At 41.8% G+C, this 144,179-nt stretch overlaps 2 protein-coding genes across 2 annotated transcripts; one reads left to right on the forward strand and one right to left on the reverse strand.

The window, feature by feature from the left end:
- Nucleotides 1-27,967: 27,967 nt before the first annotated feature.
- Nucleotides 27,968-51,246, reverse strand: cep44 (centrosomal protein 44). The gene is made up of 10 exons (XM_070979260.1): nucleotides 51,090-51,246; nucleotides 50,795-50,892; nucleotides 41,218-41,365; nucleotides 40,914-41,051; nucleotides 31,082-31,234; nucleotides 30,191-30,316; nucleotides 29,622-29,720; nucleotides 29,399-29,470; nucleotides 28,814-28,851; nucleotides 27,968-28,595 (listed from the first exon to the last, which is right to left on the reverse strand). The coding sequence occupies exons 2-10, from the start codon at nucleotides 50,884-50,886 to the stop codon at nucleotides 28,535-28,537; spliced, it is 927 nt and encodes a 308-aa protein (XP_070835361.1). The 5' UTR covers nucleotides 50,887-50,892; nucleotides 51,090-51,246; the 3' UTR covers nucleotides 27,968-28,534.
- Nucleotides 51,247-65,965: 14,719 nt separating this feature from the next.
- Nucleotides 65,966-84,326, forward strand: fbxo8 (F-box protein 8). Its single transcript, XM_070979248.1, has 8 exons — nucleotides 65,966-66,336; nucleotides 68,175-68,277; nucleotides 73,686-73,769; nucleotides 75,178-75,322; nucleotides 75,631-75,757; nucleotides 76,898-77,016; nucleotides 77,146-77,342; nucleotides 81,441-84,326. The coding sequence occupies exons 2-8, from the start codon at nucleotides 68,175-68,177 to the stop codon at nucleotides 81,626-81,628; spliced, it is 963 nt and encodes a 320-aa protein (XP_070835349.1). The 5' UTR covers nucleotides 65,966-66,336; the 3' UTR covers nucleotides 81,629-84,326.
- The last annotated feature ends 59,853 nt before the right edge of the window (nucleotides 84,327-144,179 follow it).

Here is a 144,179-nt window from a genome sequence, read left to right on the forward strand (position 1 = left end):
ATGAAGGCTTTCCTCATCCAAGTTTTGTACTTTAAAGGTCGAGTTGAGAACCTTTCGAATAGATCTTATCAGCCGCTCCCAAGCTCCTCCATGATGTGAACCCGCAGGTGGATTAAAGCTCCATTGGATTCCCTTCTGAAGCAGGACGTCATGGATCTGCACCTGATTCCACTGCTCGATGGCCCTCCTCAGCTCCCGCTCTGTTCCCACAAAGTTCGTTCCATTGTCAGAGCGCAGCTCTCGCACTTGACCTCTCCTGTCGGTGTCCAGCGATGATGCAACCTCAATGTGCACCGCTCTGATGGCAAGGCAAGTAAAAATAACACCGTACCTCTTTACCATGCTCCTTCTGCTCTTAACCTCAAAAGGTCCAAAGCAGTCTACACCCACACGAGTGAATGGTGGTTCATCTGGGACAATCCTTTCGTGGGGCAAGTCTGCCATCTGCTGGTGAACTGGCAGAGCATTCAGGTGGCGACAGGTGATGCACCTGGACAAAACTCTCCTGATGGCTGAACTCACACCAGCGATCCAATACCTTTCTCTCAACTTAGAAAGCATATGGTTACGGCCTCCATGTCCAACTTGTTGGTGTACATGTCTAAGTAGAAGCTCTGAGATGTGTAGGTCTTTTGCCAGGATTATTGGATGTTTCTCCTCCATAGGCATGGACAATCTACTGAGCCGACCACCAACTCTCAGGACTCCATCTTGCAGCTGTGGACAGAGCTTAAGGAGGTGACTGGACATCCTAACAGGCTGCCCTTTCTGCAGGCTGTTTACCTCCTCAAGAAATCTTTTCCCTTGGCAGAACTTGATGATGGCAAGCTCAGCCCGGTCCAAGTCTTCCACTGTACGACTCCTCTGTGCCACTGTCCTCTTAAAATTGTTCATCTGCTCTTCCACAGAGGATGTCTGTTTTTCTTTGGTGACGTCAGACTGTGCATAGGTCAGGTGTAACTCTCTTCTCTTCTTTACACAGGACATGAGAAAGGTTTTAACCTTCAAGAGCCATGCTACCGCTTTCCTCAGACTTGTCCGAGAGGAAAAGTATTCAATAAGGTGAGTTACAGGTTCTTCCCTGGCCTGGACAACACTCACTGCAGCAACACTTTTGACCTCAGGGTCACCAGGTGAAAGATGATTGAGGTCTTCATGCTCAACAGGCCATTCACTCTCGGGATGCAAAAGAAAGTGAGGCCCCGACACCCATGTAGCATCAGCAACAAACACATCAACTCTCACACCTCTGAAGCCATATCCGCTGGATTGCTGCTGGTGTCCACATACCTCCATTGGGCTGGACAGGAAACCTTGAGGATTTGTGAGACCCAGTTTGCAACAAAAACTTTGAACCGAGAAGTCTCATTTCTGATGTATTTCAGAACAGATGTGCTGTCCGTCCAGAACACAGAGTCCAGCAGATCCATCTGTAACTCCTTCCTCCAGAGTGTATCAATAAGGCTGGCCATAGTTGCAGCGACAAGCTCCATCCTGGGGATTGTGACACATTTTAAAGGTGCTACTCGAGCCTTTCCCATCACAAAAGCACTGTGTATTTCCGAGTTCTTTGTTTCCAACAGCAGGTAAGTGACTGTTCCATACCCGTGTTCGCTGGCATCACAGAAATGATGTAACCGTGCTGAAGCCACTTCTCCAAAGCCTGGTGGCTTCATGCATCTACTGACCTCAAATCTGTCCAACAGATGCAGCTGCTGCAGCCACTCCAGCCACTCCTTTGAGACAGACTCAGGCACAGTATCATCCCAGCCTATCCCTCTCCTGCACAGGTCTCTCAGGATCTTTTTTGCTATTAAAACCACAGGGCTCAGCATTCCAAGGGGGTCGTAAATGGAACTGACGGTTGAGAGGATTCCTCTTCTGGTAAGTGGTCTATCCTTAAGTACAATCTTGAACTTAAAAGAGTCTGATTTAATGCTCCATTCCACACCCAGCACTCTTTTCACAGGTAATGAGTACAGCTCCATGTCCAACCCTTCAACACCTTTTGCTCTGTGATTCTCTGGGATGGTTTCCAGCACTCCAGACCTGTTACTCAACCACTTTGTGATAGTAAATCCACCCTTTGAACACAAAGAGACCAGATTCCTGTAAAGCAACACTGCTTCCTTCTCCGTGGCCACTGACACGAGGCAATCATCAACATAAAAGCAGTGCAATATTTTATCCACCGTTTCCTCACTGTAGTGATGTCCATAGTCCTCTGCACACTTTCTAAGAGCGAAGTTGGCACACCTGGGGGATGATGTTGCTCCAAACAAATGCACCTTCATCCTATGCTCAGCAGGTGGTTGCTCCATATCCCCGTTTGGCCACCAGAGGAACCTGAGGAGATCTCTGTCATCAGGAGGCACCTGTACCTGATGGAACATGGATTCAATGTCGGCCATGATCACAACTGGTTCTCTCCTAAATCGGGTCACCACTCCAATCAGAGAGCTGGTAAGATCAGGGCCCTGTAGAAGTTGAGCATTCAATGATGTACCTTGGTATCTTGCTCCACAGTCAAATACAATTCTGATCTTTCCTTTGGTGGGATGGTAAACGCCATGGTGTGGTATGTACCGTACTTTCCCAACACCACGGTCCAGCTCCTCTATGGGCACCTTTTTCAGCATAGCCTTTAGTCATTTATTAAGGTGTTATACTCAGAGTGAAATGTTGAGTCCTTCTGAAACCTTCTTTTCAAATAGCACAAACGCTGCTCAACAATTCTCTTGTTTCTCTTGGCATACTGACATCAATGTTCCTTAAAGGTAAAGAAATCTGGTAATGCCCCTCAACCTGTTTTGCTGAGTTGGTGACAAACTCCAAGAATCTTTGATCCTCTCTTGACATTGCAGGTTGTTCTTCAATGCTGCTTTCAGGGAAGTCAATCTTAAACTGTTGCTGCCAGAGGTCCTCCAGGTTCATGACTGAAACTCTGTTGACAGCTACTTGTGGATACTCCCAGCTTACAGTATCTCCACTGTTTCCAGTCAGTGGACCATTGACAGTCCAGCCCAGCATGGTACGGATAGCATATGGTCCATCATTCACGCTACACACCACTTCCAGCGGTTCCAGTGCTTTAGGAACATTGGTTCCTATAAGAAGCTCTATTCCTGCATCAATCTGAGGTAAGTGAATGTCTTTCAGATATGACCATTGTTTAATATCCCTTTCAGTTGGAATATTTCCTCTGTTCACAGGCATGGACTCTTGCGTGTAAGGTCTTGGCAGCTCGAGAAAATTGTCCCCCTCCAGTGCAGCAACCTCCAGTCCTGACACAATGTTGCTGCTTACAACTTTCTCCTGGCCCATGGTTCGGAGGAGAATGTGGCCCTTCCTTATCAACACGCATCTCTGGGCTCCTCTCCTCCATCTGCTCAGAATCTTTAACGGGTTCCTTGTGAAGTACAGTGGGATGTTTAGGGCTACATCTTGAACAGGAAATCCTTTTACGGCAATCCTTACTGATGTGTCCTGTACACAAGCAGCCAAAACAGATGCCATTTTCCTTTAAGAAGCCTATTTTCCTCTCGTGAGGCATTTTTCCCATTTGTACACATACATCTAATGTGTGTCCTCCTCCACAGCAGATGCATACTTTCCTTCCCGTTTGTTTAATTTCCTTTTCTTTCCTTGCAGACTGATGTTTGTTCTCCAGAGGGCCTACAGTGGTAGCGAAACTGCTCCCCTTGTTTCCAGGACGAAACTGTGACTTTTTTGGGTTAGGTTTGTTTGTTCCTCTAATCATTATTGGTTGAGAGTCTTGTATGTTGCCGAACACAGGATCTGTCATAATTTTCACTTGCCTTTCAATGAAGTCAGCAATATCTGTGAATCTAGCTCTTCGGTCGTGTTGTTCTTGCTCACATGCTCGGTTTCTCCATTTGTCTCTGAATTCATAGGGCAGTTTTTTAATAATGCTCAACATGTTCGAAGGCATATCCATATCCAAAAGATGCTGCACGTCCTCCATGGCGTTACAACAGCCTCTGAGGAAAAGACTGTAGCCCTGCAGGGCCTTTGTGTCCTCTGATTTAATTGGAGGCCATGAAAGGGCTTTGTCCATGTAAGCAAAGGCGATCTTTTGTTCATTTCCGAACTGCTCCTTTAATAAAGCTTTTGCTTTTGTGTATCCTCGTTCTGGATTCATGTGTTGACAGCTTTTCACAAGTTCTTTGGCATGACCCTTTGTGTGTTGTTCCAAAAAATGTAAGCGATCACAGCTGTTAGTTGTATTCCTCTCAACTCCATTCTCAAAAGCTTTAATGAACGAATGGTATTTTAAAGGATCACCGTCATAAATTGGGATTTCTCTCTTAGGTAGGGCTGAGAGGCATTGCTGTTGCATTAACAATGTTGTTATATCATTTTGTTTCCTCATGATGCCAAGAACATCATTGCTGGTTTCCAGATCCACTCCTTGTTGTCCATGTAAGTCTTGTGTGTTGAATGGGCTCATATGAAGTTGCATTTGATTTTGTTCATATGAAGTTGTATTCATGGTTTTATTTGTTTCAGTTTGTTTTGGAATAAATTCATCTGCATTGACATTGAGTGACTGTTTAGCTTGTGCCTTTTCAAAATATGATTTCATTCCATCCGAAACTTTTGATGTTCTTTTTCCACTTGTTGTGCTTTTTGTCTTGAGAATTTGAAGTGTTGCCATTTTTTCTGCAATTTCAGTGTTCAGTTTGAGCTCTTCTCTCCTTTTGCGCAGGCGTTGTTCCTCTTCTTCGAAAGCGTGCTTTTCCTTTAATAATTTATGCCTCATGGTTAAGGCTGCCAGCTCGGCTTCTGCCATTAAACGTGCAGAAGAGGTTGAAGAGCATTGTGACTGAGATGTTTTGTGGCTTCCAACATTTGAAACACTGTCGCTTGGTTTAATGTCATCCTCATTTTCATTTGCTTCATTCATTTCCACAGAAAGTAATGGTATTTCTGGTAAATCCTGTTGTTTCTGAGAAATTCTTTGTTCAGTTTCAACAATCCATTTTTTAGTGTCCTTTTGAAATGTATTGCTATAGTTCATAATGCTTGAAAACCATTTCTTTTGTTTATTGAGTTCATCCTCAGGAAGTAGAGGCAACAGTTCATTGTGTGAGGTTGTAGCATTTTCACAAAGTGTATTTATATTCCCCAAACATTGTTTCACTTGAGACACATTTTCCCTTTGTTTCATGAACTCTTTCATTTGTAGTAGCAACCCTTTAATTTTATCCACAACACATTTACGTTCATTTTGCAGGCTTTCAATTTTATTCAACAGAGCTTTTTCAGTGAGTTTTCTCTCCCTTTTCCCAGACTCCATCTCAGAGCACGAGGCACCGTCATTTGTTTGACTTTTTTTTTTTTTTTTTTTTTTTCAGTTTCAGCGAACTGTGACATTTGAATCCATCCACAATGCGCAATCAATCAGAGCAATTCATTTCAACGAGGCATCATCAGCGTTCCTCCTTGTAACAGCCTTGTAAAGCAACAAAGCACAGGCGTCATTCAGCGCACGGAGCAAACATATGCACAGACATCTCATATCCGACCAGCATCCCATTATTCAACTGTTCCAAACGGAGAGACTTCGACATTGATGCAATCCGGATTCCTTCTCCACCCACATACATGCACAGGTGAGCTTACCTGTCCCTCATGACAGATGTGATGTGGCGCTTTGTCTTTGTTTGACACCGCTGTACTTACTGAGCGTCCCGTTGATGCCTTTGCGCTGTAAGCGGTCGCTTTCTTTTTTAAAATTTTTTTAAAACTTTATTTTTATTTAGTTTTTTAACAAAAACAACACAAAAAACAGACAGGGTCATCACAGGTGTAAAGGAATGCGTAGCATGTGAAAAAAAAGATTGAATGAATCTGGGTTGCATTCATTATCAAAATATATGAGTCTTTAGTGTCCGTGTGTGCCAGCTGGAGTCCTAGAGGATTTTAGATCCTTCGCTCTGTTTAAAGTAGGTTCTGAGTGTTCCATACCAGGGCAGGTATCTCCCAGTCTTTCACAACTTAAAAGTCCATTCTTCTTGTGCAAAGGAGAAATACAAAGAAAGATGTCATATTTCTTCAAACAAACATATACATATACAAAAATCATTTCAAGTTCAAATAGGACTTCCATTTTTTCCAATATTTTTCACCTTTCTTAGTAGCATGTCTCAAGGAAAAAGTCAAACGTTCCATAGTATAGATTTCGTTAACTATTTCAATCCATTCAAGGATTGTAGGAGATTCTTTATTCAGCCATTTTCTGGTTATTGTTTTTTTACTAGCTGCTAGTAGTATTTGTAACAGGTATCTGTCCTGTTTTTTCAGCCCAGTTGGTACATTTCCCAAATGTATAACACTGAAGTTAAAAAGAAATTCTGAGCTGATTACAGATCTAATCTCTTTCACTATGTCTGTCCAATAGGAAGAAATAATTGGACATTCCCAAAAAATGTGAAAATGACCAGCTGACATGTTACCACACATTCTCCAGCACTGACTGACTGACTAAAGATGAATAAATCTTTGAGATCAATTTCCTTTTAGAGTTGCCTTTGTATGCATCAGTAAATATCTTAATCAAACCTGTTCCTTTCTCTCCATTAGTTTTAATATTTGTTTCGAAGTAATGTCTCATTTGAAGATACCTGAAGAAATCATATTTCTCTAAATTATATGTTTTTGAAAGTTGCTGAAAACTATTTAAGCCCCTACTGGAGGATATCATGCAGTATGAAGTCATGCCTGCATTTGTCCAAAGTTTAAATCTGTTGTCAAGTTTAGCTGGTGTGAATTCTGTGTCATATGCCACCCAACGTAATTTTCGTGCATTTTTTTCAAAATTTGGGTCTTTAAATTCTTTATACCAAATGTTTAAGGGGACTGCAGTCCATTCGGTTAATTTGTCAAGGTATTTCTTCAGGAGAGATTTGTCCCCCAGTATAGATTGGAGAGGTATATTTGTTTGACTTTGTTCTATGTCTTTCCATTTGGCATCATATGTAGGATCACACCAGCAAACCAAAAAGCGTACATGCGCTGCTTTATAATAGTCTTCTAAGCAAGGTAAAGCCCTTCCTCCTCTGTCCTTGGGCAACTGTAATGTCTGGAATCAAATCCTGGGCCTTTGCTTTCCCCAAATAAAGACTGAAATCATTCTATTCCATTCACTGAATTGCTTGGGGGGGACATGAACAGGCAGTGACTGGAAAAGGTAAAGCAGTCTGGGTAATACATTCATCTTTACAACATCTATTCGATTATACATATTCATTGGTAACAGAGACCAACGATTTAAATCAGCTTTAATACCGGCTGTTATGGGAGTATAGTTATAATCATAGGTGGCAGATAGCTCTCTAGGTATTTGTATTCCTAAGTATTTGATTTTGTCACCTTTCCATTTAAAGTTGCACAATCTGTAAATATTCTCCTGTGGTTCATAATTAAAGGTAAGAGTTTGGGTTTTCTGTAAGTTCAATTTATAACCGGAGTATGAACCAAATATTCTGAGCAGAGACAATAATTTAGGCAGGCTTACATTAGGGTTGGTAAGTGTCACAAGAATGTCATCTGCGTACAGACAGGTCTTGTGTTGTGTATCTCCAATCAGTATACCTGTTATGTCACTGTCTTCTCTGATTGCCTGTGCTAATGGCTCGATAAAGAGAGCAAAAAGTGTGGGACTGAGGGGGCATCCCTGTCGACACCCTCTCTCAAGAGACACAGTTTTAGTTAAATTCCCGTTAATTTTAATTCTGGCTGTAGGAGAGCAATATAGGGATTTCAGACATCCAACTACCTGATTGTCAAAACCAAACTGTCTAAGAACCAAATACAAATATTCCCATCGAACGGAATCAAAAGCTTTCTCAGCATCAAGGCTAATAGCTATAGATTCTATGTTACTGTTTGTCATATGATCAATGAGGTGAAGGGCTCGTCTCACATTGTCGTGGGTCTGCCTGTTTTGTACAAAACCAGTTTGGTCTGTATCTATCAGGTCTGGGATTATATTTTCCATACGTTTTGCAAGTATTGACGCAAATAATCTATAGTCCATGTTTAAAACGGATATGGGTCTATAAGAACTGCACTCTGTCTTATCTTTACCTGTTTTGGGAATTACTGAAATTACAGCTTGTCTCCAGGACAATGGAGTCTCCCCACCCCGAAGAACATAATTAAAACATTCCTTGTGAACTGGTATTATAATCTCTCTAAAGGTTTTATACCATTCCGATGGATAGCCATCAGCACCTGGCATTTTATTTGTTTTTAATCTTGATATAGCCTTGTTTATTTCTTCTTCTGTTATCTCCTGGGTTATTATTTTATTCTGCGCTGTTCCTACAGATGGTAAGTCTAAAGACATTAGAAAATTTGATATGGTTGCTGACTCAGCTGCCTGAGGTTGAGCGTATAATTTTGTGTAATATTTTTCGAAACAGGTTTGTATGTCTTCCAGTTCATGATATAGCTTATCGGTCTGGGGATCTTTTAATTTATATACAAATCTCTCGGCCTGTTGTTTGCGAATTCTCCAAGCAAGTAATTTTTTTGATTTAGCACCATTTTCATAAAAATTTTGTTTAATTAGTTTGGCTCTCTTCTCTATCTGATTTTCATATAAGTTGTTTAAAGTCTGTTTTATATCCTGGATCTGATTTAAAACTATGTGTCTATATGTTCCACATGTTTACTCTCCAGAAACTTTAACCTTTCAGCAAAATCCTTAATTTGTTTCTCTTTCTCCTTTTTCTTCTGAGCTGACCACATTATAAGTTTACCTCTAATTACAGCTTTTGCAGCATCCCATAGCACGCTGGGAGACACTGCGCCATCATCATTATGGGTCATATATTCTTGAAACTCTCCCTTTACATATTTCTGACATTGAGGGTCATTCAAAAGATTAGTGTTAAGTCTCCACAATGTATCCTTGCGCCTACTGTCAAGATGCAGTGTTAAATATACCCCTGCGTGATCAGATTATCCCCGATATTACATTTAGTAATCCTGTGACGATCAGAATTAAACATAAAAAAATAATCAATTCTTGAATATACAGAATGAGGATGGGAAAAAAAATTAAAGCGTCTGTCAAGTGGGTGTTACTCCCTCCATATGTCTATCATACCCAATTCTTTAAGCAATTTTTTAATATGTATTGCTTCAGATCTTATTCTATTTGTTTTATTTGAGGAGTCAATGGAGGGATCAAGTTGAGTATTCCAGTCTCCCCCACACACCAAGACACCTGATGTTTCCGTAGTTATTAAGTTAAAGACTTTTTTGATCAGCTGTTTATCATTTCCTGGTGGTCTGTAGACATTCAATAATGTAACTTCTTTATTATCAATTAGACCTTTGACCAGTAAGTAACATCCTCCTCTGTCATTGATCTGTGAGGAAAACCGGAAGTTTACCTTGTTTGAAATTAGTATCGCTACACCTGTCATGGTCTCGGGGTTTTTTCGTTATGTCTGATTATTTACATCTGTTCTTTTTCCGTTTTACCACAGCTGATCTCGGTGCGGAGAGGCGGAGCCGCTGGCACGAGGGCGAGGCACACAAGTCGCACCAGCAGCGCATCGGCAATCAGCCGGCTTTCATATGCTCCAAGCACGCTCGTTTCTGTGCCAGACTATTCTCATGTCCAGCCGTGATTCCCTCGTGTCTCTTGCTCTCATGCCAGTAGCTAGTTATCTACGTGCTTTGTCTACAGTGTGTTTTCCTCCGCCAGTTTTTTAGAGCGTGAGTTTTTTGTTACAAGCATTAGTAAGACTTGTTTCTCCCTTTTGGAGTTTTTCGGTTTGTTTGTCCACTTTTAGTGTTTGAGAGGGTTTTTTTTCCACCAGTTTTTGTGTTGGGCGAGTTTTCAGTTCTAGCTATAGTAAGTCTAGTCTCTCCCTTTTGGAGCTCTTTTGGTTTTGTGTTGTACTTTGATTTTGTAATAAAGACTCTGTTTTTTGACTCTGCCATTTGGGGTTCTGGCCTTGTTTTCTCGTACCCAACAACACCCCTTGCATTTCCTTTTTCAAATGAAGAGTAATATGAATTTTTAAATCCTAACTTTCGTAACTTCTCATGTTCACCACTGGAGAGGTGTGTCTCTTGCCAGAAAATTATGTCTTGTTTTTCTCTTTTCATTTTGGCAATCGCTTTACTTCTCTTTATAGGATTATGCAACCCATTCACATTAAGTGTGATTATGTTATAGTGTTGATGAAGCATTTCTGACAGTACAAAGGGGAAAAAGATTCACCTGAACCTTTAAACAACCCTGGATGACCTGAACACTGTAACTTCTGTCTGCAAATCAAAATGAAACTTAACATATAAACGTCCAATGATAATGACTTCCATCTCTGAAGTGTGAACTCAACTTCTGGCTTGGGAGGGGAAGCAAGGGGCCTCTCTCAGTGCAAACAGACATTTCTGACTTAAAGAAATCAGAGCAGTGCACATAAAATAAAAACAACATAAGTTCCCAGCTGTGGTCAATATCAATGTACAGTTTAAGCTTAGAAAGGAAAGTTCGCCTAATTTGTATTTATATTTCACAGCGCAGTCCGAGCTGGCGTTAAGGTATAATCTTACCGGTCTTTTTTAACAGTTGCACTGTCATTTATAGTAATTGGTTGTTTTCATTTGGCGTCGTCCTCTTGCCTGAACCCCTTGAGCTTCTCCCGGATGCGCTGCAGGCGTACGTCTCGGCTCCGGCGTGTTGTTGCCCCTGCTGTTACCCAAGGGAGTTGTCTCCTTCTCGACGTGGGTGTACTTTCCGCGTGGGTCTCGGTTCCGCAGGTATCCGGGATTAAGCCTTTTTTCTTCAGGTCATCCGCTGCCTCCTGAGAGCCGTTGTAGATTACTGGACCGGTGTCGTAAAACACTTTGAGTTTAGCCGGGTAGAGTGTCTGAAAATGGATCCCTTTTTCTTTAAGTGCTTTTTTGGAGGTGGAATAAGCCTTTCTTTTCATAACTATTTCGGTCGGGTAGTCTTGTTCAAAAAACACTCGTCTACTACCTTCATAGTGGATCTCCTTTTTTTTCCAAGCGGAGCGGAGGACGAGCTCTTTGGTTTTATATTCCAAGAAGTAAATGATGATGGACCTCGGGTTGGAGCCCTGCGGTGGCTTAGCTCCGAGTGACCGGTGACAGCGTTGTATGTCGAGGGAGGTGTCGGGAAGGGCCAGGTGTGTTTTAATGAACTTTTCAAGAAATTCCTGCATGTCGCCCCCCTCGGCCTCCTCAGGGATACCGTGGATGCGTATATTATTTCGGCGCGACTGTGCCTCCAGGTCCGTTAAGTGGGCTTGGATGCTCTCCTGAAGCTCCAGGGTGTAGGAGAGTACTTCTCTGGATTCCACGCTCCATTCCTCCATGTCCGCCACTCTCTGCTCCAGTTCTTCAACTCTGCCTGTTATTGCCTTTAAATCCGCAAAGATAGCGCTTCTGGTTAATTTCTCCTCTGAAATCTGCTAATTCCCCCTTCAACAGCGCCATTGTGTCGGTAAATTCTTTTTTCATGTCTGAGCGAACCGCTTGTATCTCGGCGATGATATTAGCTTGAACAGCCTCCATAGCTTCGTGCTCAGCGTGGTAGCTAGCGCTGTCGCTAGTGTCCTCACTTTCACTTGGTGATTTATCGTTTGTCGTCGAATTTTTCTGCGGCTTTCCTCTCGTCTTTCTTGTCTTTCCCCCTTTCATACTATAAAAACAACTTTTTAAGCCAGGTAGCTGGTTTTTGTTAAGGGGGGAAGTGCGACCATCTGGGAACATTTGACTTATGCTGCTGCTTCTTGTTGCGCCATACCGGAAACAAGCGGTCGCTTTCTTGTTGCCTTTTTTGTTGACAAATGTAACGACTTGCCTATCATTAAAGTCGTTTGAGAGGATGAGGTCCTGTATATTTGTGTGACGCGCTGCTGCTGGTTCATAAGCACGCTGAGTCCAGGAAAGTTTTGATCATTTGCTGAAAAAAACAGCTTAAACCAGCTAAAGCTGGTAGCAGGTCCAGGCTGGTCTTAGCTGGTTTTAGGCAAGTTTAGCTGGTTTACCAGGCTGGACAAGCTGGTCAGGCTGGTGTTGCTGGTCCATCAGTACAGGTGGCCAGCTTGGTTAGCTGGTCACCAAAGCTGGTGTTGGTTGGTCAAGCTGGTTGTCAAGCTGGACCAGCTGGATGGCCAGCAAGCTGGCTGGACTGACCATCAAAGCTTGTATGGTAAGCTGGTCAAGCTGGTTAAGACGGACGGTTTTTAAGGGCTTCATCTGTCACTCAAACACTATTCAAAACAAGCATCTTTAAGGTTTCCCAGTGCCCTTAACAACCCCACCCTAAGATGCAATCTTTCTTCACATCAGGTCACATCTGCTGGCTTGATTAGCATTAAAGAAATGACCCCCAGTCTTTAAACACTATTCGAATAGAGAGTGAAATAGAATCTAAATAACAAGAGGAATAGTTAATTCTGGTCAATGGTGAGTAATTTTGGGGCTGCACGGTGGCGCAGCAGGTAGTGCGCGTGCCTCACAGCAAGAAGGTTGCCGGTTCGATCCCCAGGTCAGGCAGGGCCTTTCTGTGTGAAGTTTGCATGTTCTTCCCGTGCATGCGTGGGTTCTCTCTGGGTACTCCGGCTTCCTCCCACAGACCAAAAACATGCTCATTAGGTTAATTGATGACTCTAAATTGTCCGTAGGTGTGAGTGTGAATGTTTGTTTGTCATTACATGTGGCCCTGCAATCAGCTGGCGACCGGTTCAGGGTGTACCCCGCCTCTCGCCCATTGTAACTGGGATAGGCTCCAGCCCCCCGCAACCCCGAAAGGGATAGGCGGTATAGATAATGGATGGATGGATGGATGGTGAGTAATTTGTAGAAAAACATTTTGCATAGTTCCAGTGCATAATACCGACAATTTTTGGTGACAATGCATCCTAACAACACAATTTGGCTGGAAGACAAACCCCTCAAAACTTTCAAAAATATTTTAATGTAATAATTCTGTTGTGTGTAAAAATGATTGGAATTTAGGTACTGAGAGTAAAAAAAAAAAAAGAAAAAAGAAAAAAAAAGATTTGTGTACATAACAAACAGGCAATTTAAATGCAATCATTTAATTCAGCAAGTCTTTGACATCACAGACAAAATGTTAACACAAAGTTTATAGTATATAGGCTGGCCCATAGGGGGCGCTAAATGTTGATATGTTATTGTTTGCAGTAAATATGAAATTGACACTCAACTTTCTCATTATTTAATAGATTTTGTTAATACATACCTTTTTTAGATATCTCGTGCTGTTTGAAACTGGCTGAAATTCACCATCATATATTTTATTCACACAAAAAAGTCACCCAGGGCATGTGTTTGATTAGCAAACTAGAAATATGTTCTCATTAAATTAATTAATTGTGTTTATGTTCATTAAATGATTCATTCTTGTTGGTTTAACATGAATTAAAGAAAATTCAGATGAATTAGATTCATTCATTTCAATGCAATGAGAATGAGGTGCTTCAAAACAATGACTTTGACAGGGATAGCTATTACGCATGCACCACATCAACCGACGTCAGAGAAAGTTCGGGAAGTCGATGTGGAAAGTATGATGGACGTTTATCAACACCGCCAGCACATGCAGGAGTCGTTTGCTATCCGTGATATTAAAGGTAAGTTATTCAGATATATACACAAATGTATTTATTTAAACAGCGTGAGTGATAAATTGCACACATTAGACATTTGTAAGACATGTATTAGTCACTCGTGTTTCTCACCGTTAATGCTAGCTTAACTTCGCCATGGCTAACATCAGTTTTTTATTTTGACACTTGGTCAGGGCTCATTCCTTGGCCGAAAAACGAGTTGAGAAGATAAAAAAAACTTCGTAACGTTTTGTAGTGAACTGAGGTTGTGTTGCCTGGGGAGATAGGGATTACAATTAGAGACTGATGAGTCTCACCTGCTCCAAAAACTGTGGCGGCCGTGGCTGGGCTGATGACTCTCAGCTGCAGGTGATGAGGGAGGTGAACTGATAAGAGGGAGCGGAGAAAGCAAGAGGGTGTCGCTGGGGAGCGGAGCTGGACGACATCGGGGCAGTTTTCCCGATCGAGCCGTTGCTGCACTCAAGGGAGGAGGGTGGGTGCCGTTCGTAGCTGTTTAGGGCAGCCGGCGGCGAAGACAGCTAGTGTAGGCTAGAGCTGTCCTTGTGATAGGGCTGTGGTTAGTCAGGGAACGGGGAGTTAGGAGTGCCATACCGCTGCCCAGCCTCAATTGAGAGCGTCTGCCACGCCGTCAGCCGCTTCATTGTCTCCACGCTGGACCGGCGATTCCGTTTGGGAGCGTCTGCCACGCCGTCAGCCGCTCCATTGTTTCTGCGCTGGACCGGCAATTCCACCACGGGCTCCTGCCGTATGAGCCGGGTCGGACCAGCGCCATAAAGCCTAGACCCCGGGGGAGGGTCTTGGCTACCCGGCCAGCTAAGTGGACTTGACGTTTTAAACTGTAAAAGTTGGTGTTATGTATCTGTGCCGTGTGTTATTGTCCGCGTCCAGTTTCCGTTGTCTAAATGTAATTTTTATACCTTTTAATCGAATTTCCACAGCAGCGTATTTGTGAGGAGCGGAGAGGAGGTGAGCGCATCGGCAGGTGGCAATACAGGTCCCGCCCAGTTAATCACTCGCCCCTTATTGGGTGAAATTAGGTGTGCCGTAATCTAGAGTGAAACTGGTTGGTGAGCCTTGTTTTACCCAGAGTGTATTTATCTTCTTTCGTGTGACGTGACCTGTGTGCTTGCATGCCATTGTGTGCTTACCTGTAACTGGTGATTGGGCGTGCTGTGGTACTCCGGGCAGGTGGTTGGCTGGTGGGGGGGACCAGGAGAGGGGGATGTGTTAGGAGGAGGTCTGTTCTCTGCTTTTCTCACAAAGAAACTGTGTGGCTTATGAATTATTTGTTAAATAAAGTGGTTTATTGTCCATACGTGGGGTTTCAGGAGTATTTGTTCTCAGTTCTCTGACACAGGACCAACCCGCTCAAAGGTGGTGGCAGCCTATCGGTCAACCTGCTCATTTGGTTCTACATTAAGTGGAAACAAAGGGCAACGTTCATTACATTTTTTTTTTTTATTAGAATTTTCTGAGTCCGTTTACTGTGTGTGTGTGTGTGGGGGGGGGGTCGGGTACGCGCTTTGGTTCGGCGAGCGTTTACTGTGTGCGCGCGCGTGTGTGCGTGCGTGTGGGGAATGGGGGGTGTACGCACGTGGTCGGTTGTGTGCTTTGGTACGGCGTGTGAGCGTGCGTTTGCAGTGGCTAGTTATTGTGTCTATACAAGCTGAAGTTGTAGTGTAACACTCGTCGGCAGAGAGAGCTTCGTTTCACCGGCGTTTTCGATGGCTCGTTATTTTTCAGCTAAGAGCCAGGCTAACGTAAATAACTGATAGATGACCATGGGTTGGAGCTGAAGTTTTGGTAAGGTAACGTTAGCAAACGGCTGTGTAAATCCGTGTAGACTATGATGCAATGAAAGCGGTGGTGCAGTATGTCATCTCCATGAATACACATGTCCTTGCCACCAGAAATTGTTTCATAGACTTCACATTTCAGTGTATGCAATTACAGATATTGTAATACGTGCCCTATTCACTATAGAAACATTATGTTGTATTAACCTTGTAAATCATTTTCTCTATTTACCAGAAATACATCCCAAAACAGAATACTGTCCCCATGCCCTGAGATTTGTATGCACCTCAGAAATACATGGTAAGTTGATATTGTCATTTTCTATTTGAGGAAATGTATATTTATATATCATATACTAATGTTTTTGATTTCCTTTCTTTCAGTGACGTGTATGTGGCAGTGCAGGCATTGTGGATGGAGATGACACGTGTGGATGATGACAGATGAACACACACTGAGACTGGTATTACTTGATGGACAGTTGTGGCTGGAGCAGTTGTACTGGTTTTCAAGAACTTAATCTGTGAGTGGAGCAGTCACACTTGCACGTTGGGCTCCTAAAGTTGAGATTTTCTGCGGGGGGCTGGAGCCTATCCCAGCTACAATGGGCGAGAGGCGGGGTACACCCTGAACCGGTCGCCAGCCGATTGCAGGGCCACATGCAAGGACAAACAAACATTCACACTCACACTCACACCTACGGACAATTTAGAGTCATCAGTTAACCTAATGAGCATGTTTTTGGTCTGTGGGAGGAAGCCGGAGTGCCCGGAGAGAACCCACGCATGCACAGGAAGAACATGCAAACTTCACACAGAAAGGCCCCGCCTTTCTGTGTGAAGTTTGCAACCTTCTTGAACCGGCAACCTTCTTGCTGTGAGGCACGCGCACTACCTGCTGCGCCACCGTGCAGCCCGTGTTTAAAACAATAACATGCATATTTCTATAGTTGTGCACACATCATATTGCATTGTTCACATTGTTTGAAGGTTGTTTTTTTACTGAGTCGCAATAATTTTGTTTGTAAAATATTCTACAAGCATTTTTGACATGGTTGAAAAAAAAAAAGTTACATGTTGAATGTTAAACTTAAATGTCAGAAGTGCACATATTTTTGCAAGACTGTAAATGGTGAACTCTTAATACAGCATTCCCAAATGCATCACTTGGTTAAAGTCCTGGAGAAAATTGCTTTTTGATTTATTTTTGTGCTGTGGAAGGTCTTCAGACACTGTTTTGGTCAGCGTTGTACTGTGGCATACTGTGGAGATGCATCAAAGACAATAAAGATCGGATGTCAGTTCTATGTTGCACCCAAATGTCAAATAAAAATTGTAAATGTTTTTGCATGTACTTTATGTATGTTAACGGATCTTCGGTAATTTAATTAATCACAATGCTTACGCTAAGTGTAAAGTGAAAACAACACTAAAACAAGATGTTAGTATAACAGACAAAACCTGTATTAGTTTATCCAACAAGATTTACATTAGTTTAATGGACAAAACCTCTATTAGGTCATCCAACATGATTTACTTTAGTGTAACACATAAAACCTATATTAGTTCATCTAACATGTTGAATTGTGTTGTACAAACTTAAATTACTTAAAATGAACCCAAACACAAACAAGATAGACTGACTTAAAATGATTTCTTTAGATGGAATATAGGTGGCAAGGTAAAATTACGTTCATCCAATGAATTATTTTTTTGAGTGCAGGAAACAAGGTAGTATACCACCTTAAACCAGTTTAAGCAGCTAAAACATCAGCATAAGCTGGTCCCTCCAGCTTGACCAGCTAAAACCACAACCATAAGCTGGTCCTTCCAGCTTGACCAACTATAGCTGGTCAAGCTATTTTTTTTAGCAGATACCTGAAAACATCGCAGCTACTTCAGCAGCTTTCAGGTTACACACGCCTAAAGGATGTTAAACGTGCACTGGCAGCGAATATGTAACAAAGCAATAAACTGAACAAAGGCGGTCAACAAAAATTGCGGCTACCTACACTCCTCTCTCTCCTCACTCGTGCAGGTAAACCAGCTCCCTATATCACCTACGGCAATCATCCCCAGTGCCCACGTGACCCAAGCCCTGTGCATCACCGTGGCAACCAGACCAAGCAAATCAAGAGACAAATAATCCACCAGTGACACAATACGGCTCCTACACCACGTCTGCACACTGAAATAAATACAGGACAAATCCGTACACAACAAATGAACAGACAACTGAATGGATGCAGGAGCCTGCAAGCTTGTGTACAGAACAAACATAAGAGACCAAATCAATCTAACTTGATAAGATATGGTCAACTTTATTCATCCCAAAGGGAAATTATGTAAGGGATACTGCCCGACGAGGTGTCCATTATCAGAAATGAATGGACGACGCAGAGGCGTGAACCGTCCAACGCGAAGCTCCGCTTATACCATGGTCACTTGCGAAAGAAATAAATATTAAATCAATTATTAATGTTAATGTTGTTTTTTTTACTGTTTAAATCGTAAGTTTTTCCACAAGAAGTGGACTGTTTAATATCTGCCGTTGTGACGCGTTGCCATGGTAACCGGCTCTGGCCACAGAACCTGCAGCTCGGTCACAGCTGGTATATTAGGCCTAATCAGTGGAGGGAAGTGAGATGATTGCTTAACGTTATGTTAACGTGATACAAAGTATCATTTCAGAGGGCAAGTGCACCTTTTACCGCTAGTGTGTGTCCAAGTAAGTAAGTAAGTAAGTAAGGTAAGCAAGACAGTTTCTGTTGCCATGGTTACCAACTAGCGTTTGAGGCAGCGCAATAATTTAGAACAATCAGGCGGTTTGACCGGAACTTTTGTATCCTACAACACTTTTTAACGACATGCAGCCAATCAGAATCGAGTATTCACCCAGACCATGGTATAACAAGCAGTTATACAGTCTGATGCAGTTACATTTACACAATTTCATAATCAGAGTACAACTACGTTTTCGGAGATGTTAATCAACTATTTGGATTGTAATTGTGATGGTTTCAGCAGTGAGTGGGTATTTGTGCGCTACTTGCGCATTCAGGCAGTCTGCAATACTTTGCCACGCTTTCTCTCGTTGTTTTATAACTGTGGCGGTGTTGCCTTTCTTTTTAATTTGGTCCTTCACCTCCTCGTAAGAAGGACGGGGAAAAGTACGCCGCTCTAGTTGCCATGGTGAATCGGTGAATCTGTGAACGATGGCGGGGTCTATTTGAGGAGGCCGCGTGCACATACTTATCCAGGATAGGTTTCACATGGCTTGTTGAATCCGTGTCTGCTCATCCTGGCTTGGTCTTTGTGCAACTGATTAAGCCTGGACGCTCATGTTTTGGATTGGTTGAACTCAGCTCAGTCACTTATCCTGGATGTCTTAATCCTAGTTTTGTGCAACGGGCCGAAGAAAGGTGAAACTCAGAGTGACGGCAACAGAGATAACAGGAGAGCAGGCTGGTATGAAACACAAAAAGGTCTTAATAACAAAAAGTGTCCACAAAAACGGGAGTAACAAAAGGCGAGAGCAAAAAACACTGAATAATAATAATTAAAGGTGTCCTCCAAAACGGGAATCAACTGAAAGCGAGAGCAGAAAACACTCTGAACAGGATGAGCTCCAACTCCTCTCACAGGCAGGCTGGGCTGGACAGAGGGCTTATAGACAGGTAAGACTCCTGGAAAAAGGAAACAACACACAGGTGAGTGGGAGGTAAGGCAAGGCAAAATGACAGATCAGGCAGAGGAACGGACGGAATACCACTGTGGGAAGCAGACGATCCGACGAATACTGGGAGACTCAGCGGGGTTTAAATACGACTGCTGATTGTCAGAGAATGAGATGGTTTGCAGGTGTGAGAGGAGGCGGGCTGGAGGAGCTGAGTGACAGGTGTAGTCACAGCACGGACCTGGACAAACAAAGGGAGACAGACAAGACACAAGAGGGCAGGGAAACACAGGGAAAACACAAGGAACTGGTGCAGCCTGACACTTGTACCTGTTGTAATTGTCATCCGGATGCTACCCAGTAGATTTATAAAAGATGACCGAATGAGCTGAAGTTTACACGCCTCTTGCTTTTAATGTTATAGCACATCCACAACGTTTTCTCTGTTTATTTTCTCTCTTTTTTTGGTGGAGAAGACTAACAATGGCTCTGTCAGTTTGATTGACAGCTGCTTCAACCCCCCTCCCCAATGGCATCTGAGGTTGTGCATGATTGTGAAACGAGACATGCCATGATCAATCTGGGTCATACATGTAGTCTGGCCAGTCACCCGATCAAGGCGCGACACAAGTTTATGGCACAGCGATCATTAAATCTGACACAGTGACAAGTTTGAACCGGGCCTTTGTCTTTGTTAAGATTGGGTTGACGTCATTAACCACACAGTAATGGTCAATAAGAAATAGGTAATTCTGATAATGAAAAATTGTCAATGTGTAAACCTGTTGTTACTACAAAGTCCAAAATCCTTCCTTCTTTCACATGTTGTGTAAATTGAGAGCTGTCCAGTAAATTTACAAGCTCCATAACTTTGGGGTCATTCTTTTAGTTGCCATGAATGTTCAGGTTTTCCAAATCACAACAGAAGTTGTCTCAGGACACTTTCCATACAGAGCTGGTCCAGGCCGAGCTCTTTTATCTACAGAGACCCAACAATTCCCTCACGAGCAAGCACTTGTCGACAGTGGCGAGGGAAAAATTCCTTTTAACAGGCAGAAACCTCAGGCAGAACCAGGCTCTGGGTAGGCGGCCATCTGCCTCGACCTGTTGGGTGAGAGAGAGAGAGTGAGAGACAGACAGACAGAAATACAATCACAGTAACAGTGACAGTGACAGTGGATGTAATAATGGTAGTAGCAGTTGCAGTGGATGTCAGGCAGGGCCATGGTAGGAGACCTAACTGTAATCCACAATCCAGATTCAGCCACGGTCCATGGGAACCTGCGAGACGACAGGACAGGAGCTAAGTTAGTAGCACACTATGGTAGGACATGAAAGCGTGCAGATGGAGAGGGACAGAAGGACAGAGGAGCTCGGTGTATCTTTGGAGGTCCCCCGACAGTCTAATGCTATAGCAGCATAACTAGGGGCTGGTCCAGGACAAGCCTGAGCCAGCCCTAACTATAAGCTTTATCAAAAAGGAAAGTTTTAAGCCTACTCTTAAATGTAGAGACAGTGTCTGCCTCCTGGACAAAGACTGGAAGATGGTTTCAGAGGAGAGGAGCTTGATAGCTAAATGCTCTGACTCCTGTTCTGCTTTTTGAGACTTTAGGAACCATAAGTAGACCTGCATTCTGGGAACGCAGTGTTCGAGTGGGGCAATAAGGTACTATGAGCTCTTTAAGATAAGAAGGTGCCTGACCATTTATGGCTTTGTAAGTTAGGAGGAGGATTTTAAATTCTATTCTAAACTTTACAGGGAGCCAGTGCAGAGTGGCTTATATTGGAGAAATATGATCTCTCTTCCTTGTTTTTGTCAGAACACGTGCTGCAGCGTTCTGGAGCAACATATCTAATGATACAAAGTGCAATCGGCTCTGAGAATTCCTGCATAATATCTGATGGCCGATACAATGTAATGGTGAGCACTGATAATTCTGCTTTAATCTCGAGTAAAATATTCAAATTATGTTAATTCACCCAGGTCAATGTCATTACACACAAACTGTGCAGAAAAAATAGCTACAATCCCTCCTCCTTTCCCATATTGTCTCACTGACAGATAAACATTAACTGTTTGGAGGACGGGGCTGCACGGTGGCGCAGCAGGTAGTGCGCGTGCCTCACAGCAAGAAGGTTGCCGGTTCGATCCCCGGGTCAGGCGGGGCCTTTCTGTGTGAAGTTTGCATGTTCTTCCCGTGCATGCGTGGGTTCTCTCCGGGTACTCCGGCTTCCTCCCACAGACCAAAAACATGCTCATTAGGTTAATTGATGACTCTAAAAAATTGTCCGTAGGTGTGAGTGTGAGTGTGAATGTTTGTCTGTCTTTGCATGTGGCCCTGCAATCGGCTGGCGACCGGTTCAGGGTGTACCCCGCCTCTCGCCCATTGTAGCTGGGATAGGCTCCAGCCCCCCGCAACCCCGAAAGGGATAGGCGGTATAGATAATGGATGGATGGATGTTTGGAGGACAAGCCTTGACCTGTGTTGCTACAACAGCATTGTTGTTCAGCCAGATCTCAATTAAAAATAGAAAATGCTAATTATTTTCACTAATAACATCTTGAGCCAAAAAGGATTTCTTAGCCAACGATCTGACACTGAAAAGAGCTCATTTCAGCTATGGGGATTCTGCGACAGGAGAGGAGACTGACTGTGGCTCAATACAGAGAAATTTAAGATTACTGAGAAAGGTTGCAGATGGTCTGTGATTGCTACAATGTGTTAGACCCTGCTATCCACTGTTTGAGATCACCAATATGTTAAAGGAAGCAACATGGTGTCTGTCTCATTTCTGATAGACACCTGAGTGCTGATATCTGTGGTTGTTGTTGTTTAATAGTTCACCAATTTGACTGAGCTTCAGTGTGGGCTTTAACTAACCCCTTGATTGATGATTGCTGTGAAGGCCAGGTCCCTGGAGAATGCTATGAAAAGGGGAACGAAGGCCATTGGATCCCTGACTGGGACAGAGACATCCTCTGGATGCCTTGGGTGATGTGGAAGACTTTTCCCTGCCACTGGAGAAACTGATCAACTGTGAGTCACATGCTGTGACTCACAGTTGATCAGTTTCTCCAGTGGCAGGGAAAAGTCTTTTTTCCAGGGCCTCAGAGGCAGTTTCCTTTCACAGAATGTCAAAAGATCCAACATAAATTTGAAAGTTACGGTCACTTGGATGTGTCTAGAGGATGACTGACAACAGCTCTGTTTGTTCTCTGACAGATGTGTCACATAGAGATTTTCTGTCTTTGCCATTCTTACATGCCTGGTTATAGAGCTCCAATCAGAATGATGTCTGGTTTATGAGGTGTGGTTTATTATTTCTAGCCCTCAGCTTATCAGATGGGGAGTTAGCAATATATCTCCTGGCCTAGGGCCTCACAGTGGTCTTGGGGCTATTTCTCAACCTTAATGCTCATGGTGTGATTAGTTTCCCTGGCCTCAACGTAGTTAGTATCACACCTTTCATCATTCAGAGTCAGTGGGTCATACCTGTTTTGCAGTGAGAGTTCAAGTGGTGGAGTAAGTGTTGGTGCCGTCTTATTTAATTTCTTGCTGGATTTGCCTTTGTGGCGGATGACGTCGGACCAAGTCTTGGTTTGAGTGGATGCTCTCGGTCTGGCACTGGTTCTGTGCCAGTTAGAAACATCATTACAGAAGTCTTGTTTGGGAGCTTCAACAGCTGATCACTGGCGTTAGGACATGTACAGGGCAGAGTGTCAGCCAAATCTGTGCCATTCTCACTTGACCTGGAGCAGATTCCTGCTCTGCCTGGAGCTTTGTGGCAGGCCTGAGCACTGACACCTGAGGGAGGCATCCAGGACGAGTTTCAGTATTCCAGCACGCAGCGACGTTCGTTACCAGCCTCTTCTGTCTCCTGGTAGAGTGAAGACCCACCGAAAATCCCCAGAAAGCTGTGCGGCCAGAAACAGTCTACACTTTGATTCTGTCGTCACTATCATATCTGTTTAGTTTCTTTAATATCTTTTTCATTTTGTATTAAGGGAAGTGCATGTCGTCGTCGATGTGTTGCCGTTAGTGGCAACTGGAGGGGGGTGCCAAAATAGAGACCTGGGTCTGTCTCTTCTGGCTGGCGAGTGGGACATCCTCTAGTTGTGGTGGCAAGGGTGTTTGGGATGCCTCGCTCCACTGTTCACCGCATCGTCCATCGAGTTACTGAGGAGGTGGTGGCCATTCGCCACAGGGTCATCTACCTCCCCAGGACCACAGAAGACCTGGCGGCAGTAACTCAGGGGTTTGCAGGGCAAGACACAGAGCTTTTCGAAAAGCTGCTGGAGCAATCGACGGCTGCCATGTGAGGATCAAGCCTCCAAGCAGCCCTGATGGTCACTGGTATCGGAACAGGAAACTGTTTGCTTCAATAATCTTGCAGCACCACCAGGGACTCCTGCTCAGCCTCAACTGTATATATGTTCTCTGTAAATCTGCAAATCTCTGTAAATAGTCATTTCTGTTGATCTTTTGTAAATAGTTGTACATTTTAAGAATGCCCACTTGTAAAAAGAAATATTCATATTGTATCTTTGTAAATATCTGTAAATATCACAGAAAAAATAAACTAATTGTGTTGTCACTGAAGAGTAGTTCAAAAGTCTACATATTGTAAATAAGAAATGGAATAGATAATGTAACAAGGTTATAAGATTTTAATTTAGAACACAATATTTTTAATTAACAATTTAAATCTAACAACACAGAATGTAATCAAACAGGAAAAAAAACAGAAAAAAAACCATCAGCACCTGTCAATCATTTTTTGTCAATCCCATTTTCTGCAGGATTGTTCTAAACATGAGTGAAGCATAACAAAAGGTAAACACACAAGATCATGTTATCACAGATATGTACAGATTCACAAAAAGTGACATCAGGACAGACATAAAATTCCCACCCCCACCCAAAAACAACATTCATTTGATGTGATCCAAAGATTATATTTGTTCCTTTATGTAACTTTCACATACAAATACAGGATGTATAGAGAACAAATAGGCTATTCATTTATGCCTCAACAGTTACCTCCAGGTGGTCGTTTTGACCACGGAGTTTACTAAACTCCTCCGTCTGCTCCTTGCTCACAAAATGACATGTAAACCATATTTTCTGTTATGTCAACAGACAAAATTATTGTTTGATATAATAACGACAATAACAATAATAATGGTGCTGCTGATGCTGTTGGTCGCTATTGCTAAAAAAAAAAACAAGCGGTGCGCAAAGCATTTTGGGATATGTGAGGCCGCGAAGGATAGTAGCGATGCATCCTCCGAAAACAGGGAAAAGGAGGACGCATTTGTCGGCTGCATTTGGAGGACCCTTCGAATTTGGACGAATTGGGACAGCCTTCGCGCAGCACTATGACGTAATCGGCCTTCAAATGCATCCTCCAAAGGATGCAGCCCCTTAATTGGGACACAGCCTCCGAAATGAAAAATCCTCGCTCCACAGCGTCCGTCCGAAGCGACATCAATTACTGATGACATTTACCTGCTTCCGCCATGATTCAAATGTGTGCCACATACGACACACCCCTTAAATAATAAAAGACTTCCGCGTAGGCTACACCGGTGTATCCTCACTCTGATCTCCTTCAGAAGCCTCCTCTCTCCTCGTCTCCTTCAGGTGCATTTAAGGAGGAGGAGGAGGAGGAGGAGGAGGCCGAGGATTTACCATAAGGACCTGATATTTAGACATTAGTAACGTCAGTCTCCTCCTGGGAGAAGTTTGGGCGCCGGACACTTTCCTGCGCGGGCTCAGTCATCCTCGAAACTTGCCATGCGCCTCGCCAGCAGTGTTTTCAAAGGTGAGGCGAGGAGCTGGTGTGATTGGTGATGTAAAAATGGAGTCAAACCCACTCTACGCCTTCTCCCCTCCCTCTTTCCGAGTTGCGCCACTGGGTGGGACTCAGATGAGAAGGGGGAGTAAATGCGCCAGCGGCACAGTGCACAAAAATACCAAAGTCTGTGCCGCCACGCACACGTCACTTTCAGCACATGCACAGATTACAGCATCAGCAAAAAAAAAAAAAAAAGAAGGAAAAAACCACAATATATAAAGGTTATAAATTAATCTGCATTTGATCAAGTGAAATAAGTATTTGATCCTCAAGCAAAATGTGACTTAGTACTTGGTGGAGAAACCCTTGTTGGCAAGCACAGAGGTCAGATGTTTCTTGTAGTTGGTCACCAGGTTTGCACACGTCTCAGGAGGGATTTTGGTCCACTCCTCTTTACAGATCCTCCAAATTTTTAAGGTTCCGAGGCTGTTGCTTGGCAACTCGAAGTTTCAGCTCCCTCCACAGATTTTCTGTGGGATTAAGGTCTGGAGACTGGCTAGGCCACTCCATGACCTCAATGTTCTTCTTTATCCACTCCTTTGTTGCCTTGGCTGTATGTTTTGGGTCACTGTCAATGCTGGAAGACCCATCCACAACCCATCTTCATTCTTCTTGCTGAGGGAAGGAGGTTGCCCTCCAAGATTTAACGGTACATGGCCCCGTTCAGATGGGCCTGTACATGTGCCTTCTTGAGCAGTAGGACCTGGCACTGCAGGATCTCAATCCATTACGGCAAAGTGTGTTACCAATGGTTTTCTTGGTGACTGTGGTCCCAGCTGCCTTGAGATCATTTACAAGCTCCTCCTGTGTAGTTCAGAATCAGAATCAGAATACATTTATCTGGGCTGATCCCTCACCCTCATGATCATCCTTACCCCACAAGGCGAGATCTTGCGTGGAGCTCCAGAGTGAGGGTGATTGATGGTTATATTGTATTTCTTCCATTTTCGAATGATCGCACCAACACTGGTCTCTTTCTCACCAAGCTTCTCACTGATGGTCTTGTAGCCCATTCCAGCCTTGCGCAGGTCTACAATCTTGTCCCTGATATCCTTTGACAGCTTTTTGGTCATGCCCATGGTGGTGGAGAGGTTTGAATGGAAGTTATTGATTCTGTGACAGGTGTCTTTTATACTTATAACGAGTTGAGATCTGGAGAACTTTCTTAAAGTGAGAGCACTAATTTGTGTGCCCCATGGGCACTTAACTAGTCTGTGGGGGTCAGAATTCTTGCTGGTTGGTAGGGGATCAAGTAATTATTTCAATTGATCAAATGCAAATCAATTTCTAATCTTCACATAATGTGTTTTTTTCAGGATTTTTTGTTGACATTCTGTCTCTTCTTAAAATACACCAGTCATAAAAATTATACACTGTTCATTTCTTTGTAAGGGGGCAAACTTACAAAATCAGCCAGGGATCAAATAATTATTTCCCTCACTGTGCATATATATACTTTAAACTGAACATACAACAGTGATTCCCAAAAAGATGCAACGTTGCATAAAACAAAACAGGATGGGCTCTATTTTCGATTCCGCCACCGTGGTATTTTTGTGCAGCGCAGGCAGGTGCATGGTACACTTGGTATTTTGGTAAACCGAGGCGAACAGAGGTGCGCCAGGATGGGCATTGCAGCGCAGTAGGGGGAGGTGTCGGCATAATCAGCCGGCAGATTTGGATTTTTGTTCCATTTCAGTCCACGCCGGCGGCGCAGAAGTGCGCTGAAAGCTCACCACCTCAGGCCTGGTCAACTCTGTACACAGGTGAAACAGGGATGCAAACTAATCGGTTAATGTTGCTGTGCCAACCAGAAACAGCCATGGCATCCTACAGAGCATATATACTGCATCTATCTCAGAGCACTCGAGAGACAGAGAGAGACAGACACATAGAAAAAAAGGTAAGTGATGATCGTTGTCTGCTATTACCCACGTCATTTCATTCCAAATGCAAATGTTATCATTGTAATGCTTAATGTTATCTGCAAAGATGGAGTACATCATTGCTTTGAGGAGGAGGAGAAGGCAGAGGATTTATCATCTAAGGACCTCATATCTAGACATGAGTGACGTCAGTCTCCTCCTGGGAGAAGTTTGGGTGTCGGACACTTTCCTGCGCGGGCTCAGTCATCCTCGAAACTTGCCATGCGCCTAGCCAGCGGCGTTTTTACAGGTGAGGCGAGGAGCTGGTGTGATTGGTGAAGATTTCTTTCGGCTGTGTCAAACCCACTCCACGCCTTCTCCCCTCCCTCTTTCCGAGTTGCACGAAAATACCAAAGTCTGTGCCGCCACGCCCCATTGGCGAAGCGGACCTGACTTTGCACCGCGTCTGCGCTGTGCCAGCGGCAGAATCAAAAATAAAGCCCAATGTGTTAAATCAGCGAAGTCAGAAAGAAGTTTTATTTTGAAAATCAGGTGCATCCGCCTGTCCCTCTGTACACATTTCCAACCCCTCGTCTCAGTCATGTAATACAGTAGTAAAAAAGTAAGCCCACAAGCTAGCAAAAATGATGTCTTTGGAGAGCTTCTTCGGAAAGGGGATAAGGCCAAATGATGAGAGAATAAGAAGAACCTACAACTTCCAAGAGAAAGAAAGCTGCATTTAAGAGACAATATCAGCAGTCTAACTTAAAATACGGGTTTAACGCTTCAGGGGATCCTTACGCACCAAGCCCGCTCTGCGTATTATGTGGGGAATGGCTTGAAAATGAGGAAATAAAGCCTTCTCGTTGAAAAGAAACAAGCGCAGGGCTTCCACTAATTACAACAACTACATTCAGCGTAATGGTGAGTTGTATTTTTAATCATTTGTTTTTATTTGTTTATATGCTGGTCCGTCAAAATATTGCAAAATATTGTGCATAGCACAAAAAAGGTTGGGGACCGCTGCATTAAATTACTAATCCTTTTTTTTTTTTTTTTTTACACACACTCAATTGAAAACAGTACAAAGACAATATATTTAATGTTTTACCTCATCAGCTTTATTGATTTTTGCAAATATATGCTCATTCAGAATTTGACGTCAGCAACACATTTCAAATAAGTTGGGAGGGCAACAAAAGACTGGGAAAGTTTTGGAGTGTCCCAACTGTTAATTTTAAAATTAACTTTTAAATGTGCTTGGTAGAAGAAAACTGGAAAAAAGAAGAAATATCATCACAATTATTACCATGTTAATAGATGAAAATAGAAACACATCCATACAAGTATCTGCAGTTTTAAGGATAAAGAATTGGAGAGCTAACACGGTGGAACTCATCCACTGTACTCTCATCCATTGAGGGTCAATTTCACAGTGACAATATTACCTCCTCAGTCATTTCACTTGTGGGTTAAAAGCACCTACAGGAGTTTCTTGGTTTGTCTAAAAGTATAAGTAGCTTGTTAGGTAACTACAAATCAAGCTGATTACATAACAATGATAATTAGCTTTAATAAGGAACATTAACAATGCCAAGAAGACATAAAAGTGCACAAATTGTGGTGTGAAATGACATTAAACCTAAGATAATTATCGTACGTCATAATTTATTTGCAGGGTGTTGTGGAAGATTCAGTGTTCTTCAGCAGACTGGAGGTACTCTTCAGCCTACAAATTTCAGACACACACACGCACACACATACACATACACACAAATACACATACACATTCACACAAATACACACAGTAAAATGAACTGTCCCAATTATGTTCTCTCTGACAAATATCATACATATAATATTAAATATGGCAGCTACCACCACCCTTGCAACATTAAGAGACTCAGGTCAGTGCTTAATATTGAACAACTATAATTAAGAACTTACATGTTGGTGATTCTCTCTAGGCGGTCTTTGAGGTCCTCCTGGACAAAGAAACAGGAGAGACAAGAAAATATGCTTCTAATTGCCAAACTAATATTGGGTAATGTGGACTCAAGAAAGACTTTATGCTGCACCATCATGAAATGAAATGCTGAAAGCATTAGACATGCATGTGGTGGTGGCTAGCTAGTTTCTTGCGTATTGTTCGCAAAATTTAGTCAAATTATTGTGTATGTGCTACAGTAAAGCACTGTTGTATAGTCCAGTCATAACATTTGAGAGTACCACTGCTTTCTGTTAGTTAGTTTGTTCATTAGTTTGCAAATGCCACTAGCTACCCATTCTGAGCACTTATTTCATCTTCTCCAGTTACACACACAAGGCTTAGTCGTTTTGTTTTTTTTGTTTTTTTTTAAATGGGGGAAACTGGGAAGTGAAATGTTTACAACACAACGGAACATGAAAGTGAGAATACAACCAATACTGTAATGTATTCCATCTGCAAAATCTCTCAGCATTTAAAAGTTGCAAAAACTTAGATTTGTTTATCTATTGTGACAGAGAGGGGAGCCCTTTGCTGTGTGTCACCTTTGAGTCATCGCACATGGAGCTGGAAGAATATGAGGAGGCTGCTGACGGACATGGTGGTGGGGCTTTTAACTGAAAGAGATGAGATGCAACACCAATGTTCATTTTTTGTGAAAAGATGCTTAGTGATTATTTTGAAAACTGGCTTAGTGCTTTCAAGGTAAGTAACAGCACTCTGAATGGAAATAAAATGAAAATGTTACAGTATGTACACTTGTCCTACCTGTGTATTGCTCAGCTCCACTTTAGTTTCCAGTAATAGGAGTCTGCTTAATAGATTCTCCCAGCTCTCTTTGGGTATACTGATGAACTGTCCTTCAATCTGGAATATCATATGATAAACAGAAAAGGTGGCTGCAATGTCATGTTTTACTAAATTTTCTTTGTTATCTGTCTGTCCAATAAAGGAAAAATACTAAAAAGGGTATAAAACATTAAATGTGCCATATTGCAGAAAGTGAGGTTTTCATATATAAATTTGGATTATGAAGCATGTCATGGGGCGCCCCATAACTCAGTTGTATTGAGGCTGTCAGTCCTCTGGTTCGACTCCCACCTGGCCCATTTGCTGTGTGTTGTCCCCTCTCTCTGCCACCTTTCCTTTCTTTCCTTTCGTACCTTCCACTGTCTCTGTCATAAAGGCTAAAGAGCCCCCCCCCCCCCCCATAAGTAAGTATGAGAAAAATAACTTTTTTTTACATTAAAGCATGCAAACATTTTCAATTAGACACCCAAAGTAACCCATAATGTGGAACCTTCGAAGACGTAAAGAATTTGTTAAGTTTGGTCTACCTTGTCTGCGTTTCTCTGTCTCTCAAGTTCCTCCAAGCGTTTCTCCAGAATACTGAGCCTGTGCAGCCCAGAAAGACTCTCGAGTTGAGCTTCTAGTGCTGAGAGCCTTCCTTCCACCTCTGATGACTGCAAGACAAAAAAGACAAGTGACTGGAATTATAATACAGTTTACATTGGCATGTGTTCATCCTCCTTTGAAAAGATTTGGGGGTGGATACATTGGTCCTCAGAACTTTAGGTCTTTAGCCTATGATTTTGTAATGGAAAAGACAGAGACTTTGATACTTTGTTTTAAAACCACATATTAAGAGTTACTCGTTTAGATTTTAATAAATCTGTTTCGTGAAAGCTGCAAAGCAGTAAAATATTGTTTCAAACAAAGGTATTTTAAGTAAATATTCATAGATTTTCAATCTCCACTGTCACTGTCTATCTGTATCATATTGTATCAGAAATGGAAAATGACCACAACTTGTTCAAACCATATTAGCTGCATCCCTTGGCAAACTGGTCTAAACTTTGAATCTAATAAAGCTGGAGTGAGTTACATTCAATCCCTTGCCAAATGAGTCCACAAAATGCTGATAAGCCTAGAGAGAATACTGCATTTTGCAGTATACTGAAGTTTTTAAATCTGGTGCCTATGGTGACATTCCCATGCTGGTGCAATGTATTTAACATCAACCAGCACTGATTGGTTTGCCAGAGCTAAAGGAGGGACCAACCCTTGTGAAGGAGTAGGCTTCAACAACTAGGAGTATGGTATCTTAAGTGTTTGTGTAATTACTCTCACTGGCAGAAGGGGGAGACACAAAGCTCCACACTAAAGGTTTAACTGAAGTCTATCACAAGCTTCTGCTAGGTCTGTATACTGATTTGGTAAATGCTTACATGAGGAATGTTATCCTTGTCCTCGTCCACTCCTGCCAGCTCTGTGATCCCATTTCCATGTGAATTGGAGGAGAATGCTTCCACATGGGGGGTGTTTATGGGAAAAGTGGAAGGATTCTCTGTGTGATTCACAACAAATGGCCTATCAGACACCTGAAACAGGTAAAACACAATGACAGTCAACTAAAGATAGATTACATTCATTCAACAACTCACATTTCAAATCATTCACCGGTCTGACTCATCACACTTTTCTGTCAACAGGAGGCTCCCTCCTACCCGCGAACATTTACCTCTTTTTATCCTTGTTAATGCTCCTGTATCACTGCATGAAAAGTAGCATTTCCATCAATTATCGTCACTGTAAATTGCCATGGAAGTTCTCTCTCAACCCCTGTGACCATGAGGTGTTAAAATGCAAATGAAAATGCTGCAAGCTATACAAATGCAAATTAGAATTGTGTGTGTGTGTGTGTGTGTGTGTGTGTGTTCTGTGCCTACAGAATACATCCATCCATCCATATTTCTATTCCCTTTCGGGGTTGCGGGGGGGCTGGAGCCTATCCCAGCTGTCAACGGGCGAGAGGCGGGGTACACTCTGGACCGGTCGCCAGTCGATCGCAGGGCAACACACAAGACAAACAGCCATTCACACTCACAGTCACACCTAGGGGCAATTTTAGAGTCACCAATTAACCTAATGAGCATGTTTTTGGTCTGTGGGAGGAAGCCGGAGTACCCGGAGAGAACCCACGCATGCATGGGAAGAACAAACTTCACACAGAGAGGCCCCGCCTGGGGATCAAACCGGCAACCTTCTTGCTGTGAGGCACGCACACTACCTGCTGCCCCTCCGTGCAGCCCCTACAGAATACAGAAAAAGATTTTTTTTTTCATGAGGATTCAAAAGTGTGTTTAAATAACTTTATAGGTTACATACAGCATAAGTGTCCTGACTCTCAAAAGCCTTTCATTTTCCACTTAAATCCACTAAATCAAATTGTGAAAATTAAAGCATCTACAGTTCTTGGACACGTCACAATTTTTCGCATTTTGCCACCACAACACCAGATGAACATGATTAGCTTGCAAATTCCAGCAGGGTGAGTCCACTGCTGATTCTTTAAGTAGGAATAAAAATGGAACACACCAAAGTATCTTTTCTTTTTTTCATTTTCAATGATGTCAGTTTAAAGAAGTTTACATGTTTTATAAAATATGCAGGTACAAAAATAGAAAATCAAAATACCTAGCTAAATCACAGCATGTTTTTCTTTCTAAGCAACAAAAATTGTTTGGCGAGAAATTCTGAGAGCGCGACCTCGCATATGATTGGACACCTCCTCTGACGCAATGACGTAGGCAGAAAACAACCTCCGCGCGTCTGTGAACGCGAATGGAATTTGGATCAGAAAAGTTATGTTTCGGGTCCTGCTAAACTTTAACTCTGTTCATACAATGGCTGAACGTCATCTTCAGTTCACCCCAGAAGGCACTCCTCTGCGACGAGTGGACAGCTTGGTTGCAGAGCGACCATATCGAGAAGTCCAAACAATTTAGAGAAGAAACTGCTGAGCGCCTTCAGTGGATTGTCTCGGCTGGTAACGCAGCCGATCGCGCAACTGGCAAGGAGAATGGCTGAGATAAAAGCCAGACCGCTCGCTCTGGAGGAGCAGCCCCGACCGAACTGCAGCTGCGGAGACGAAGAGACGGGTGCACAAGTTGCAGTAAATAACGTTAGCATTTAATACTACATTGTGCAGTTTTTAGGCCGCCAAACCTTTATTATTCTTATTGCACTACGTTCCGAATGTATTTTGTATTTTAAAGAAAAAGGTGCGGAGTCTGCACAATAGTGACAGAAACGACAGGCAATATGAACCTGAGCAGGGGTAAGTTAATAAAATACATAGAAATACACAGGAAATATTCTACAGAATGTAAGTAAATGTAAACGTTGCATGACCTGTTTGTACTTTTTGTGTTTTACAGACTGAACTAATCCCACAACGAAGCGGTGACGTCACACTTGATGGCTGGGAGTCCTTTTATGTAAGTTTCTTTTTAACCCCTTTCTATTGTGTCTTCTTGTTGTTGTTGTTGTTTTTACTGAAGTCTGTCTTAATTATTTCAAACGAATATGTATTTTCTTCCAGCGGCCTGTAAGACATATTATGAGACGGTGCGGAGGAGCTTCAGGTATGCCCAGCCAGCTCTTTCAGTTCAGGCAGCAGCTGTGAAGATTTCAGTTCGCAGCAGACAGAGAAGGAAGCGGGTAAGAGTTACATGAATGCCGCTTTATTTTCACAACAATGTAAAAATGGGCTGAATTTTATTTATTAGCTGCATTGTTTTTGACAAACATGGTCACATATGTTATCAGGTGTTATTGTTTCTTAGCAGGACTAATATTATATTAATACTTATATTTACAGCTGCTGGAAGCAAGAAGGAGTGTCCTAGCTCTCCCAACTCTGCCAAGATACCGCAAGAGCGGCTGGAGAGCGACCCAAAGTATGTGGCGACACACCGCAAGAGGCTTCGCATCAAGTCCCCTTCAAAGCGACAGGCGACAACTCAGTATGACCCAGAGGCAGCAAAGAAGCATTTCCAGAGGCCTTAGACTCTTTTTTTTTTCATGCACCATGGACCAGCGGCATGGCCCAACCCAGAAACTCTTATCAGTGAACCCCTCTGCACATTTCCTTCCTTTTTTTCGCCAGTAGTCACTGATTTTATTTGGTTGATCCTTGTTGATCTGTGTTTGCCACGATTTCATTAAAGACTTTTTCAAAATGTTTCTGTCGACTTCCAGTGGCCTCAAGACAGAAGATGATACTCCAGCTCTCGACTTAACTACCACAAATCCCCCCACAAACTAGGAGATTGAACTTAAATAGTGCTTACAGCACTAGATAATGCAAGGGGGGAAAGAAAGAGTCCTTCGTATGTCATTAAGAAGCGGTAAAAAAGGACAAAATGTCAAAAGACGGTGCTGGCAGAGACACAGAAGATGCTAACGCTAGCTGCGGCGATGAGGCTATGCTAGGAGAAACAGTCTCCTTGGACTTGATCCATAACGCAACTCCATGGCTGAGGCAATGTCCAAGCTGGAAAATAACATCTCCAAACAGCTATCGGACTTCCAGCACAACTTTAAAGAGGACATCATACATCACGTATCGGAGAAGTGGAAACGTTCAGCGTAGAGGTGAAGGATGTTTTGACCAACGTGCAGAGAACTTAATTGACTTGACAAGCCAAGATTACTGAACTCGAAGGACACTCGCGCCGCAACAATATCCGGATTTACGGCATCAGAGAAGGGGCTGAGGGAACCTCAATGACTAACTTCATAGAAAATCTGATTAAAACCAACATCGAGGTGAACAACATCATCGGTGTGTCTGATCTGGGCATTGAGCATGCCCACAGGGCGCTCGGTGCCAAACCTCCAGAGTCTGCTCCCCCGAAGTCGAGATTCGCGAGATACACAACTAAGGAGAAGGTTCTCAGCGCGGCCTGGAAGAAACCCATCACCGTGGAAGGGAAAAGGATTTACTTTGATCACGACTACACGACAGGAGTGATGGAGAAAAGGAAGTAATATTTGCCGATTAAGAAACTATTGAAAGAAAAGGGGATTCGTTTCCACACTCCGCTGACTAAAATGCGAGTCTTCCTGGATTCAGGGACAGTCACGTATGACAGCGCAGGCCAAGTGACGGTGGATTTACGGTCAAGGGGAATCCCGGTGCCATCGAGGGGTGATGACGCACCGACAGATTCGACGCGGATGAGCTCCTCTTGGGAAACTGCAAAGAGCGCCTGACACGGAGGGAAATACCAGCTAAGTATCCGTGACAAGCTTCGTGGATTTCAACGTGTAACTGGAACGGAAATTGAGTGATCAGCTTTGATCATTTGCCCCATATCACCGTACATGAGCCTTGGTTGTTCTTACATTCTTATCTAAATCAGAGAAACGGCGACAGCATTTTTCATTTTGAATTCCTATCAGAAACTAAAGACAGGGACGGCAGATTTATAATGGTAAAAGGTAAATTAGACCAAAGAGAGGTCACCCTACTTAATGTGTGAGCACCCCCATGTAGCAGTAGGGAATTCTATAAGAAAATATTTGATTTACTTGCATTTGAATCTGCTGGAGTTACCATTTGTGTGGGTGACTTCGATATGATCCTTAATCCAGGTCTTGACATAGCAAATCAAAAGAGAAGAATCACAACCACTGAAAAATGGATCAAAAAGAGAACCCAGGATCTTGGTTTGATAGATGTCTGGAGGCACTTTCACAAGCGGGACAGACAGTATACATTGGAGAGAGGCAACTATTTCAATTATCCCAAAAGAGGGCAAGGATCCAAAAGAATGTGGGTCCTATAGACCCATTAGTGTTTTGAATCAGGACTATAAAATATATGCAGCTATCTTAACCAAAAGAATGGAGGAAGTGTTGCCTTCACTGATAGATGAAGACCAGTGTGGGTTTATTCAGGGCAGGCAGACCCAAGACTACATAAAGAGGACCCTTCACATAATTGAATACATTAAAAAAGAAAAACTCAGCGCCATCCTACTAAGTATGGATGCACAAAAAGCATTTGATTCGGTCGGGTGGGAGTTTCTTTATAAGGTTATCGGAAGATTTAGCTTCTATGAGTTGTTCATAAAAAGTATTAAAACATTGTACACATCCCCTATGGCCAGAATTAAAGTTAATGGAGGTCTGTCTAAAACCGTACACTTATATAGAGGTTGTCGCCAGGGCTGTCCGGCCGGCCCAGGACTCTTCAACCTATTTATTGAGCCACTTGCTCAAGCAATAAGACAAGACCCAGAACTAGAAGGTATCACAATAAGAAGTAGAGAGAACAAAATATGCCTTTTTGCAGATGATATTTTAGTCAATTTAAGAAATCCTGAGTCTGGAGTTCCCAGACTAATGAATCTGTTACAGATGTATGGTGCCATGTCAGGCTACACCCTTAATATTGATAAAACGCAGTCTTTAGTGTTCAATTTTACCCCAACACCAGAACTCAAAAACGGATACAGATTCAACTGGGACTCTCCATCAATTAAATACTTGGGTGTGACATTAACTAAGGACCTATCCCAGCTTTATAGTAGTAATTACAACCATATTACTGTAAAGATAAAAGAAGATCTAGATAGATGGGCCTCCCCGCCCCTTGACTTTGGCAATAGAATATTGACAACAAAAACTAATATTTTACCCAGGTTACTGTACTTATTCCAGTCTTTACCTATTCCAATCCCTAATAGTCAATTTAGCGAATGGGATAAATTAATATCCCGTTTTATTTGGAGTGGCAAGGCCCCTAGGAAAAGATATATAACCCTGCAGCTGCCAAAGAGCTGTGGAGGTATGAGTCTACCGAGCCTCAAGGATTACAATCTTGCATCACAAATAAGACTGCTAATGCTCTGGTGCAATCAAGAATATTTTGCAAAATGGAAAGTTATTGAGCTTGCACTTTCAGATAAGCCCCCTCAGTGTTTACTAGGATATATTCCAGCTACAAAACATAATATCCAGAATCGGTGGGTTAAGTTTCAATAGAAATCTGGTCTGGTCTGGTGAAGACACTTAAAATTCAGGGAGAAACTCGATTGTTATTGTGGCCAGCTTGTGACCCGAGCTTTGGGTCGGCTATTAATGATAATAGCTTTGCCCAATGGGTGAGCAAGGGAGTTACAGCGCTCTGTCTGCTGGTTGACAATCAGGAATTCATAGATTTTAAAACTATGTCGGAGAGATATGGTCTAGGCCGACACGATTTCTATAGGTATTTACAACTCTGGCACTATTTTTGACAAGAATGTTAAAGGATCCTTGCCAAATAATGTATCAGGTACTACCCAGACGTTTACCAGAGCTTATAACTCAAAACTATTCAAGAAAATTATTGGTGAACTATACAGGCACATAGTCGAACTACGAGGCCATACGACAAAGAGAAAATGGGAAACAGAGCTGGGAATTGTTATCTCCTCAGAGAAATGGACTAATATTATCAACACACAAATTACTACTACAGCCTCACAACAATGGAGGGACTTTTCTTGGAAAAATTGTGTCAGATTTTTTATAACACCAAAACGAAAGTCCAAACAGACTGGACTCCCACCCAAGTGCTGGAGAGAATGTGGCCACTCCATAGCAGACCACGCACACATATTCTGGGGCTGCCCCGCCCTCGGACCTTTTTGGGATGGGGTTCACAAAGTAACCAGAGAAGTCCTGGGCTATGACATTGAATTCTCCTGTCTGTCTTTTTATCTGGGGAACATAGACCTGGAAACATCTAGGGCGGACAGATATCTTTTGAAAGTCTTCATGGCGGCAAGTAAAAAGGCCATAACACGATGTGGGCTTCAAAAGGACCCGCCCACCCTTAAAGAATGGCTAAACATAATTGACACTATCCAAAATATGGAATGGCTAACTTTTAGTCTGAGACTTAAAAAGGACAAGGGAGAAGCACTTTGGAGAAAGTGGGACAGCTATATTCAAAAGAGAAACAACCTATCTTGTACTTGAAATGCTTTGTCAAGTGATTGTGACACCATTGATACCAATGCCCTCACTAGTTTGTATGTGCCCCCTGTTCCAGTGTTCTTATATGTTTGAGTGTTTGTTTTCTTGTTATACTTGTAAAGTGTGAATGGTGTATGCATAAGCAAAAATCTGGAAAAAAAATAAAGTAACAAAAAAAATGTTTCTGTCAACTGTGTTCTTTGTGTTCTAATGTGTGGTAGTGTAGTTTTCAAAAGGTGGATAAAATAAATTATTACATAAATTAAATAAAATAAAAATTATATATATATATATATATATATATATTTTTTTTTTTTTAAGTGGTGCACAGATAACCAATAACAGCAGAGTTGCTGTCCAATCGCATGATCACTCATGTGATTGGAGTTGCTATCTAATCACATGAGGGTTTCCTTTTAAAATGCCTGTGGAATCATCCAATGATTGTTTGTGAAGCCAGCAGGCCAGCCTGAGTAGATCAACGTTGGTAGCATTCATGTGCTAATTAGAGCTGTTCGCACCTTCGTGGAGGCGTGAATAACCACACCCCCTGCCGACAGAAGGTCCGTTTCCGACGATATTCGGAGCGGGTGAACTTCCCCGTAAACTGGCCGTAAATTGCTGATTATCTTTAGGTGATAGGTTTGCCAATTGTCTATATTTTTTTAATTCTTGAAATTGCGTTACTAAATTGTGAACTAGTACTTTACATATTGGTCAACACCTGTTCTGTTCCTTACATGAAACAAGCCAAAAAGGATATTTTTTGGTTGTATTGAGAGAATTTGTATTATTTACATCAGGGCTATTCAATGAAAATTCAAAGAGGTCCAGTTAGAGAAAAGTTCCTGAAGCAAAGGTCAGAACATCATAATGTCTAACTGGCATTTTCAGTGCCATATATATTTAACCAGTCTAGTAATTGTATCAATGCTTATTATGTAGTCAACAAATAAGTACAATTCAATAATATTTCAACTACTGTCAGTTTTTACTTTGAAATGGAGGAATATGATAAAACTTCTTTTCTCATGTCAAAGAAAATAAAGGCTGCATTTAAAAATAAAATACATTAGCTTTAAGAAAAGTGCATCTTAAAATGACATGCTTTATTTGATGTAAATCAAATAAAAGGTGTAGCTTGAGTTTCCCTTTTTCTTTTTGTTTACATATTAAAAATCTCAACCAAAGCTTTATCTTCTCGTTTTCTCTTTCTATCCCCCAACTTTCTCCACAACTTATCAACCACTGCTGGAAACTTATAACTCACTGCACGCCCCACCACCACCCAGCCCCACCATTACCACCAACAAGATACAAAGAGTGCTCTCCAGGCTCCAAATGAAAGCCAGTGGTCCTGATGACATAAATCCCACAACACTTAAAATTTGTGCTGGACATCTTGTAGCAACCTTCCAGCACCTCTTCAATCTTTCTTTGAGGTTGAAGAAAGTGCCTTAACAATGGAAGACCTCCTGCATCATTCGAGTGCCACAGAAAGGATATTTCCAGAGCTCTTGATGACTACAGAGCAGTGGCACTTAGGTCACATGTCACAAAAACCCTTGTGAGGCTGGGTATGCAACACCTGAGGACCATTCTAACTGCTTTTTAAGTTAATTTACTTCTGACCATAGTCAAAAGTAGGGGAATTAGCTTTACTTTGAGAATTACTAATGCCTGTTGGGCCAACAACAGGCAAACACACTTATGAATAATAGTTTACTGGGCCATATTGTTTAATGCCTCTCTTGAAATTCTTTAAAGAGGTCATGATCACTTGCCTTAAATGCAAAGTCAGCCAAAACTGTCCTGCAGACTGTCCTGCCATCTTCACTGAGCCGCACTGTAACCTAACTGGAGCAAATGAGATGAGTAATGAGGACACAGCACTACGAGTGATTAAGAGGAGGTAGGGCTATGTGGGCACTGCAGTGGTGTGTATCTGTGTGTGTATATATGTGTGCCCATGTATTACTCTTGTTGTGGGGACTCACCTTACTTGTGGGGACAAAATGTAGGTGTGTGTGTGTGTTTGTGTGTGTGTCAACTTGCTCTCAGTAGAAGAAAGAACAGCTGGTATATCAATTGCGTGGAAAATAAGTGTGAAAACATTTAAAATATTAAGAATCGATACCGTATTGAAAACATCAACATTTCACTATACCATGAAGTCTATTTTTTTTTTTAATTTAATGGCAGCTATTAGGGCATAATAACAATGATCTGTTGAATTCAAGATTTAATAGGCTGACAATGGCATAGCCGTCAGTTGTGAAAGAAAAGTTTCAACTGAAAATCAAATTGAATAGTCAATTTGGAGAACTGTAACATGTCTAGTTATCATAGATTATAATATACTTAGAATATACTATTTATCATATACACATATACTGTGTTCCAATTATATTATTTAATATCATACTATACCTATTACAATGCCAACTGCAAAAAAGTTGGGACACTGTAAAACACAAATAAAACAGAATGTGATAATGAGCTAATCTTGTCTGACGAATACTTAATTGAAACCAGTGTAAAGACAAAATATCAATATTTTAACTCATCAGTATATGCTTAATCTGAATTTGATGCCAGCAACAAGTTTCAAGCAAGTTGGGACAGGAGCCACAGAAGACTGGCATAGTGTGGAATGCTCCAAAAACACCTGTACATTACAAAGGTAAACAGGTTCATTGGTAACAGGTGGTAGTATCATGATTGGGTATGAAAGGGGCATCCTGGAGAGGCTCAGTCATTCACAAGCAAGGATGGACCTTTTCAAGATTCTGTTTCATTTTTTTTCCCCAAAGTCTGTGGTTTCCATTGTAATTTCTCTGAATTCTGTGCTTTACGATTTAAGCACATTTTGTCTTCACAAATTGTGTGTAATGTATTGTGTAATATAGTGGATGAATAAAACTTTATCAGTTAATTTGATGTAACACAGTATTTTTCAGGAAGCGGATCTCCTGCAGGAGGAGTCTCCATATGGAGCTTGAACGCACATGGTAAGTGGGTCTGATTGAGGCTACCCTCACGTTCGAGTGACATATCTCCTTCCGTAACACAAGAATACAACTGCGTGTTTTTGTTTTTTTTCTGTTCATATGGTTTAGGTGCCATGAAAAAGAAACTGCTTATACAAGTCAGGAAGCCCCTAATTTTTATAAATTGTCTGTTTTCTGTATTGCTGCCCCTAAGATTATACATCCTGCACTTAAGACACACACACACGCTCTATACCTTCTTCAGTTGATTGTGTTTCTTCAGGACCAAGTTAATAATGTCACAGATGATGGAGATTTTCCTTTGAGAGAAACCCCACTGGAGGAACTGCTGCTTGTTCAATATGGGCTTATAGTGGAAAATATCTCGCAGTACCTAAACACACAGAGCATAGACACTCACAATGGAATGGACTACTGGATTTTAGTAGAATTGTCACTGCACACTAGCAGATTAGTTGTAATTGTGCTTGATAGATTAGGAAACGTTTTACTTGTTATTCACCCATGAAAACACAGAGCTCCAAATGTGTATGTGTTACCTTATACAGAGTGTCAGTGAATCTGAGGTCACTTTTGCCAGTCAGTTCAAGTCCAGTCGCCATTAGTTGCTCAGCAAAAGGTGGAGAGAAGGAGGTGAGGGTGAAACTCACTATAGGTAGAAAAGCTGAGGGATCTCCTTTGGAAAGGCTGATGGAGGAAAAAAGACAGCATGCAAGACTGTGAGGAAAAACTGGAAAAAAGAAAACTGAGAAAATAAAGAATCACTGCTCAGTGGAGTGCTAAAATTTCACACACAGCTGTCCCTGGGCAGAGAGTGAAGGTATCAAATCCAACCATGATTTGTTTTCTTTAGTGTGCTGGACTGCATTAGACAATAGCTGGCAAAGTCAACAGAGATACCTTTGCTGAAGTACTTTGTGGAACTTGTTAATGACACCAATCAAATCACCTTTCATCACTTTTGCATCACTTTGCTCTTCAATTTCAAATCTGTGACAAATTCTAATGTTCATGCATCTTTTAATGTGATTAGACATATACATAAAAAACAAACAAACAAAAAAAACAAAACAGTTTTGCGACACTGTGTAAAGTGTAGATAGAAATAGAATCTCTCTGGAATGCACTTCCTGTGGAGTTCTTCAATATCCATATGCACTTTTAAAGAAACATTTCAAAACTAATTTATTAGGATGGGATTTTTATGATGTGTCTTTATGTGCACATACGTGGTGAAGCATGTGTACAGAGTATGTGAATATTTATATGGTTGTATGCCTGTGCGTACAATGCATATACCTATTTGCTTTTGTCCTCTTTTATAATTTTACTACCATGTCATTGATCATTTTTGTGCTGCTCAGTTGAACTATTTTCTTTTTATTACATTAGTCTTGCTTTTACTGTCTTGTGAAGCACTTTGTAACATCTGCTTACATACATAAAATGTATTTTTTAATGTATCAATAATAGGGATGCACCGATCTGCTTTTTTCACCTCCGATACCAATACCGTTATCTGATGATTAGTTGATGGTATGTCTCATTGTGTGTCTGTCTCAAGACTGGGATCATTCTTTTGTTCATCAGTCTTGACTTAAACATTTATTTCCTTTTTTTTTTAAACAAACAGATATAAATGCACTGAGTTATTTATTTAATAACTGTGCACATGTACAACAATCTTAAACTAACAGCTTCTCTAGCTTGGTCAAACAACATGTAAAAAAGACAAAAAAAACAAGTGTAACTGGATCTGTCTCCCACTTACAACGGCATCACTCACAGCACGCTGTGATAGAAGTCCCTTGGTGACAACCAGCTGCACTGTGTGTGCAACACAGCCTAAACTATGCACTCTCATGCTGTCCATCGCCTTTCGCATGTTGCTGGCATTGTTCCTCAGAATCAAGTGGATTTTACTCAACGTACATCTTACATTTACTTCAGGGTACCTGCGATCGTGTCGCTGGTGTGTGACCCACGGAAGTTTGTAGCATTGAGCTAGCATTGCTTGCTCTATTTTAAAAACAATGTGGTCCACATCATGTGTGCTTCAGCACTGCGTGTTGCTTGAGCATGACGCCACTCACAGCGCCTATAGCATTGCGTTAGACTGAATAGATAGGGTCCATTGTCACCGATACCCGGTATAGAATTTTCTTCAATATCGGGACTGACACTGATCCCAGTATCAAATCGGTGCATCCCTAATGAATAATATTCGTCTGTTTGAACTGTAACGCATATCTTTCATATATTCTCTCTGATAACACAGTGCAACAGCATTACCGACTGTGCCATTCTTAATATATACATTTTTTAATTTCACCCACCGTGATTAATGAACTTCTTCTGCTCTAGTCCTACGCGCTGCTGACTGTGATGTCACAAGTCATTCTATTAGCAAATGTCACAAGTAATGCTTTCCAGGACGGCTGTAGTCTGTAGAGTGTCCAACCAAATTAAGTACTGGCTCTGAATCTAACAACGTTTTTAACATTATGTTCCATAAATCTACAAACCAGCAAAAGTGGTTATTGGTTTTCAAGATTTTTTTTTTCAATATTCTTTATTGTCATGTACTTGTAACAATGTAACATCGTCACCAGTGAAATTTCACCAGTGAAATTTTTTTTGTGCTTGGTGCTCAACTTCACAGTGCAATAATCGCTTCACAGTGCAATATTCAAGAATAAAATCAATACATATAAAAATAAATCTGATTAAAATAGAGGTAGCATAAAAATAAAATAGAATTAAAATAGAATTGTCCTTGAACCTGCTGGTTTTAGTCCGGATGCTCCTGAACCGCCTGCCGGACAGCAGGAGCATGAACAGTCTGTGGCTGGGGTCAGAGAGGATCCTCTTGGCCTTCCTGCTGCAGCGCTGGCTGTAGATGTCCTGGAGGGCTGGCAGCTCTGCTCTGGTGATGCGCTGGGCTGATTTTACTACCCTCCGCAGTGCTTTGTGCTCTAGGGCAGTGCAGCTGCCATACCAGGCCGTGATGTTTCCAGCCAGGATACTCTCGATGGTGCATCTGTAGAAGTTTGACAGTATCCTAGTGTTCATGCCAAACCTCTTCAGACGCCGCAAGAAGAAGAGGCACCGTCTTGCTGACCTTACAATCAGGTCCGTGTGGTGAGTCCAGCTGAGGTCCTCGCTGATGTTGATCCCCAGGAACCTGAAGCTGCTGACTCTCTCCAATGCTGCTCCCTCGATGTGGATTGGGGCGTGTCCTCCTCCCTGAGGCCTCTTGTAGTCCACAATCATCTCCTTGTTTTGCTGACGCTGAGCAGGATGTTGTTGTCACTGCACCATGACATCAGTGCTCTCACCTCCTCTCTGTAGGCCAACTCATCACCACCTGTGATGCAGCCAATGATGGTGGTATCGTCAGCAAATTTAATGATGGTGTTGGAGCTGTTCTTGGACATACAGTCATGGGTATAGAGGGAGAAAAGCAGAGGGCTTAGGACACAGCCCTGGGGGGCCCAGTGTTCAGAGTCAGTGTGGAGGAGGAGATGTTGCCAATTTGCACCATCTGTGGTCTGTTCGTCAGGAAGTCCAGGATCCAGCTGCACAGGGAGGAGCTGATGTTCAGGGCCCTGAGCTTCATGACGAGTTTTGATGGGACAATGCAGTTAAAAGCAGAGCTGGAGTCAATGAACAGCATTCGCACATATGCGTTCCTCTGGTCTAGGTGAGAGGGCAGTGTGGAGTGCAAATGCTATTGCATCATCTGTGGACCTGTTAGGCCTGTAGGCAAACTGCAAAGGGTTGTGTGTGGAGGGCAGGGAGGCTGAGATGTGAGCCTTAACTGACCTTTCAAAGCACTTCATGATGGTGGAGGTGAGTGCTATAGCCCAAGAGTCATTTAAGCAGCTCACATTAGGCGTTTTAAGTACCAGGATAATTGTGGTTTTCTTGAAGCATGTGGGAACTACAGACTGGAGCAGGGAAAGGTTGAAAATGTTGGTGAAGACATTTGCCAGTTCGTGTGCACACACTTTGAGGACACGGCCTGGGATGTTGTCCGGTCCAGGAGATTTATGTACATTCACCCTTTTAAGGCTTTTACACACATCAACCCGGGATAGCTGGAAAGGACAGTTGACTTGTTCCAGCAACACCTCCTGCTTGCTGTTATCCTCAAAACGGGCATAGAAGGAGTTCAGCTCCTCAGGGAAAGAAGCAGACACCTCCCCCATGCTGCAGCTCTTTCCCCTGTAGTCTGTGATGGTCCTGAGCCCTCTCCACATGTTCCTGCTGTTAGAGCAGGCCCTCATGGTCAGCCCCTGTGACCTCTGTGTTAAAATGCAAATGTAAATGCTGCAAGCTATACAACTGCAAATTGGGATTGTGTGTGTGTGTGTGTGTGTGTGTGTGTTCTATGCCTACAGAATACAGACAAAGATTTTTTTTTCATGAGGACTTAAGTGTGTTTAAATAATTTTATAGGTTACATACAGGATAAGTGTCCTGATTCTCAAAAGCCTTTCATTTTCCACTTAAATCCACTAAATCAAATTCAAACACGTCACAATTTTTCGCATTTTGCCACCACAACACCAGATGAACATGATTAGCTTGCAAAATTCCAGCAGGGTGAGTCCACTGCTGATTCTTTAAGTAGGAATAAAAATGGAACAGACCAAAGTAACTTTTCTTTTTTTCATTTTCGATGATGTCAGTTTAAAGAAGTTTACATATTTTATTAAATATGCAGGTACGAAAATAGAAAATCAAAATACGTAGCAAAAATGTTTTTCTTTCTACGCAACAAAAATAGTCTCGAGAAATTCCAAGAGCGCAACCTCGCATATGATTGGACGCCTCCCCTGACGCAATGACGTAGGCAGAAAACACCCTTGGCGCGTCTGTGAACGCGAATGGAGCTTGGATTAGAACAGTTATGTTTCGGGTCCTGCTAAACTTTAACTCTGTTCATACAATGGCTGAACGTCGTCTTCATCCAGAAAGTCCAAACAATTTAGAGAGGAAACTGCTGAGCGCCTTCAGTGGATTGTCTTGGCTGGTAACGCAGCCGATCGCGCAACTGGCGAGGAGAATGGCTGAGATAAAAGCCAGACCGCTCGCTCTGGAGGAGCAGCCCTGACCGAACTGCAGCTGCGGAGACGAAGAGACGGGTGCACAAGTTGCAGTAAGTAACGTTAGCATTTAATACTACATTGTGCAGTTTTTAGGGCGCCAAACCTTTATTATTCTTATTGCACTACATTCCGAACGTTTGTTAACCGTTCACGTTACATTTAACATTACAATGTATTTTGTATTTTAAAGAAAAAGGTGCAGCGACTGCACAATAGTGACGGAAACGACAGGTGATATGAACCTGAGCAGGGGTTAGTTAATAAAATACACAGAAATAAACAGGAAATATTCTGCAGAATATAAGTAAATATAAATGTTGCATGACCTGTTTGTACTTTTTGTGTTTTACAGACTGAACTCATCCCACAACGAAGCGGTGACATCACACTTGATAGCCACTTTAGCTGGGAGTCCAGACATGGATGGTGTGGACAGAGGAGTCCTTTTATGCAAGTTTTTTTTTTAACCCCTTTCTGTTATTTCTTGTTGTTGTTTTTACTTTCCTGAAGCCTGTCTTAATTATTTCAAACCAATATATATATATTTTCTTCCAGCGGCCTGTAAGACATATTATGAGACGGTGCGGAGGAGCTTCAGGTATGCCCAGCCAGCTCTTTCAGTTCAGGCAGCAGCTGTAAAGATTTCAGCTCGCAGCAGACAGAGAAGGAAGCGCGTAAGAGTTACATGAATGCCACTTTATTTTCACAACAATGTAAAATGGGCTGAATTTTATTTATTAGCTGCATTGTTTTTGACAAACATGGTCACATATGTTATCATGTGTTATTGTTTTTTAGCGGTACTAATATTATATTAATACCTGTATTTACAGCTGCTGGAAGCAAGAAGGAGCGTCCTAGCCACCCAGCAGGACTGCTGACATGATGTCTGATGAGGAGGATGACACCGTGGAAGGGGAAGCTGGGTGGATCACAAAGCCTCCATCTTTCCGCAGTAAGAGGCTCTCCCAACTCTGCCAGACACTTCAAGAGCGGCTGGAGAGCGACCCAAAGTATGTGGCAATGAGGCTTCACATCGAGTCCCCTTCAGGGGACTTCCCCTTCAGCACTGAACCACTATTGTTCTTCTGCGTGTTTCTTCTTCTTCTTATTATTCTTCTTCCGTACAAATTTCAGTTCGCTATTAGTCCTACAGTTTTGAGAGCACCAAGGTGAATTATATATCAAAACGTGCAGCTCGATTGGGAATGGTGTGCTATTATTTTTCTCTACAGAATACGCATTTTTTGCGTCGTAAGACACGAAAAACGCACGAAAATTCCCATAAGAAATGAAAGGGATGAGCCGAAAAATGCGAAAAAATCTCCCCCTTTTTCAAAGGGCTACTGCTCCAGCATATATATATATATATATATATCTCTCTATCGTCACTGTCCGATAAAAAGCACGTATCTCCAAAACTCGTTTTTTTCAGGAGCATGAAAAAAGTGTTTTACTCGTCAATTAACTTACAAATTAAACCCAAAACACAGTAATTAGACACACTTAGGACTCGAAATGAAAACCTATAGTTACACGGTGATTAGCAACCCGTTTAGTATTTTAATCGGATTTACGTGCGTTGTTGTGAGTGACATTGGACATACGTGTTTTTTAAATAATGCATTCCAATGATGTCCGGTCATTTACGAGCCTCGAGTCTCCCGTTCATGTCCCACTAAATCTGTAAACTATTGATAGCAGGCTTACAAGAAACGGTGCAGTGTTTCCTCCTGAACAGATACATTTGGCATGCATGCATCATGCAAGGACAACATTAGCCTAGCGTTAGATGCTATAATAAGTCTGCCAAGTACTGACGGTATACAGTCTGTGTTACGGACATGACAAATCATCTGATATACAGGCTAAGGTTAGCCCTCAGGATTGAGTTGTACAGAACGAAAATATGTGAAATACTACGTGCAAATGACAATCATGAATGTCTGTTAACTAGTCGAAAACTTGAACACAGTTGTCATACAATAGATTGACATACGCGCATACGGGAGATACGCGCATTGATGGACACTTCTGACACCCAATGGAGATACGTGTTAAATATATGATGTAATAAAACGTCTTTCCATTGGTCACTTGGATCCCCAATGCTACCTGTTGCTGGAGGAGAATGTGAATATTCCTTAGCCAATGGAAAGTCAAAATCGTTAAAAGTGGAGATACGTGTTTTTTATCGGACAGCGACGATATATATATATATATATATATATATATATATATATATATATATAATACCGTTTTTCTTACTCTCATATCACACACACACACACACACACACACACACACACACACACACACACACACACACACACACACACACACACACACACAAAAAAACCCCACAAATGTTGTTGTTGTTGTTTGTTGTTCACAACTGGTTTGTCTGTCCTGTATTGTCACTGTAATGTCATATTGCACAAAAAAAAAGAAAAAAGAAAAAAATTGCACCTGTAAAAATTTTCTGTCATTTTGGATTTTCTGCTTAACACATTTTCTGTCTCTATTGCCACATATTTCATCCAATATTCATCAAATTTGGTACATGTCATATTTAGATGACCCTGAACAAGGCTTTTCAGTTAGATCTGGCGTGGCATGGTAATGCACAATAGAATTTCAACCACATAAATGTTGTACATACAGCCACGATGCACAAGTGTGTCATATTTGAGCCATTTCTGCCATGGGGGGGGCGCTGTAGCCAAAATGTAACATGAATTTTAGACGTGTATTATTGCTGTTCTTATGACAAAATTCGTTGCAGAGTTTCTTCATAAGCAAAGCCAGGCAGTGCAAGCAGTGGCAGCAGCACCGGACAGGCAGTCACCCTCAAAATTCCATAGAAATTTTCTAGTTAATTTTTATTATGAACTATGCATTAAATGTACCATTTACTGGTCAATACCATGTACATTAATCCCATTTTAATATAAAGACAAACTTTATCTGTATGAATTTTTTCAGATTTTCTATCCTACATTTTTCTTCTCTTTTAAATTATTACAAAATATTGAATATGCCTTAATTTTATGTCTCACTTATTTTGAAATAAGTCACTGGTATTTCAACTTATCAACACCAAACTACTTCTCATCTTTTTGTAAGGTTATTATGAAGATTTCACAAACATCTGTTTACCAGAAAAAAAAAATGCAAATGTCCTTAACAGATTAAGTGTTCAGTGAGCTTTATTTATTAATATACATCTATTTTATTTTGAAATAGCTCACTGGAATTTCAACCTACAAACAGCAATTTACTTCTCATGTGTTTGTAAGGTCGTTATTCATCTTTCACAACCATTTTCTCCCAGAAAATCATGTGAAAATATCCCACAAACAATTACCATTCATTGAGAATTATTCATTAATATGTCTCTGTTTTATTTTGAAATAGCTCTCAGGAATTTCAACCTACCCACACAGATCTACTTATCATCTGTTTGTAAGGTTAGTATTGATCTTTCACAACCATTTTCTCACAGAAAATCATGTAAAAGATATCCCAGAAAATTTTATCATTCATTGAACATTATTTATGAACATTTCTCAGTTTTTTTTTTTTTTTAATGGCTCTCTGAAATTTCAACCCACCAACACCATTCTACTTCTTATCTGTTTGGAAGGTTGGTCTTCATCTTTCACAACCATTTTCTCCCAGAAAAACAATTAACTATATCCCAGAAACTATTAGTATTCATTGAGCATATTTTATGAATATTTCTCAGTTTCATTTTGAAATAGCATAGCATGTACATTAATCTCAATAAAATGGGATTAATGTACATGGTATTGACCAGTAAATAGTAAAGTAAATGGTACATTTAATGCATAGTTCATAATAATAATTAACTAGAAAATTTATAACATAAACGAAATTTTGAGGGTGACTGCCTGCCCAGCGCTGCTGCCACTGCCTACACTGCCTGGCCTTGCTTATGAAGAAACTCTGCAACAAATTTTGTCATAACAACAACAACAATACACATCTAAAATTCATGTTACATTTTGGCTACAGCACCCCCCATGACAGAAATGGCTCGAATATGACACACTTGTGCATCGTGGCTGTATGTACAACATTTATAAATGTGGTTGAACTTCTATTGTGCATTACCATGCAACAGCCTTAAGAAATTGATGGCAAATTACAGACAAACCATATTTGATATCAAAGATGTAACTGAAAAGTCTTGTTCGGGGTCATCTAAATATGACATGTACCAAATTTGATGAATATTGGATGAAATATGTGGCAATAGAGACAGAAAATGTGTTAAGCAGAAAATCCAAAATGACAGAAAATTTTTACAGGCGCAAATGGGCGTGGCCTATACTATTTGAATCGGCTTCATCTACAGAACCTACTGTCCAAATACTGTTTTGATATGCCTCACGGTTCATTTGCCAAAAGGTAAAATGCTTAATAACCAACCCTATGGTGGCACTATTGAGCATGAGTGAATAACATGCTGTGAGACTCAGCCTTCTGGTAATGACAGTATTTGTGTGTTGTTGTCATTATTTTTTTGGTTGTCTGAACAGAAAAATCAGAGATTGCAATTTTACGACGGTCCCTAAGCGTTCCGGTTTCTGCATGGTACTCGGAAGGATATTCAGCATTCCTTTGAGTTTTCGCCACAACCACTGAGGTTGGTGGGTTGATGAGACCTGTGAAATGTCTGGCTTACTTATCTCTCCAAAATAATACCGACCTGGATGAAATTGGTGCGGTTTTCATGATGCTATTAAAGTTAGAAACACAAAAAAACAAACGAATGTCGAATATAAAACCAAATTTCACCTCTGTCAGCAATTTAGGAATGCTGAGCGTTTATAAAGCTACACTTAAGGCGTAAGTCATACGGCAACATTATGTGTTGCTTTATTATTAAATTGTTGTGCCGTATAACGTTAATAGTGTCATTTTTATGCTACTTTGTGTGCCTTAAGTTTGCGTTACTGGCGTTTTAATGGCCTACCCATTGTAGTCGGCATGTCCTGGATACTTTATCACCCGCAGGAGAGTTTCTAGTTTACGCAGACCGCCGTGGACATCTCCCGTAGACAGCATCCTTACCTGTCAGCAAGACAGAAGCGACAACTTAAACGGCTGTAACGTTCACAAAATACTAGCCAACTATATTTACTGTCTGAAGTTACAGCCAGCTACAATGACGTTACAAACATGTTGTCAAAACAAAGGTAGTTTATACACTACAACCCAAGCTAAACATTCAATTCAAAACCCAAACTCATTGTTCTACAGTCACTCACCTCCTGTTCCAAAATGTGCAGAAAGTCGAATAACACGTCTTTGCAACTAATGCTAGCTGTTTTAGGGTTTTTTTTTTCTTTGTTTGTTTGTTCCTGTCGGTTGATCGACTGCCAGATGATTGGCTGTCCCTCGTTCTTCTTCTTCTTCTTCTTCTTTTGGTTTAATGGCGGGTTGCGACCATAGCTTATTAGGTGCATCCCGCCACCTACTGTACTGGAGTATATAGCATGAGTTACTACAAGGATTCTTGTATATCAATTAATTGATATTTAATAAATTGAAGTTTTAAACAAACAAAACAAAACATAATAAAAAAAAAACAACCCTCAGCTAACCTTAAATTCTACAATATAATCTTGTCTCCTTCAAATACTCTACTAAAGCTTTCTGTGTGTCCTGTACCCCTTTTCCTGTTGTTCCCAGAATATCCTCGAGACTCCATACTCTACCTGCCTCTGCTATCTTTTGCGTTAATTCTGTCCTCTCTCCTGTATATTTCCAACAGTGCATCAATACATCTTCCACATCTTCTGTTATTTTGCACCCCGAACATTCATTTGAATTACTTTTCCCTATCAAGAACATTGTTTTATTAAGACCTGTATGATCAAATCTTAATCTGGTTAATACAGTCTCCTCTCTTCTATTACCTCTATATACACCCTGTGTTGTAATGGATTTCTGCACATTATAGTATTTCTTTCTGCTGCTATCCCTGTCCCATTTGTCCTGCCATTTTGTCATTATTTCTTTTTTGAGTATTGCCTTACCTTCTCCTTTACCAAAGGGTATATCTATAATATTTGGCATTCTGGTTGCTTTTTTGGCTATTTTATTTGCTTTTATTCCAACATGGGCAGGTGCCCAACAAAATTGTACTTCCACCCCAATCCTTTGAAGTCTGAATAAAGTTTGCTGAATTTCCAGCATTAAATCTTCCCTGTGTCCCAATGTAGATTGGAAACTTAAAAGGACAGCCATTGAATCTACACAACACACTACTCTGTCAGGTCTTACTTCCTCTACCCACTGTAGTCCCATGATGATTGCCATCATTTCTGCTGTATAGACCGACATCTTATCAGGTATCCTATTTACAATATTAATATTCATTAAGGGTATATATATTCCTGTGCCTACTCTATCATTTTCATCCTTGGATCCATCTGTATATATATCTAAATAATTATAATATTTGTGTTTAATATAATGACTTGCTAGATATCCTATCCCACTCTCTTCCCATTCTTTCTTATATTCTATTATACTTAAATCTATTCTAGGTCTCAGGAGTAGCGGGGGGGGGGGGGGGGGGGGGGGCATTACTAATAGAAACGAACGTTCTCCAATCTATATTCCTGTGATTTAGCCTTTGTTATCCACCCAAATCCATTACCTTGAAATGTATTATATTCCCAACATTCCTGAATTACACACTTGGTAGCGTTTTCATTACCACACCCACGTAGGCAGCTCCAATATGTAAGTGTAAGTTTATCTCTTCTTAGATCTAATGGAACTTCTCCTACTTCTACCTGTAGTGCCTTGATTGGTGTTGACCTCATTGCCCCAGTGCATATCCTAAGTGCTTTATTTACTACTCTATCAATCTTATCTAAGTATGTTTTTGCAGCTGCACCATAAACAAAACAACCATAATCTATTATTGATCTCATCAAAGCCCTATAAATGTACATCAATGCCTGTTTGTCTGCTCCCCACTCTTGCCCCACTATTGCTCTCATTAAATTAACAACTTGTTTACATTTCATTTCCACCCTCTCCACCTGTGTCTTCCATAGGCCCTTCTGTTCTAACCAAATGCCCAGATATTTAAATGTATCTACTTTCTTCATGTCTTGTCCACATAGCTTCAGACCCTGTTTATTTATCCCTTTCTTCCTTGTGAGGGAGGAGCATGTAACAGGATTTGCTTGTAGAAAGTTTGAATCCCCAATCATATGACCACTGTTCCGTTTTATTTATTGCTTCCTTAATTTTACCCATAACTCTCGAGATATCTCGTCCCCTTGCCCAGACAGCCCCATCGTCCGCATAAAGAGCTGACCCGATCCTTCTGTCCAGATTCATAAAAATATCATTAATCATAACATTAAATAATACTGGACTAATTACACTGCCTTGTGGTATTCCATTAATAATTTCAAATTCATCAGACAACTCTGAACCTACCTTAACTCTGAATCTTTGATCAGATAAGAAATCTAATACCCAGTTATAGAATCTTCCTCTAATTCCCATCCTGTTCAGTTGAATTAACAGCCCTTCTCTCCACATAGAATCATAAGCTTTTTCAATATCAAAAAATACAATAGTCATTAGTTCTTTCATTTTAAATGTTTTCTCTATCTCATTACTTACTTTTACCACAGCATCCATTGTTGAACGTCCTTTCCGAAATCCACTTTGGTATGATGCAAATCTAAAAAGTAATTAAGTCCTCTGACTAATATCTTTTCCATCCATTTACATACATGAGAGGTTAATGCTGTGGGTCTGTAGCTACCAACATTGTTTGGGTCTTTACCAGGTTTGTTAAAAGGCAGTATTACGGCACTCTTCCAGCTTTTTGGCATTTTCCCTTCTTCCCATATCTTATTAAATAACTGCAAAACTATCTTTAATACTTCTTCAGGTACTTTTCTGAACATAGCATAACTCAGCTGACCCTCTCCTGTTGCAGTATAACCAGTTCCATTTAATGCTGTTACTAATTCATTCATGGTTATTTCTGAATCCATAGCACTTTCCTCATTATCTTTCTTTCTATATACATCCCTATTTTCATTTAGAATCTCCTCTTTCCTTTTTCTATGAAGGTCATCCAGATGGTTACCACTGTGGACACTAGCAAAATTCTTACCTAATATGTTTGCCTTTTCCTTGTCTGTTATTGCCAGTACTCCATCTCCCTCTAATACAGGTATTTTAACAAATACTTTTTTCCCATTCATTCTTTTTAACATTGACCAAACAGCTCCGATTTGAACTTTCGTTTATAATTTTTAATTACTCTACGAGCTAAAGCCTTTTTCCTCTGATAATTGAGTATATTTTCTTGATTCAAGTTATTTCTCAACATTCTCAGTGCACTATTTCGTTCTTTTATAGCTTGAGTACATTCAGCATTCCACCACGGAACTGTTTTCTTCTCTCCCCCAAAGTCTTCATTGGTATACTATTTAATGCAGCATTTTGTATTAAATTTGAAATTTCAGATGCACATTCCTCAATATTACCCTCACCTGAAATCAATTTTACTGACTCTCTACATAGTTCTGTAAACTTTCCCCAATCTGCTTTTTCAAAACTCCACTTCTTATGACTAGGCCTTTCTTGCATATTTATCTTGACATTTATAGAGCATGTAATTGGAAAATGGTCGCTTCCAATACTTGAACTGTGTTTAACACTCCACTCACAAGAACTTGCCAAATTATTAGAAATTAGAGTAAGATCAATACTTGACAATGTATTAGAGCATATGTCAATCCTTGTGCCATTTCCATTATTTAGACAAACTAACTGCGTCATGTCTATCAATTCTTCCACCACCTCACCATTATTGTCATTATGTTTACTACCCCAAAGGCTACTGTGTGCATTAAAGTCCCCACACCATATTTCTCTTCTATTTCCTTGTCTATTTACTATCTTCTCTAAGGATTCTAGTCTTAATGGTTTACAAGGATTGTATAAGTTAACTATTATTATGTTCCCATCTGTTTTACATATTTCTGTAACTACACATTCCATTTCTGATGTGGTTTTTATCCTTCTAAATGCTATCCCATGCCTAATAAAAGTTGCACACCCTCCACCCTGATTTTCACTTCTATCATACCTCACGGATTGATAACCAGGTAAAATAAAATCAAGGTGAGGCCTAAGCCAAGTTTCTTGAACACAAACAATATCAGGTTTACTTTTGGATTCTGCTATAAACTTTTTGAATTCCTGACCATTTGCAATTAGGCTTCTAGCATTCCATTGTAAGAGATGGAATACCATTATAAGGTTAAACAACACTCTGTGACCCACCGTCATTATTTATACTCAACATCCTATGTATATCTTCAGCCCACAAGTCTTTAATTCCTAGAAACTCCTCAGCAGCTTCCACTACTGTCTTAATTCTGTCGCTTTTCCTTTCTTGTCTTGTAGCTACATTAACAACTTTACACACAAAAGCTACAAAGCTCTTCTTTTCTACAATTAAGGTGTTCTCCTCAACATTGCATTTTTGGTTACATGTTCGCTATGGAGGTACTGGCCTTTCTGGTTGGAATCTCCTTATGTTTGTTCTCTGGGGCAGGCCTTCAGACGCCTATTGCGTCTCGCTGTCATACATGTTTTCATTAGTCCTACTCTGCTTCTTTTCAATGGTTGCAACACTCTTTACTGCCTCTGCATATGACACCTTATTCCCAATCTTATATCTCTGTACTTCTTTGACTTGTTTCTGTACCACACAGCCAGCATATGCAGCACTATGCTAACCTCCACAGTTGCAACATTTCAGCTTAGCATCCTAACTACATTTGCCATAATCATGCTCCCCTCCACATTTTGCCTTTGCCTCCATTTACATTGCTGTACTGTGTGTCCCATTCTTTGGCATTTAAAACATCTTAAAGGCTGTGGGATGTACTCTCTCACCTTATAGTTAATCCAGCCCATTCTCACCTCAGTTGGTAGTATTTTCTCAAACAACAATAATACTGACAAAGTATCAGATTTGACACCACCTTTATTAGTTTGAAGTCTTTTGGCCTCTATAACCTTTCCACCTTGTATCTCTCTCTTCACTTCTTCCATGGACATTTCCAATGGCACATTTGTAATAACTCCTCTCAACTTTGCTGTTATTCCTGGTATATGTACCTTAATCTTTTCGCCATCCAGGCTGCTCATCTTAAGTATCTTTTCATGTTGTGTTTTGTTTATTGCAGAAATAAGGATTCTTCTATTACTCAGCAATTTTGCATATTTTATTTTTCCAATTGCCTTTTCAATTGCTTTCGTTACCTGAACTGGGTGAAAGTGGCCTTTATCATTACTGAGTGTAATAATAACTTACCATTCCCTTGTTTATCATCATCTCTGTTCTCGTCTTTGTTAACTGTAGCTCTGATCTTCTTGGTGTTGCGATTTGGACTATTCTCTCCTCTGCTACTTGCTTCAGACCAAGACTGTTTTCTTGCATATTTCATTTGGCTATACTCCATCTCAGAAGCCCATGTCTCTCCATCTGAACTATCACCCATTGCTACACTCACGGTACAGTGTGATTTCCAACCCGCCGTTCGCTCTAAACAATTCGCTCGTCTCGATCCTTTCTCTCCTCTGGGCTGTCCTTCTTCTTCTTCTTGCAGTTTGCATCCATGATATTGCATTACTACCACCCTCAGGTTTTACTCTCATCATCATCTGAGGGAAACGCCACAGCGTCACTGGAACCTCTCTCCTGTCCAGTTGTCCTTAGAAAACTGAATCAACACTTCTTTCCTTTTACACTATGCCCAGATTCTAATATACTTTTAACATTGTCCTCTCTCCGTCCTATTTTCCATAAGTGTTGCATTTCTTGTTAGTCTTGTAAATTTGCTGCATGGTGTGAGGATATGCTGAACTGTCTCAGCCTCATGACACTGATTGCAAAGACCTGCTGGATGTTTTCCTGTGATTAAAAATGTATTGTTAAGGCTGCTGTCCCCAATTCTCAGCCTGTTTATTATTATTTACTGGCTCTGCTGAGTTCCATTCCTTAATTCCACTTCATTTTGCATTGAATGTAAAGGCCTCCCTTTTATGGCATTATCCTAATACTATTGTCACTCTTGCATTTGCTTTTTCCACACTATGCCTTTCCCCTCTAATTTTGATCATTTAATATTGACTTCAATCATTCCTTTTTTGACTGCTTCTTTTGCCAGTTTGTCTGCTGTCTCGTTCCCAGCTCACCTGAGTGTTGGGAAATGAGACACATAAATGTAACATTTTTTCATGGGCCCTTACATCAATCCAATAATTGGCCATCAGTTGCTTCTGAAGTAACCACAACAGCATGTCATCTTCAACTTGGAGTATTAAGGCTGCATATATGTCGGACAAAATCTGCTCCAAACTCTATTCCTGCCAGAAATCTCAGGACATTCATCACTTTTTTTTTATTTTTTAATCACATTTATGAACTATATATGTAATATGCTCTCTCCATGTTAATCTCTGATCAAAACACTCCCAAAAAATGAAAACTCTCAGCTCTCTCTAAGTTATCCCTGTTCAATTTCAAACTACATTCCCTGAGTTTCTCTCTTGTGACAAACACAGCTTTTGCTTTTTCCCCAGAAAATTGAAATGCCCATTGTGTTACCCATTTTTCTATTGATTAATCCCATATTGCATTTTCTTAACTGTGTTCAACATTTCTCATCTTTTCCACAAAGCCCGTTGTCTGCAAACAGCGACCTCCCCATATTTACATTTACAAATATATCATTTATCATCCATCCATTTTCTATGCCGCTTATCCCTTTTGGGGTCGCGGGGGGGGCCGGAGCCTGTCGGCTGTCAACGGGCTAGAGGCGGGGTACACCCTGGAACGGGCACCAGCCGATCGCAGGGCACAAACACACACCATTCACACTCACACCTAGGGGCAATTTAGAGTCAACCTAATGAGCATGTTTTTGGTCTGTGAGAGGAAGCTGGAGTGCCCGAAGAGAACCCACGCATGCACGGGAAGAACATGCAAACTTCACACAGAAAGGCCCGACCTGGGAATTGAACCTGCGACCTTCTTGCTGTGAGGCACACGCACTACCTGCTGCGCCACCGTGCAGCCTATCATTTATCATAATGGAAAATAATGTTGGACTAACTACACTCCTCTGAGGTATATCATTTTCTACAAGACATAGGCTCGATAGCTCTGACCCTATCTTAACCTGAATAGTTCTTCCATCTAAGAAATCCCGGGTTTGATTCCCACCTGGGGTGCTGTGGGCACTGGGGGTGTGTCTTCCACCATGCCTTCGGTGCCTGCTGCTCTGTGTGGAGTTTGCATGTTCTCCCTGTGTTCACCTAGGGTATCCTCCATAAAAACCCCCACTAAAAACATGCAAGAAGATCACCACTTGACCAATGGGGACAGGAAGGAACTGGGTCCCTGGGCGCCACTGTCAGCTGGCAGCCCACCGCTCCTGTGGTTGTGGGGAGTGATCAATAAAGTACGTCTCTTCTCTTCTCTTCGTCTCTAACCCAACTGAATTTTTTCCCTCCAATTCCCATTAATTCTTTATTTGCTCGTGCTTTTTTTATTTCATCGTCTATGCACACCACTGGATCCATTGTACTCCTTCCTTTCCTCAATCTGCTTTGACATGTACTCCACTGCTTTCCAAAATATACATTAGCTTCTCATTTATCATAAGGCAATTGCTCTGTAGTTTCCAGGCCTGATGGCATCTTTTCCAGGTTTCCCTCTTTCCAGCTCCCTGGTATTCTTCCCTTATGCCACACACAGCAGCAATCATTTCTCCACACTTCCTCCACTTAGATGTTTGAACATGCTATAACATATTTTATCTTTGCCAGGTGCAGCCTTTCCTGCTTTTTCTTGTGCCTTTCTTAATTCTACCATGTTGAAAGGGACATTTTGCTCACCACCTATATTATCTTTTCTACCAAAAGCCTCAATTTCTTTATATTTTGTTTTCTCTGCCTCTTCTTCCTTCTTCAGAATTACTGGAACTATGCACCATAACACAACTGAATCACAGTATTTTCTCAAGTGTTTCCTTTTGAGTTCTCATTAGTCTTATTGCCTTATTCCTGTTTCTTAGTGACTTGTTACACTTATCATCCCACCATGGAACTACTTTCTTCTTTATCCTGCCTTTACTTTAACAAATGGATTCCAATGCAGCCCATATTATGCCTTTCCATTTGCATTTCATTGCTAACCTGGTTTAGATATCTATCACTTTCTTCCAGAAATTGCTCCCACCTGGCTTTCTCAAGGATCCCTTTCCCACCTGAGTTTTCTATGGTCATCAAGGTTGCTATGCTTATCTTGCAGCAGGCTGGGTAATGATCACTCCCTTGTTCCTTCTTGATTTACCGCCCACACAGACTGATGCAATGGTGCTTGATAAAAACCTAAGTTCAAGCACAGATTATTTCCTTGTATTTGCATCAATTCTTGCGTTACTGCCATGATGTGCCACCAATTAAGCACACAACATTCTTCTCATTTAGCTCTTTTATTACCTGCCCATTAGTGTCTGTTCTTTCACTCCTCAATAAAGTGTTGTGTCCATTAAAATCACCCCACCAAACAATGTTACTGCTATTCTGCCCATCTGTTTCCTCACCACTGCTTAACTGCAGTCTTCTGCATGGACTATAATAATTCACAATCACCAACTCTTTCATTCAGAATCAGAATCAGAATCAGAATCAGAATCAGAATCAGAATCAGAATCAGAATCAGAATGCCTTTATTTCAGCCCATGCTTTCCCTACCACATACTCTTGTTCACTTTCTGTACCTATTATTCTGTAGGAAATGCCTTGCCCCCCGCAACCCGGCCCCGGATAAGCGGAAGACAATGGATGGATGGATGGAAATGCCTTGCTTTACAAATGTGATAGATCCACTTCCTCCCCCCTCTCTCCTATCCCACCTCACTGCCACATATCCATATAAAACAACATCCACATTAGATTTTAACTGAGACTCTTCAGTACACACCATGTGTTTTTTTTTTTCCTCTCCTTCTTAGCAAACACTGCAAGAAATCTTGACCATTTAGCAATCAGACTTCTTGCATTCCATGGATGAATTCAAATTATTGGCACATGCTGTCTCTTTACTTGACTGCAGCCTGAGTTCATCGTTCACGTCTTCCCATTTTATCCTTTCATATCCAAATGGTGCTCTGCAGCTTTCACTAACATGAATCCTCTCAGTTTTACATTTGATTTTATATGTAGCATTTATCTCTCCTGCTCTCAAGATGACCACACTGAGAAAAATAACCCGCTTAATCTACTTAAAAAAATGAAAGCACTTTTTTGCACAAGATTATTATATAGTTCACACAAGGCTGGACTTTGTATGAAATACTCAATGTTTCTCAGTAAGAAATACATTTTCCAAGTTTAGTCAGCTTAATTTTTCCAAGCAAAATCAACTTAGTGTCTCCATGTAAAGTCAACTTAAAATCATATGAATTTTACTTGAAAAAATAAGTTATTTTACAGCCAAAATCAGGCTTACTTAAATTGAAAATGTACTTTTTACATACAAATAATTAAGTAGTTTATACAAATACCAGTTTTGCTTGATCTGCACAATAATCTCATGCAAATATTGCCTTAATTTTAATTAAATCGAGCACAATATTTCACAGTGAAATATAACAGCAATCAAGTATTACAATACCTTTTGTATAACGCTAACATTTTGGTCATGAAATAATTAAAATTAGCAGGACTCAATATCTGCCCCACAGATTTTGAGCTTTTTGTGTATGAGATAAAAGAAAATTCTTTCATGGAAAGGTCACCAAAATTGAAAGGTTTATTGTCTGTATATCATGTGTTCACAAAAACTCATGACAATCCACAACAAATGCTGGATAAAAGTTTGGAGCCAATATTTCATAACACAGATATATGGACATCCCTAGGCTCCACTCGACAACTGGGCAATAATTTGAGCAATACCCATGAGTCAACTCACTCATGAACAGACATGTTTCTTTCGAAACCCTTGGTGTTTGGCTATAGGCCTTAATTTGGAAATAGTTGGACTCAATATACAGACCTGAGATAAGAGTAAAAAAGGAAACTAAACAACCCAAACTAACCAACAGCGCACTCGAACGGGTGGAACAAACAAAACTCCACGTTGGAGGTTGAGGCTGAGTAAAGGCTGGATGTGTATGGAATCAGATTTGTGTCAAAATAATCAAACAAAACTGATTCCATAGATGTGGCTGCTATTCACTGAAAAAAGACAGAAGCACATGAGGGCAAAAGAAAAAAACACATCATAAAGTGCACAAATACTGAGACAGCAAATGGCAATCGACTGAAGATACTCACTAGGCATGGGCTCTGGAAACTCATGGGAAAGATCAAGATAATCCAACGACAAACCAAGTTGAGCGTCTTCCTCGGGCTACGTTTACGAGTTTTTTGAAAATAATTTTTTAAAACTCCAGCCAAAGTGGAGATTTGTGAAAATGCCGGTTATGTGTTGGCATGTAAACAGGGTTAAACACAGTTTTAGATTCCAAAACGTCACAGCATACAACTGAAAATACTTAACGTCATGCGAGCGTCCTATGTTTACACTCGTGCCCATAGGTTTGGCATAGTTATGATGCGCTTGACGGCATATTTATCCGGGTTCATGTAAACGACAACATTTTTGAATACGATGTTGTGTGCACGATGTTATTTTTGAAAACGGAGGGGCCAAAATATCCATTTTCCAAAATACCCTGCTACGTGTAAATGTAGGCTTAGATACTGAGCCCTAATCAGGCTCATGCGCTCCAGGTGCACTGCTGGAGAAGCCGAGCCAGCTGGGTGCAGGGAAACACCCAGCTGAGACAGACAGGGGAACAGACAGACAGACAGACACATAACACTAGGGAAAAGGGAAACAGAGAACAATAGGAACAGACAGGTTAGTGGATCCTAACACTTGGGCCATAAATAAAGGCTCTCAAACATAATTTGCATATGAAAATATGGTGCAACAGGACTGCACGATTAGACAATCATGCTATTGATTTCAACCAAGGATGAAGATAATACTTGCAACTCACATATGTAAGTCACGTATTCAAGAAAAAGTTGGATTCTCAAATTAAAGCGCATTCCATTGAACCAAATGACCACCTAACCTAACCAAATCACCTCACCTGGTCAACACCGCTCATGATAGCTTGCAGCTAAGCTAACATTAACTTAGCGCCTGCAAGCAAAGATACTGTGACCAGACTTGTTGACCGGCATGTTTTTAACTTGACGTTATTGTTGTCAGAGTGGAATTGCACGGAGACTCGTGCATACCTAGTTACATTGATATAAGCTAATAATACAGAGGAATAAACTGCTTAACAGTCACTGTTGGAAACTAAAAGGGGAAGAGAGTTAATGTAGTACACACACGGTTTTATACATATGCGTCACATCAACACATATTGACCATCACCTACTCAAGATATGTTTTATAAAATAAAAGTTCCTCCTGTACAATTCAGGCCATATCTATAAAACACAATGTCTTGTCCTTTAAACTACGCAGATTAAATCCAGGACAAAATTGTTCTTTGTAGAGAGAAAAACAAACATTTTATTGTTCATATCCTCCCACAATCATTTTTCTCAGTGCATTTCTTCTTCTCTATCCAAACATTCTTATCTTGCTGTTTTTTTGCTGCAACTTGCTCTTTATGACTTCTCTCCTTATTCTCTTTTCTTTGCTGCCAATGGAACTGCCTCAGCATGTGATACCTTTTCTTTCACCCTTATATGTCACACATCCACGTCTTTTTTGAGAAGAAGCTACACTGTGATCACCTCCACAATTATAGCACTTTAGTCTCACTCCCTCTCCACATTTTCCAAATTCATGTACCTCACCACACCCAACACGTCTTCTTTTTTACCTTCTCCTCAGATTCTATTATGACAGTTTTACTCAAACTCCTCACTAAGTTATTTCTCATCTCCAAGTTTTCCACCAGCTCCTTGCTAACACTTAGGGGAATCCTAGAGATGACCCCCTTGGAACCATTGAGCCTCTGCTTCCCAACCCTTACAATTCTGGATATTTGACTTTCCCAGTGCGAGTCAGCTTTTTTATCTTCTCCACCTCTAGTTCTGTATTGCATCCTATTGTATCCAAGTTTCCATTTCCTCAAACACCCTCCTGCACCTCCTTCTCCCTCAAACTTTACTGCTACATTAAGCAATCCTGCCCTCAGGTCCCTCTCCTGACTTTTTCTTCCCCTGCAGATGTATAATTTCCCCCTCTCTTAAGACTACTTGTGCCTCATCTCCCTCTCACCACCTCTTCCCATCCCCGCTCCCTCCTATCCTCTTCCTCACTTAACTCCATGCTGTTGTAACCATCGGTCTCTCTCACTGTCATTCTGTCTTAGTCTGCAAGAACAATTCAAGCTCTGGACCTATCCAGACCATTGGTCAATATTCATACAAAATGTTCCCCACAATACCTCATCCCACTATAAACAAATCCCAGTGTCTGCAAATCCAAAGTCAGTGTCTCTTAATAAGAATTAAGGTCCTTCTTCCTTCTATAAAATTCTTCTTCTTCGTCTTCTTCTTCTTCATCTTCTCTGGGATTTTTGGTGGATCGCAAACAGCTGAAAGGTTCATACCGCCACCTACTGTACAAGAGTGTGTAACATCACGTCAATTACGTATTCTGCCTAAACGTGGATGTTTAAATAATACCGTGAAAAAAACAAAGAAACAAACAACTTATATTCTGCCTGCCAGCCTTGTATTACCTAAATAAGTAAGGAGTGCCCTCCTGACTATGCTGAATCTCAATAACTAAATCTTCTCTTGTAGAGTTTGTTGATTGGATACTGACCTCCTCCACCCACTGTAAGCTAATAATTATTGCCACTATTTCTGCTGTATATACAGATAACTGGTCTGACAGTCGTTTTGATATGCATATTTTGAATTTCGATATGTCCACACCAATTCCCACACGTTCCCGCTTGTCCTTAGAACCATCTGTATATATTCTGAGATATCTGTAGTAGGTGTTTCTCAGGTATACACTTGTTTTGACTCCCACTTCACCCAAAAGCCATTCTCTTTTCTTTTCTAGAACATTCATGTCAACCTTAGCATCAGGGACAAGCCATGGTGGTGCACTGCTAATTGGAGTAGACTTTGTGAATTCTTTGGCCTCCAGTCCATACTTTTTTGCCATTTCTTCTTCTAACCATGCAAACCCACGTCTCTGGAATCTGGAGTATTCCCAGCATCTCTGTATTGTTTTTGTTGCAGGGTTTTCTTCCCCACTTCCTTTTAGTTTTACCCAGTAAGCTAATGCCAGCTTTTCTCTTCTTAGCTCCAGGGGTGTCTCCCCCGCTTCTATAAGTACTGCGTTTATGGGGGATGTTCTTATGACTCCAGTGCATATACGAAGTGCTCTGTACTGTAACCTGTCTACTTTCTGTAGTGCTGTCTTGGTTGCTGCTCCATACACTATACACCCATAGTCTATTGCTGATCTCATAAGTGCTCTGTAGATGTCCACTAAACATTGCTTGTCTGCCCCCCAGTCACATCCAGCCACTACTCGCAACAGATTTATTACTTTTTTACATTTTGTTTCGAAAGTGTTTCATATGTGTTTGCCATGAATATTTATGGTCTAACCACAGACCCAAGTAAATTCAGATACCATCTCCATTGGCTGACCATACAGTGTTAGCTTCTCAGTATCAACTTTGCGTTTATTTGTGAATATCATGTAGCATGACTTGCTTGTTGACAGCTTAAAACCCCACTCATATGACCATTTCTCTACCTTTTTTATCGCTTTCTTCATGTTTTCTATCACATGTAAGACATTTCTTCCCCTCATCCATATAGCCCCATCATTTGCATATAACGCTGCTTTGATACATCCATCTACCTTTTCGAATATGTCATTTATCATGATATTAAACAACAGCGGGCTAACTGCACTACCCTGTGGGATGCTATTTTCTATCTCAAAATCCCTTGAACAAACTGCTCCTACCTTGACTCTAATTTTCCTATCTGTCAAAAAGTTCATTACCCAGTTGTACATCCTTCCCCCAATACCTATTTTACTTAGCTTGATCAGTAACCCTTCCCTCCACATTGAATCATATGCCTTTTCTATATCACAGTATACTATTGCCATTATCTCTTTCATTTTAAGTGTTTTTTTCCACGTCACTGCTTACTCTGACAAGTGCCTCCACAGTGGAGCGACCTTTTCGAATGCAAGCTGATAGTTATTTAGCAGCCCTTTCTGTTCCAGTACATATGTCAATCTACTCACTATTAATTTCTCCAAACCATTTACACATGTGAGATGTCACTGCTATTGGCCTTTAGGATTTGAAGGGTCTTTCCCTGGCTTGTTAAATGGTAAGATTATTGCCCTTTTCCAGCAACTTGGTATCATCCCCTCTCTCCAGATGTTATTGAAGAGTCTCAGTACTAGCTTTAGTGATTCTTCTGGGAGCTGCCTGAACATGGCATAACAAAGTTGATCTTGTCCTGGGGCTGTGTACCCAGTACCCTATAATGCTATTTTGAGTTCTGCCATTGTAAAATCCATATCGAATGTTGACCTGAAGTCCTCTCTCTTCTCCCTCACATTTCTATTGTCTCTGAGTATTCACTCTTTTTGCTGCCTGTGAATGTTGTCAAAGTGTTCACCATTATGTACTGCTGCAAATGTCTTTCTTCTATAAAATTCTAAATCAGCGCTGGTTTTCTTCCTCGTCACTTCCTCTCCACGTCTTCTTCTTCTTTGCATTACCGCCACCTACTGGACTGTAACAGCTTCACAGTGAGAGCTATTTCGTGTCGACCCAACGACCCCATTCACGACACTGTCCATTCTCTCACACACACCCAGTTGTTGACTTAGTGCAAATCCTTCTCTCAGTATCGCTGCTACACCTGCTCCAAATATGTCCAGAAGCTCCTCTCGTGGCTGCTGCACCCAAGTTTCTCCACGTACTGTAACGAGTTGACGTCACTGACGTCAAGTCGTGCCTGTATGCACGCTACTTTGTTTTTCAGTTTCTTTCGTCCAACATTGTGTCACAGACGGCGTGTATTTTCGAGGAAAATGAATGCGTTCGACTCAGAGATACAGAAGTTAAAATCTCTTTCAGTTCATCCGTTTCTGTGATGAGAGGGGAGAGACAGGAGGAGGGGCGGGGGTGACAGGAGGAGGAGGAGGAGGAGGAGGAGGAGAGTGTAAACACATGATTAGTGCTAGCGATAGAATTCGGCATGAAAGGTTCCCCCTGAAAGAAAGGAGCAACTCCTCCATTTTTGCTTGTACTTGTCTCAATGAAAACAACTGGATACGTCTGATAGCAGGAAACCGCATTACCAGCTGTCCTTGTGTGTAGGTTGGATTGTCAGAGGAATCACTAAACTCAGGTAGGTAACGACACAGTGCTGTGTCACAACGTTAGAATGACTCTATAGGAAAAACTGCACCATGCTTTTAAAACAAACAAGCTTAAAGTTCTTTAATAGGGCAGCAAAATCAACCAATTCTGGTCGACACTGCCTTCGTCAACTTAAACTAGCTCGGGAAGATGTTTGTGAGTGATAGCCAAGTCAGCCAATGACGTTCCATGCCGTATGCTGTTGTGATATGTGTGGCCAATGGTATTAAAGGGAATATGGGACTGCAGGTCAAAGTAACTTGCAGCTCGACCTTCCAACGTTGATGTTTACAACAGTGTAATGGATTTGTTTATGCAATACAGCTGACACTGGTCAGAGAGGGAAAGGATGACAGTGCATTGAAAAACAAGGCTGGGCATATAAATACTGCTTTGTTTATTGGCACACACGTATATGTCGAATAACCGACGAAGCTAATGTTGAAGTTGATCAGCACAGAGCTCTGACAATGCCTTGAGTAGAGAGTGTCTAAGCAGGAGTAACGTGATATACACATGTCAGTGGTTGTCATATAATCTCCAACACAGCCATCCAATTTCTGTCCAATCTCGTTTAATACAGTCAAAGGACGATTTAATAATCTGAAACTTGTATGACTGCCACAGGTCACCAACATGAACTTACAGAGCCATGTTTTTAATATGGGACTTCATACACATAATGCTTTGACATTATAGACTTAAGAAAAGAGAATCAGTCAGAGATCAGCACCGAAAGCCAATATCCTGCATGCTGATCCTGTGTGGAACACTTCAGACTGAATGTGGCAGTCAGAGTCTGCCTTACTTATTTTTAAAGGTTTCTCAGCAGTACATTAACGTAAATATCAACAAGAAGAAATTCTAAGAACAGGATATACATTCCCATCTCAAGGACCAAAACTTCCCGTTGTTGGGCAGATATTTGTATAAAGCCTGTGTTGAATTGTTGAATTCACTAGTAGATACTGTGAACAATACAATACAAGACAATGTATTACATTGTGTTACATTCTGAGAAGTTTTCTGCCCAGTAGTTATCACATGCTGAGTATGATTTTATGCATAGTGTCCTGGGTGTAAGTCTTATCTGTGATCAGTTACTATGCAGTTACAGTGTTTCTGTTTTTTTTTTTTTTGTTTGTTTTTTTGAGTTAAGTTTCACACTGTATGGTGGATTTGTAATTATCAGGTTGTAAGTTTTGAAAGATCATAGGAACAAGTGAAACCCAGTGTATCCTGTGCTGAATTATATGATTCGTCATATATTACTTGTTTTCCTACTGCTACAAACTCACTACAGTCTGCTACAGACTCATGGATTAGATGGCTTCTTTTGAAAAAACAACAGCTAGTTTAGTCAGATGTATGTAATGCATGGTATGTAGGTGAAGAAATGTCAGGAAGCAGCACTACCCCTCACACCCTGGACACAACCTGTTCTTCTTTTCTACCCTCTGGTAGGTGCAATAGAACACTGCACCAGAACAACCAGACACAAAAACAGTTTCTTTCCACAAGCCGTTACCCTGGTGAACACTCAAATCAGTCATACAGTGGCAGTAACCCTCTAATAACAAAACATCCACTTTCTTCTATTATAAACTATATTTTTAGTAAAAGTAAAAAAAAAAAAAAAATGCACCATTTATAACATGTTTATGTATATAGTGTGCTTAATCATCTGCTCAATGTATCTCACTGCAGTATTTAATTCTTCTTTGCACTATTTGTCCTGTTTACAACTTACAAAAACACATACACACACATACTGTATATATTTATATATATGACTTGCTTGCACTGTGTAACTGTGCTGCCATATAGATGGGTCAGGCACTGTGGAGGCTGCCTCCCAGACAACAGCAGCAGCTTCAGGAAGAGCTTGCAAACCGACTGGCTGACAGAGGAGAGGGAGGGCGAGAACAAGGTAATCCAAAAATGTTTTTTTATTTTTATTTTTTTTTATTTAAATTCAAATGAAATATGATCTTGGTTATAGAAAAGATGACAACTGGTTCTGGGCTCCAGTTCTCAAGCAGTAAGTAAAGTCAAGTTTCAAATTAATATCAGCATAGCAATCACCAACTAGAATCAATCTGCCTGAATATAGTTTGATCATTGTTATTAATCCCAACAGTTTTATTTTTATTTATGTTTGAGGAAGCATTATGCATCTCCAGTGTGAGTAAAATAGATTAGGAATTTAACAGTTTAACTACACTTTATAATGATTATGAAAGATTGTGCCATATGTAAAAAACAATAATCACTCTGAGTGACTCCTCCAGACTCAAAGATGACAAATTTGCATAAGACTAATAAATATTAGTGATCTAAGACAATATAAATGACCAACACTCTTTAAAGATGCTATTATGGAACAATCATGTTCATGTTTCATGAAACAGCATTGCAGTGTGAGTGATGTTTTTACACAGAAAATGAAAAAACATCTAGACAAAACGTTTTGTAGAATAATTGCTGTACAAAGACAGTAATATAATATAAAAACTGGAAACAACATACAACAATTCAAGTAGCAAAGTACAGGTTAAAACCTGGACCTGCACCTCACCAAAAGTGAGAATAATCAGAGGAAAGCAGTGAATAGACTGAATGTTTATTTATCATTCTGTTATCCAAATAATAGGTGTACAAGTAGTTTTCATCAACAGTTGTTTTTTACATTCCCTCTGAGCAGTCCAGTCTATTCCTCCTTTTGCTTGCCTTGCATCTGATCCCACCAGACTACTACTGTGCCTTCTGTGTTTCTTTTCAGATCAGTTTGTCTTGCTGTTGTATTGCTCCTGGCAATCTGTCTCTGTCTTGTTATGCTTCTATTTTGGAAAAATATGAAGAAAATTTGAAGTGAGTGACTCGCAGAAAACACCAGTGCTCCAGGCTGGCAAAATTGCAGATGTTTTAGGCAAAGGATTAATTCCATAAATAATTTTATACAACTACATTTCATGAGAACCTTACAGTGTAATGAGTTAGCAAAGTTACATTTTTTTTAGGAAAAAATGTATAATTTACAATGATATTACAATACATAAGTCTCCAGGGCTATACCGTGTGACATATATGTTGCATGTGCTATGAAAAAGTTGTGTGATTAATGAAATTATTACAGTAGCTCCTATGTGATATAGCTTTGCACTGTGTGTGGGACACAGTCTGAAACGGTACAAAAGGCTCGTCTTGACAGAGATTGACCTGTTTTAAACTGAAATGTTAGACATAGTGAGAGCAAGTTGGTTGTGTGGGCTGAATCAATGAGGCATCACTATTCTACTTACAAGTTCTCTATTGTGCACTTAAAAATTATGTCCCCGGCTGCATAGACTGCATATAGCCAAACACCATTTACCACAATCCCTAGGGAATGACTGCCATATTGGCAAAGGGAAGCCGTGCCCCCGAATACATCTACTAAGTATACCAGGGCTGTCCACAATTAAAATTAAAACTCACAGAATGTTTTACTGATTTTCAAGCTGTTTCCTTTGTTACAAATGCCAGACATATTTATGATAAAGGATACTTTGTTGAATTACAAAATGTGGGTTGTCATGCCAAAATGCTTTATCTTATATAGATAGTAACAGTAATAGCTCTTTAATATAATATCCAAGATTAACTTACCCTATGTACTTAGTTACTAAGTATATTCTTATTTCTTCCTGGATGTGTACTGGCTGTCATAATATAATTTTGTTTATATGAGACATCATTACAACAAACAATGATATTGTAGGTATGATTATATAAATTGACTGATACTGATGTACTCCTCATTTGAAGTGTTATATTATATTATATTATATTATATTATATTATATTATATTATATTATATTATATTGTATTATATTATATTATATTATATTATATTATATTATATTATATTATATTATATATAGCACAAGGTGTTATGTTGCTGGGTAAATAAAGAAAAGTTTTGCCAGAAAACATTTCCTCTAAAGGCTTGGATGGTGACCTGTATGCAACATTACAATATCTGTTTAAGTGATGAACTGCACTACTTGTGGTTGTTTTTAGAGATGGTAAGAGATGTTTTATACTCATGCTATAATTTTGTGGTTTGTGGCTTTATCCTCTGTAGCACCAGTGCTATGCACAAAAAAATTAACGTGCACGCCTGCTTGGTCAGTATTTATACTGATTAGCATGCACATAACATGCTGGAACAGTCTCCAACTTCCTTGTCATGCTACAATTACAATTACAATTTGTCATTTGGCAGACGCTTTTATCCAAAGCGACGTACATGTGAGAACAAGAAGAGTAAATGCTCTAATGCAACTTTCTGGTCGAACTGGACATACTGTAGGTGCTATGAGATAGTTCTATGAAGTGATGCACAGAGTGGATAAAGAGAAGAGAGAGGTTTTTTTTATAAGAAAGAAGATGCAGTAAAGAGCTTGGTTTTCAATCTTTTTCTAAAGATCGAGGGTTATTCTGCTGAACAAATGGAGTCTGGTAACTCGTTCCACCACCGGGGAACCACAGAAGAAAAGAGTCTAGCTAGAGACTTAGGGCCTTTTGAAGGTGGCAACACCAGGTGCTGTTCCTGGGGGGAGTGTAGTGAGCGGGAGGGAGCATAAACTTGATTGAGGGAATTCAGGTAGGTTGGAGCGGTTTTGGTGGTGATTTTGTAGGCAAGCATCAATGACTTAAGCTTCATGCGGGCAGCAACTGGGAGCCAGTGGATGGATATGATATGATGCATTCTGGATCATCTGCAAGGGTTTTAATGATCATGCTGGGATCCCTGCCAGTAAGGAGGCATGATAGTACCAGCGCGTGTACTAGGAGTTGACTGAGCAACAGAGGTCACATGCTCTTTAAAAATTCATTTGTCATCAATCATGACACCCAAGTTTCTGGCAGATTTGATGGAGTGAGCAGAGCTGAGTCAAGCTGGATACTAATCTGTTGTTGTATAGAGGGACTGGCAGGGATGACAAGGAGCTCAGTCTTTGACAGGTTAAGCTGAAGGTGTCGCTCCTTCATCCATGCTGAGATATTGGTGAGGCATGCCCATATCCGTGCTGAGACAGTGGGGTCGTTTTGCGGGAACGAAGGGAGGAGCTGGGTATCATCAGCATATGAATGGTATGAGAAGCAATGTGAGCGGATGACTACACCACGTGCAGTGGTGCATATTGAAAAGAGAAGGGGTCCAAGCACTGACCTTTGGAGTACCCCTGTGGACAAGCAGTGGGATTTAGACACTTCTCTTCTCCAAGATATTGCAAAGGATCTCCCTGAGAGGGAGGACTCAAACCAGCAGAGAGCAGATCCTGAGAAACTGAGCTCAGCGAGTGTGAACAGGAGGATTTTGTGGTTAACCATGTCAAAGGCAGCCAGTTGGTTGAGCAATAGTAGAACAGAGGATTGACCAGTAGCCCTATCTGATCGTAGTGTTTCCATTACAGATAAGAACGCAGTTTCTGTAGAGTGTCTGCATTTGAAACAGGATTGACTGGGATCATGCAGGGTGTTATCAAAAAGGAATTCATAAACCTGATTAAAGACTGTGTGCTCAAGAATCTTGGAAAGGAAAGTGAGGAGTAAAACCGGCCCGTAATTTTCAACCTGAGCTGGGTCAAATGTAAGTTTCTATAGCAGTGGGGTTCCTTGGGCTTGTTTTAAAGCAGTGGGAAACACACCCATTCTAAGTGAGGAGTTGATTATGTGGGTGACAGCAGGAATAAGTGTGGGTGAGATGGCCTGCATGGGGTTGGAGGGTATAGGGTCCAGTGGACAGGTAGTGGGGCAAGAGTCAAGCAGAAGGTTGGAGACTTGTTCATCTGTGACATGGGAAAATGAGGAGAGTGAGGCTCTGTTAGTTGATGGTATCCTACTGATTTTGTCAGGCTCAGAGAACTGGTTGCTGATGGTTGAAACCTTATCAGTGAAGAAGGAAGCAAAGTGATTGGCTGTGAGCAAAGTTGAGGGTGGAGGCGGTGAGTAGCGAGTTAAAATTAGAAAATAATTTCCGAGTGTCTTTGATGCTACTGATTTTCTCCTCATAATAAGTGGACTTGGCACTTTTCAGATGGGAGGAAAATGCAGACAGGAGAGTCTGATCTCTGGTTTTGCTCCATTTTGTCTTGGCTGCTCTGACCACCGCCCGTTACTCTCCGATGACACCGATGAGCCATGGACTGGTGGGGGTTTTACGAGCAACTTTGGATGAGAGTGGGTATAGATTGTTTAGAGAGGCGGCTGCCGAAGAGCAGAGTGTGTTTGCTGCCTCCTTCACAGGGAGTGAGAAAAAGACACCATGAGGAGGCATGAGACCTCATCAAAGAGTTGAGCCGTTGTTAGGGACCGGTGGTGTCATCTGAAGGAGACCATTTGTGGCAGAGCTTGAGGATGCTCTGGTAAGGATACTGAGAATTCAATAAAGAAGTGGCCTGATACATGTAAAAGGGTCGCTTAGCTGTGCAGCTAGTTTTGTATCGCAATGAAGTCATGAGTATTGCCCGCTTTGTGTGTGGGAGCGGTGGAGACCTGTTTGAGGTCAAATGAGGACAGCAGCGAAAGGTCGACCGCATGGAGTTTGTTAAGGTGAATATTTATGTCACCCATGACAATCAGTGGGGTGCCATGTTCAGGAATGGCTGAAAGTAGCATGTCCAGTTCAGCTATAAAGTTCCCCAGTAGCCTAGGTGGACAGTATACGACCAATACAGCTTAATTAGACAGTGACCATGACTGCATGATATTCGAAGAAGGAGCTGTTGCTTAGGGGAGTAAGCTTGGTGAATTTCCAGTTTCTGGAAATGAGTGCACCCGTGCCACCTCTACGTCCATCAGGACGAGGTGTGTGGGAGAAAGTAGAGTCAGCTGAAAGCGCCGCCAGTGTGGCTGTGTTCTCTGGATGGATCCAGGTTTCGGAACTGAATTTGATGTAGCTTTACAAGTGCTTGGATAAATTTGGTTTTGTTTACAGCAGACTGGCAATTCCATAGGGCAAAGGAAAAAGCAGAGGGAGTAGCTGAGGTTCTCAGGATTGTGTTGCCTTTTATAGTCAATGCGTTTTTTTTTTTTCACATGCCCTGGATGACCACAGTATACTGGTAGCACATGGAGCACATGCAGCAGGAGCAGTGTAAGAGTAGTGGTGGTTACCTGTGTCCCTGCTTAGTGCACTCGCGCAAGTAGACTTGCAGGTCTTGACCCAAAAGGGTCTTCACACAAAAGGGCTGGAGCATGTAGCAGGAAGCACGTTAAGACAGTATGTTAACATATGTATGAATGAAACCCCCCCCCCCAAAAAATCCTGATTTGCGTTTTTTTATTAGGGAGAGATGGATGTCCCCAAAGAAGAGCTCCCCAGCACTGTTATGGCCCTGACATCTACCATCTGCTGAGAACACGCATGGGAGGTATGAACACACAACAGGCTTAGCACATAAATACTCCTCCTAACTCTGTATCAACACTGTAACTATACTGCTTGTTCTTATTGTGTATTTTGAGAGTGTTCTTGGGTTGCCCCTCTCTTTTCCATTGTTTCTGATGTTGTGTGCATACAATCAGAGTTCTAGTAACATAACTCATAGTTACAGAGTAATAGTTAGAAATAATAGGAATTGGATCCTTACCCACAAATGAAGCCATTACTTCAATTGATTCACACACAGGATGATAAAATTTCAACTAATAATCAAACCTGATTGATTTTTGCCAAATTGATTTGATTTCATTGGGGTGAGTGAAGTGCTTTCATACCAATTAGTACACTAGGATTAGGCTAGAAAAGTATTAAAGGGACCCATTTTGAATAAAACCATTTAGTGCAGTTTTTCCTGGTTTGTCTCTCTATTACCTGTTTTGTCACCATCACCGGTGCCACAACATGGATTTCACATTACTGCCATCACCATGATAAATGTTTTGGCATATTAAAAATAATGTGCTTTACTGTGATTTTGATAACATGCAGGTGGAGGGCTACGCAGTACACACAGAACTTGAGTTACATGGGTAACTAAGATTTTCCTCAGTGACTCTGGTAACATGAAGATGTGGAAAGTAGCATAACAAGCATAGCATTGTTCATCTTCCACAAGCAAAACCTCACTGGCTAGACAGTTACAGTGCAAAGCCAAACAAGGCTTATACTACCAGTTGTAGTTTTTTTAACCAGATAACTCGATGTTGGACAGTGCACATGGCCCACAGCTAGCATTTGCTGTGGTCTTTGTGTGTTGTTCAGCAAACGACATAAGGCAACTGCTCTGTGTTTTTGAGTGCTCTTTAAATTTGTCTTGGTTTCTCCTCCTTTAAATTTGTCAGCTTTCCTCCGTTATCAAACGTTGAACTCAATAATAATCATTTTAAAAACTTTGTTTCTAGTGGAAAAGAAAGTTCTGCGTGTGTGTGCTAAATATTCCTTTACAACAGACACTAAGCACAAATGATTGTAAATTTGCATGGGAGAAGATATTTGATTGAAAACCTGCGTCATGCATGAAAGCATTCAATGACATCATTGTCAGGGGACACTGGGTGAGAGGCACTGTTCATCGAAACAACACATTCATAACCCTGGCCTGTGGAAGAAAATTTGACAGAGGGAGCACATCCCTGGGCCATCTTGCTATAAGGTGACAAAACTATGAAGTATTTAAAAACATAAAGCCTGACTAAAAAAATGTGTGTGTGTGTGTGTGTGTGTGTGTGTGTGTGTGTGTGTGTGTGTGTGTGTGTGTGTGTGTGTGTGTGTGTGTTTCTGAGGCAGCTGTCATTTAACTTTTTTTCCTCCCTTCTCATTTTTCTTGGTGACTGCAGGTAAAGAACAGCAGGGTTTTATAGATTTGGAGATGTTGCCACCTGAATTAGGCATCACCATACTGTCATACTTGAATGCTACTGATCTGTGCCTGGCCGGCTGTGTGTGGCAGGACTTGGGGAATGACGAATATCTATGGCAAGGGTAAGGAGGTTCACCTGTACTTTCTGTGACCTTAGTGTGGTGACCAAAATAATGGGGGGGAAATTTCATTGAGGTTCATACTGTTGATGCTTCTTGCTGACTAGCAGTCATCCTGATCAGCTGTATTGTGTGAGCTGCTGAAAACAGAAAAATTACATCTTTTTGCCAAGTGCTGTTTTTTTTGTCAACTGCTCTCTTTGTCTTTTGTTTTCTATGGCAAGCTGTTTTTTCGCCACATGTATGCTCTAAAGTTCCATTGTGTTCTTTTTTCATTTATTTCTATTCTATATCTATCTCATGTGTGTCAGGCTTTGTAAGTCCACATGGGGACACTGCTCCATCTACAACAGAAGACTACCTGCTGGTTTTTCATATAGAAGACTTTACCTTCAACTAGACGAAGGAAGCTTGACATTCAATGCTAACCCACAGGAGGTAACAAATGGTCAAACATTTAAGATGTCTAGTCATATGGGTGCACACAGCTTCATAGTTTCTGCAATGTGTGTGTGTGTATTGAGTCTGGAACATACATTTGTGTGTGTGTGTGTGTGTGTGTGTGTACATATATATATTAGTGCTGTCAAAAATATCCCGTTATTAACGCATTAACGCAAATCAATTTTAATGGCGCCTTTTTTTTTATCGTGAGATTAACGCTCTTTGTGACCTAGTGAACTTGTAGTTTTTTATAAGCTGTGGCCACTGCTAGTAACGTAAGAAAAACTACAGGATCCGATTGTAAACCAGAAACAAAACAATAGGCACGCCCCACGCACTTGTTTGGCCTTGCCTGCTTGTAAAAGAGTAGGCTACTGGTTTGTGTGGATGGATGCGAACAAGATTCTGAGTAGAAAGTTTAGTTTCAAAAAGTTATCTGTGTGTATTGTTGGTGTGAACTGAATTATCAACGTAGCACATCCAGTCTGAAATACCACTTCGTCACCAGGTGACAATGGATGGCTTTCGACAGAGGCATATGGATGCTGTTATGTTCAGAGGAAACTTAAGAAAGGAAAGTTTAAGCCATGGTTTAACTGCACTATAGCCTGAGTCCTAGTTTACAGTGATGTGCACTTTGTAACTTTATCTTGTATCACCCTGTTTTGATCCCTTAGAAAGGGTTGTTGAAGGGGCTTTTTTGTAACGAAGTATTTATTTTTTTGTCATCTGTTTATTGACAGTGTAAATTGTGTGAGATTTTGCTTCAAATGTGAATGACTGTGAATGATGTTAGTGTGGCATATAACACTACATGTTGCTGTTTTCAATAAAAAACATTTGCACAAAGCAAGCCTATCCACTTCTCCATGTTGATAAGAGTATTTAAATGATAATTAAAGGGACATTTAGAATAAAAATGTGCGATTAATTTGCTATTAATCGCAAGTTAACTATGACATTCATGAGATTAATCGCGATTAAATATTTTAATCGATTGACAGCACTAATATATACACACACACAACAATATATGATTCTCTCCCTTTCTTTGTGTGTGTGTGTGTGTGTGTGTGTGTGTGTGTGTGTGTGTGTGTGTTTGCGCGTGTGTTTGTGTGTCTTTTATGTGTGCAGGGTATCAGTTATTTCATGTCTAAAGGTATACTAGTGGATCATCCAACAGAGCTGGCAAAGTTCATCTTCTACACCAGACGGCTCAACTGGAAGATGCTGAGGATTTACCTGGATGAGAGGTGAACACAGAGACAAGACACACATAGAATACCCAGAAAGCACGGCACTTTTACAGTGAATACTTTTGTGACAGTAATCGTTCTATCATGTCATTTTGACTGTATTTGTGCATGTCTATGTGTGTACAGGCGGGATGTCCTGGATGAGTTGGTGACCCTCCATAACTTCAGTAACCAGTTCCTCCCCAACGCTCTGCGGGATTTCTTCAGACACATCCACGCACCAGAGGAGAGAGGAGAGTATCTGGAAACCCTTATCACCAAATTCAGCCACAGGTTTTGTACCTGTAACCCTGGTCTTGTACGAGAGCTGGGCCTCAGTCCTGGTTAGTACCAACACACACACCCACACACACAAACACATACTGTGATGGTCAGACTTCCCATCATCTGTCCATATCCTAAAAATGAAGAAGAAAAGTTTGATCATCTCCAAAGTGGACTGAGTATTTTGTTTGTTTGTTTGTTTGTTTAATGATAATGAGTGTTGAATTTTAAACCAGTGTGTTCTAGGCTACTTCTTGGTAATTTGGCAATCTTGATACGTTGGCCATAGACTAGCACGAGAGGAAATCTCATGTAATAACCAAAATGGATTGTGATATGGGAAGCAACTTATCAGAGCAACAAGGTCTAGGTTAACTAGTTCCTACATTAAGTGAGTGATGTCAGTTAGGTTGGTACCTGGTTGAAAGTGAAATGTTGTGAACATCCCTGCATGATATAAATGAAAACACAACACACAGGGCATATAATTTCAGCATTTATAGTTTGTTTATTTATAATACTTGAAGGATATGTACACATCACTTACACATTATGCTACACTCATGATTTTCAGAGAAGTTAGAGGCAAGTGAGACAAATGGTAGCAGAGGGTGACTGTGAAAATGGATTGGAGAGGCATGATCTGATATTACCTTCTTGTTATTCCTACAACATCATAATTGTGTTGCTCCAGGAACATCAAGCAAAAGTTTGGGCACCCTGCATCGTCGGTACTTAGTAGCACCCCCTCTGGCAAGTGTCACAACTTGTAAATACTTTGGTGGCCAGCTAAGAGTCTTTCAGTTCTTATTTGGGTGATATTCGCATCCACATTCTTCCTTTAAAAGGCTTCTAGTTGCATGATATTCTTGGGCCATCTTGCATGCACTGCTTATTTGAGGTCTATCCAGAAAATTTTGATAATCTTTAGGTCAGGGACTGTGAGGGCCATGGCAAATCCTTCACCTTGCACCTCTTGAGGTGATCCATTGTGGATTTTGAGGGGTGTTTAGAATCATTCCCCTTTTGCAGAAACCATCCTCTTTTCATCTTCAGCTTTTTTAAGGCTGTGTTATGTCTGCTTCCAGAATTTACTGTTGATTAATATAATGCAGTCTTCCCTCTATGAGTGAAATGTTCTGCTTGGCACTGGCTGCAACACAAGCCCAAAGCATGATTGATCCACCCCTGTGCTTAACAGTTGGAGAGGTGTTCTTTTCTTGAAATTCTGCACCCCTTTTTCTCCAAACATACCCTTGCTCATTGTGGGCAAAGTGTTCTATTTTAACTTCATCAATCCACAGGACTTGATTCCAAAATGCATCAAGCTTCTTTATATATTCCTTTGCAAACTTTGTTTTCTCAGAATATTTTCTTGGTCTTCCAGACCACAACTTGCCCTCCACCATTCCCGTTAGTTGTCATGTCTTTATTACATCGCAATCTGGGGAAAAGGCTATGTGAATCCCAGGGCAGGCCTGGCCTTTTTCAAATCAAAATAATCAAATAATTCTTGCAGTGCTGGCTTTGGCAGGTGAGAGAGGGATCTATATAGGAGGAAGATGAAGATGAAGATGAAATGGCATCCCCCATGATGCTAGGCTGATAGGCGAACTGTAGCGGGTCCACTGATGGACTCGCCAGGGGGCAGAGATGAACAAGGACCAGCCTCTCCAGGGTCTTGTGGTGTGATGTCAGTGTCACTGGCTTGTAGCTTTTGAGGTCCTTGGGGGGCAGAGTCTTTGGCAATGATATCAAATAGGATGTTTTCTACAGTTGTGGCACTCTCCCCAGCTTCAGGATCAGGTTGAACTTGTGTTCAGTCATCCCACATAACTGGTCTGCAGAGGACTTGAGACGCCTTGAGCGAATGCCATCCAGATCTGCAGCCTTTCTTGCCTTCATCCTCTTGAGTTACTTCCTCACTTGGTTTGTTGTGAGGGCCAGACTACGGCAGAGGTGCTGTGTGTAAATTTGGTTATTAAACTATTGTGACCAAGACATGTGCTGAGGGGAACATTTTAAATTTTAGAGTTGAAGACTGAATTTGTTATCATTCTCTGGTGACACTGTGTCTATATTATACTGAACATATTTTTGGCATTTCTATCCTGCAATTTCTTGTTACATATTGGGCAACATATGCAAACACAATATATCTGCGATAAGTGAACATCATCGAGTTGTACACAACTGTGTACCCAAATTGTGATCACTGTTGTGTACTGTGACAATTTGACCTGAAGGTGGTGCTAGAGGAAAGCTGAGTGATTGGTCTGGATTAGTGTTTCCCAACCTTTATGAGCCACGGCACATACTTTACATTCGAAAAATCACAAGGCACACCACCAAACAAATATGTCACAAAAGTATATTTATTGAAATATAGTCTTTAGTCCCATTTTACTCAATTTACTTACTCCTCTTACGCAAAGCTGATATTCTTGCAGGAATTGAAGAAAGATACACAGGAAGATTTCACCCAACTGGTGCTCTAAGCATTAGAGCACCAATCGGGTGAAATTGGATAATCTTCCACGGCACACCTGATGCTTTCTCACGGCACAATTATGTGCCATGGCACAGTGGTTAGGAAACACTGGTCTAGATGGAAGAGGCTTTATCCTCTCTAGAACATAAATACATTGAGGAAAATTTCAAGGCAGTATAATTACATTTTAATACTTCTGGTGTACAAGTCAAAATATTGACTTGAAAGTGATGCCATTCAGAAACATCCTTTTTGGCTATTAACACCCAGTCTGTCCTGATTCTAACCAGACATCGCTATTTTTAAACTCTGCAGCTAGAAGGCCAAAAACTGTACTGACAATAAAAGTAATTTTGAAGCTACTGCACTTCAAATAATCCCTGGCTTCAGTATTATCAATGGACCATACATTTACCATCTGAGGGCTTTGTTAATGTCCGCGGACTATGCACAAACCAATCCCTGACTCTGCTGCTGTTAACTCTGGGGACCTACTCATATGATTAGTAGGATTAGTGCACTGGTTTCGAGCCTAAGGCTAGAGATTGATGGATGGCTGCCTTTCCAAAGTCAGCCTTTTCATATCACTGGCACTCTGCCCCTCCCCCTTGAATTACTGGACACAGAAGTGGTGAACAGTTTATTACTAGCACATATTTAGATTTGATTCAGACATAAGAAGTCTTATATGCAGTCCAGTAATTGTTTTTTTACTACCCATTTGCGCTCTCTTAATGGTGGTTTATCCATCCATCCATCCATTTTCTCCCGCCTATCCGGGGCCGGGTTGCGGGGGGAGCAGTCTGAGCAGGGACGCCCAGACTTCCCTCTCCCCAGACACTTCCCCCAGCTCTTCCGGGGGGATCCCGAGGCGTTCCCAGGCCAGCCGAGTGACATAGTCACCCCAGTGTGTCCTGGGTCTTCCCCAGGGTCTCCTCCCGGTGGGACATGCCTGGAACACCTCCCTAGGGAGGCGTCCAGGGGGCATCCAATAAAGATGCCTGAGCCACCTCAACTGACTCCTCTCGATGTGGAGGAGCAGCGACTCTACTCTGAGCTCCTCCTGGGTGACAGAGCTCCTCACCCTATCTCTAAGGGAGTGCCCCGCCACCCTGCGGAGGAAACTCATTTCAGCCGCTTGTATCCGGGACCTCGTTCTTTCGGTCATGACCCAAAGTTCATGACCATAGGTGAGGGTAGGAACGTAGATTGACCGGTAAATCGAGAGCTTCGCCTTTCCGCTCAGCTCCTTCTTCACCACGACAGACCGGTACAGCAACCACATTACTGCAGCCGCTGCACCGATCCGCCTGTCAATCTCACGCTCCATCCTTCCCTCACTTGTGAACAGGATCCCAAGATACTTAAACTCTATGGTGGTTTATCTTGGAGCAGTAATTTGTTCTGTTTTGTTCTGTAGCATAAAGTTGAGGTCAAATTTTTAGCAAGTCTCGTCTGTAGGAAACTTGCTTGAGATCCATGACAGGGTTGTGTCTCTGACCAATGAAATTTCAGCCTATAGGGCACTCTAGCAGGGCCTTGACTGCTCAGTTTGAACAGCTAATACTAATTACCTGTTCTCTCTAGTGACATACACTTAAGCTCTTTGTGAAAGCTTGTTAGAAACAGTCCTGTTTAATCATGATGTACTATCTTCTCTCTACAGATGCTGTGTATGTGCTATGCTACAGTCTGATCCTGCTGTCCATCGACCTGACCAGTCCCCACGTTAAAAACAAAATGTCCAAGAGGGAGTTTATCAGGAACACTCGCCGAGCAGCACATAATGTCTCGGATGACTTCGTAGGCCACCTCTATGACAACATATACCTGATTGGTCATGTGGCTGCTTAACTCTGCCTACCAGCTGTTCAGTAGAAATCTTCATACTGCACTGAAGAATAGAAATTGGTAATTTGGTTCCTATTCATGTCTAGTGGAAATGGATTTTCATTTCCTTTAAGAATAGCAACAACTCCTACTAGATTAGATTAGAAAAACTAATAAAATTCACCACTGCACTGTGAGAGAGACTGTGCTACCAAATATCAGTAATTTTATTAGATTTTAATCGAAGGTGTGAAAAATCCGAATTCTCTTTAAAACCAAGTCACTGTAAAGACTGAGGTTTTAAAGCTGAACCGTGAAGACAAGCTCTGATACTGCACTGATGGATGGGTACTACTGATTCGGTAGAGGGACGAGGAGGAGGAGGAGGAGCAGCAGCAGCAGCACTGTCCTCAGCCTGTCAGAGATGCTGGGATCATCATGCTGATTTCCTTTTAGTCAGGAATTGGACCATGTTCACCAGTAGGACAAACACTGGTCTATTCTTCTTGGAAGTGACACAGGGGACATTAATACAAGGTTAACACAAAGTCACTTACTAATATCACTAGGAGCATTTACCAATGTAACTAACGTTAAGGCACTTTGGAGATACTCTTAAAATCAGTTGACCTTGATACATTGTCAAGTGATTAAAAACCAGAATGTCCAAATGTCAGGACTCAACTAGACCTGCCTTTCTGTCCCTCATTCTTTTTTTTTTTTTTCTTTTCCTTTTTCCGTTTTCGGAGTAAAATTAGCAACATATTGGGCAACATGCAAGAACATTTTCCTAAATCTCTTACTTTTTTTCTGTGAGGTTTGGCATAATCAACACCACTAAAATACAGGGCTATCTGTTCCACACTCTCTGAGCAGTTTCTTCACAATAATGTAATCAGTAAGTAAAAGTGTAATTCCAAGTCCTGCTGTCATAAATCAATAGATATATATTTACAGTGTTAGTGGTAGTGTTAGAGTGCCTGAAAAAAAATAGAAAGTATGCATGTCATCAATATCATCATGTGACAGAAATAAAGAGGGAATAGTTTGACATGAAGTTAGATGCTAAAACAGTCTTCAGCAAAGTAGTCCATGACTAATATGAGAAGCGGTCAAGGGAGCCTGACTGTCCGAGTGATATTAAATAAGAGGATATTGTAGCTACAGCCGCTGAAGTTACAGTATCAGGTGCAACAGGATGATACTAGATGACTTGCATAAAAACTGAGGCAGCATTTGGACTGAGAGAACTTTTAAATGTACACGCTCCGGTGCCGAAACATGGCAATAAGAGATATGGAATCAAATCAAATATGAATGAAATACCTCTCACTAAATTGACGTACTATGGTGATGATAATATGATGAACATTTTTGCATTAACTTTGTGTCAGGATTCTACTTTAGTAAATTTCAGTCTTATGTTTATACTCCAAATTCATTCAGAATCTAGAAATTCTGGAGACAAACATGTTTGAAAACATGAAAAAATGTGCAGCTTGCGGAGCTTCCATGTTATGCTGCTGAATGAAGAAATTGGAAAACAGTAATTGAGGCATTGGAGTTTGGCATCATTATCATGGAACTGGCTGAAGTCAAATGTAGAGAGATAATGTTAAGTGGAAAAATCTAACTAGTTATTCTCTAATTTTGGCTGTTGAATTGCCACAGAAGGACAAAGCCATTGTATGGAGTCAGTGAATGAGGTTGCTGTGTTTTAAAAATAATCCTGCTATAATTTGACATTTTTGCACAATACATATGTATTTACTGCCAATTACCACATTTAGCTTTAGTTCCTGAAGTCAGAATCAGTTGTTTTCAAAAATCTCTGGAAAATAGATATTACATATATTCATGCAAATATTTGTACATAACATTATTATTAGCGGTGTGACAAATTAATAGGTAATTTACAGAGCTCCTCTCAAATGTATTTTTGAAATAGTGGAAGCATGTTATTTTCTGGAGGGAAACACTATAGTAAGGAAGACTTGGTGTCAGACTGGTAAATATGTACAGTACATGTAACTGATGCCTCCATAGCCATTACAGTGGTATTACATAAGAGTGTAAAAGCCAATCCAGTGAAATGGAAGTATATGAAAAACTTAGGTCAGAACATATTAATGACTTCAAACATTCAAATCCATGAAATGTTTCCAACTGTTCCTTTTCAAAAGTAAACCGACCCAACAGTGATGCCTGTTAGGCCTAAATGCAACATGATTGTCACTGTGCTTGTAGCTTTTACCAGTGAGTCCCAGCAGCTAGGATGTAGCCCCAGCTAACAGTGAAATGTCACAGTGGACACTGAATGTAACCATTGGAGGAGACTGGACAACACAATGAAGCAGTTTTGTATCTTTTTATTTTTTGATTAAGGGGATTTGTATCATAAACTACATACCTGGTTGCTATACCAAACAACCTTTATTAATTTTGTACTTTTGTTTTCTATACAAGTAAATTCTGTAGCCTCCTCATTAGATTCTAAAATCTGACCATGGCTGAACACAGAACATTCATTTAATCGCAGAGTCTTTATTGCTGATGATGCATACTGATTTCTTATTGTTATGACAATGCTTATGTTGATAATTATGTAGGAAATCCACCTCCTGTTGTGTTTATTTTCAATGCAGTTAAAGAACACTTTATGACTTACAAGATGCACTGATAAATTGTTCCAAATATTTGACTCATTAAATATTGACTTGATTTTACTTATCTGGTTCTTACTCACTAGATGAAGCAATGTGAGAGGAGCAATGTGAGTTAGCTCACAGTAAATCTGGGGGCAAAATGGATTTGAAAGTGACTGCAGACATTTAAAGACTCTCAGCTCAGTTTAAATGAGAAGCATTAAAGGAATAAAAGTCTCAAAACTGATGCTGGGAGAACAGTTCCATCTATTATTGTCAGTTCTGAGCTCTGAGATCATTTGGGTTACTAACTAATGTCTAATGCTCAATACTGTCAAGTCATAATTGGGTTAATTCTACTTGTATTGGGTGGGTTAGAGGACCATGACAACACCCTATCACATTGCTGTTTCATCAGGTTTGTCACAACAGCCAATGTGCAGTGAGATCTGCAGTATAATTATAGGAATAATTAATGTGGGTATGACTGAAACTGTTTTGGGGGACACATTTCAGACTCTAGACTATTTAACTGGGCATGCCTGGTGCAGCTGGGGACAAAAGCCATGTCCCCAGTTGGAAAACAGTTAATTTTTGGGTTAGTAATTAATGTTATAGGGTTAGGTTAAGGTTAGGGTTAGGGCTAGGCAAGTAGTGGTTAGGTTTAGGGCAAGTCTCCAGGAAATGAATGTATGTCTATGCAGTTTCCCCAAACATGGCCTGTGTGTGTGTGTGTGTGTGTGTGTGTGTGTGTGTGTGTGTGTGTGTGTGTGTGTGTGTGTGTGTGTGTGTGTGTGTGTGTGTGTGTGTAATCATGTGCGTGTCATGAGCGTGTTCAACAGAAAAAAGACTAAATCCTCTCCAGACACAATATGACCTTTGACACATAGCCTTTGTGTGTGTGTGTGTGTGTGTGTGTGTGTGTGTGTGTGTGTGTGTGTGTGTGTGTGTGTGTGTGCTTGTGTGTGTGTGCGTGTGTGTGTGTGTGTGAATGACCTATCCCTCGGTGGTGTTTGTTTCATGTACTGCAAATGAAAATCTTAAAGTTTCCAAAACCAATATCTTTTGTCTACCAGTCCATGAAATGATGAGTGACATCAAATCAAAAAGTCCCACAATATAAATACTTGATAGGTTACACAAATAAGTAAGCAATTTATATATATATATATATATATATATATATATATATATATATTATTGATGATCAATTGTAAGTAAATGCACTACTTGATTACTCATGAAAAAACGAAAACCAACTGTGCCATTGTGAGCCTCTCTATCATGGATGTGACACCTATTAATTAATTGTGCAAATGAATGAAGAATGGAAAAAAAATGTATGTATATTCAAGAATTTGTGAGAGCTGCCTTTTACAATGATTAGATCTGAGCTGAACCCAAAAACTGGTAAAGCACATTTGCGACAGAAAAGATATTTACATTTCATGACCATATTAGAGATGCTAATGCACCTAGACCAGACTTAAGAGTATTAATGTGTCATTGTGGAAAATCCAGTCATCAATGTTAAAACACAGCTTATCAGTTACAACATGAATTAGAATCAGAATTTTGGGTTAAATAAAAAGTTGACTGCTCCCCTGCGACCTGGCCCCGGATGAAGCGGGAGAAAATGGGATGGGACGGGATGAAGAGTTGAATGTGTCTGTAGTTGAAAAACCAATTATCTATTGTATCTTTGCATACGTTTGAGGAGCTGTGCTGTGTTCTCAGGATGTAGAATCACGGTCAGACAGCCTCCCCTCTCCCTCTTACACTCTCTCTTCTTCTGCGAGGAAGATGATGAAGGGGCTGGTGTTTATTTAATCCAGCTCAGACCGGTGGACCCAGGTTGTCGTCTGGTGGCATCCTGGTCCAGAGAGCCTCACTTAAGCCTGATGGAGATGATGGATGGCCTCTTGAGCCCTGGAGGCTCTGTGCTTCATCAGAGCAGCCACTGGTGTGGACACACACACACACACACACACACACACACACACACACACACACACACACACACACACACACACACACACACATTTTCTTTCTTTCTTTCTTTCTTTCTTTCTTTCTTTCTTTCTTTCTTTCTTTCTTTCTTTCTTTCTTTCTTTCTCACAGACACACATGCAGCACGCTGTTCTGCTAAAACACAGCATTGACAATACAGGTATTGCTGCTCCTGTTACTAGGTTACTACCAACACTCATCCATTATCAAGTAACTGTAACTGCTGCATACACATAGCTTTACTATCATGGCACATTACATTATTATTGCTTCTATACAAAGACTGTTAAGAATTCCGATTGTGATGATGGCTTTATTAAGTCATATTTTTTCATGCTCAATTTTTCTCAGTTTGTCCATAATTTCAGTGAAGAGTAGTTTGTGTCCATTGCTTCAGTCATTACAAACTCATGCTGTGCAGCCAAACATTGTTTGAACCCACAAAACTTTATTTCCAATTCTTGATGAGATTCCTAAGTTCCTAAAGTTACCAAATATGTCTCAAGGACTCACTACTCACTATACTGTAGAACCTTTCCTTTGAATTGAATATTTTATTTATTATATTGGAAGACAAAGTACAATGTTTCAGAAACAGATGTATTTTTGATACTTGATACTTGATACTTTTCAGAGGAAATAAGTAAACAATGGATGTTAAGAGGTTAAAATACATCAATACATTTGAATTTCTTTTTCAGGATTTAAAGTATTTGCTCCGATAAATTCATTTGTCATCTGTACAAGGGCTTTGTTTTTGCTTTTTTTGCTAATTAATTGTAATACAGCTATTCTTAATATGACTTCAAAATTAAGTTTTACTAATAAAGTCTTACAAAATCATACTTTGCAAATGCTGATTTCATTTGCATCATGGATGGTATTGTCCCTGCTGTTACATCAGATATTGTGTGTAAGTCCTCCATGTATGCAAAGCCCATAATGGGCTAGATCCAAGCTACATTGTTTAGTATTTGTCTTCAATATCATTGTAATCATCTACTGCTGGTTTATTGGAGGTTTTCAGCAACATCTGACAGAAAATTAGGAATGCAGCCTTTGTCACTTACACCCCAAAGCTCTGGAACACACTACCTATAGATATGAGAGAAGCAGCTTGCTGAATATTTTCAAAAGAAAGTTATATCTTCACTTTACCCTTTAACTAGCCATGACTTCCCCATACAGACGTCTTTTAAAATATTGTATTTTACTTTACTTTTATGCATTCTATGTACTGTTTTTAATTAAAATCATTTGCTACTATTACTATACTACTATTACTATATCGACTGGTGTACCCCACCTCCCACCCGTTGACAGCTGGGATAGGCCGGAAGGGATAGGCGGTATAGAAAATGGATGGATGGATGGATGGATGACTGGATATTAACCCATATCCAATGAAACGATAGAAAAACAGAGGGTGAGAAAAAAAAAGCAAAAATTATTTATTTCAAATAATCAGTTTACTTATTTATTTAACAGCGACCTGGCACATGAATAAACATTGCTGTGAATGTGCTAGAGTCAGCCAAAAATGTACTGAAATGGTTTATAAACATGAAGAAAAAATATTTAAAAAAGACAATATTAAAGTTAGTCAAGTTACAATGCATAAGTTCATTACGTTCCACTGTATCAAGTTAATAAAATGGGACATGTCAATATTAATAGAAACACGTAGGTCTATGAAACATTGTACTGCATTATTAGGCATTAATGGAAACATACAAATCAGAAGATTACAACCTACAGATATGAAAAGCAAGACGTGAATAAAAACATTAATCTGGTTTTAGCATATAAAACAGCAACAGTCACATGGTGCCCCTTTAAAGAGGGCAGTTAGCAAGAAAAGTGAAAGCACAGCTGGGCAAGTGAAGGAAAGAGTGGCACTCAAGCTGTATCAGCATAATGTCTAAACAAAGACTTGTCAGAATTCCACATACAGTCTAAATGACATTCAGTATAAAAACACTGCAGCAAATAGGTATTTGACCCAGCTGGAACAAATAGCTCACAGATTACCACTATATAACTGTAAATCTGACTTTTGTATTTTCAAGTCAAACTCATAGTGAAATAATACTAATTCGAGAATAAAATTTCCTGTATGGGTTATAAGGGATTTCTCAGAGGCTTTAAACACACCTTTGGCCTCCTAAGTGCTGTTTCTGTCACTGTGAGCTAAATCAAAGATAAAGTCCCTGAAAACAGAGCCATCAAAACCACAGAAACCACCTCCTCTAAACACAGGGGGATTTACACCATGTCTGCTTTCTGTCTCTCTGCCTGCTGCTCTTGGTTCTCCAGTCAGTATACAGCCTTGTTGCCAGCCTTCTGCATGGCAGAGATGTTGCTGCATATGCTGTCTAATAAATTTACTCTGATTACGAGATAATTGCAGATTTCTCATATCATACTGTCATTATGATTAGCAGCAGTGTTAGTGAACATGTTCTGATCTGTATTTATATTACCTGCTCTAATTTATGATCAAAAAAGCCTTAAACCAAAATAGGTTTAACTACATAACAGCATGTAAAGAACAATATAAAGAGACCATTGTAGATTTGTGTGTGTGTGTGTGTGTGTGTGTGTGTGTGTGTGTGTGTGTGTGTGTGTGTGTGTGTGTGTTAGAAATACATAACAAAACTTTGGACACCTACCTTCTTACTGGGCAGAGGTCCAATACTGAAAATACTTGCAATTAACAATACATACTTAACAATATAATTAAATATCAAATAAAGCATAATCACATACAGACAACAATGGCGTGTACAGTTTCCTCCTCAACTCTGCATGTTGTGTGTAAAAAATGTGACGAATAAAGGAAATTCTTCTTCTAAACTTTTATTCTCAAATGAATTTAACTAGTGGAACAACAGAATGAGGGTGAGGGCAACATTTATTGTTTATGGTTTCTGCATGGCCACTGATGTAAATAACATATGGAAAAAATTGTCTACAATAAATAAATGAATAAATGGGACAAGTCATTGCAATTTAATTAAATTGTGTAGGGACCTTTTAACCTTAACTACTTCCACAAAGTATTTGGCCTGCATTTCTATGTGGCAAAACAGAACAACGGCGACTCTTTATTTACTGTAGTTACTTGTTGAAAAGCAATGGTATTAGTACAAACTATCCCATAAGTCATATTAGCTTTTTGTATACACCCCTGACCCCACAACACTAAATTTGCATCACAACTATAAGAGGATAAACCTGACCAAACCATCAGTATTTTTTCACATTTTATTTCAGACCCTTTATAGCAGCTGTTATCCACATTTTTGTTCAGGCTTTGTGCTCTCAGTTGAAGACTATGCTGCCCATGTCTCTGCTCTTGTCAGATGTTGTGCAACACTCAGCAACAGCTGGCATAGCCATACAGGCAGAGCAGAGGTGCTCTCAATGATGATTTATTAGTTCAGAAGACACACAGGGACATGATCACTGTTAGATCACGTTTTCTCTCTGTCTCCATGTGTCCGTCTACTGGTAGATTTACTGCTGCTAGTGCAGCTCCAGGACAGCAGAGAGCTGCTAGCTTGTGTTTTCATCACAGACAGGAAGGAAGGAGGAAATTGAACGAGGTGAGCACTGAGCATTATGTGAATATAAAAAAGTCCTTTTATCAGTGACGAGGCTGAGATGTGAAAACACGCTAGTAGACGGAGACAGCAGCTGTCTGATGAAACATTCTTTTTTATTAAATTATTTTCCTATCTTTGCTGTGTGTATGTTTTTAAAAACATTCCTCAACTTCATAAACAATGCAAATTAAAAATCAAAATCAAATACCACAATAGAAACATGCTGCAAAAGAATGACACACCAAAATGGCGAACTGTTTGCATGAACAGAAAAGCGCTGAAAATTCCGAAATGATATGTCAAAAATACATGCAAACTAAAAATAACTACAGATAAAAAGCACTGAACTTCAAGGTAATGCTACACAAAGGCCCAGGCCAAAGGGAATGCTAAGTGGGATAAGTTAAATAAGCTTGAGTTTCCAGTTGGGGGAAGCTTTTCTGGCAGATCCACTCCAGACTGTTCTTTTCCATATCTTATGTGCAAAAGTAGACATTTTGACCTTAGGATGGTGATAAAAGGAAGCTCAGGGAGTGTCCAAAATTGAAAGGGTCCCTCCTCTGGGGAGCATGAGTGTGCTCTGCAAGCTTCATGGCAATCTGCTTATTTTGGTACTTCCTCATTACAAGTAGAGTATTTATTGGCAGTGCTAATTGTTGAGTTGAGTTGAGGGAATCAGCAAAATGATTATTGTTCATCCTCTGGGAAGCAGTAATATTAAATTTCATGGAGACATTTGGTTTTGCAGTTTCATGATGATCTTGTAACAACACTAGATTAAAGCATGGTTGACCACATCAAAAAAAAAAAAAAAAAAAAAAGTCTGCATCCATACATGCTAATGGCACAGAACAAAATTACTAATGTTAAACATTGGTTGACATATTAACATCTTTAGATTTTGTTTAATTCTTTAGTATTAGGATGCTAATATTTGTTAAGTAGCACTAAACACAATGTACAGCTAATGGAAATGTGGAAATTATGCATGTTTTTAGCAAGAAACCAAAGTGATGGACAAATTTTAAAATTGACCTGATCACATTTCACTAAAAAACAAAAATGACAACCTCATGGTGGTACAGGCTGAAAATATGATGGAAAGTCAAGGAATTACCAAAGGCATTCATGATAAATTTTAAGTAGATTGCACTTAAACAGCACTTTTCTACTGAACAGACAAAGCACTTTACAATAGGCCACCCATTTACACACAGCACTAGCAATGGAGCTGTCATATAAGATGCTGGCCTGTCTATCAGGAGCAACTTGGGGTTCAGCATGTTCGACATGAGGACAGGAGGATCAAAGGCCCAACCCAAGGTTTATCTATCATTCTACAACACAGGGCTGTATAAAGAAATGCTAGTTGTAGTCCCTTTATGCGACTCTCATAGCCTGAGGATAGGAACCGCTCTGTACCCTAGTGGTACAACAGTAGATACTTCTGTATTGCTAGCCAGATGGCAGCAGGGTGAACAGGCTGTGGCTGGGCTGGGGATTGTCATTTAGTATTCTCTGGACTCTGTGCAGGCACCTCACCTCATTGATATCACTGATACTTGGTTGATGGGTACCAATGATGTTCTGGGCAGTCTCAATCATGTGCATGTGCCATCCTGTCATGGGCCATGCATATCCCATGCCAATTTGTGATGTTTCCAATCAGGATATTTTTTTCTATTTCTCCTCTGTTAAAGTTAACAAGAACTTGGCACGGGAATCTTGTATTCTTAAACTTCCTTAAGAAATACACTTGTGTCAGACCTTTCTTCTACCTGAGCGACAGCTGCCCCATCACCCTCCAGGTACAATGAATGTCTGTACAAAATGCACTGCAAATCCATCCCACTGTTGTTTAGAGATTTCAGATTTCAGCCACGAGCATGACTAAAAACATAGGTACATTCATACAAGAACGAACTATGAGCAAGGCCTTAATTCAACTGAATAGTTGACTGATCTTAGAAATGTAGGCTACAGCTACAGCTCAGTTAGCTGTTGTCTGAGCTGTAGCCTGCTAGCTAGATATACACTGTAGATGAGAAAAGGTTATGCATGTGTGTGTCAGCTCCAGCCATCTGTTAACCAGCTGTGGAATGATGTCTCACATCATACCTCTGACTCCGTCTCTTTGTTGCTCTCTCGCTCTCACTGACCCTTCCCCTGACAGAGGGAGAAGTGGGCTGAACTAAGTTGTCCAGAGATGTGTTATGGGTAAAAAAATTCTCTGAGGAGCTTAGCTCACTGACGACTTATTAACTTCACACACACACACACACACACACACACACACACACACACACACACACACACACACACACACACACACACACACACACACACACATTGTACTCAGTAGCACTCTCTTTGTATTAGCATATACTTTGTACACTTCCTGAAATTGTCATGGCCTTTATATATCTATTAATTTAGATATATAAGTCATTACCCAGGATCGTGTTTATCTCATCAACTACCACTTCACCGGACACAAAACAGGAAACCAGTTATCTTTTGTTAAGATGAAAAAAAAGAGAGGAATACTGAACCCATCCCGTGGAACAGTGTCACAGTATTAGTAGCATGGTTCAGTAAACATTCTCAATATAATGTAGAAATTCATCATGAGTCTGTGTATCTTGTTTCCTGAAACTTTGAAATTGCTCTCTTCAGGGATGATGCACATCGCAGTCAACACTTCAGCACTGATAGATAGATAGATTTTCTGATGAGTTTGCCAATCTACTGTCTGTGGTTTGTATTGATTTTGAGTGTCTTGTGTTGGTGGGTGACTTCAGCATTCATGTTGATAATCTCAAAGATGGATGTGCTAAAGAACTTTTAAACATTCTGGATCACTTTGGCCTATCTCAGCACGTAACACATTCAACACATAACAAAGGGCATATATTAGATTTGGTTATCTCCAAAGGGCTTAATATCTCTGAGGTTGTGGTGATGGATGTTGCTCTTTCTGATCATTACTGTGTGTCATTTAAAATGGCAACACCTGCTATTCTTAACAAAAGTGGAACAGAGGTAATCAAAAAGCGTTATATTAATGATAACACCTGTGCAGTCTTCACTCAGTCTTTTACACCATCACCAACACTGCCCTCAGCTTCAACTGATGACCTTGTAAATAGTTTCAGTTCCAAAGTTATGACTATTATTGACTCCATCGCCGCAGTTAAGACCAAAGTTTTGTCAGGAAAAAGGCACCTTGGAGAAACACCACACTTGTCAAAGTCCAGAAAAGAGTCTGCAGACAGGCAGAGCGCAGGTGGCGATAAAAACAAGCTCCAGGTTCATTATGAGATTTACAAAAACAGTCTCCACACCTATAACCATGAACTAAAGAAGGCAAGGCAAGCATTCTTCTCAGAGATTATCACAGAAACTGTAATAATGCGTGCACTTTGTTTTCTGTTGTGGATAGACAAACCCCACACCATCAGTCCCTCCTGAACTGCTATCCAACAAGTCATGCAATGATTTTGCAGCCTTTTTTACAGATAAAATTTCAAGGATAAGACAAACAGTGTTCAGCTTCAGCTCAGACAAAATAATAAGTCCATCGGTGCCTTCTTGTTCTCCACTTAATCTAGCACATTTTAACCTTCTAGATCATACACGGCTGACAGAAACTGTATCACAGTTAAAATCCACAACATGCTGCCTTGATACTCTGCCAACAAACTTTTTAAAAAATGTTTTTCATTGTATAGGTCCAGATGTGTTGCAGATAATAAATAATTCTCTTCAGTCCGGTCAGTTTCCCCAGGCCTTGAAAACTGCAGTAATAAAACCTCTCCTAAAAAAGACTAATCTGGATGCTTCAGTAATAAGTAACTACAGGCCAATATCAAATCTTCCCTTTTTTTGTTTTTCAACAAACGCATGCTTTCATGATGCAGAACAACCTTTTCAATGCATTTCAGTCTGGATTTCGTCCACACCACAGCACTGAGACTGTACTTATCAAAGTTTTAAATGACATACATCTGAATAATGATGCTTCCAAAACCTCAGTTTTAGTATTATTAGATCTCAGTGCTGCCTTTGATACAGTTGATCATGACATACTTCTTGACAGACTGGAAAAGTGGGTGGGACTTACTGGGACTGTACTACACTGGTTCAAATCCTATTTACAAGATAGAGACTACTTTGTGTCAATTGGTGAGCATGTGTCTGAACGAAAAAAGATGATGTGTGGGGTGCCACAAGGGTCCATTCTCGGACCACTTCTTTTCAATATCTACATGTTGCCCCTAGCTCAGATTATGGAGCATCATAATATTTCTTATCATACTAACGCAGATGATACACAACTTTATATTTCTGGGTCGTCATATGACTACAGTCCCTTACTTTCACTAAGTGAGTGTATTCATCAAATCATTGAGTGGATGTGCCAGAATTTTCTTCAGCTTAATGCAGATAAGACAGAAGTGATTGTATTTGGCCCCAAAAATTAAAGGTCAAAGATCAGTGCTCACCTTAACTCCATGTCACTGACAACAACAGATAAAGCCAGAAATCTTGGTGTAATTATTGATTCTGACCTGAATTTTATCAATCATTTAAAGCTCATTACCAAATCAGCCTACTACCACCTGAAAAATATAACCAGAATTAAGGGATGTCTGTCCAAAGAAGACATGGAAAAACTCATTCATGCATTTTTTTTCAGTAGGTTGGACTATTGCAATGGAGTCTTTACTGGCCTAAACAAAAAAACAATTAGGCAACTACAGCCGATTCAAAATGCTGCTGCATGAGTCCTTACAAACACCAGAAAAATTGACCATATCACACCAGTCCTCAGATCACTACATTGGCTTCCTGTGAGTCAAAGAATAGACTTTAAAATCTTACTGTTGGTCTACAAAGCATTAAATGGTCTAGGACCAAAATTCATTCTAGATTTATTAACCCCATATGAAGCATCCAGAGCTCTCAGGTCATCAGGGACAGGTCTATTGTGTGTTCCCAGAATCAGAACCAAACAAAGTGAAGAAGCTTTCAGTTATTATGCTCCTCACCTGTGGAACATTCTCCCTGCACACCTGCGGTCTGCACCAACTGTCAGCTCATTTAAATCAGAGTTGAAAATATTATTATTTGCTAAAACTTTTGATTAACTTCCCCCGTCAATGAACGAGGCCCGTATAGTTCTCATAGCAAAGAAAGAAAAAGACCCTGCTCACTGTCATTCATATAGACCAATTTCTCTGCTGAATACAGATGCCAAAATCTTCGCTAAAACATTAGCACATAGCCTGGATGATGTGGCCCCTTCAATAATAACACAAGATCAGACAGGTTTCATTAAGAACTGCCATTCATTCTTTAATGTCCAATGTTTATTCAATATTTTGTACCCCACTTCGAACAACACACCTGAATGCCGAAAAGGCTTTCGATCGGATGGAGTGGGTGTACTTATTCAAGGTTCTGGAGAAGGTGGGATTTGGACCATCATTTATATCTTATATCAAATTACTGTACACCTCTCCCATTGCAAAAGTTCAAACAAACAGCATAATATCCCAACCTTTTACCTTAAGTCATGGAACACGTCAGGGATGCCCGCTGAGCCCGATCCTTTTTGACTTAGCAATCGAACCTTTGGCAGTGGCTCTCCGAAGTAATTTAAATATCCCTGGCATCTCAAGAGCAGACACAGAACACAAAGTCTCGCTATACACAGATGATCTCCTATTATATCTGTCAGATCCGATTGCATCTCTGTCCGCAATGCTTGCTTTGCTCAAACAGTTTGGATTGATATCTGGATACAAGGTTAACATGCATAAGAGTCAGCTGTTTCCAATTAACAAAAAGGTGCTTGACCTTAATTATAGCAACATTCCATTTCAAATTGAAAGGAAACAATTTACTTATCTGGGAGTAGCAGTCACACAACAATTCAAATATCTTCTGAGAGACAACTTTTTTACTTTGCTAAATCAGGTGAAAACCTTGCTCACACAGTGGTCACCCCTAAAGCTATCACTTGCTGGACGAGTAAACTCCATTAAAATGAATATCCTACCAAAATTCACATATCTATTTCAATGCATCCTGATATTTATTCCCAACTAATTTTTTCTGTCACTCAACTCGATTATTTCTTCATATATTTGGCAGGGTAAGAGGCCTAGACTTAACAAAACCTCGCTTCAAAGACCCAAAAAGATGGAGGTATGGGGCTCCCTGGTTTCCGTCACTACTATTGGGTCACTAACATTCGCTGTATGGCATTCTGGACCCACCCTCATCTTGAGTTTAAGGGTCCCAACTGGACCCTCATGGAGCTCAATTCATGCAAAGATATTTCTCTCAAGGCGCTCCTGGGTTCATCCCTTGATGCCCCTCCTACAAAACCTTTAGACAATCCGGTGGCGCATAACACCGTTAAAATATGGACCCAGTTTGTAAGTCCTTCAGCCTAAGGCGTCTTTCCCTCCTGAGCCCAATTACCTCCAATCACCTTTTCCTTCCTTCGTGTTCTGATTCATCCTTTAAGACCTGGCATACTGTAGGAATGGTATCAGATGTTTTGCAGACCTCTTTGTGGACAAATGTTTTGCCTCCTTCAATCAACTATCCCACTTTTTTTAAAAAAACCCAAAACACTTTTTTCGATATTTACAGGCTAGACAGTACATTCGCTCCCACCTACCTAGCTTTCCCTTAAAACCAGACACCAACCCTATAGACACCTTTCTTTCCCTTGACCCACTATCTAAAGGTGCAATGTCTAAATTATACAAGAACATATCACCACTGTCATGCCCATCTCTGGATAGGATTAGATCGGCCTGGGAATAGGATCTGGGACCCGTGTCTGATGACGGGATGATTCACGGGACCTCACTCTGTGCAAGACATGGCCTCCTTCAGTTTAAAATTGTCCGCCGCACACACATGTCTAAGACTAAGCTGTCTAGTTTCTACCCTAATCTAAGCTCAATCTGTGATAAATGCAAAACCGGCGACGGTACCCTTTTCCACATGTATTGGTTGTGCCCCAAAATACATCCATCCATCCATTATCTTCCGCTTATCCGGGGCCGGGTTGCGGGGGGAGCAGTCTGAGCAGGGACGCCCAGACTTCCCTCTCCCCGGACACTTCCTCCAACTCTTCCGGGGGGATCCCGAGGCGTTCCCAGGCCAGCCGAGTGACGTAGTCACCCCAGCGTGTCCTGGGTCTTCCCCGGGGCCTCCTCCCGGTGGGACATGCCTGGAACACCTCCCTAGGGAGGCGTCCAGGGGGCATCCGATAGAGATGCCCGAGCCACCTCAGCTGACTCCTCTCGATGCGGAGGAGCAGCGACTCTACTCTGAGCTCCTCCCGGGTGACAGAGCTCCTCACCCTATCTCTAAGGGAGCGCTCCGCCACCCTGCGGAGGAAACTCATTTCAGCCGCTTGTATCCGGGACCTCGTTCTTTCGGTCATGACCCAAAGTTCATGACCATAGGTGAGGGTAGGAACGTAGATTGACCGGTAAATCGAGAGCTTCGCCTTTCGGCTCAGCTCCTTCTTTACCACGACAGACCGATACAGCGACCGCATTACTGCAGCCGCTGCACCGATCCGCCTGTCAATCTCACGTTCCATCCTTCCCTCACTCGTGAACAGGATCCCAAGATACTTAAACTCCTCCACTTGAGGCAGGAACTCTCCTCCAACCTGAAGGGAGCAAGCCACCTTTTTCCGGTCGAGAACCATGGCCTCGGACTTGGAGGTGCTAACTCTCATCCCAGCTGCTTCACACTCGGCTGCGAACCGCCCCAGCGCATGCTGAAGGTCCTGGCTCGAGGAAGCCAACAAGACAACATCATCCGCGAAAAGCAGAGACGAAATCTGCCGGCCCCCGAACCGAACCCCCTCCGGCCCCTGGCTGCGCCTAGAAATCCTGTCCATAAAAATGATGAACAGAACCGGTGACATAGGGCAGCCCTGCCGGAGTCCAACATGCACTGGGAACAGGTCCGACTTACTGCCGGCAATGCGGACCAAGCTCCTGCTCCGGTTGTACAGGGACTGTACAGCCCTCAACAGAGGGCCTCCAACCCCATACTCCTGGAGCACCTCCCACAGAATGACGCGAGGGACACGGTCGAATGCCTTCTCCAAGTCCACGAAGCACATGTGGACTGTTTGGGCAAACTCCCATGAACCCTCAAGCACCCTGTGGAGGGTATAGAGCTGGTCCAGTGTTCCACGGCCAGGACGAAAACCGCATTGTTCCTCTTGAATCCGGGGTTCGACTATCGGCCGGATTCTCCTCTCCAGTACCCTGGAATAGACTTTGCCAGGGAGGCTGAGGAGTGTGATCCCCCGATAGTTGGAACACACCCTCCGGTCCCCCTTTTTAAAAAGAGGGACCACCACCCCAGTCTGCCAGTCCAGAGGCACTGTCCCCGTCTGCCACGCGATGCTGCAGAGGCGTGTCAACCAAGACAGTCCTACAACATCCAGAGACTTGAGGTACTCAGGGCGGATCTCATCCACCCCCGGCGCTTTGCCACCGAGGAGCTTGCGAACTGCCTGGGATTGAGGAGATCCTCGAAGTATTCCTTCCACCGCCCGACAATATCCCCAGTCGAGGTCAACAGCTCCCCACCTCCACTGTAAACAGTGTTGACAGAAAGCTGCTTCCCCCTCCTGAGGCGCCGAACGGTTTGCCAGAATTTACTTGAGGCCAACCGGTAGTCCTCCTCCATGGCCTCCCCGAACTCCTCCCAGACCCGAGTTTTTGCTTCTACAACCGCCTGAGCTGCCGCACGCTTGGTCTGCCGGTACCCATCAGCTGCCTCAGGAGTCCTATGAGCCAACCAGGCCCGATAGGACTCCTTCTTCAGCTTGACGGCATCCCTTACTTCCGGTGTCCACCACCGGGTTCGGGGGTTGCCGCCACGACAGGCACCGCCGACTTTACGGCCACAGCTATGGACGGCTGCATCAACAATGGAAGTGGAGAACATGGTCCATTCGGACTCAATGTCTCCAACCTCCCTCGGGATCTGGTTGAAGCTCTCCCGGAGGTGGGAGTTGAAAACTTCCCTGACAGCGGGTTCCGCCAGACGTTCCCAACAGACCCTCACGGTACGTTTGGGTCTGCCAAGTCTGTCCCGCTTCTTCCCCTGCCAGCGAATCCAACTCACCACCAGGTGGTGATCAGTTGACAGCTCAGCCCCTCTCTTTACCCGAGTGTCCAAGACATACCGCCGAAGGTCAGATGATACGACTACAAAGTCGATCATTGACCTCCGGCCTAGGGTGTCCTGGTGCCACGTGCACTGATGGACACCCTTATGCTTGAACATGGTGTTCGTTATGGACAAACTGTGACTAGCACAGAAATCCAATAACAGAACACCACTCGGGTTCAGATCGGGGAGGCCGTTCCTCCCAATCACTCCCCTCCAGGTGTCACTGTCGCTGCCCACGTGAGCATTGAAGTCTCCCAGCAGAACAATGGAGTCCCCGGTTGGAGCACTTTCCAGTACCCCACCCAGGGACTCCAAGAAGGCCGGGTACTCTACGCTACTGTTCGGCCCGTAGGCCGAAACAATAGTGAGAGACCTATCCCCAACCCGAAGGCGCAGGGAAGCGACCCTCTCGCTCAGCGGGGAGAACTCCAACACATGGCGGCTGAGCTGGGGGGCTATAAGCAAGCCCACACCAGCTCGCCGCCTCTCACCGCCGGCAACTCCAGAGTAGAAGAGAGTCCAGCCTCTCTCAAGGAGTTGGGTTCCCGAGCCCAGTGCGTGGAGGTGAGCCCGACTATCTCTAGCCGGTACCACTCAACCTCCCGCACTAGCTCAGGCTCTTTCCCCCACAGTGAGGTGACATTCCATGTCCCCATAGCCAGAGTCGTTGTCCAGGATTTGGGTCGTTGGGGCCCCCGCCCACGACTGCTACCCATTCCACATAGCACCGGCCCCTTCTGATCCTTCCTGCGGGTGGTGGGCCTACGGGAAGGCGGGCCCACGTCGCTCCTTCGGGCTGTGCCCGGCCGGGTCCCGTGAGCAAAGACCCGGCCACCAGGCGCTCGCCTGCGAGCCCCAACCCCAGGCCTGGCTCCAGGGCGGGGCCCCGGTGACGCCAATCCGGGCGACGTACGCTTCCTTGCTTTAATTTCTTTCATAGGGGCTTCTTGAACTGCTCTTAGTCTGACCCGTCACCTAGAACCTGTTTGCCTTGGGAGACCCTACCAGGGGCATTAAGCCCCGGACAACATAGCCTCTAGGATCATTCGGGTACTCAAACTCCTCCACCACGATAAGGTGGCAGTTCAAGGAGGCTTCTGTTTTTAATTTTCCTTTAAATGTATTTTATTTTATTTTATTTTATTTTTATTTTTTCTATTCTCTTCTAATTTCTTCCTTTCTTTCCCTCATTCTTTGAAATGTATGATTTTAATGTATTTTCATGCTTCTGTAAAGCACTTTGAATTGCCTGGTGTATGAATTGTGCTATGCAAATAAATTTGCCTTGCCTTGCCTTGCCTTGCCTTGCCTTGCCTTGCCTTGCCTGTACTCCTTGGGTCTATTTTCGACTCCGCTGCCGGCGCGGTGCAGGTGTGGTGCAAAGTCAGGTCCGCTGCGCCGATGGGGCGTGGCGGTGCAGACTTTGCTGTTTTCGTGTGCTGCGCTGCCGGTGCTGCACGGTGGCGCAGCAGGTAGTGCGCGTGCCTCACAGCAAGAAGGTTGCCGGTTTGATCCCCGGGTCTGCGTGAAGTTTGCATGTTCTTCCCGTGTATGCGTGGGTTCTCTCCGGGTACTCCGGCTTCCTCCCACAGACCAAAAACATGCTCATTAGGTTAATTGATGACTCTAAATTGTCCGTAGGTGTGAGTGTGAGTGTGAATGGTTGTTTGTCCTTGCATGTAGCCCTGCAATCGCCTGGCAACCGGTTCAGGGTGTACCCCGCCTCTCGCCCATTGTAGCTGGGATAGGCTCCAGCCCCCGATAGGCGGTATAGATAATGGATGGATGGATGGATGCACTGCCGGTGCATCTCCTCCCCCTTCTCATCTCAGTCCCACCCAGCGGCGCAACTCGGAAGGACAGAGGGGAGAAGGCGTGGAGTGGGTTTGACACAGCAGCTCCTCACCTCATCTTTAAGAACGCCGCTGGCGAGGCGCATGACAAGTTTTGAGGATGACTGAGACCGCACAGGAAAGTGTCTGACGCCCAAACTTCTCCCAGGAGGAGACTGACGTCACTCATGTCTCATGACATCCGTTTGTTTACTGTTTGTATACTGTTTATTTTTCCTCAGTATATTGTTTTATATTGTGTTCTATATTTTATTTATATATATATTCTCAATATAAATATTTTGTTTTTATATAATTAATTCTATTCTTGTAAGGAGCACTGCAACAAAAACAATTTCCCCTCAGGGATAAATAAAGGATTTCTGATTCTGATGTCTAAATATGAGGTCCTTAGGTGGTAAATCCTCTGCCTCCTCCTCATCCTCTTCCTCTTCAAAGCAATGATGTACTCCATCTTTGTAGATAGCGTTAAGCATTACAATGATTACATTTGTATTTGGAATGAAATGATGTGGGTAATAGCGGACAACGATCATCACTTACGTTTTTTCCATGTGTCTGTCTCTCTGTGTCTCTTGAGTGCTCTGAGATAGATGCAGTATATATGCTCTGTAGGATGCCATGGCTGTTTCTGGTTGGCACAGCGACATTAACCGATTAGATCGCGTCCCTGCTTGTGATGTCGTCAGATGAGATGCTGATCAAAATATAGGTCTGACTGTATGTGCTTGCAGTGTGCGTTTGATGACTGACCGAACACTGTTGAAAATACCGTTAAAACCACGCTGCCGTCTTGTTGATGGTGTGATATATGGCGTCATCAACCACAATTTCAGTGGATAGTCGTTATCACCTAGCAGCCACCCATGCAGAGGGGTGTCCCCCTGAAAGACTGTAGGGATGCTAGAGTTCACCACGATGAACGAGTCATGTATCGACCCGGGGAAAGTGGCATACACGTTTGTCACCAGGCAATTTGAGTCACAGATCACCAGACATCCCTGTTTCACCTGTGTACATTCGGTCAGGTTGAGTGACCATTATGCGTGCCGAACGCGCTTTCGATGTGGTCATATGAGATACGGATCAAAATATGTAAATTTAGGTCTGACTGTATGTGCTGACTCAGATATTTGCATTGAATTGTGACTGTTGCTAACAATTGATCGCAGTGAAATGTCAGACACTGTGGAAACCTGACTGTGAGGTGTTGGTGACCTGAGCGCACGACTCCGCTGGTTTACGAAAATCCACTTGTGCCGCTGGTGCACAGAGTTGACCAGGTCTGAGGTGGCGAGCTTTCAGTGCACCTTTACGCCACCGGCGCAGACTGAAATGGTCGAAAATTCCAATGCGTTGGCTCATTATGCTGACACCTCCCCCCTACTGCGCCGCAACATCCATCCTGGCGCACCTCTGTACGCCTCGGATTACCAGTGCGCCGTGTGCCTGCCTGCGCTGCGCGGGCAGTGGAGTTGAAAATAGAGCCCCTCCTCCTGTCCGTTCCTGATACAGCCCACGATAGCAGTGTCGTCTGAAAACTTTTGCACGTGGCAGGAATCTGAGTTGTATTGGAAGTCTGATGTGTACAGGGTGAACAGGACTGGAGAGAGCACGGTCCCCTGCAGTGCTCCTGTGCTGCAAAACACGGTGTCAGACCTGCAGTCCCCCAGTCTCACATACTGAGGTCTGCCTGTCAGATAGTCTGTAATCCAGACCACCAGGTGTGAGCCTACTCCCATCTCTGTCAGTTTCTCTCTGAGGAGGAGAGGCTGGATGGTGTTGAAGGCACTGGAGAAGTCCAAAAATATAATCCTCACTGCGCCACTGCCCCTGTCCAGGTGGGAGAGGGATCAGTGTAGTAAGCAGACAACGCCGTCCTCCACTCCCACCTTCTCCTGGTAAGCAAACTGCAGAGGATCAAGGGTGTGGCACACCTGTGGCCTCAGGTGGTGTAGCAGCAGCCGCTCCATGGTCTTCGTAATGTATGATGTCAGGGTGACTGGCCTGAAGTCATTCAGCTCCTCAGGGTTTGGTCTCCTTGGGACTGGGATGATGCAGTATGTTTTCCACAGCTGAGGGACCCTCCCTTGCTCCAGGTTCAGGTTGAAGATGTGCTATAGGGGTCTCCCAGCTCCAACGTGCAGGCCTTCAGCAGTCGAGGGGATACTCCATCTGAACCCGCTGCCTTGCTGGGTTGAATCTTCCTCAGCTCTCCACACACCTGGGCTGCTGTGATCTTAGGTGGGGGGATGGTCTCCTCAGTGCTGGTGTCTAGAGGGAGAGAGAGAAAGTTGTGTCAAGTTCCTGCTGTCTGACTGAGGAAGGGAAGCATAAGCCGCTTCTGACTTTCCTGTCAGGACACTCTGGAGAAGAAGGGTGTGATCATCATCAGGCCAAACTCTGGACTCCAAAAAAGGTCTGGATTGTTCTCTGTGAATTTGCGAACTGATGAAAGGAATTTCTGACAGTAATGGTACCTTAAAGGCATCATCACACGTCACAACACTTATGAGAGGTTAACGTGGAAAAAAGCAGAAAGGACTGTGTTTTTGTTTTTTGAATGTTGACATGTTGCACACCAGTTGATTAAATGTGTATCCTTCTTAGTTCAATGTCAAGCAGACATCACATGGTGTCAGAAGTGGCCCAGGTAACTGAAACAGATTGATATGTTGAAGTCCACCAGTCTGGGAGAATGGCCAGGGTTTGAGCTTTGATTGCATGTGAAAGATTTTCAAGACAACCACCAAGCTAATCAGAGGGGATAGGGAAGTCATGCCATCTATACTATGTACAGTGAAGCTGAAAATAATATTAATCTCTTTCCAGTTTGACAAGGAGGAACATAAGAACAGCTACAACACCATTTTGATGAAATTTGATGACTTCTTAATTTCAAGACAGAATCTAATACATGAAAGGGCATGTTTTTTTTGTTTTGTTTTTTTTTAATCAAAGGAGCCAGCTACTCAGTGAGGCAGCAGAAGCATACAGAACAGAAAACTTAGAGTTTTAGAGTTTGATGACAGAAAATCCTGACACAATTTTTTGTGCACTTGTGGAATGCAAGTGCGCTATTCAGAGGAGAATGTGAAATAAATTAATTCTAGTCCAGCCCACTAGAGCTGCAGGTGGCTAATGTTAACATGAGACAGTGAAGAGAGCAACACAGGAAAGGAAACATGAAGTGGAAACAAGTGTCCGTAAAAATGTCCAGAATTAAGTGTGGCATCCAATGCCCAAAAAATGCCCTGTCTTTAAGAGCACATGTAAAAAGTGCAACAAGTGAGGACACTGGGCTCAAGTGTGTCATACTGAAATATTGGACAAAGTCACTGGAGTGTAAGACATACTCCATTTCTGGGGGAAATCTGGATAACTGAATTGTTTTTATTATTGGAAATGTACCTGTTACCTTGAAGATAGATACAGGGAGAGATGTGACTGTCATAATTGAAAAGACACACCTGACATTCCCCAAAGCCAAATGGGTCCAACAGACACATCCTTTGTTGACATAAGGGGCAAGCTCAGATCTGTGGGCTTGTTTAGAGCTAATATTGTCCACAAGGACAAAGAATATATATTTCCTGTGTATGTGATTAAAGGATACAGCAGCCATTTGGTCATTTGTCCAGAAGTAGTTGAAATGGGTCTAGACATGAGAGTGGAGCATATCAGCACTGTGTTTGGGAAGAGCAGCCTGCTAAAGACTGAAGCTGCTGTGATGACCCCTCCCACTCTGCCTGCCACTCTGATCAGTATCTCATCTGACCACATCACAAGCACATTCGGCACATGTAATGGTCACTCAACCTGACCGAATGTATACAGGTGAAACAGGGATGTCTGGTGATCTGTGACTCAAATTGCCTGGTGACAAACGTGTATGCCACTTTCCCTGGGTTGGCCCATGACTCATTCATCCTGGCAAATTCTAGCATTCCACAGTCTTCCAGGGAGACACCCCTCTGGATGGGTGATAACAGCTATCCACTGAAATTGTGGTTGATGATGCCATATATCACACCTTCAACAAGACAGTAGCGTGGTTTTAATGGTGTTTTCAGCAGTGCTCAGTCAGTCATCGAACGCACACTGCGATCAATAATTAGCAACAGCCACGATTCAGTGCAACTATCTGAGTATCTCATCTGACCACATCGCAAGCGTGTTCGGCACGCGTAATTGTCACTCACCCTGACCTAATGTACACAGGTGAAACAGGGATGCAAGCTAATCAATTAATGTCGCTGTGCCAACCAGAAACAGCCGTGGCATCCTACAGAGCATATATACTGCATCTATCTCAGAGCACTCGAGAGACAGAGAGAGACAGACACATGGAAAAAACGTAAGTGATGATCGTTGTCTGCAATTACCCACGTCATTTCATTCCAAATACAAATGTAATCATAGTAATGCTTAACGTTATCTACAAAGATGGAGTACATCATTGCTTTGAGGAGGATGGGGAGGAGGAGGCAGAGGATTTACCATCTACGGACCTCATATTTAGACATGAGTGACGTCAGTCTCCTCCTGGGAGAAGTTTGGGTGTCGGACACTTTCCTGTGTGGGCTCAGTCATCCTTGAAACTTGCCATGTGCCTTGCCAGCGGCGTTCTTAAAGGTGAGGCGAGGAGCTGTTGTGATTGGTAAAGATTTGACTCGGCTGTGTCAAACCTACTCCACGCCTTCTCCCCTCCCTCCTTCCCGGTTGCGCCGCTGGGTGGGACTGAGATGAGAAGGGGGAGTAGATGCGCCGGCAGCACAGTGCACGAAAATAGCAAAGTCTGCGCCGCCACACCCCATCGGCGAAGCGGACCTGACTTTGTGCCATGCCTCCACAGTAGGCCATGAGAGTGTGTGGTGTTGGGTTCAATAGCTAGTTCGGGTAATGGGATGGTTGCAAGGCTTTTCTTATTGTAATTTGTGATTGTGAGAGTCTGTTCCAGGTAGCTGTGGCAGAATCAAAAATAGAGCCCATAGAGTTAGAGTTCTGCAACATTTTTACTGGCCTCATTTGAAAAGAGACATACATGCCAGATAAATGGAAAGCCAAGCCAGGTAATTAAGCTTGCCCCTTTGTATCCCATTCCAGTTGGTGAACACCCATTTGAGCATCTCACTGTTGACTGTGTAGGCCTCTAGCCATGCTCAAAGGTTGCATTTTTTGCTTACAGTGATGCATCAGGCTAAGCACTATCCTGCTGCCTGTTCCTATTCAGAAACATCCCAATCAAGTTGGCAACCAAGTTGGTAGTGAGAAGTGAGCTTGGAAGACTGCCCCCACTGGAGGATGTCAGGGGGCAGGTTCAGAGGAGGTCCTAAGGGCAGGTGCTGGGCATGGGCTGGCTCTCCATGGTGGCAAACCTCACCCTCTACTCAATCTCCCAGGTGACAGGGGTGAAGAGACAGGAAGCGGGCAGGATGGGCGTGACTCATCGCTCTCTCCTCCCTCTCTTGAAACTGGTGAGACAGGGTGTCGGGCTTGATGTTCCGAGATCTCGGTCAGTAGGACAGGGTGAGGTTAAAGTGGGTAAAGACCACCAAGCTTTCCTGGAGTTTAGCCTTTGAACTGTTTGGATGTACTCAAGCTTTTTATGATCGGTCCAAATCTGGAAGAGTGTTTTCGTCCCCTTGAGCCAGTGCCGCTCCTCCAATGCCATCTTGACAGCCAGTTAGCTCCCAGTTACGAATATCGTTGTTTCTCTCCATAAGCAACAGACGTCCAGAGAAGAATTCGCATGGGTGGAGCTTCTGATCGGTGAACATCCCTACGTCCGAGGCATCCACCTCTATGACAAACTGGTGGTCCAGGTCAGGTATTTTCAAATCAAATCAAAACTTTATTTATATAGCACTTTTCATACATGATAAAATGCAACATAAAGTGCTTTGCAACAGTTAAAAACATTATAAAGAAAAACAGAAAAACAGAGAAAACCCACCCCTCCCACCCTCCGCATGTACATATGCACACCCACAACTACACACACACACACAGTAGTGAGACATGGCAAGGCACTGAGGATCAGGGAAAATGCTACCTTTGGGCCGTCCACACTGTCGTCGGAGTCGTCGCAGACTATGACCACAGGGGGCGCCTGCACCCGGGCCCCCCTGACTCTGACAGACAGGTGGACCCCCACACCAAGGTGGGGAAGGGACGCGGGATCAGCAACCCCAGCAGCAGACCAGACACAACTCTCAGTGTGGAGGATCCCCCTGAGGAAACAGGAAACACTGCAGTTAAAAGTAAAAGGCACGATATAAGACAACTAAAATAAATTAAATAGTTAAAGGAAGAAAAATACATAAGATAATAAATAAAGTAGATTAAATAGGATAAAATAATATAGAATATAAAACAGCAAAATAAAAGGCATCAACATAAGATAAATGACATAAGATAAATGATTCAATGTATTCAACGTAAATGATTCAACGTAAGAGGAATCTAAAGGTCAGTTAATATGGTGTAAGATCGCTGTCAAAAAGACGTGTCCATAATTAAAGCTTCGTATTTGTTAAGTTAACAATCTGTGTGTCATAAAAGTTGTTTTACACAAAATTCTGCTGTCATATACGTGAGTCTGTGAAATTGGCTTCGGATTACGGTTTTTATATGAGTATGAGTCTAAAAGCTGTGAGTGCAAAGTCTTGAGAATACAACTAATTTCTCTACGACTACGAAGTCTTCACTGTGAATACGAATTCAAGTTTACGGGTACGAGTTGAAAAGTGCTGGAATGACGTCACTGAGGTCACAGTCAGGTCGCAGGGGAAAGTAATCAATCAGCAATACCTCCAACTGCGCATGCCCCAGACGCAAACATGCAGGGCAACATCGCCAGCCCCAGAGAGACTTCACAAGTAACGTCAATAATAACGTGCATAGCTATTATTGATTTCATAAAATCGAACCATTTTATACAATATTTGAGTATTCTTCTTCTCACATACTTATTGCTTTAGCTTGCAAGCTAAAGATATTTACATGCCGATGAAGCTAGCTTAGTGCTATCGTTACTGGGTGCTATCATTCATAATTTTTGAACAGAGCATTAACAATCAAGCCAGATTTGGGATGAATTAACGTGAACCAGTAACTTTGTGTAAAGTTAACACGGAAAGAGTGAGAAGGTTGATATGGAGAAATAAACCCGAACGTGATGAATCATCCTGCTTATTGCGCGGTTTACGAGTGAAATTATAAATCTGAGATAATAAGTTACTGGCATGTTTGCGTCTGGGGCATGTGTATGCACAGTTGGAGGAATCGCCGATCGATTACTTTCCCCTGCGACTTGACTGTGACCTCAGTGACGTCATTTCAGCACTTTTCGAGTCGTACCCATAAACTTAAATTCGTATTCACAGTGAAGACTTCGTAGTCATAGAAAAATGAGTTGTATTCTCAAGACTTTGCACTCACAGCTTTTAGACTCATACTCATACAAAAACAATCATAACCTGAACCCAATTTCACAGACTCACGTATATGACAGCAGAATTTTGTGTAAAACAACTTTTATGACACACAAATTGTTAACTTTACAAATACAAAACTTTAATTATGGACACGTCTTTTTGACAGCGATCTTACACCATAAGTTAAAAGCCTGATTAAAAAGGTGTGTCTTTAACCTTCTTTTAAAAATATCAACAGTCTCTGTGGTCTTGAGGCTCTCCAGCAGGCTGTTCCACAGGTATGGAGCATAGTGGCTAAATGCCACTTCACCATGGGTTTTTGTTCTGGCTTTTGGTATGGATGAAAGGCCGGTGCCGGAGGACCTCAGGGTCCGCGAGGGTTGATACGGTTAAAGCAGGTCAGATAAGTAAGAGGGCACAAGTGTTATGCACATGCTGGAAAGCAGGACTCAGATGCAGAGAGCAGGAATAACAGTTTATTTAACCAAAGAGCAATGAAATGATGATCAGCCAGATGGCGATATTCAAAAACGAAGATAGTAGTCTCTGCTGGAGGACACTCAACAGCTTCTGATAAGGAGAACACGAAGCACCGTTAAAGGGAAGGCACTCAGGCAAAAGGAAAACATGTGCTGGAGGGAAACTCAACAGACACCGTCAATGTCACTTATCTCCTCGTAGAGAAACAATGAAGATGCTGGAGCGAGAGAGAGCCAGTCAGTCACTGGAAACGCAACAAAAATCTCCATTTAGGGAAAAGGCTCGCAAGCAAACAAAACACAAGTGCTGGAGAAACTAGACAGTCACTGGTAAATAACAAAAAATCTCTGTCAGGGAAAAAACTCACAGGTAGAAACGATAGCGCTGCGCAAGGGCGAGGCGGCTGCAGAAAACATGGCAGGGGCCGAGAGATCTGATCTGTGGCGAGACACAAATGCATGAGCAAAGGATCATCTGGCCCCAGAGTATGGCAGAAGCATGCTTAAGAAGGAGAACCCTAATGAGAGAAGATTAATGACAGGTGTGTCGGATCGCTGCTTGCCCCAGAGAAGATCAGCCCCGCCCCTGCTGCGCTCCAGCCCTGGAAACACATAGAGGCAAAACAGAGCAGATATTCAAAAACCACAGCCACAACAGCAAGGCCATTAAGACATTTAAAAACTAGTAAAAGAATCCTCGATCTGAAGTGGACAGGGAGCCAATGCAGTGACTGTAAAACTGGTGTAATGTGGGCCCGCCCTTTCATCACCTTTATCATGTGATGAAAACGAGACGAGACGCAATGTAAATGCGTAAATGTCTCTTAGTTGCGTTGTTAATATTATTTTGCAGTATTTCTGTTTCCTGTGTCTCACTTCAGGGGCTGCATCAGGTTGCACTGCGCAGTCGCAGGCGACGTCACGGCATTAGTTCTCACTCGCGGCATTATTTAGAAGATGCAGCTGAGGTAGGTTAGCATTAACGACAGACGACTGACGACTGAAGCAGAGAACGGGACCGATGGCCGGTCAGCCGGATTTGGTTGGTAAAATAAATATGTTGTGAATTCAAATCAGAGCGCCTTCGTGTCTGGAATGGATGTATCCTTGAGTTTATAAGGTAACAATAATATAATAATAAGACCACCTTGTTTGAATTGTGAAATGGGTTTCACTAAAAGAAAATTTTGGTTTCGTCTATACTACTATTCAATTTTCAATTCAATTCAATTTTATTTGTATAGCGCCAAATCACAACAGAAGTTGTCTCAGGACACTTTCCATATAGAGCTGGTACAGACCAAGCTCTTTAATCTACAAAGAAACCAACAATTCTATGTACTATGTACTATGTACTTCTACTATATTGACTGGGTTAAATAGAATTGCATTACTAAAAAGAAACTGAAATGCAATTTTCATTGACTAAAACTAGACCAAAATGTCATTAGTTTTCATCAACTAAAACTAGATGAAAATAGTCATGGATAATTCTGACTAAAATAAGACTAAAATGCTCAGACTTTTAGTCGACTGAAACTTGACTAGACTAAAAAGAGTATGAACATGACTAAAACTAATATAAACAAAAATGACAACTTGACACAACGACTAGACTAAGACTAAAATTAAAACAGACCGCCAAAAACAACACTAGCATGCATTAGCACCTCTGTGCTGGCCTGAGAGAGAAATGGGCGGACTCTGGCTATGTTCTTAGGGTGATAAACGATAAACGATAAATTTGTTAAATTTTTGATATGTGGAACAACAGTCAGCTCGGAGTAAAAAAAATCACGCCCAGGTTTTTTACAGATTGTGTTGGTTTAAAGTGTTGTCGTTTTGGTAAAAGTTTCTCAGTCTGGTCTTCAGGACCTATAACTAAAACCTCTGATTTGTCCTGGTTGAGCTGTAGGAAATTCTGTGCCATCCATGACTCAATATCTAAAATGCAGTTAAAAAGGATGTCGTGTCTCCTGATCATGTCCCCCAGAGGAAGCATGGAAAGATTAAAAAGAATTGGACCTAAAATTGAGCCTTGGGGAACTCCACACCTAATTTCATGGGTTCCTGAGGAACAAGTATCCATACTTACATAAAAATATCGCTCTGTGAGATAAGAGTGGAACCAGTTAAAAGCAGTACCAGAGAGGCCAACCAGGTGTCTGAGTGTATTTAATAAAATGTGATGGTCTAATGTATCAAAGGTGGCACTTAGATCCAGTAGAACCAAGACTGTGAGTTTCTTGTTATCTGAGTTCCACCTGATGTCGTTTAAAATCTTTGAAAGTGCTGTCTCGGTACTGTGGTTCAGCCTAAAGCCAAACTGATGTTTCTCTAAAATGTTGTTTCTGTTTAAAAAGTCATCGATTTGATTAAAAAACTGTTTTTCTTGAATTTTAATGAAAAAGGGTAAGCTGGATACAGGTCGGTAGTTATTAAAAACATTGGGATCTTCACCACAGCTGTTTTAAAGGTGGTGGGGAAGACACCTGTCTGAAGAGAGCAATTCATAATGTTTAAAAACTGTTCCTCAAAGAATCCACAAAATGATTTTGAAAGTGATGTGGGAATTGGATCTAAAAGACAGGTTGTTGAGTTTACTTGGGAGAAAACTCGATCAAGTGTCCTCGCATCAACCAGGGCAAAACTCTCCAGTGTTTCCTCAGGCAAGGACAACAATTCAGGTGTGTTAACAGATAAAACTTGGTGGGATAAAAGGCTGGATCTGGTGTCCTTGATTTTGGTTCTGACGTGGTCTGCAAAGTTCTCACAAAGAGTGTCTGATGGCATGTTAAAAGCTTTATTAACATTTGTGCTTGTTAAAATATCAAAGGTGGAGAAGAGGAACCAGGGGTTGTTTTTGTGGTCTATGATGAGTTGTGAGAAATGATAAATTCTTGCCTGTTTAACTGCGTTATTATAGGTTTTGAGTTGCCATCAAATAGGCTTTTATGCCAAAGGAAAGGTTAAAAAAAATTAAACAGTAGACAGTGAGAGAGAAGGGTAAAATACGGCAGAATCCCAGGAAAAACGGGAGGGTTGACAAGCCTGAAGGGTTGTTGAGGAGAGTGATGTCCTTAGTGGCCCTTGTGCAGATTGAGTGGTCTTGGTGCAGACTGAGCCAAACCTGTGGCCAGATGGAAACTTCTGAAGAGGCTCGTCTGCTACTATCCTACTGGCTTGCTGTCTGGCTCTGGAGTCATACAGAATGCTCTTGGGAACTTGATCCTGTCCTTTGAGCTGCCTGGCTATTCCCATAATGCTTTCCAGTCTGTGTTTGGTGTAGGCAGTGGATGTGGGGTACCACACAGTAATGGAGAATGTGAGGAGGCTTTCAATGGTGGCTCTTTAGAACTGGGTGAGAATGTTGTTGAATAATAGTGGGTGATGTAAAGGTGGTTGTTATTGAAAGTCCATTACTATGTCCACTGTCTTGCTGATGAGCTCCTGGTTATTATCTCTACACCATGCTGCCAACTATTAATATCACTGTCTAAGCTGGAGGGACAGTGGGCGATCAGTGTGTGCGATTGGGGACCTCTGTGAAGGAGAAATGGAAGGGAGGGGAGAGGAAAGGGGCAGTAGGCCATGAGAGTGTGTGGTGTTGGGTTCAATAGTTAGTTCGGGTGATGGGATAGTCGCAGGGCTTTTCTTATTGTAATTTGTGATTGTGAGAGTCTGTTCCAGGTAGCTGCAAGGTAAATCACACTCCATCCTGGCATTATATTGCTCCTTGGTGGATTTAATGTCATTTTGGTGGTCCTGTCCAGCCAGCCTGAATGCATACATGTCCAGGGGTGAACCAGGGCTTGGGATTATTATACATTGTGATGGTTTTGGTTGGGCGGTAAACCTGCTCACAGAAGTTGAGATATGAGTATACAGTGTCAGCAAATGCATTGTTGAGGTCCTCAGGACCCATGCACTTTAGTCCTGAAGCACATCAGTTGCTTCATGGAATCCATTGCCTTATTGTAGTCCCACATGGTTTAGCAATACTCAGTAGCTGTCTACAGTAGATGTTGGGGCAATCTGTATTATGGAGTGATCTGAGTGTTTAAGCAGTGTGCAGGGAATGGAGCAGTATGCATTTTTTATGGTGGAGTCCCAAACTGGTCCCATCTGCATTTGCATATGCTGCACACAACTAGCTGTTTGTATACTGGCTGTTCATGTGAGAGACTTCATGAGTTGAAATCTCCCATGACAAAAATTACTGAGTTTGGCCGAGAGTTTTCCATGGAGGAAATATGCTCAGTCAGCGAGCGTTGTGCTTCTTGGCCAGGGGCTTGTGGGGGAGTAATATGATCACTGCACTGACTCCAGGATACTGGAGCAATGTTGATATGTTTTACTGCATCCCCCCATCAGTTGTTATTGTTGAAAAACCACATATCTCATCCTTTTGATTTCTCACATAGCACAGTGTCCTGTTGAGGTCTGATAAGTCGGTATCCAAGTAAATCCACATGTAGCCTTTGAAAGTGCCTTTTAGATAATTGGGAAGTCTTTATTGGTCTGTAAAAGTAGACTGACTACATACATTTAGTTGATGAGAGAGGGCACATTTGATATGCAGATGGCCGGGAGCACTGTGCAGTGTCTTCCCCTCCTACAGTTGCGAAGGGCACCATGTCACTATAGCACGGGGTGCTTGTCATAGATTTCCTCAAATGGACTCAAAAAAGTTGAAGCTGCTCTTATTAGTTCCCTGATACGACACATAATGGAATATATATATATATATATATATATATATATATGTGTGTGTGTGTGTGTGTGTGTGTGTGTGTGTGTGTGTGTGTGTATATATATATATATATATATGTGTGTGTGTGTGTGTGTGTGTGTGTGTGTGTGTGTATATATATATATATATATAAAATACATATATATATAATACATGAAGAATTGGGAGTGCTGAAACGCAATGGTTGCCAACATGGAAGTCATGCACCACATCATTCACACATTTAAACAGAAAATGTTGTCACCTAAAATACTTCGTGAAAATGTCAAATTTAATCACTCCTCACCAAATTGTGTGTCAAAAATCAGTCCTTCCCAATGTTTACAGGGAGACATCTACTGCTAAGCACTCTAAGAGGGTTCAGAAAGTAGAGACACATTGAGTGGTTTATTCAGCGTATAGTAAAATGTAATGATGGGAAGTTTTCAGTGTACACCAGGGGCATCTACAGGTCAAAAGAATTTTCTCAATTAAGTTTTGTTTTTTCTTTTACAAGTCTAAGTAAGATTTCTATACAGCATTGCTGAGATGACGGCTTGGTGAATGTTTGCTATGTCCATACATAAGTTTAATTCTGCTACAGCTGCTGCTCTGTTTTCACTACTGCCAACGCAAAGACATGTTGCAGAGAAAAAGTCTGGAAAAAGCAAAACAGTTAATTTGAGTAGCATATTCATAATAGCACAAAAAATTTATTAATAGAAACAGGAATCATTGGGTGACTCTGTAAAGTAGGGGGATGTATGAATCATGGAGTCTAAAGACTAAAACTTCGGCAAGAGGTTAAGCTATTTTAGCGCTATGGTAATGTTCTTTGGTGCTGTTGGATCCATTTAAACCTGAATCGAGAGCTATGGCAAGTAAAGCTACACCAAACCTGGATCTGCATTTCTTGCATGTAGGAGTGTAAAAAATAGGTTTTCACTGACAGTATCTTTCATGACTTGCATTTGACTTCTGAACAGAATTGCATGGTTGTCAGAAGTAGAATTCTTTACTTTACTTCTAGTTTATAGATACCTTTTCCTTCTAACAGTGTTTAAGTACATAATGTAATAAAGCTTGTAATATAGAGATATATTTTGTAGTCATTTGTTCTCTTGTGTTCACATTGATATTGCAAGTAGTCCTTTACCTTACACAGACCACATCTTATTATTCCAAAAGTCATATATTTGCAAAAAGCACACTGAATATCTTAAATAACCTGTATTGTTCTGACAGTTCTGACTAACAGAGTGAATACCTGACTGTACTTCATCATTCCTTACTGCCAGATTATTTCTTTTAATATAATCTTTACTATAATACTGTAAAAATAAAGTCAGTCATGATTTAGTATGATGAGTGCATAATTAGCGCAGCTGGAAAACAGTTAATTGGCCCAAACACAGATAGCAACTGGAAATTGTAGTTACTAACATGCTGTTTCTGCAACTCAAATGCAAAATGATCATTTCAAACACAAACTGGAACAAGATGCTGATATGTCTCATCAAACTATGCTCAGGTGTCACTCTAGTGACACACATGACCCAGCTGCGTGCAAGGTGTACCGACATTCCTGTCAGGGTATGATCTTCACTGAAGTGGCCCTAGATACTGTCCACACATGAAGAGTTGTCAAGGCAATGCATCAGAATTAACACTTCCTGCAAACAGTACTCAAATAACTAACTAGTATAATGTAATACTTTGTGCAACGCTAGAGCTCTTCAGTTCTCTCAACAAAGCAGCAGGGAGGACCAAAATCGAGCTAAAGCTGTAGGTCAGATTCATTAACACAGCAGCCTGTCGATCCCTCCTCTCCTCCTCCCCCTTCTTTTTCTATAAAATGGTTCAACAGAAAGTGTTGGGGGTGTTTGTCTTTGTGATAAATGTTTTTATCCATATTTGCACATACTTCTCTTATGGATCACATTCAACTAATTTTCTGTTGCAAATTACAATATGTTCACTGGTTGCATTTTTGTCCAGTGCAAGAGTGTAGTAATACTATGAGGCTCTTGTACCACAAAACAGTGTCTTCTATTGATTTGTATACTACACTCAATACTTTTTTACTCTGTAACTAAATACATTCAGTCTGTTATAACACTAATTAAAACAAAAAGTCAGAAAATCAGGAGCAGGAGCAGTTATGAACTTTGCGGACAGGCCATCTCATTCAATTCAGTCCACAGACAAAGAAATAATTGTTGTAACACCTTAGAGCATGTCAAAATTTGTACTGAAAACAGCATCTATTGAGATATTTTGTACAAATTTCCACAAATGGGCCGTAATATTTGGATCAGCTTCCCATCGAACTACAGCAAATAAGAGCTATTGCTGTGCATATATTAATCCTGCTGGATAGCAGTGCGTAGTGGGACCAGTGGTTCTGTATGGTAACAGCTAAACTATTTTCAGATGGCATTCCTTGGGCATTTGGGTTTGAATGCACCTTGACTGTTTGGGAAGCCCTAGTTTACTCTAACAGCTTTTCTTTCAAGCGCCCGTCAACAGTTCTTTAAATCAGAAAACAGGCAACTCATTTACATCACCACCATCCTGAACTCCTTCAAGAACAGACAGAATAGTGTAAAAAGAAACAAGGTAAATACCTACACACAGACTACTCTCTCAACTGTTGATGGATCGCGTGTTTCCGGCCTATTGCAGATCTGTTCTTAGCACTAATTTGCTCCCAGTATGGGCAAGACTTTCCTTCATACATTATAGCTTACCTGCATGGCGTCGCAGGCCTGCATGAACTTAGTTGTCTCTATGTATGTTTTTGGAGTTTAATTTGTAATGGGCTTCAACTAGACTGCCATTTATCATCTTTACAATCATCAGCAGGTAAACCTCACCCTCTCTCTCTCTCTCTCTCTCTCTCTCACTCACACACACACACACACACACACACACACACACACACACACACACACACACACACACTAGAGGTCAGTCACTTAACCTGCTTTAATCACAGGCGCCATTAACATCATCACAGAATTATGTGGAAATCAACACCGAGACATAAACTTGCTGTCACTTTCATATTTCAAACACAAATGCTGTAATTATCCTTCAGACCAATCTCAAAATATGGTGGAATTTACTTTGTAAAAGTTTTGCTCTGACTTTTTTTAACTTCATATGTTGTTTGTGCTGTTTAATGTCTCAAACGGAGATCAAAAAAGTAATATGATTCTTGTCCTTTTTTTGGTTTTGGTGTGATTTATTATGAAGAATTTATCATGCATCATACCTCAAAACATTTCTAAGAATGTTATTTAAGACTTGCAAGGGTATTAGCCTAACTGTGTTTCAGGACAATATCATAAGGAAACAATTTCAATGATTTCTTTCAACTTAATCAGAGACTGATCATGTTGTACAGGTTTTAAATACTACTACTACTACTAAAAAATAATACTAATACTAAAACCACTTCTACTTCTACTTCTACTACTACTACTACTAATAATAATAAAAGCAACATTTATATATTGTCCAGAACATAAAATGAAGATCTAATAAGTTAATTTGATTAAATATGTAACAAAATAAATAAAACAAGACAAATGCATTTTGTTGTCAAGCGTTGTGTGCGCACAAGTGTATTTATCACAACAAGCATAGCTGGATACCCCCGGACAGGCCAGAGCCCGATTTCTGTTGTCTATGTTTCAGATACATTGTAATTTTACATACATTATTTAATCGTATGTATCACATTTAAGCCTACCTCTTTCATGAAAATACTGAATGACGCAGTACACCGTCACAGAAATGTCATCGTGAATGTAATTGTCATCAAGTAACCTTCTGGATCTGATCGTATTTCTAACTTGTTTCAGACCCATGAACAGATAACTTCCCTTCATTTTTTAATGCCTCCACCAGACAAACAAAAGAAAAACTAAAGCTGTTTACACACCAAAGCCCTTATGTTGAAGTGGTTAAAACTTTATTTTACAGAAATTAAACGGTTTATCAAATAAAATCGGGAACATAACTCTACAGTCACCATGATCCATAATAATTGCATTGCGGTGAGACTTTCTTGTTATTAAGTTTGAAAGCCACTGTACGCCTTCAGGTAAACAGAGATTTTTTTATTAGTTCATTCGTTTATTGGGAAATCAAAAAATCCAAATCCAAATGCAAATGTGTAATTTAATACGACGAATATTTTTCCCATGCAAGTCAAATCTGGCTTGAAGCGGTTTTAATGTAATCACGCTCATTATTCAGACGCGCCTTCACGCACCTATCTAAAACAGAACAGCAGTTCTTTGGCTGCTTGTCGCGCGCCTGAACTGCGTGGGATTCTGGCCCGTTTACAGTCAGAACAGTTTCCTCGACAGACAAACAGTGTCTCGCGCTTTTGGATAAGCCTTAAACCCAGTCTGCGATATGTCTGATGGCTTTCATCTGCCAGATAAACAGGATTCGCGCGCTCACTTGGAAGTGTATTCTCCATAACAGGGCACGTTCATGAGCCCCATTTAAAACCTTTAATCGCCTTTATAACTTTAGTTATTAAGCCACATTTAGCTGTTATTCATCACACACACGCACTCTCTCTCTCTTTGTCTCAGTCTCCCTTATTCTCTATCTAAATGCAATAACACTGCTGAAATGACTGAATCGGAAGCTTGATATTGTGTTTCAGTCATCAGAGAGCATTCACGTGGCATGTTGTTGCTACTGACAAGAGCAGAAATATTACCATGATATTCAAGAGAAACACAGCAGCACCAGCAGATGAAGCAAGGCACACAGCAACCTCTGACTTGATTCTATTTTTATTCAAACAGTGCTAATTTTCAAGTCAACCGACTAGAAAGCAAGCAGAGGTGGATAAAAAGAAGGTGCATTTCCTGGGGCACTGTACATTTCTGAGGTATGGTACTTCAGTTTGGTTTTAAATTGCCCAGTGACAGATTATAGATAGTACTTTAACAGTCATAAACTTACTTTCAATTAAAAAAAAAAAATCTATCCTCTGATATGTATTTTTAAACTGTGACACTGTTGCCTATGTTGTAGTAAAGTGCAGGTTATTTGGTTGGTTTGAGACCTACCTTGAGTCCAGTGCCGAGGTGTCAGACTGGAGCCAATGCAGAGCTGCTGAGGACTGTGCAGGGCAACCTGAAGCAAGACCGACAGACCGTGGACACACACGCTCAACTTTTCAACCACATAACACAGGCACGGATGACACTTTCCTTTGAAGATAAAGTAGTAGTGAGTGTACACAAATACACAGGAGGTCAAGTTATGCCCGAGACTTACTATAGTAGAGATTCTAGTGTTTGTAGTCACTGACTGGAGAAAACCTTTTATCTCCAGTTTTTTTTGCAGGTTTTCATGCAAGTTAAGGGATTGCATGTTCCCCCACAAGTCAGTGTCATGTTCTGATTCTGCACACATAAAATACTCTCAAAACCCTCAAGACAATAACAAGAATGGATATGCATCCAGCTAAAACAAGGCTAGTTTTCTTCATTTCCACAATATAGATACAAGCCAGAACATTAGTCCTGAAAGCAGTGATTCAAGTGTAACTGTATTCCTAGAAGTTGCATTTAACCAGTATTTTTCATACATGAACCTACATACAGCATAGTATGTCATGTTTCAAATTTCATTTTGATTCTTCTTGTTTTCCATCATTGTAAGGAAATGTTCAGAGATAAATAACTAGAATTTACAGTATAAGTAATCACCAACCTTTGGGGGGATTACATAATTTTCTTTTTACATGCAAATTACCTGCAGACTTAACATATCATTGCTGGCTGAAATTTGTAAAAATGTTTTCAGATAAGTTGTCATGACCATTAACACCAAAGCCACAGAGACATGAGGATTTGATATTTTTTATGATGTTTGTGTGATTTTTAATCAGATTTCAAGGTTTGGTTCAGTTTTCTGGGGTAAAGTTTATACGAAATTAGCTTGAAAAATCTTAGAGCAAAGGTTTTACTCAGTTTTCTCACTTTACCCTCAAAAGAAATTTCACACTTTTTTTTGGTTTGTTTTCTTACAACATATCATTTGGCAAACAAAATATTTTAGAGGGATGAAGAATTGCACACTGCTGTTTGACTTCAGAACATTTCTCTGACCTCTTAGGGTTACGAATCCCTTTCAGAAGCCAGAAGAAAATGATCAAAAAATCATTATCAAGTGTAAAAATTAGTACAAGGTTGTTTTTCTTCTATAATGAGGACTCCTGAAAAGTTGACATTTTAGATACAAAGTTTTCACTAAAGCAATATTATGCATATTTTGTTTAGAGAGCTGAGGCACAGCCAATTGGAAATGCAGCCAAATATATTCAACAAATGACTGCTAAAATCCATCATAAAGTATACTCTCAGTGGCTACTTTATTAGGTTTACCTGTAAAACAACAGCTTAGCCATAAATTCAAACTACAAACCTCTGTAATAAATATATTAAGTTGAATTAACACATGAGACACAGAGACATGCCATTACAACGCTTGAATATTAGCAGAGCTGTTGTAATGGATTGCATTAGACTGCGTGGGTGTACCTTATACTGGTTCATTTTACAAAACGGGAATAGTTTCTTCCTCCCTTGTTAGAAATATCAGCAGTTATGAGTATTATCATTTGCAGTCGATTCTTATTACAACAAATGTAAATTATGGATCTCTCACATATTGAATTCCTCTTATATTCTCTGAAGTGTTTATTTGTGGAAAGTTTTAAGCTTCCATACATTTGTGTTATCTGTAGTCCTTATGCCTCGTGTCTGCTGACTCTTTCTCTCACTTTCTCTGTTTCCATGTGTGGCTGTATAGGCGTTCATGTTTGTGTGTGTATGTGTGCTCATGTGTGTGTAAGGGATATCCTCTCGGCCTTGGGAAAAAGTCAGCGTGCGACAGACTGACAGAAAACAGACTGTGGCATAGAGCTTCCTCTCAACTAATGAATTCCTGATCACATTTACACACGAGCATGCACACACACAAAAGCCTATTTAGCTGCAAGTCCACAGACCTTAGCCAAGGAAAGGTTCTTTAAAATCAGATGCTACCAGTTACAGAGTGAAAATATGAGCTCAAATACAAATACAATATTTTTAGTTAGAACAAATACAAATTCCAAATGCCATATATGTAAGGGGAATGTGCTCGTAGAACACTGAAGGCCATTTAGACTTGGCTCATACAGAGTTTAAGGAAGCAATGAGATGAAGGAAGACCATCTTTACTGCTGGTTTCATGTGAGGACGTCATCAAATGCCCTTAAGTGTGGAAATGGAGAAAAAATTTTGGGTCAGTGTGCAGTGCCCTCTCTGACCAGCAGGGAGCAGAATAAACTCCTTCCTAAATCCACCAGATGGTGTTTAACAACTGAATGCAAGAGTATTCTTTCAACTAGTGCTACTGCTACCATTACCACCTCAATTACTGCAGTTACTGCTGCTACAGCAAACATTACTACCTGTATTTCTACAGGTACAAGGAAAAGAATTACATTAGTTACTGCTGCTATTACTACTACTACTGTCCTGATGCAGCTTCTAGCTTATTGGTAGTAGTAGAGCTACTAAATCTGACTAATGTGGCTGCCAGTAGTACCACTAATACTGCCTCTACTTGAAATGTTACTGCTATTATGATTACTCATGTGTCAAGAATGGAGAATATCCCATTTAATGGACAATTACTTGAATTGCTATTGAACTTGTTGTTATCCATGTAAATACATTGTCTAAAAAAATACTAAAAGATAAAGAGTAAAGAATTATTGAGTGCAACGTCTGAATATCCTCAAACAAGTACATGAAAAAGCTTATCAATTAGAACAGGAACAATTGCATTGAGTTAGTTTGCACTTTAGTGGCTACTGCATTTCCAATTGTGCTGCTACTTATTCTACTACTAGTACTACTACTACTAGTACTACTGCTGCTGCTTCTGTTATTGTAATAAATATTACTATAACACTGCTGCTGTTACAATTAGACAGTTTACTTTTGTGAATGAAACTATTAAATGTTACCCTGTTATTATTGTGCCACCATTATAAATGTACAGATTTTAAATTAAAAATTCTTTTTTGTTGCTCACAACAGAGTAACAAGTCAAAGTGTCAGTTTATTTAGAAAATAGTTTTAGCTAGCAATGAATGATGGCAGGAAAGTGTGGGATAACAATTTCAAAAGTCAGAAGTAATCAGCTAACTCCAGTGTGTACTGCTCACCATGACAACACATTTGCTAGAGCTAATTGTCAGTGGCTTCAGCAAATATGTTTTTTGCTTTTGAGTGCTACACAAACAAACATTTATTAACTGTACACATTTGGAGATTTTGCCAGTGTGAGTTAAGTGAAATGGAAGCGGTTGCCTATAGTTTTACTGTATATTAGTGGGTATGTGAGATTTGATGAGAGGCAATCATAGAGTCTATGTAGAGAGTAGAGAACCAAAATAAAAAAGGGGCTACAATGTCCTGGGAATACCTGAGAATCAAATGTAAGGTATAGCTGGATCATAAATGGCTACTAGAAATGCTATGGGCAAATTCTAGCTGACAATTTACTCAAGTTAAGGCAAAATTTAGGCCATTGTTAGGAATTGGAATCAGCAAGTATATTTGGGCTGATCCTGATACATCATTCATCAAAAGTCTGTAATGACTTTACGGCCTAGGCCAGTTGAACATTTTTAGGAAAGGACACTAGGGAAACACTGTGTCATCCCAAGCACTCAAATATCGGAAAGGGATTCAATTTTTATTCTTAATTGAAAACATGAGGAAACATAGTTGCATCTTAATACGAAGGTGTATCAAACAAAACCTGTAGAAGAACCAAATATCTTTTCTACTTTTGAAAATGTTCACAACAGTTAACCTGGAGCTGAAATGAAATGATATGGTAGTTCCTGTAAGCCTCTATTTCTCAGCACTTCTGAGATATTGGGAAAAAAATAGAGGCACAGTGGGGACGTGAATTTTCCCTCCTTTCAAATATTGTAATACATCCATTGCTACCCCCCAACAGTAGTGTAAGCAGTTGTCTTTGCCGAGGCTAAACAAAAAACAAATAAGCTAAAGGTAATGTCCATCTGAGCTGTATATGTCCATCCCACAACCTACCAAGAGTTCCACACTAAATCAACAAAACTTCCATTTGTTATGAGTTCTAGAATGAAGTCTGATCAAACAGGAGCCTCTGACTTGAAAACATGTAACAAAGTCTGTGTTAATGAATCAACTTACTAGAAAACTTAATTTTAAATACGTCTTAAAGAATCAGTGATTTAAAAGTACCGCCATTATGATTCTGTTTGAAGTTGCCTGACACACAGACTATACATACAAGCAAAAACACATTACTGAGGGAACCACAGTGGTTTTATAACTTTAGACACACACACACACACACACACACACACACACACACACACACACACACACACACAGAATGTTTAGGAGGCTGGTTAGTAGCCATGTTCTGGTTTAATGGCGTACTTGCCTGAACCACTCACACGATAAATCCTGCAGTAGAAAAGGTATTTCATTTTCAGCTGGAGACACTAAACGCAGTATCACTTTATGGTCATGTCAGAAAATCAGTTCTTCCAGCATTGATATTTACAATTCTAACAAATATGTCTTTTAATTACACCCAATAGTGTCTCCCTATAGTAATCTCTCTACAAAGCAATGGTCTTAATTTTCTCATATCAAGAAGAACAAAGTCAAAAGCAAATGGATTTGTGAATAAAAACAAAACAAAACAAAATAAAAAACAAAAATAAAACAGAATTAATTACTACATTCAAAATCCAAAATAAAAGCAATTCTTAACCTGTTCAGTGAGATATAGAAGACAGCAGAAAGGTCAGTCAGTTAGGAGAAAGGAGTTAAACAGGTTTGCTAATTAAAGAGGTAGAAGGCTGAACACATCAGTCAGATTGACGGAGTACACGTGTGTGTATTAGAACAGGGAAGCAGGGCAAAGGTTGCTGGGTCTGTATGCAGCTGGAAAGGAATACCTGCAGACATTACTCAGGGCTGAAAAAGTACCATCAAATACAGCTCTATGTTCTGGAAGTTAAAAAAAATCACTGAGATGTTTAACATTGTCCTATTTCAAGTTCACATAGCATTGATATTTTTATACTGGCATTATTATAGAGAGCACAATCAGTTTTATCATAATCTGTGTTTGCTTGATTGATTCCAATGTATATCAATGCATCATTACATTACTGTGCCCCCTCCGCTTCTGAAGCCGAACATCGAGAAATATTCTGAGCAGGACTGGAATTTTGCAATTTTAGGAGCAAATCCCCTTGACCTGCAGTGGGACAAGTGATTTTGATTTCACTTCAATAGAAAAATTATTTTCCAATTCCTTTTTTTAATAAACAGTGTAACACTCCTAGAGAATTAAAAACACATTTTTTTAACATCTGAATAATTTATTTCTAATTCATACCATATTCATTTTATGTATTCATATACAAACTAAATGTTGGTGTTGGAGCTGTGGGGCCGCACAGTTGTGCGTGAACAGGGAGTACAGGAGAGATTAGATAAGACTTTTGATCCCACACTGGGAAAATTAAGTTGTGACAGCCAGCAAGCATTACAAAAAGCAAAAACAGTGGCACAAAATGTACAGATTATGTACAGATTATAAAAATACAAAATGCCATAAAAATCCAACAGCCCATAAAAATACTATTGCCAATATTCTTATGAGAAAAACTACTGTCATATGTTGTATTGGACTTGAGAAATACAGTCTGTGCATATGCACAATATATACACTATAAAAATACCGTTGCCAATATGGATAATAAATATTGTTATTGCAGAGTTGAGAAAGAATATAAAACAACTGAACAAACTGCACAAGATGTAAAGATATTGCACCAGATGAATTGGATAATGTGGGCATGTATTAGCATTGATAACAGTGGTGCAAAACAAAAGTGGGTTTATGATGTGGAATTGGGAAAGACAGCATCAACACAGTGCTACATTACATGATGCTGGTGTTAAACAGTCTGACAGCTGTTAGGATGAAGGACCTGTGGTAGCGTTCTTTCTTACAGACTGAATGCAGCGGTCTGTTACTGAAGGAGCTGCTTAAGCCTCCCACTGTCTCATGTAGGAGGTGGGATGGGTTGTCCATGATCAGTGTCAGCCTGGCTAACATCCTCCTCTCATCCACCTCCTCGAGGGCAGTCCAGGACAGAGCCAGCTCTCCTGACCAGTTTGTTTAGTCTTTTCCTGTCCCTCTCTGAGCTCTGAGCCCTCTCTGAGGGCTGAACACGCAACCTTGAGAGGCGTCCATATTGTGAGCCAGGGTGGAGGATGTGGTGGTGCTTCTAGTCTGGTATCTGTCCATCAACACTTACTGTAAGACAGTTGATCTGCATGCAGCTTGAGATCTCTGCCTCCTCTTGGTGTGACAGTTACCAGCTCCTATACCAGGCAATGAGAGATGATGTGAAGATGCTCTCTATGATGGCTTTATAGAAGTGAAACAACAGGTGATATGATATTTCTTGAGTTGTCCTTGCAAGATCTCTTTGATCATGTGGTGGGGCGGCTGTGACTCAGGTGGTAGAGTGGTCATCCACTAATCAGAAGGTTGGTGGTTTGGTCCTTAGCCCCTACAGTCTCCATGTCAAATTGTCCTTGGGCAAGATACTGTGACACTGGTGTGTGAGTGAGTTATCCCTCCTGGCGAGTGGTCAGTAAGACAGGAAAAGCACTATATAAATGCTGTCTATTTACCATTTACCATGTGGTTCATGTTGATGCTTTATTTCAGAGTGATTCTGATGTAGGTGCATAGGAATTTGAAGGAGTTAGGTTTATGGGTTGGTCAGATGAACTGTGGCTTTGATGTTTGTCCTCCTCCTGAAGTCTACAGCTATTTAGTATTCACTTTCAAAATGAGGCATGCTGTTTTGGCTGATTTAGGCACCATGATGATGGGAGATTTCTCAAAACACTGTAGGACTGTGCACTGCTATAAAGAAGTGCTGAAAATGCTAGTGAATACTGGGGCCAGTTGATCTGCACAGTGTCTAAGCACAACAGAGAGCAGCAAACTGATCTGTTGTGCTTTCCTTTTATTTTGCTTTTTGAAAGCCTCTTCACCTCAGCCTCTTTGAAAGAAAAGGGAAGAGTGAGAGAACTAGGGAGGGAGGATGAGTTGCTTGGGTGATCATCTTCAACGGGTGAGAGGGGGGGTACACCCTGGACTGGTCGCTAGTCAATCGCAGGGTAAACAAACAAAATTGAAGAATTTTTTTTACTTATGTTTCTCTGCTGTTACTAGAATTCTTTGCCATGCGTAATGTTGCTACTTCTTTTGAGAATCAGGGCTTGCTATTATTGCATGACATCACAGTTTTGGTTTGGGAGTGTCCATATAGTAGCGCTGAAGTAATAATATATGGCCGAGTCTAATTGGTTGGACCAGTGCTGAATGGTCCATATCGTCAGTATGACATAGTCAAGTTTCTGCCTATGTTTTGGCAGAAGTAGAATACAGACATGATCTGACTCTGGACCAAGGAAGTCCTTATATCTTTACATCCTAAAAACATGGTTGACTTTGTTACCACCATGTGCAGGCCAGCTGATGTGTTGGTGATATCTTGGTGGGACTTTCTGTATTGTTAAATTCCCTGGCCTTAATAAAAGCAGCCATCAGCTGTGAGGTCTCAGTCCTGTTGATAACTCCTTACAGCTCATCCGTGGCTTGGTTGGTGTCGATGTGTGGTTGAATGTACACTGTCAGAATGACAGATATAAACTCCCTGGTGAGATAATATTATAAGTATGTCATCTGATCATAAAGGTGCACTAGATAAGGAGAACATTCTCTCGAAATGATGTTCATACAATGTGCATACAGCAATTAAAATGAATAAGCAATTCAAAACTTAAATAAGATAATGAGAACAATACACATATTCTATTTTCCACAACTGGTAGTCATCAATATACCACTCTTAATCAGATACTCTTCACCCCTGCTAAATGTAAGAATTTAGGTACAAAAGACAATCTTCCTCCTGGATTCAGCTATTTCTTAACAATTAAGTATCAGTTTTATGAAAGAAATCATTATCCATAACAACACTCATTTGATTTTCGGGATTTTTATTTTGCTTCTGTATAACCATGGCGCCACCCACATGAACCTGACAAAGACACAAAGAGACAGTCAGACCACAAGAGTCCGTTGGAGTACATCTATGGCTTGTTTTATGAATCATTGCACATACACTCATACACAAACACATGCAGAGAGAGAGGATACATCAATTTCATCTCAACAAAATTCAGTTAACCTTCTGTCTCTTGGGCCAGCGACACAGAGCCAGGGCCAGGGGCCAACCAGGACACAACAGACACATACATGCATACACACAAAAACACACACTCATACACAGGCCTGTGGTACACATTAAATGAATTAACAATGGTCCAGAACCTTGTCTGGACATTATCACTGAGGCATCTGGTCAGCACTGCTTCTCTCTGCTACTGTCTCTCTACATCTCTTTCTTATTTGTCTCTTGTTTACCTAGGGCTACCAGATAAGAACTTTTAATGGATGCTATGTATTTATGTATGTATTAACAGTCTAGGATTGTAGGGCTATTTTATATGTCAATTAATGTCTATCATTTTATTATTTGTATGAATAAGAAAGCAGTATATGAAACTTCTTTACTCTGAGGGTGAAAATCACTAAGTAAATTGACATAATCGTGTTGCTAAATATGGTAAAAAAGAAATTAATTGGAACAGTATATACTGGGATATTAGGTAAACAGCAATTTCTAATCAGGATATTGTTCTTTCTGCACAAAATCCACACATGCCCTATATAAATAAAATAAATGATGATGATCTTTAAGAATTTAAGTGCTTATCTCACAAAGTATGATCAACAAGCTACTCTGCCACAAGCGGCTGCTACATGAAAAGCTGAATGGCCCAGTGTGGGGGTGTCAGTGTTACCAACAAGTAACACAGCATAATTTAAGTGAAAACACACATTTATAACAATGAAAATATTTTTGACTAATCATTACCATATTTCATCATCATCATCCATCCATCCATTTTCTATAGCACCTATCCATTTCAGGGTTGCGGGGGGGCTGGAGCCTATCCCAGCTGTAAATGGGCAAGAGGTGGGGTACACCCTGGACCAGTCAATCGCAGGGCAACACACAGGACAAACAACCTTTCACACTCACACTCACACCTAGGGGCAATTTTAGAGTCACCAATTAACCTAATGAGCATGTTTTTGGTCTGTGGGAGGAAGCCGGAGTACCCAGAGAGAACCCACGCATGCACGGGAAGAACATGCAAACCTCGCTCAGAAAGGCCCGACCCGGGGATCGAACCCGCAACCTTCTTGCTGTGAGGCACGCGCACTACCTGCTGCGCCTCCGTGCTGCCCTCATCATCATCATATTTTTGTTAAAATCCACAAAATGAAAGCAAATAATTGAGATGTTTAGATCCCCCATTGTTTTTGCATCCAAACAATGGATCAAATGACTGTGTGTACTGTGAAAGGTGTAATGACAAACCCACAAGACAATTGAGAATGACCTGAGTCTGTTGTATTGCTCAAATTTATGAAGTTGTAGTGTTTTTCATGTCATTGTTTTCAATTTTATTGCCGGCAACTCTTGTGTTTTTGCTCAGGCTCACTGCTCTCAACTGCCTCTTGTCTAGCCACAGGTGAACATAGTCTAGCGTTTAACAGAGCAGAACATTCAAAGAGCCACTTACATTTCTGAGGAGTTTGTGTAGATGTGCATAAAGATAGACGATGTGCCGAAATGCTATGTTGCTTTTATCACACATTTTGCATTTTTCAGTTTAACCAAGGAATACTTCTTAAGTTTACTAGCAAACTTACTGCATGTTTCCATGAGTAAATTTTACTCATTCTTCATCGGTAATGTTGCCACTACTTACAAATTGCTATAAAAAATATCTGTTTTTTCAGGGCTTTTAACTGGCTGGACCTAGTTTTTATTTTGCATTATTTGAGTAACCAGCTCCTTACCTTCTGCCGCTCTCTCCCTCATCTGCACACCTGCTCAGCCAGCATGCTTCACCTCGCAGTCACACTTACCTGTTCAGTCACTGTAGCACACACCTGAGACAAGTCACAATCAGTGCAATACTCACGCTGCTCCCTCCCACTCATTCTTCGCCAGATTGTTCTTCGGCTATACAAGACTCTCCAGCAATTAGTATCAGACTGCTTTCTTGTTATCGACCCTGCCTGCTTTTGACCTTGTCTGCTCTTGTCTGCTCCCAATTTAAGTCAATGCCCTAATATTGTTAAACTGAATTACAAAGATTTTTTTCTCTACACTGGCAGGTTATTTACCTGCAAATATATCAATATACAAGGATTAGAGTTAAATTATTAGGTTGGTAAACAGACAAGTTTAATATGGTAAGAACAATCATCAGAAAATCCCAAATTTTCAAAATTTACCTGGTGATCTTTGATGAGTTCCCCTCCAGACTCTCCAAGGAACTCCATCAAGCAGTGGATGATGACATCTCTTCTGCCATCAACATGTTACTGACAGACAGAAGTGAATTTATTGCAGAGAACAATATGTAACTGCTAGTGCTGTCAGGCGATTAAAAAAATTAATCTAATTAATTACAGGATTTGTAATTAATTAATCTAATTAATCGCATTTTAATCTCATATCTGCTAAAGGTCCCCAAATAAAGAATTTGAATTCTAGGACATTACAATTCACTGACCTTCACATTACAGCTGGTGAATTCTTTTCATCACTGTAGTTCTCGACGGTAGCTGGAAATTAGAGTCAGATGACGCTATCTGAAACGCCTCTTTTAGGCCCTCGTCTTCCACGATTGATATCGGCCTGCAATCAGCAGCAACCCACTTTGCGATTGAGTTTGTCAGTTTTTGTCTGTCGTGGCTTTGCTCATTCGTTTTCCTAACTCAGCAAGTGTGGGTTGGCGGAGTGAGCTCACGGTAGCACTAGCGGCACTAGCAGCAACTACATGTTTAGCGTTTAAATGATAATTCAGGCTGGAGCTGCTACGGTGATAGGAAAATTCTTTTTTACACAAGGTACAAATCACTGCGTTCTTGTTAATAGTCCCATCTTTGTTCTTTTTATAAATAAACTTGCCGTTCAAAGGTCCAAGTAGGCTTGCCTCGCTCTCCGGTGTCGCATCCATGTCTGTTGTCACCCTGCTTTTGACTAGTGGCGCAGGTAGGATGCGACCTGCCGCTGCAGCCTACGGGTCACTCAAAGGGCCAAATTTAAAATGCTTGCGCATTGACTTGCCACTCATGATTAATTGCGTTAATTTTTATAGCGCGTTAATTTGCAGCGTAATTAATTAATCTAATTAACGCGTTAAACTGACAGCCCTAGTAACTGCATATGCAAACAGAAACAGAACGTTAGCCATTGGCAATGGAAGCCTGGAACAGTAGTCTGAAAGGGCAAGTTCAGAAAGGTAATTTCAATCTCTTAACGATGTGCCATAAGAAACCCACTGTCAGCATGGAGAGATACTCTACTACACGCTATTCAATTGGGTCAGATTTTAAAACATTGTTGCAAAAAAACATGTAGATTTCTTAGAAATGCTGCCGGAGAAAATCCTTTTTGACTGATTCAAAAAGCCGGCTAGGGGAGAGTGTGAATATGTAACTATACTATGAGCCTATATTCAAAAATATTTTTCTAAAAGTAGGAGTTGGAAAACGCAACAAATAACTATTTTAATCAGCAATAATTGGGGATGAATCTCATCAAAATCGACAAATGTGTGTCTTCCATTTACAGATTCAAATCACATATTGAAAATGACAATAGTCTGCCAATGTTTTGTAATGGTCAGGTGTCTTGCTTTCTTGGTGTAACTTGCTGCTATTGTACACTGTGGCACTGTCACTGCAGTAATGTACTGTTGATGTCTAAAAAAGAAAACAATAAAAATGTTGTAGTGACATTAAAATATCAGAAACTCACTATATTTTACAATATATGACAAAATAAAATTGATCTGGATAAAGTCATTAGAGATCATTATTATACTGATGACAGAAATATAAGTTACTGTAAAAGAATATCAGAATATTACAGTGACATTAAAACAAATGACACCAAAATCGCATAATCAATTCAAAATGGCAAACTTCCTGTGGGTCATGGGTTAGGGGTCCAAGAGGCTTTTTTTTTTTTTTTTTTTTTTTTTAAGTCTGGCCACGTCCACCAAATTTCATGTCTCTACATCAAAGCAAGAGGGTGGACATGTGCACCAATTACACAACTTTTCGACTACAGCAAGCCCAAAAATGTGAATTTACTGTTAAAAAAAATCAAATCTTAATAATAAAGAGAAAAATAATAACAATAATTCTTAGAAAAACAATAGGGCTTTCGCACCAGTTGGGCCCTAATTAAACTCACTCTTGAGTCACTAATCCCACCAAATAGGTTTATGTTCCTATTGGTATACTTTTAGGGTCTGAACAGTGTGCCTGTTGCTGCTTGGCTATAACTCTCTTTGTTGCCACTTTCTTATTCAACCACTTCTCTCCGCTGAGTTTGACAATGTCTGACAAAAACTTTACTGACAGCATCACATTGCATGCCTCATTTACAAACGCCTGTAGCACACACCAGGCGTAGTAAATACATAGGAGTAGCAGTTAAAATTCCGGGATTAAATGTGGAAAAACACTTCTTAATTATCGCCAAAATACCGCCCCTATGTGGGATTACAGAGCGAGAGAGTAAGGGTGTGTAAAGTGGGGCCAAATAACGTTAGCTAAAGTTAGTAGGCTAAACAATTCAATTCAATTCAATTTACCTTTATTAGTCCCACAAGGGGAAATTCCAAATTACAGCAGCATCAGTAAGAAAAAATAGACGAGGTAGACAATCAGTAAGTATATACAAGTATAAATAAAAAAAGTGTGATAGAAATAAGTGTCTCTAAATTAGAAACTGTGTTTGCAGACTGTTATGTACAGATACAGATAAATTATCAAGATGAAAATTATAAATTGTGTTTGCAGACTGTTATATACAGGATGTATTGTACAGATTATTGCCCCTGTAAAATTTTGCTCAGGTTCTTGAACAGATAATTTACAAATAAATTTCAGATAAATGCACAGACTACTTCACCAGTTGTTGCCCAGATTATTGCACATGTTATTCACAGATGATTTACAGATTAATTATCAGATTACTTTGAGCAGTTCTTATTGTACAGTCTGACGGCTGCAGGAAGGAATGACCTGCGATACCGCTCCTTCACACACTTTGGATGTATCATCCTGTCACTGATGGAGCTCCTCAGTGCAGTGAGTGTGTGTTGGAGGGGGTGGGAGTCATTGTCTGTCATGGAGGACAGCTTGGCTGTCATCCTCCTCTCCCCCACCTCCTCCACCTGTTCCAGAGGACATCCCAGGACAGAGCTGGCCTTCCTGATGAGTTTGTCCAGCCTCTTCCTGTCAGCTGCTGTGATGCTGCTCCCCCAGCAGACTACACCATAGAACAAGGCAGAGGCCACAACAGAGTCATAGAAGGTCTTCAGGAGTGCCCCCCGCACCCCAAAAGACCTCAGCCTCCTGAGCAGATAGAGTCTGCTCTGTCCTTTTTTGTAAAGTGCAGTGGTGTTATGAGTCCAGTCCAGTTTGTTGTTCAGATGAACACCCAGGTACTTATAAAATATGACCATCTCAATGTCCCTTCCCTGGATGTTCACTGGTGATGGGGGAGAATGCGGACGCTGACAGAAGTCCACAACCAGCTCCTCAGCTGATTTCTCACCTGGAGAGGTGCGAGAGACAAGTTGGAGCGGGGGGGCTGAGTGTCTTGTGATGTGGATGAGGGGCTGGGAGGGGCAGTGGGGGGTGGCGTTGGTGGCGGTGAGCTGAATACTGTGGTGGGGGGGTGTCAGTGGGGTGCTTGGGCAGAGTGCTGGCAGATCAAGGGAGGGCTGCTGCAGGGCTGGTACAGCTGGGGGAGGGGCAGATGCTTCCTCAAACCTGCAGAAGTAGGTGTTCAGCTCATCTGCCCATTCTGAATCCCCAGCTGCCTGGGAGTTTGGTTTCTGGTGGCCTGAAATGGTTTTCAGGCCTCTCCCGACTCCCCTGGTGTTGTTCTCCTGCAGCTGTTCCTCCATTCTCCTCCTGTATCTGTCCTTCCCCTCCCTGATTTTCCTTCTGAGCTCCCTCTGAACAGTTTTCAGCTCCTCTTTGTTTCCTGACTTGAAGGCCCTCTTCTTCTCCTTTAAAAGAGCCTTAATGTCAGGATTAATCCAGGGTTTGTTGTTGGAGTGACACCGTACAGTCCTGGTGGGTACAGTGTTCTCCACACAAAAGTTTATGTAGTCCGTAATGTTGTCTGTCAAACTGTCAATGTCCTCCTCATGAGAGTCACAGAATATATCCCACACGGTTGTCTCGAAGCAGTCCTTCAGAGCCTCTTCAGCCTCGTCAGACCACCTCTTCACTCTGCAGGACACAGCTGGTTGCCTGTTAACAAGGGGCTTGTAGACAGGCAGGAGATGAACCAGGTTGTGATCAGCTCTTCCCAGAGGGGGGAGGGGTGATGATTCGTATGCCTCCTTGGTGTTGGCATAGAATAAGTCCAGTGTTTTATTGTCTCTGGTGGCACATGTGACATACTGGATGAAATTGGGCAGAGTGGAGGACAGAGAGGCATGATTAAAATCCCCAGAGATCATTAAGAGGGCCTGTGGTTTCTGAGTCTGCAGCCTGCTGATCACGGTGTTGATGATGTCACAGGCTGCGTCGGCGTTAGCGGAGGGAGGAATATACACAGCCACCACTATGGCGTGTGAGAACTCCCGTGGCAGATAATATGGCCTCAGACTAACAGCCAACAGTTCAGTGTCCGGGCAGCAGTGCTGCTCTTTGATAATGATGTGCCTGGGGTTACACCATCTATCGTTCACAAACACTGCCACCCTTCCTCCTTTCCTCTTACCGCTCTTCTCTGTCCGGTCCGCCCGAACGAGTGAAAATCCATCCAGCGCCACAGTCGCGTCCGTGTGCTGCATTCCCAGCCAAGTCTCCGTGAACAGTAGCAAACTGCACCGTCGGTAATCCTGTTCATGTCGCGTCAGCGCTGCCAGCTCATCCATCTTGTTGGAGAGAGATCTTACGTTCCCCATGATGACGGACGGGAGAGTCAGTCTGTAAGCTCTCCTCCTGTCGCGACGTTTGATCCCTGCGCGGCACCCTCGCGTCCTCCTCCTTAGCTCGCGGGGGACATCAGGTCGCTCCTCCGGCCGCACAGCTGTGTTACGCAGGCCCAGCAGCTGTTCCCTACTGTAAACAATGAGAGCCATTGTCTCTCACGGACCCACAGACGCGGAGAAAGTTGTAGAAGTGGCAAAGAAGTAGCACCAGAGTTACTGTTTAGCGTCTCTGATGCGCCAGATATTTACAAACACGTAAAACTAAAAGAATAAGCAAGATGCACAGAAAAACAGAAAAATATAAGAGAAAACTCCTAAGAGTTAAGCGAGCTACTGTAAAAGGCTGCCGCTCGTACGGCGCCGGAACCGGAACCGTTCAGCGAGGGTTCAGCTAGACTGTTCAGCTAATGCCAATTTGAAATTCAGTACTCGACCACTGATGAAGACCAAAACAGCAAAACAGAGAGTGAATACTGTGAAAACGGTTTTAGCTATCATTAACAGCAGTCTGTCTTCAGGAGTTGTTCCCGTGAGTTTTAAACATGCAGTGGTGCAGCCCCTACTTAAGAAACCTGGCCTTGATCGCAGCGTGTTGGCCAACTTTAGGCCCATTTCCAAGTTGCCTTTTATTTCTAAAATCTTGGAGAAAGTTGTCCATGCTCAGTTAAAGTCTTTCCTGGATAAGCATGGTGTCCTGGAGGTCTTTCAGTCTGGATTTAAGACTCAGCACAGCGCTGAGTCAGCTTTATTGAGAGTTTTTAACGATATCTTCCTGGCTACTGACTCTGGTGACCATGTAATCCTGGTTTTGTTGGACCTAACTGCAGCCTTTGACACTGTGGACCACAGCACCCTAGTGGCTCGGTTACGTCACCTAGTGGGCATCTGTGGTACTGCACTGGAGTGGTTCAAATCTTATCTGGCCGACAGGAGTATGAGCGTAAACCTTGGAAATTCGGAATCCAGCTCTGCTCCTCTACAGTATGGGGTTCCACAGGGGTCGATTTTAGGCCCCCTGCTTTTCTCTATATATTTACTGCCCCTGGGCTCCATCCTGAGAAAACATGGCATCTCTTTTCATTGCTATGCTGACGACAGTCAGATTTATGTGCCGCTGAAAAAGAAAAATGCCTTCTCCCTCACACCACTTCTGTCATGTCTTGAAGACATCAAAGCCTGGATGGCCTTGAACTTTCTAAATTTCAATGAGAAAAAAACTGAAGTGATGGTGTTTGGCCCCAGTGGCCCTTGTGATCCCCCTCCTGTTGACTTGGGCCCTTTGGCAGGCTATGTAAAGCCAACAGTCTCAAACTTGGGTTTTAAGATGGACAGTGATTTTAAATTGGATCGGCAAATTAGTGCTGTAGTGAAGTCCAGCTTTTTCCACATTAGGCAGCTGGCAAAAGTGAAGCCTTTCCTTGCACAACAGCACTTTGAAACAGTAATCCATGCCTTTATTACATCTCGGCTGGATTACTGTAATGCACTTTATTTTGGAGTCAGCCAGTCTTCCCTCGCACGCCTCCAGCTGGTGCAAAACGCAGCAGCCCGCCAGTTAACTGGAGTGCGTAAGAGGGAGCACATAACTCCCATCCTGGCCTCCCTCCATTGGCTGCCTGTGCACTTTAGAGTCCATTATAAGATTCTTTTATTCGTTTTTAAATCTTCTTAACTCGTCTTAAAACCCACTTTTATTCCTTGGCTTTCAACTCCACATGAGACTCTACTCTTGTTTTAGTGTCTTATGGTTTGTTTTTACTTATTGTTTTATTGCTTTTAATTGTTTTTAAAAACAATAAAACAATTATGTTAGTGTTTATTCCTGTTTTATTTTATTTATCTTATTCCACTATTATTGTTTTGTCTATAAATTGTACAGCACTTTGTTTCAACTCTGGTTGTTTTTAAAGTGCTATATAAATAAAGTTGAAGTTGAAGTTGAAGTTGAACTTTAATTTGTCAGGTCACCGGACACACAACCACATCAACTTTTTAAGGTATTGTGTAATCCTGATCTGAAGTTTCTATAAATAAAATAAAATAAAAATCTGCTTTTATAGAGAAATACTTTTAATTTGAAATAAAAATTTCAGGTGCTTTAAAAGTCAACAAGCTTATTGGTAAAGCTAGAAGTTTACAACACTCACCTACAAGCTGAGGGCAACTCCTCAGCTACCAGGAGGAATGCTGACTGGAGTATCAACCATCATATAACCAAAAGAGTGTTGAACAACAGTCCAGTTGATAGTCAAAAATGCTAAATTTGAACATATAAAAACATTTACTTTAAAACCTTTGCGCGTGCACACACACACATGCACGCACGCACGCACACACACACACACACACACACACACACACACACACACACACACACACACACACACACACACACACACACACACACAACCTTTGTGCCCAGCAGAGGCAGCTAAGAGTGTCTAAGTGTGTCTTTGTCTCAGTGCCAGTTTCCTTCCATTACAGAGATGAAGCTGGCATCCAAAGACTCATACAACCTCTAACATGGTAAACACATCCATCCTGAGCCTTTCAAAATATGTGGCAAAGTGAAACATTTAACCATAACCCCATATAAACTGGATCATAGCAAAACACTATCATCCAGAGCCCGAGATGTATAATGCTAAAGTGTGAAGCTGATGACGACGTGCTGATGTGCTGAGGTAAGCGTATCGTCTCACTTCCTGTTTTCAGTTGCTGCGTTAGTAGTAGCGTGTGTTTGTCGCTCTTTCTCCTCCAAGTGTAATTTGCTTTGTGTTTTGTTACAGTGGCCTATTATCCACGCTCTAAAGCAGTGGTCCCTAACCTTTTTTTGCGCCAAGGACCGGTTTAATGTCAGACAATATTTTCACGGACCGGCCATTGAGGTGTGGCGGATAAATACATCAAAATAAAATGATACGACCGTCTGCCCCTCTGCTCTCTTTATACATCGATTCTCTGCCCCCTAATGCTCTCTGGTCGCTATGGTAACGTTTAAACATGTCTTCAAAATATGATACAGATACACCACAAAAATTTGTAAAAAAGTGCATGAAAAATCTAACTCACCTTAACGCAATTGTGTCTCAATGTCTTCTGCTATTTCCTCAATGCGCCGAGTAACGGTGCTAGCCGACAGAGGCACCTGTGCTAACTTTTTAATCGCATCCTCTCCTAGAAGTTCACGACAAATGTCTTTAGTGGCAGGCAGGATCAATTCTTCACCAACAGTGAATGGCTTCTTAGCCTTCGCAATACGGTTAGCCACCAAGTAGGATGCTCTCAGTGCACTCGCATTTGTTGATGTGGTGGCCCTTAGTAATTTTCGGCTCTTAACATTTCTGTCCTTCCTGTTCCCACTTTTTTCTTTCAAAAAATTCTGAAGGCTTGTCTTTTAATGCAGGGTGCTTGGTCTGCAAGTGGCGAAGCAGTTTTGAAGGCTTCATTGCCTCATTAGAGAGTCGATCGCCACATATAATGCAGAGCGGGCTTGGTGCATGGGAATCACCTGTCGTGATAAATCCATATTTTAAGCAGGACTCCTGGTACTGTCTGTTAAATGCAGCTGTCTTTCTCTTTGAAGTCGTAGGCTTATCCTCTGCCTCCTCACTGGGCCTTTTTCCCTTCGCAAAGAAACTTTCTAACGATGTCTGTTTTTTGCTCATTTTGCTAGCTTGGCTGTAAAATTTCAGCGGCAATGTGTCACATGACCGAGATGTACCGGAAAGAAACCTCATTTTTCAAAATAAAGCATCGTTCGATCGACTCAGATAATAAATGAAACAGAAGTTATTTATTCTTTCTGTGCGGCCCGGTACCGAATGACCCACGGACCGGTACCGGTCCACGGCCCGGGGGTTGGGGATCACTGCTCTAAAGTAACATTAGTTCTGCTCAAGCACCCATAAGTCTGTTTATTTAGCGACTGTTAATTTTATTTGTCTACGCGCTTGTCTGCTCTGCTAGCTACACCAGCTTAGCCTAGCAGCTAGCGATGGCTTCTCTCTGTCCCTCTCCAGCTCTCTCCTGCTTGGTGTGTCATATGTTTAACTACTCCTCTGCCTCCTTTATTTATAATGGTACGTGTAACAAATGTAGTTTATTTGGTGAGTTGGAAGCTCGGCTCTGCACCATGGAAACCAAACCATTAGCTGTAGTTAGCCAGGCCCCCATAGCCGGTGCGGACCAACCAAGTGCAGCTCCGGCTAGCCATCCCTCGACAGCTCCCAAGCAGCCGGGAAACCAGGGAGGCTGGGTGACTGTTTGAAGGAAGCATAATCCCAAGCTAAAGCCCACAGGTCACCACCAACCACTTCATGTTTCTAACAGGTTCTCCCCACTCAGCGACACACCCGCTGAGAAACCAACTCTGATTATTGGCAGCTCCATTTTGAGAAACGTGAGGTTAGCGACACCAACGACCATAGTCGAATTCCTGCCAGGGGCCACAGCAGGTGACATCGAATCAAATTTGAAACTGCTGGCTAAGGATAAGCGTAAATACCGTAAGACTGTTATTCACGTCGGCGGTAATGACACCTGGTTACGCCAATCGGAGGTCACTAAAATTAATGTGGAATCGGTGTGTATATATGCTAAAACGATGTCGGACTCCGTAGTTTTCTCTGGACCCCTGCCAAATCTGACCAGTGATGGCATGTTTAGCCGCATGTCAATCAATCGCTGGCTGTTGAGGTGGTGTCCAGCAAACGGTGTGGGCTTCACTGATAATTGGCAGACTTTCTGGGGAAGACCTGGTCTGATTAGGAGAGACGGCATCCATCCCACTTTGGAGGGAGCAGCTCTCATCTCTAGAAATCTGATCAATTTTATTTATGAATCTAACCCCTGACAGAGTTGAGACCAGGAGGCAGAGCTGCAGTCCTACACGCTTCTCTGCGCCTCCATTAGAGCAGTTACCCACCCAACACTCCATAGAGACTTTGTCTGCCCCCCGACCACATAAACTAAGTAAACCAAAAGTACAGAGAAGAGGAGTTAAACATAAAAATCTAATTAAAATTAAAACAACCTCTGCAATAGTACAACAAGATAGGAGAATTAAATGTGGACTCCTTAACATCAGATCTCTGTCCTCTAAAGCTGTTTTAGTAAATGAGTTAATATCAGACCATAATATTGATTTATTTTGTCTGACTGAAACCTGGCTGTGTCCTGAAGAGTATGTGAGCCTAAATGAAGCTACTCCTCCGAGCCATATTAAACATTCTTCGAGGCAGCGGCAGAGGAGGTGGAGTTGCAGCCATTTTTGACTCAAGCCTATTAATCAACCCTAGACCTAAACTCGACCATAACTCATTTGAAAGCCTTGCTCTCACTCTTTCTCATGAAAAATGGAAAACAGTGTAGCCAGTTTTATTTGTTATAGTATACCGCTCTCCTGGTCCCTACTCCGAATTAATAGCTGAGTTCTTGGAGTTTCTATCAGGTTTAGTCCTTAAAGCAGATAAAGTAATTATTGTAGGTGACTTTATGGTACATGTCGACGTTGATAATGACAGCCTTAGCACTGCGTTTATCTCAGTATTAGACTCAGTTGGCTTCCATCAGAATGTACATGAACCGACTCACTGTTTAAACCACACCCTTGACCTTGTTCTGACATATGGCATTGAAATCGAAGACTTAATAGTCTCCTCACAGAATCCTCTTTTGTCGGACCATCATTTAATAACTTTTGAATTCATATTACCAGACTACCATCCAGTAGGCAAAAATTCTTATACCAGACTTCTGTCTAATAGCGGTGTAGCTAAATTTAAGGATATGATCCCATCAGTATTTAATTCAATGCTATGTCTCAATACAACAGAGGATTCTTATGCTAACCTTAGTCCCTTCCAGATTGACTACCTGGTTGATAGTGCTACAGGTTCATTGCGTATGACACTTGACTCTGTTGCTCCCCTAAAAAAGAAGATAATTAAACAGAGGAGGTTAGCTCCATGGTATACGCCTCAAACCCGCTGTCAGGCCCGAACTCAAAACAGGACTCAGGAGCAGAGAATGACAGTGAGCAGACTTTTATTGAGTCAAGACAACCTCAATGCAGAGCAAACAAAGGGGCTATGAAACCTGATCTATGAGAATTCTTGACTACTCTAGTGAAAACAAAAAACACTCCAAAGGAGGAAAATATCTCAAACACGGATCTATTAAAATTATCAAAATCAAAATCACTCACAGAGAGGAAAATCAAAAGGCTACAAAACTTTAAACTAAAGTCTCTCCGAATGGAGAATGAGCTAACAAAGAAATAGAAAGAACAGGACAGAAACAAAAAACTCTCCTAAAAGATGGAGGCTAGACTCACTACAACTATGAACTATATGAACTAAAAATCACTCCTAAGGGAGGCAAACCAAGAAAGCAAATTACTCAGAAGACTATAAATGCTAAACTAAACTACAGAAGTTACAACAAAAAATCACTCTGACGAGGAAACAAGACTTACAAGTACAGACTGTGGCTGTGAGCTATGATGCAGGCTTTGGTGATCGGACATAAGACGAAACACTTCGGCACAGGACAAAGGGAGACGCAGACTATTTAAACACATGAGGGTAATGGGGAACAGGTGGACACAATCAGGAATCAGGGATGATGAACAGGTGACACAAGAGGAAGGGCAAGTGATCTGAAACGAGAGGAGAGTTAGACTTTCAAAATAAAACAGGAAATGACAAGACAATAACCCAAGACAGGACGACCTCACCGCAGTGTGACAGTACCCCCCCCCTAAGGGCCGACTCCTGACGGCCCAGGAAGTTCAGGATGGTCCCTGACAAAGTCGTCTATGAGGGACCGGTCCAGTATGAAGCGGGACGGGACCCACTGACGCTCCTCTGGGCCATAACCCTCCCAGTCAACCAGGTACTGCTTGCCCCGACCCCGGGTGCGCACTGCCAGCAACCTCTTGACCTTGTAGACAGGACCCCCGTCTATAACTTCCGGAGGAGGAGGGGGCGGGGGGGCCGGGACCATGGAACTGTCCTTGACTGGTTTGACCTGGCTTACGTGGAACGTGGGGTGGACACGGAGAGACCGGGGCAGACGCAGGCGAACTGCTGCAGGACCAATAACCTTAGTGATGGGGAATGGCCCCACGAAGCGTGGTGCCAATTTCCTCGAGGTGGTTCGGAGGTGAAGGTTCTTGGCTGAGAGCCACACTCTCTGGCCTGGCTGGTATGCAGGAGCGGGCCGTCTTCTCCGGTCCGCGGCCTTTTTGACCCGGTCTCCCTGGCGGATAAGGAGCTGCCGGGCGGCCGCCCAGATTCGTCGGCAACGGCGGATCATGGCATGGGCGGAGGGCACCGACACTTCAGGTTCCTGGTCCGCGAAGACAGGAGGCTCGTAACCATACGCACATTTGAAGGGTGAAAAACCTGTGGCTGAGGTGGGCAGGGAGTTGTGGGCATACTCGACCCAGACCAGGTGTTTGCTCCATGTTGAGGGGTTCTGGGACACCAAACATCGGAGGCCGGTTTCCAGCTGCTGGTTGATGCGTTCGGTCTGGCCGTTGGCCTCCGGGTGATAGCCTGAGGTGAGACTAGCCGTGGCCCCGATGAGACGACAAAACTCCTTCCAGAAACGTGACACAAACTGGGGCCCCCGGTCAGAAACAATGTCCCTAGGAAATCCGTGGACTCTGAAGACATGGTTAATCATAATCTCAGCCGTTTCTTTGGCTGTGGGCAATTTGGGCAAGGCTATGAATCTAGTCATTTTGGAAAATCTGTCTACCACCGTAAGAACCGTGGTGTTACCTTGGGAGACCGGGAGCCCCGTGACGAAGTCCATGGAGATTTCGGCCCATGGTCTGGAGGGGATGGGCAGCGGCTGAAGAAGTCCCATACGTGGCCTGGAGGACGTCTTATTCCTGGCACAGACCGAACAAGCCTCGACGTACTCCCGGACCTCCCGTTCCATGGATGACCACCAGAACCTCCGGGAGATGGCATACATGGTGCGCCGTACCCCCGGATGACAGGAAAGCAGCGAGGTGTGAGCCCAGTGGATCACCTGTGGGCGCAGCTCAGCCGGGACAAACAATCGATTCTCGGGACACCCACTAGGTGGCAGGCTCTCACCGTTTGCATGCTTAACCTCATTTTCTATCTGCCAAGTCACCGCTCCAACCACACAGGTCCGTGGAAGGATTGGCTCTGGTTCTTTGGCAACAGGCTCGGGGTCGTAGATTCGTGACAGGGCATCGGGCTTGACATTCTGGGACCCCGGCCTGTAAGAAAGAGAGAAGGAGAAGCGGTTAAAAAAGAGTCCCCACCTGGCCTGGCGAGAATTCAGTCTCTTGGCTTTACGTATGTATTCCAAGTTCTTATGGTCGGTCCAGACAATAAACGGATGTTCCGCCCCCTCAAGCCAGTGTCTCCACTCCTCCAAGGCCAGCTTGACCGCCAGCAGCTCCCGGTCGCCGACGTCATAGTTCCGCTCCGCCCTGGACAGGCGCCGCGAAAAGAAGGCGCAGGGATGCACCTTCCCGTCCTGTTCCGACCGCTGGGACAGGACTGCCCCAACCCCTTCATTGGAGGCGTCCACCTCGACCACAAACTGCCGCAGAGGATCAGGCATCGTGAGAATGGGAGCCGTGGTGAAGCGGGTCTTGAGGTGCTGAAAGGCTGCCTCTGCCTCCGGAGTCCAGAGGAATGGCTGCTTCGTGGAGGTGAGTGCATGGAGCGGAGCCGCTATAGCACTGAAGTGTCTGATAAACCGCCTGTAAAAGTTAGCAAAGCCGAGGAACTGCTGGACTTTTTTGCGGCTATCAGGCGTGGGCCACTTGGCCACAGCGCTCACTTTAGCCGGATCCATCTGCACCCTTCCAGGGGCTACAATGAAGCCCAGGAAGGAGACGGTGTCGGCATGAAACTCACTTTTTTCTGCTTTCACATAGAGCTTATTCTCCAACAACCGTTGGAGGACCTGGGATACATGGTTTCTGTGAGTTTCTAGATCTGGTGAGTAAATGAGAATGTCATCCAAATACACATACACAAACCGGTCTAAAAAATCCCGGAGCACCTCATTTATCATAGTCTGGAATACAGCTGGGGCATTAGTGAGACCGAAAGGCATGACTAAGTACTCGTAGTGGCCGCTAGGAGTATTAAATCCTGTTTTCCATTCATCCCCCTCTCTGATCCTGATTAAATGATAGGCATTGCGTAAATCTAGCTTGGTAAATACCTTAGCCTGCTGCAGCTGGTCGAAAACAGACGTCATCAGGGGCAGGGGATAGCGATTTTTGACGGTGATGGCGTTTAGGGGGCTGTAGTCGATGCAGGGCCTGAGAGATCCGTCCTTTTTCCCCACAAAAAAGAATCCGGCCCCAGCTGCTGACGAGGAAGGACGAATAAGCCCCGCCCTCAATGATGACTCTATGTAATCTTTCATGGCTGCTTTCTCTGGCCCGGAGATGGAGTACAACCGGCCCTTGGGTATGGGGGAGCCAGGAATCAAGTCTATGGCGCAGTCGTAGGGCCGGTGTGGGGGAAGTGACAAGGCCTTGCTTTTGTTAAAAACCTCTCGGAGGTGGTGGTAGCAGGAAGGCACGGAGCTCAGGTCGGAGGTTTCAGAGTCTGTGGCAGAGGTGACAGAGAAGTGATTAATAGCAGTCATGTTATTCCCCTGGACCGGAACCGGTTTGCGGTGGTCCACACAATCCTCCCCCCATCCCATAATAGCCCCTGTTATCCAGTTCACGTGGGGGTTGTGTTGACATAACCAAGGGTAGCCTAAAACCAGAGACTGAGAGGGTGAAGTAACCAAGTAAAAGGTCAGGAGTTCCCAATGCCCCTGGATCTGCAGATCCAGTGGTTCCGTGGCGTGAGTGATCAAAAACAGTTTTTTTCCGTTGAGAGCCCTGGCTTTGATGGGGCTGGCCAGGGGGTTCGATTTTAACCCCAATGTCTCCGCCAGCCCCCAGTCAATTAAGCTCTCATCGGCCCCAGAGTCTATGAGTGCCTCAATGTCCATAGTGATGGCATGGTGCGTTACCTTAACAGGCGTCAGGCTGCGCGGAGCGCGGTCCGTGGCTGGGGGTTGACTCACCTCCTGGATCTTTTTGGCCGGACAGGTAGCGACGAGGTGATTAGATTTGCCGCAGTAAAAGCAGCTGCCTTCCTGCTGGCGTCGTCGTCGCTCCTCCGGTGTCAGCCGTGTCCTGCCAAGCTGCATGGGCTCCTCTTCCCTGGTGGGGAAGGAGGGAAAACGGTGCTCAGGCGGTGAATC

This window comes from Chaetodon trifascialis, chromosome 2, assembly GCF_039877785.1.
Source record: "Chaetodon trifascialis isolate fChaTrf1 chromosome 2, fChaTrf1.hap1, whole genome shotgun sequence".
In the NCBI taxonomy this organism is placed as follows: domain Eukaryota; kingdom Metazoa; phylum Chordata; class Actinopteri; order Chaetodontiformes; family Chaetodontidae; genus Chaetodon; species Chaetodon trifascialis.

What these genes read in the sequence shown, in the direction of transcription:
- cep44 (XM_070979260.1), bottom strand. Translation starts at nt 50,886, where the DNA reads ATGCTGTCTACGGGAGATGTCCACGGCGGTCTGCGTAAACTAGAAACT. An exon ending in TGGAGCTGAGCAATACACAG is followed by an intron (nt 29,471 to 29,621) that starts GTAGGACAAGTG and finishes CATCTCTTTCAG; the next exon opens with TTAAAAGCCCCACCACCATG. An exon ending in CCATGTGCGATGACTCAAAG is followed by an intron (nt 28,852 to 29,398) that starts GTGACACACAGC and finishes TTCTTTGTCCAG; the next exon opens with GAGGACCTCAAAGACCGCCT.
- fbxo8 (XM_070979248.1), top strand. Translation starts at nt 68,175, where the DNA reads ATGGGTCAGGCACTGTGGAGGCTGCCTCCCAGACAACAGCAGCAGCTT. An exon ending in GCTGAGAACACGCATGGGAG is followed by an intron (nt 73,770 to 75,177) that starts GTATGAACACAC and finishes TGGTGACTGCAG; the next exon opens with GTAAAGAACAGCAGGGTTTT. An exon ending in AGAGCTGGGCCTCAGTCCTG is followed by an intron (nt 77,343 to 81,440) that starts GTTAGTACCAAC and finishes TTCTCTCTACAG; the next exon opens with ATGCTGTGTATGTGCTATGC.